Source organism: Cibotium barometz, chromosome 4, assembly GCF_041138505.1.
Source record: "Cibotium barometz isolate CiBa-2024 chromosome 4, ASM4113850v1, whole genome shotgun sequence".
NCBI classification, from domain to species: domain Eukaryota; kingdom Viridiplantae; phylum Streptophyta; class Polypodiopsida; order Cyatheales; family Cibotiaceae; genus Cibotium; species Cibotium barometz.
Window position 1 is genome coordinate 41,232,556 of NC_141049.1, and position 144,179 is coordinate 41,376,734.

Below are 144,179 nucleotides of genomic sequence, written 5' to 3' on the forward strand. Positions count from 1 at the left end.
TTACATTTACATCCATCACATCACATTCATTCATATCCATCACATTCATTCTCATCACCATCCCATCCCATACATTCTATCCACATTACATCACATCACATCATGTCTCATTCACACACATCTCATCTCATTCATCCACATCCATCCAATCGTTCACATGTACGACTACCCACATCTATCTATACACATCCACATCCACATCCATTCTTTCACATACACATCCACATCCCTTTATATCACATCACATTCTTTCCCATCCACATCCACATCCATTCTTTCACCTACACATCCATATCCATTCTTTCACATCACATCACATCACATCTATTCACATCCCTCACATTCATTTGGATCACATCCATTTACATCCATCACATCACATTCATTCATATCCATCACATTCATTCTCATAACCATCTTATCCCATACATTCTATCCACATTGTATCACATCACATCATGTCTCATTCATACACATCTCATCTCATTTATCCACATCCATCCAATCGTTCACATGTACGACTACCCACATCTATCCATACACATCCACATCCATTCTTTCATATACATATCCACATCCCTTTATATCACATCACATTCTTTCACATATACATCCACATCCATTCTTTCACATACACATCCACATCCCTTCTTTCGCATACATATCCACATTCATTGTACTTCCCATCTCACCCTTTCACATATCCTCTCATCTCATCATTCTCATCCACAACCATTTACTTCACATCTCATCCCCATTCATTTTCACATCTACATCCACATCCACATCCATGTACTTCTCATCTCATCATTCTCATACACATCTACATCCACATTGTACTTCCCATCTCACCCTTTCACATATCCTCTCATCTCATTCTCATCCACATCCATTTACTTCACATCTCATCCCCATTCATTCTCATCACGCCACATCCTATCACATCCCATTCACATCTTATCGCATCTTATTTTCATCTTATCACATCCATTCACATCCTATCGCATCCCATTTACATCTTATCACATCAATTCACATCCTATCGCATCCCATTTACATTTTATCACATCAATTCACATCTTATCGCATCCCATTTACATCTTATCATATCCATTCACATTCTATTTCCATTTAGTAGTTTTTATTACTTTGATACGGATAATGGGACTTTTTCTAAATTTCTGCCAATTACTTGACCTAGATAAAGGTTCTTTTTCTCGATGACTATTTTCACTCAATTTCTCAATTTCTCAATTGAATTATATTCAATATTCCTCTTTTGGAATAGAAGAATTCATGGGATTTACAAAAATCAATTTATCCATATTTTCACTTTTGATAAATAATCATAAATTGAATTATACAACAAATTTCTCTTCTTTCCATTTAATTTCTTGGACTTTAATTATCATGGAAATTTCTCATCCAAAATAAAATATCCATTATTTCAACATGTTAAGAATTTCGCTTTTCCCATCTAATTGATGGAATTCTAAATGTCATAGGAATTCCTCTTTTATCATTTGAATATTTCTCATAGATAAAATAAATTTATCTAAAATTCATCTTTGAATTTAAATAAAATATCCATTAATTTCAATATGCTAGGAATTTCTCTTTTTTCATCTAATTGATTGAATTTCAAATGTCATAAGAATTCCTCTTTTACCATTTAAATATTTCTCATAGATAAAATAAAATTATCTAAAATTCATCTTTGAATTTAAATAAAATATCCATTAATTCCAATATGCTGGGAATTTCTCTTTTTTCATCTAATTGATTGAATTCCAAATGTCATAGGAATTTCTCTTTTATCATTTAAATATGATTACCATAATTTTCTCTTTTCTTAATTATTTAATTACACATAAACTTAAAAATTAGTTTTCCATGACAAAAACCATTCTTTAGTTTTCCATTGAATGTGACAAAAACCATTCTTTTTGCCTAGGATATTCAATCCTAGAATATGGTAGGAAGTCCTCTTTTCACGTTATGCATAAGAATGAATTATGCATCAATTTCTTAAAACTTTTGCCATAGCTCCGTTGCTATTACTGGCAATTTTTAATTTTTATGAAAAGAATAAGACATAGTAAAATAATTATGATAGTATAACTATCTATTAGCATTAAATCCAGTTTATGGATTTATCCCATAATATTACCATTATTTTCAAGCATATAAGTATAAAAACCATTTTCTTAAATCTCTAGCTTCACAAGCCTAGAGTTTGATTTATGATTAGAGAATTTCTCCATGAGAGAAAAGCAATTTCTCCATGAGAGAGAAGCATTAATTGAATAGAGAATTAGTCATAGGAATGATCATTTTTTTAGGGAGAGAGAGATAAACATAAAAGCATTCTAATTTAAGCATAAATGTAAAATTTATGTGAGTAATCACTAAAATTCCTTAAAGAGCTTCATTTGCATTAAAGATGTTGGAATTAGGGTTGCAGGAAAGCACACAAAGCTTGGAGAAGAAGAAGCAAGAATGCACACAACACAAAGTATTAGATTGTGTCAATGTACAAAAGATAAGTTAGCCCTAGAAGGATGGGCGTATATACAAGCCGGGGGAAAAAACCTCCTAAAGAGGGAAAAAGTGCCCCGGCGGTGTGTTCACACACATCACTGCCTATATATATATGGCAACAAATCCCCCTTGGGAGTGATGGTGTGAACGAGAGCTGGCACTCATGTATAGGGGAGTGCCATGCCCGAAGTAGATCAGTCGACAAAGGGGAGCAAGCCCAAAGCTTTGCGGAAAGCTTCGAACTTCTCACGAGGAAGCGCCTTTGTGAAAAGATCGGCGAGGTTGTCCTATGTTGGCACATAGGCCAAGCTGATCTCTCCTGCTGAGAGTCTCTCCCTGACATAGTGATAATGCACCTGAATGTGCTTTGTGCGAGCATGAAAAACTGGGTTTCTCGCAACTACCAATGCGCTCTGACTGTCAGTGAAGATAGAGATGGCAGACTCTTGTCCAACACCCAAGTCAGCCATAAGCCGTCTGAGCCACACACACTCAACCGTAGCTGTGAAAGCTACCCTGTACTCAGTTTCACAACTAGAAGTGGCCACAGTAGGTTGCTTCTTGCTCAACCAAGATATGCATGAGCTACCGAGCATGAAACAAAAACCACTTGTGGATACTCTTGTGTCATAGCAACCACCCCAATCTGAGTCCGAAAAAGCATGTAAATTTGGCGGCAACGATCCCCCCTTGGGATAAAACAACCCAAGATGTATGGTGCCACTCAAGTAGCGAAAGATGCATTTAACTGCCTTCCAATGCTGAGACCCTGGGCTATGCGCATAAACCTGCTCACCTGTGAGACTGCAAACTGAATGTCCGGCCTCGTAATGCATACATAAATGAGGCAACCAACAGCTGTCTGATAGAGTGTGACATCAAAGTGATCTCCAGCATCATGAAGACTCAACTTCAAACCTGTCTCCATTGGAGTAGCAATAGGCTTGCAGTCTTCAAGGCCAAATCTCTGCAACAATGTCTCAATATACTTTGTCTGACACAAAGCAATACCTCCATCACACTGCTTAAATTGTATCCCCAAATAATGATGCAAATGCCCCAAATCTGACATCTCAAAAGAGGCATTCAAATCAGCCTTAAAATCAGTAATATGACTTCCATTTGATCCTGTGAGCAGCATGTCATCGACATAGAGAGCAATGATTAGATGTACATTATCCACACATTTAACATATAAAGTGCTTTCTGTTGGACTATTCTGAAAACCATGTGCAGTCAAATATGCATGTATCTTTTCATACCAAGCTCGTGGAGCTTGCTTTAAACCATATAAAGCCTTTTTCAACCTGCACACTTTGTTTTCCTACCCTCTTTGAACAAAACCACGAGGCTGTGATACATACACCTCCTCATGCAAATCTCCATTCAGAACGCAGTCTTTATGTCCAACTGATGTACATTCCAACCATTATGAGCTGCCAATGCACAAATGCTATGAATGGTAGTCATACGACAAGTAGGAGCAAAGGTCTCATCAAAATCAATGCCCTGTTCTTGAGCATAACCCTTTGCAACAAGTCTAGCCTTATAGGCGATCAACACTGCCATCTGGCTTTTGTTTCAACTTAAAAACCCACTTACATCCAATGGCCTTTTTACCAATAGGCAAATCACACAAAGACCATGTACCATTCTTCATTATAGCATCATATTCACTTTGCATTGCAGCCAACCAATTTTTTGATTTTTGTGCCTCATCAAATGAAAGAGGTTCTTCCTCTTCACACATACTAGACACAGCCAAAGCATAACAATCTAATGCATAAGAGGCATGCTGAAAACCTGAACGAGTACGACTAGATATAGGTGCATCAATTTTACTATCACGCAAGGTTTGCACCAGCCATTTAGGCATACCTCTAGCTTGCTCATTTTCAGCCCTATCCTCAAAAATTACATCATGTAAATCTGCATCAGAAATAGGCTGATCTATGATGTCGTTTGAAATCTGCATAGGTTGAATATTTGCCTCATTAGGACTTACATTTGAATTCCCACCAGTAAACAGAGGCAACAATGTATCAAATACATCCCGTGAGCTCACACCTGTCTCTTTGGTACATGATAACAAAGGCTACATAGCATCTTTCACAAAAACAACATCTCGACTAATCAAGATACGCTTTGACTGCGGATGATACAATCTGTAACCCTTGCTCTCAGCAGCACTATAACCAACAAAAATGCATTTGACAGTCTTATCATCCAATTTCCTGCGTTGTTGCACAGGCACTAAAGCATAGGCCAAGCAACCAAAGACACGCAAGTGACCAAAAAAAGGCTTCCTACCATGCCAAGCTTCGTATGGAGTAATAGACTGCAAGGCCTTAGTGGGACACCTATTGAGTACATATGCAGCACACACATGACAGCCTCAAGCCAAAACGCATGTGGCAAAGCTTGGCTCTTGACCATACATCGTGCCATCTCCATAAGTGACCTGTTTTTTCTCTCAGCAACACCATTTTGCTGAGGGGTATATGGCACTGTACATTGGTGTTTTATCCCACGACTAGCCAGAAATGCATCAAACTCTTTAGACAAGTACTCCCCCCCTCGATCAGAACGGAGGGTGCCCACAGTACAATTGGATACATTTTCAACCATAAGAAAAAACTGTTTGAAGCACAAAAACACTTCGGACTTTGCCTTCAGTGGATATACCCATGCATGCCTTGAGTAATCATCAATGAAAGTCACGAAGTACAAGTGTTTACCAAATGACGGAGTTTGCATAGGCCCACATACATCACTATGTACAAGTTGCAATTTGCAAGTGGCCCGCACAGAACCATCCTTTGGAAACGCAGAACGCTGCATTTTGCCCAAAATATAGCCTTCACAAACATGTTTCAATGGTGCCTCAAGAGGGGGCAATGAAGCAACCATATCAAATTTCTGCAAACGTAGCAAACTAGCAAAGTTCAGATGACCAAAACGAGCATGCCATAGTTTTGCATCTGAAACTGCCTTTTCATCAGAAACTGCATTTGCTGAATCTTCCACACACTTGTCATAAGAATTGAGCTTATACAGCCCACGAAATAAGGTGCCAGATGCAATAATCGTATCACCAGAAGTCAAATCATGAACAGTACATCTGTCATCCACAAATTTGACTACAAGTCCAAGTCTAGCAAGCGCAGAGACAGACAATAGATTCTTCTTTATCCCTGGCACATACAAAGCATCTGAAAGTGTGAAAGCGCTGCCATTTACAGTAGTAAGCATAATTTTACCAATGCCCTTCACTGGGTAAGAAGCATTATTGGCACATGTGACAGTATTCCCATTAGAGATAGCCTCAAGACAAGTGAACATATCACGATGCGAGGTAATGTGCTTTGTAGCACCACTGTCAAAATACCATACATTAGAGTCAACAGAAACTGCCAAACATGCATCATGTACAGATGGGTCATACTGGCAATACACGCTAAACACCCATTCTGTATCCTGCACAACATTTGCAGAATCTGCATTTGTAGAAGCATCCGCTATTGTGGTTGCATTTGACTCTTTCTTCTTTGCCTCTTTAGCCTTTAGCTTAGGGCAATTCTTAATGACATGATCATTTGCCTTACAATAGTTACACCTGGTCTTTTTCTTGCCTTTATCAAGAGCCTTCTCAGACTTATTGTTGCTACCTGTGGAAGGAGAAGAAGCTGCAGACCTACTAATAGGAGAAGAAACAGTGGAAGGGACTGCCTTACCACTTCTTCTCTGCTGTTGGGCAGCAATAAATGCTTAATCAATTACATGCTGCCTGGCCCTGTTTTGCCTGGACTGCACTTCTTGCAAGAGCTTGTTGACTAAAGTATCATACTTGACAGCATCAGGTCTGTCCTCAGTAAGAAGTCTCCATGTGGAACCAAAAGTCTGATATGTCTCAGGTAAAGCATCAAGAACAGTCTGCACAAGAGAATGATCAGGAATAATCTCACCTGCAGAAATCAACTATTCTTTGAGATCTTTAATCTCAACAAGAAAAACATTCATGTCATCATCTTCCTGCATAATCTTCAATTCTAGCTCTTTACGCAGGTAAGAGATTTTTACCTCGTTACGACCTGCATACAAACCAACTAGAATATCCCAAGCCTGTTTTACTGTTTTAGCTGAACGAATATGTGGGGTGATGTTACGTTTGACAGAAAGTGCAATCAAGGCATGAGCCTGCGCATCTTTACCATCCCAACGAGCTTGTTCAGCAGTGGGTAAAACAGCAGCAATAGTAGAGCTGCTAGAACCTGCAACATCCTTAACAGATCCTACATCCACAGAACCTGGACGTACATCCATACCCTGCACAATGTTCCACACTCCTTTTGCAACCAAAACATGCTGCATCATGTATGCCCAAAGTGGGTAGTTGCTATCTCCATCCAATTTGTCATCAGCAGATAACATGCGAAATACATCATTGCTGTTATCAGCCATGGCCACTGACTGAAACTGATGCAAAAGCTACCTGATGAAGCAAAGACTAAACAGAAAACAACTCGTGCTATGTAGCACGGTCCACAATAGAGTACGTATGCCTGTTTTGTAGAAAACTGCACTGTCGAAATTTTTGCACAAAATGACGAAAACACCTGTGTGTAGAACTTGAAATGTTAAAACGGAGCCCGAAACGACCTCAGATACAGAGTATAGGGACTTGCAAGCGCTCGTGAAAGCTCACCTCAATCGGAGAACGTGAGTCGGAGGGTGCTGGCGGCGTAGCCCTGGGAGCCGATGCCTGCTCTGATACCAATTGTTGGAATTAGGGCTGCAGGAAAGCACACAAAGCTTGGAGAAGAAGAAGCAAGAATGCACACAACACAAAGTATTAGATTGTGTCAATGTACAAAAGATAAGTTAGCCCTAGAAGGATGGGCGTATATACAAGCCGGGGGAAAAAACCTCCTAAAGAGGAAAAAAGTGCCCCGACGGTCCTAAGTGTGTTCACACACATCACTGCCTATATATATATGGCAACAAAAGAACCATTCAATTGAATACTTCTCAAGCTTGAGAGGGGTTGAAAAGTGAAAAACATTTAGAAGAGTAAGAACAAGACTATAAAATCACACTTTACCTCTTGTTTTGCTTGATTCTTTAGTCATTGGAGAGGCCCCCAACCAATCAATTGGTTAGTATGTTGAGGAAGGCTCCAAAGAAGGTTGAAGAGAGAGAGAAACTCCATTCTCTGTAAATTGTAGAGAATTTTTAGAGGATAATAGAAAATATCATTATTTTAGTATAATACTGGCATGGTATAGTTCACATATTTTTTTACAAAGGACTAAGGATCTATTTATAGGTGAGGGAGACCTCTAACCAGGTCCAACTAGGTTCTAGAATTTTCCAGGTTCAGTTTGGCTGAATTTGGACAAGATTTGTCTCCCTTTTGATTTGGTTTGATCCAAAAGAGAGGAGAGATAAAAATATCTTATTATTTTGAGTTTAAAACTCCTCCACACATGTGAAATAGGCACCTCCTTGAAGAGCCCCCTTCTTCTTACCAAGGTGTCAAAAATGTATCATTATATCCAAAATATCTCATTTTTTTTAAGTAATATTAAAATATCTCATTTTTTTAAGTAATATTCATAGTTTTTTACTAATAAACTTTGTACTCAGTCAACTCTTCATCTTATGTGGGCATTTACTCATTTTTGGGTATTTTCTTTTATAAATTGGATTTATCTCCTCCCCACACTTGGATTGATCCTATTGGCCATAGGAACCTTAATTGGACCATAATCCAAATTTTTTTGAAAATCTAGACCCTTAGGCTAAGGTCCTTTATACCTATTTTCAATTAATTCCAATTGCACGTTGAAAAGTTCTTTTTGAATTTCTGTTTCAGGGAAAGCATTTTAGACACTAGGAGGATTTTTATATCAAAAAATATCTCAATTTTGGATTACCTCCCTCTAAACATTTTCTCTCTCCAGGCCAAAAAATGGTAAAATAGGATCTTTCTTTTATTTCAAAGAGGGGAATAATTATAAGATCAGAAGGGGAGGTTCTTATACCTGTACACCTCAAAAGCTGGAGGGAGGAATCTTACAGACATCCTCAAGGAAAGATTTTATGCATTATCAAAATTGCTAGGCATGCCATTTTTTAAACAAAATTATGTTTGATGAAGACCTCAAGGCAAACTTGAAAGAGTCCAATTAGTTCACTCTGCAGCTCATATCCTTGACCAACAAAATTTTCCTTCTCTTGATCTTCCCTTTGGTATTAAGACCAACATCCACATTCTCAAAAACCTTCATTGATATACTCTCAATGGTGGTTTCAGAAACCTCACAGGGATAAAATTTCTTTCTTTTGGCACCACATTTACCACGTTCCCCGTGCAAGCATTTCAAATCATGATACCTGGACCCCTCTGGTTTGGGACATTGGTCTGGGACACAATACATCTTCTGATAATGTAGTGATGCTAACCTTTGTGCTTTGGGTGGCATGACAACCAAGGCTACCAACCTCTTTGCTACATGTTTGACAATAGCATACACACACCAGTCCATGAATACGACGATAGATTTGGCATATCGTGTCTCGTAAGAATATCATTTGAACATATTGAATGCAACAACTTGTATGCTTGTCTTTGAGTTTTTGGACAAAAAACAGGTTCAAGTGCTCAAAGGAGCGTTGTTGTATCTTGACATCTGGGTGCTCTAACTGAAAAACTCGAGGGAGGAAGAGCTTAGCCTACATTTTGCAACATGTCTCGTGCGAGTAGTTCATTAAACATCATCTAGCTCAAAAGATAGCTACTATAGCCTACTAGCTCTACTATTATCTACTACTTTCAAAGATAGCTACTATGGCCTACTAGCTCTACTATTATCTACTACTTTCAAAGATAGCTACTATGGCCTACTAGCTCTACTATTATCTACTACTTTAACACTACTTTAATAGATAGTTCACAACTAGTTCAGTAGACTAGATTCTAGTTCACACAAGCTGAGATGTATAAGCTACTAGCTCACAACTATCATAGGAGATAGTACTAGTTCACAACTAGTTCATGAACTAGCCACTATGAGGTCTAGCTCACAACTATTTCGGGAGATAGGTACTGGCTCACAACTATTTTGGAAGATAGCTATTAGTTCACAACTAGTTCCTGAGATAGGTACTACTAGGTACTAGCTTACAACTATTTTGGGAGATCGGTACTAGCTCCTGAGATAGCTAAGGAAAATTCGTGAGAGTGCATGGTATCCAGCTTGAAGGAAAATTAGCTTATGCTTTAAAAAAACATTTTTGAGGGTTGGTGAGGAGTGAATTTTTATACACAATGTTGGAATAAAAACATGCTCCCCCTCCCCAAAGCCTCCTACCTCTTCAAGACTCACTCCCTCTCTTTATTATGAATTGCATTTATGTACTTTGTTAAATCTTGGGAAAACATAATTTCAATCATATTGCAACCTCTAAACAGAGTCTTCTTTGCAAGCTTTGATGGTAGTGTAGCTCTATAGATTGTGTTATAAATTAGAAGTATCTGGATAATTAATCATTTCTACCCCTCCCCAAAATTGGATATCTAAGATTAACATTCTTTCAACTATTTGATCCTCATGCTGAGAAGCTTATGCTTGTTAATATGGCAATAAGATAATTGCAATAAACTTCCCTTCTCAATAACTGCAATCAAAATGAATGTAAACTCTCCCCATAATATGATAAGATCTATGCTTGAGTGCTATTGTAGAGAGTAAGATGGTGAGAGCCAAAGGGCATTTGCAGTTACTCCCCTTTGCATCATATAGGCCTATTATTGAAAAGGCATATAGCAGATCTAGAAATTTTGTGGATTTTTTACAAGGCTTCTGATATGGTTTCATGCAGAAGGATCTTTGATTAGCATTTTGAACTCAACCTTCCATGTGAACTGATTTGGAAAGCTTATATGAGCATATTAGAGGGGGGGTCAAAATGTATAGAGTTGATATGGTGCTAACTTTCTCCTTAGCGAGGGCTTCATGAGCAATGGGTGTACTAGAGACCTTTGTGAGCAGAGGATTTAGCAGGTAAACCTTAAGAAGGCAAAGGTAATGATCTTTCATACCATTGGGTTGGGATTGAGCAAAAGTATGAAGGCAACGAACTCATAAAGAGAGAGTGCGAGTGCTTACTTCCATGATTATGCTTTGCTTAATTTGAGGCTCAAACTCTCTTTCAACCCACTTGGTGGTACACATGGCTAGTGGACATGTGGCATTATGGGTGGTATGGCAACAAGAGGGAGTAGACACATTGACAAATGGTGCCAAAGTGGATTTGAGGTTGTACACATTGAGCAAACTTATCGAGTAAATGTGGTGGAGACAAGGCATTTACAGCCAAGGATAAGGGTAAAGCAAAAAGCTTTAAGCATGGGGGACAACAGTCTAGCCCAAGTGGACCCAAGTTTGGACACATACCAGCAGTGCGGTAGAGCAATTGGTGAAGCGTGTGTGTGTTTGGGGTAAGGTCTCATGAGATAGAGTCTTACTTCCAACTCTCATCCATAAGGACATTGTTTTGGTACAAATAAAAATCTCGCATTACAAAATAAGAAAGTTTGCACGCGTGAGAATGGGTGAGAATTTACGGCATTTGAATTAAGAGTGGAGATTAACTCAATAAAAGGGTTAAGTTTTGATGAGAGTAATTAGCTTATCATTAGTAAGAATTAAAAGATGATTAAGAGAACAATTGAGCACATTCAAATTAGCACATGGGTACTAATTTATATATATCCACCTATAATTTACACTTATTAGAGATTAATAAATGAGTATATTGAAAAAATTTAATGTAATACTTATTTTGAATTACTTAAGTAAATTAACCAATCTATTGATCTTATGTATAGCTAATAGTCATTAAGCACTAATTTGGCTATAATACTCTCCTAATAACCACCCAAAATTATGAGATTAAAAATGTAGTGTTCTACACTTAAATTTACTTGCATAATCTCTTCTTAATCATAATTGTTCATCAAAATGGGAACTCTAGTGCCTTGCATGAGTGAATAGAAGGGAGAAATTCCAAGGTTATAGTTGGTCTGCCATTCAAGCTTGAACAATCCCATGTGGAGAAGCAAGCATCTCAACCTTGTCTCTATTGGTGTCACCCCAATGGACCTATCCAATTCAGTATGAAGAAAAGAGGGAGAGAGCTATGGAGAACTCTTATCTCTATCTCAATGCCAACATGAGTGCAAAGAATGGGGCGAGCGATGGAGAAGCACATTGACTTAGCAAGGTAGATGAGCAAGGGGATGAGAGCCAAAGGACCATTTTTTCATTGGAAAAAAACGACTTATATACAAGCCTCTTTTGTACATAAAAGTCTTTTATATACAATGCCTGGTTGCCCATGGAATGTTCGGGAATCCAAAAGCTCTATAGAATAGGACTAATGTTCCAGGCTATTTATATTCATCGGCGTCATGCAAGTCGTAAGCTTGGTATAAAACGATCAACTAGTATTACACAAGCCATAAGCCTTGTGATATCCCAAATTTATTACATAATGCACATTGTGCAACTACTAGAGATGTACATTGTGCAACTACTAGAGATGTAGCAAAAAGGTGCTCTTACATGTCAACAGTATTGTTGATTTTGATGTGGTTAACAATGATTAGAAAAATTTAAAGGTAAATTGGTCCAATATGCATAAAATATCTTAGCAATAAAATTTGGTCCAACTAGAACATCAACCATGAGTTTTCATTTGGTTTTGTAAGAATTCCAATTTATTGATAAGCTTACAATTTGACACTTGAATAAACAATTTCATGGGAAAACATTTGTAGAAGGAGGCTAATTATTAAAGAATTATATCTAATTAATCACTCAATATTTTCCTAATTGTTCATAAAAAACTATTTGAAAAAATTAAGACTTGGATAATACAAAAGAATAAGCATTAGCACCATTGTAATTCCCATTTGGCTAATTTTGCGCAAGAAGTGAAGCTACTCATTAAGTACAAGGATTATTGAAAGCACTAAAAGCCTTAGTTAGTGATTAACTATCTTAACTTTAATCCAAGTAAATGACTTACTTGATTGTAATTCAACTATGTAGCCTACACTAAGCTACTTTCATGCAATTTGGATCTATTTATCTTTAAATTTTACTAGTTATGATCAAGAAATATTCCATGGACAATTATTTTTCTAACTATTCATAGAAGGCTAAAATATAGGCTTGGATAATACAGCATATGATTGATTCCAATTTGACTAATTTTATGAGAATTAGGACTACTCACATTGAGAATAAGGATTATTGATGACTAATTAAAGTGATTTAAATAATCTTACTTTGGACCAAATTGAGGGATTATTAGTTTGATTGATTGTAATAGAACCACCTAACTTACTGCTAAGATATTTTATGCATATTGGACTGATTTACCTTTAAATTTTTCTAATCATTGTTAACCACATCAATCAACAATACTGTTGACCTACACCTTTTTGCTACATCTCTCTAGTAGTTGCACAATGTGCATTATGTAATAAATTTGGGATATCACAAGGCTTATGGCTTGTGTAATACTAGTTGATCGTTTTATACCAAGCTTACGACTTGCATGATGTCGATGAATATAAATAGCCTAGAACATTGGTCTTATTGTAGCTTTTGGATTCCCGAACATTCCATGGGGAACCAAGCATTGTATATAAAAGACTTGTAGGTACAAAAGAGGCTCTGGTATATAAGTCATTTTTTTCCAAATGAAAAAATGGTCCTTTGGCTCTCATCCCCTTGCTCCTCTACCTTGCTAAGTCAATGTGCTTCTCCATCTCCCCCCCATTCTTTGCACTCATGTTGGCATTGAGATAGAGATAAGAGTTCTCCGTAGCTCTCTCCCTCTTTTCTCCATAATGAATTGGATAGGTCCATTGGGGTGACACCAATAGAGACAAGGTTGAGATGCTTGCTTCTCCACATGGGATTGTTCAAGCTTGAATGGCATACCAACTATGACCTTGGAATTTCTCCCTTCTAATCACTCATGCAAGGCCCTAGAGTTCCCATTTTGATGAACAATTATGATTAAGAAGAGATTATGCAAGTAAATTTAAGAAGAGATTATGCAAGTAAATTTAAGTGTAGAACACTACATTTTTAATCTCATAATTTTGGGTGGTTATTAGGAGAGTATTATAGCCAAATTAGTGCTTAATGACTATTAGCTATACATAAGATCAATAGATTGGTTAATTTACTTAAGTAATTGAAAATAAGTATTACATTAAATTTTTATCAATATACTCATTTATTAATCTCTAATAAGTGTAAATTATAGGTGGATATATATAAACTACTACCCATGTGCTAATTTGAATGCGCTCAATTGTTCTCTTAATCATCTTTTAATTCTTACTAATTATAAGCTAATTACTCTCATCAAAACTCAACCCTTTTATTGAGTTAATCTCCACTCTTAATTCAAATGCCGTAAATTCTCACCCATTCTCACGTGTGCAAACTTTCTTATTTTGTAATGCGAGATTTTTATTTGTACCAAAACAATGTCCTTACGGGGATGAGAGCTGGAAGCAAGACTCTATCGCAAGACCTTACCCCAAACACACACACGCTTCACCAATTGCTCTACCGCACTGCTGGTATGCGTCCAAACTTGGGTCCACTTGGGCTCTCAATGTGTACAACCTCAAATCCACTTTGGCAACATTTGTCGATGTGTCTACTCCCTCTTTTTTCCATACCACCCATAATGCCACATGTCCACTAGCCATGTGTAACACACCAAGTGGGTTGAAAGAGAGTTTGAGCCTCAAATTAAGCAAAGCATAATCATGGAAGTAAGCACTTGCGCTCTCTCTTTATGAGTTCGTTGCCTTCATACTTTTGCTCAATCCCAACCCAGTGGTATGAAAGATCATTGCCTTTGCCTTCTTAAGGTTTACCTACTAAATCCTCTGCTCACAAAGGTCTCCAGTACACCCTATTGTTCATGAAGCCCTCGCTAAGGAGAAAGTTAGCACCATATCAACTCCATACATTTTGACGCCCCCCCTCTAATATGCTCATAGAAGCTTTCCAAATCAGTTCACATGGAAAGTTGAGTTCAAAATGCAATCAAAGATCCTTTTGCATGAAACCATATCAAAAGCCTTGTAAAAAGTCCACAAAATTTCTAGATCTGCTATATGCCTTTTCAATAATCGCCCTATATGATCCAAAGGGGAGTAACTACAAATGCCCTTTGGCTCTCACCATCTTTCTCTCTACAATAGCACTCAAGCATAGATCTTATCATATTATGGGGAGAGTTTACATTCATTTTGATTGCAGTTATTGAGAAGGGAAGTTTATTGCAATTATCTTATTGCCATATTAACAAGCATAAGCTTCTCAGCACTAGGATCAAATAGTTGAAAGAATGTTAATCTTAGATATTCGATTCCGGGGAGGGGTGGAAATGATTAATTATCCAGATACTTCTAATTTATAACACAATCTATAGAGCTACACTACCATCAAAGCCTGCAAAGAAGACTCTGTTTAAAGGTTGCAATATGATTGAAATTATGTTTTCCTCCCAAGATTTAACAAAGTACATAAATGCAATTCATAATAAAGAGAGGGAGTGAGTCTTGAAGAGGTAGGAGGCTTTGGGGAGGGGGAGCATGTTTTTATTCCAACATTGTGTATAAAAAATCACTCCTCACCAACCCTCAAAAATGTTTTTTTAAAGCATAAGCTCATTTTCCTTCAAGCTAGATACCATGCACTCTCACGAATTTTCCTTAGCTATCTCAGGAACTAGTACCTATTTCCCAAAATAGTTGTAAGCTAGTACCTAGTAGTAGCTATCTCAGGAACTAGTTGTTGTGTGAACTAATAGCTATCTTCCAAAATAGTTGTGAGCCAGTACCTATCTCCTGAAATAGTTGTGATTCATGAAAACTAGCTGTGAACTAGTACTATCTCCTATAATAGTTGTGAGCTAGTAGCTTATACATCTAAGCTTGTGTGAACTAGAATCTAGTCTACTGAACTAGTTGTGAACTATCTATTAAAGTAGTGGTAAAGTAGTATATAATAGTAGAGCTAGTAGGCCATAGTAGCTATCTTTGAAAGTAGTAGATAATAGTAGAGCTAGTAGGCTATAGTAGCTATCTTTTGAACTAGATGTGAGATAATAGCTATGTATGTTTAATGAACTAGATGTGATATAGTAGCTATGTATGTTTAATGAACTACTCATAGGAGACATGTTGCAAAATGTAGGCTGAGCTCTTCCTCCCTCGAGTTTCAGTTAGAGCACCCAAATGTCAAGATACAACAACGCTCCTTTGAGCACCTGAACGTGTTTTTTGTCCAAAAACTCAAAGACAAGCATACAAGTTGTTGCATTCAATATGTTCAAATAATATTCTTATGAGACACGATATGCCAAATCTATCGTTGTATTCATGGACTGGTGTGTGTATGCTCTTGTCAAACATGTAGCAAAGAGGTTGGTAGCCTTGGTTGTCATGCCACCCAAAGCACAAAGGTTAGCGCATCACTACATTATCAGAAGATGTATTGTGTCCCAAACCAATGTCCCAAACCAAAGGGGTCCATGTATCATGATTTGAAATGCTTGCACGGGGAATGTGGTAAATGTGGTGCCAAAAGAAAGAAATTTTGTCCCCCGTGAAGTTTCTGAAACCACCACACTGAGAGTGTATCAATGAAGGTTTTTGAGAATGTGGATGTTGGTCTTAATACCAAAGGGAAGACCAAGAGAAGGAAAATTTTGTTGGTCAAGGATATGAGCTGCAGAGCAAACTAATTGGACTCTTTCAAGTTTGCCTTGAGGCCTTCATCAAACATAATTTTGTTTAAAAAATGGCAGGCCTAGCAATTTTGATAATGCATAAAATCTTTCCTTGAGGATGTCTGTGGATGTCTGTAAGATTCCTCACTCCAGCTTTTGAGGTGTATAGGTGTAAGAACCTCCCCTTCTGATCTTATAATTATTCCCCTCTCTGAAATAAAAGAAAGATCCTATTTTACCCTGTTTTAGCCTGGAGAGAGAAAATATCTAGAGGGAGGTAATACAAAATTGAGATATTTTTGGATATAAAAATCCTCCTAGTGTCTAAAATGGTTTCCCCTGAAACAAAAATTCAAAAAGAACTTTCCAATGTGCAATTGGAATTAATTGAAAATAGGTATAAAGGACCTTAGCCTAAGGGTCTAGATTTTCAAAAAAATTTGGATTATGGTCAAATTAAGGTTCCTATGGGCCAATAGAATCAATCCAAGTGTGGGGAGGAGATGAATCCAATTTATAAAAGAAAAATACCCAAAAATGAGTAAATGTCCACATAAGATGAAGAGTTGACTGAGTGCAAGGTTTATTAGTAAAAAACTATGAATATTACTAAAAAAATGAGATATTTTGGGTATAATGATACATTTTTGACACCGTGGGTAAGGAGAAGGGGGCTCTTCAAGGAGGCGCCTATTTCACATGTGTGGAGGAGTTTTAAACTCAAAATAATAAGATATTTTTATCTCTCCTCTCTCCTGGATCAAACCACATCAAAAGGGAGCCAAATCTTGTCCAAATTCAGCCAAACTGAACCTGGAAAATTCTAGAACCTAGTTGGACTTGGTTGGAGGCCTCCCTCACCTATAAATAGATCTTTTGTAAAAAAATCTGTGAGCTATACCATGCCAGTATTATAGTAAAATAATGATATTTTCTATTATCCTCTACAATTTGGAGAGAATGGAGTTTCTCTCTCTCTCTCTCTTCAACCTTCTTTGGAGCCTTCCTCAACATACTAACCAATTGATTGGTTGGGGGCCTCTCCAATGACTAAAGAATCAAGCAAAACAAGAGGTAAAGTGTGATTTTATGGTCTTGTTCTTACTCTTCTAAATGTTTTTCACTTCTCAACCCCTCTCAAGCTTGATAAGTATTCAATTGAATGGTTCTTTAATGCAAATGAAGCTCTTTAATGAATTTTAGTGATTATTGACATAAATTTTACATTTATGCTTAAATTAGAATGCTTTTATGTTTATCTCTCTCTCCCCCAAAGAATGGTCATTCCTATGACCAATTCTCTATTCAATTAATGCTTCTCATGGAGAAATTCTCTAATCACAAATCAAACTCTAGGCTTGTGAAGCTAGAGGTTTAAGAAAATGGTTTTTATACTTATATGCTTGAAAAAAATGGTAATATTATGGGATAAACCCATAAATTGGATTTAATGCTAATAGATAGTTATACTATCATAATTATTTTACTATGTCTTATTCTTTTCATAAAAATTAAAAATTGCCAGTAATAACAGCGGAGCTATGGTAAAATTTTTGAGAAATTGATGCATAATTCATTCTTATGCATAACATGAAAAGAGGACTTCCTACCATATTCTAGGATTGAATATCCTAGGCAAAAAGAATGGTTTTTGTCACATTCAATGGAAAACTAATTTTTAAGTTTATGTGTAATTAAATAATTAAGAAAAGAGAAAATTATGGTAATCATATTTAAATGATAAAAGAGGAATTCCTATGACATTTGGAATTCAATCAATTAGATGGGAAAAGAGAAATTACTAGCATATTGAAATTAATGGACATTTTATTTAAATTCAAAGATGAATTTTAGATAAATTTATTTTATCTATGAGAAATATTCAAATGATAAAAGAGGAATTCCTTATGACATTTGGAATTCCATCAATTAGATGGGAAAAGAGAAATTCTTAACATGTTGAAATAATGAATATTTTATTTTAGATGAATTTATTTTATGAGAAATATTTGATGACAAAAGAGGAATTCCCATGACATTGGAAGGCAAATAATCAAATTTTTTTCCATGAGAAATGTGGGCTCCTTCATCAAAAGTATGGGTATTTTCTACACGCGGGATGGGCTTTTTGAGATCGGTTCTTTCTCATAGCGCATGCATTCAGTATCACAGTAAGTAGGATGTGGGTTCTTACTTGAAATAGGACTCCTGCTGAGCATTGTGAGTTAAATAACGCTTTCTGCATCCTAGATGGGAAAAAATGTGGGTGTTCTCCTTTGAAGAGCTTTCATCCCGTATGTGATATAGGTTTTTAAGAGGAATCGCCTATGTCTGCTGGGCGAGGGAAGTTTCTCCGAGTTTGTTTTTGGAAGAACCAAGGGATTAGTCTCTTGTCCGAATATTCGTGGGCGAGGCCTCGAGTGAGAGGCTCTGCCTTGCACAAGAAGTGCTACTTCCGTTACTAGCACCCCCGAATTCGTTGCGCAGAGGGGGTAGGGATCTTTCAGCTGGCTGGTATCAGAGCGAATTGGCTAAAGAGGAATTTTAAATGAGGTCTCCCAAAAAGTGCTACTATTTAAAGCTTAAAATATGTGAAATAATACAAAATCACTAATTTCAAGTAAGTTATGAATACAAGATTACCAAATATAAACAACAAATCTTCAATTCATTGCACCGCACATCTAGCTATAGGATATTCAATGCATTTGTAAAGCTGGCTACATCGTGCCCGTCTTGAAGCTATGTTATGCACCACATCTCATTTACTATGGAGTTCGCTTGCCAATCTTCTCTTTTCACAGATACGGACTCCACTTGGATCTTCTCCTTCACTCTGCACTACTGCGACTCTATTGCCCTCAACTCTGGAGATCACTGCTCCTTCACACTGCGCTACTCACATGACATCGTTGTTGACCGTCTCTCTTCTCTAGGCATGCGGAAGGCATGGTAGAATTGCTTCTCATGGAGTTGTGGAGCTTGGAGACCTCAAGGGTTATAACCTCGGCCAATGGAAGGATCCCCATGAGGGACAGTTGCAGTTCCACAAGGTAATCTTCTTGTTTAGATGTGTTTCGAGACGGGGGTTTGGGTGAGCCATAACAATGTTTTACAAGTACACAGACACAGTGTTTCCTACACAAGTTCAGCCTCACAGGAGCCATAAACAGTTAGCTATACCTAGTATCATTTGGGAAGAAAGTGAGGATAGGACATCAGGAAGTGGGAGGACACCCTTCTTGCTTGAAAGAATGTTTAGTGAGGGAATGCCTGACCCCATCGAAGAGGAAGTGATTCCATCTTCACACTAGTCCCTAGTCAAGGGCCGATATCTCAAAAAGTACCATTGAATGTGTCCAAACTAATGGATTTCATGTCCTCTCAAATCAAAACCACGCTCATATCCAAGTTATACGGAGATCCTGAGCTATTCTTAGCTCTTCGGGCATTTCTCAATGGAGAGCTAAAGGTGAAAATTTTCTTAAATTTGGTGAAATAAGTTTTATCTTTTTATTATTCAAAAAGGGTAATCCCCACTGCTTGTGTATTCTAAAAGTGTTACTTTTATTCTATGCATAGAAAAATGCATATTAGTAAAAGTGTTATTTTCATTAGAATTAATTTCCATGCATAGAAAGATGCATATTGGGAATATTTTGATTATAAAAGTGTTACTTTCATCAAAATTGATTTTTATGCATAAATACATTGAGGTGCATTACCACTTCATGAGAGAGAGAGTCTTGGCGGGCGCAACATCGACTTGGCCTATGTCAGCACATAGGATTAGGTTGCTGACATCTTCATGAAGGCCTTGGGAGCTGAGAAGCTTCGCAGATTCTGAGATATGCTTGGAGTTCATGAGCTGGAGTTGAGCTTGAGGGGGAGTGTTGAGATGTCAAGCTCAACATGAACTGACACTCACAAGGCGCCTACATGACCATTCGACATTTATATCACCGGCGGGTTTGATAGGTGGCACCGACATATCTTCGCCACAGATTCTACAGTTGGACTACACCAACTGGTCCACATCTACTCACTCCTCTTGGCGTGTTCACATTATGGACCGCTTGTATATACTCTATTATGTGTGTTAGTCACTTTATCTGCTTGTAGACCTCTTTTGTTTTGTGAAGAACAAGAAGAATTTTTAGCCTCTCACCTTGTGTGTTCTCTTCTATGGTTTGTGTGAGTGTGTGTGTTCTTAAGGTATAGAACAGCATACCTATGCTAGTGGGTTACCGTGGAACACGTTGAAACAAGGACGAGCGATGCAATGGCAAAACTATGTCGAGAGAGTAAGGGGGGGGTGTCAAGCAACTATGCAAAAAACCAAAAATGGGAGGTCATAGTGGTCTATATAGTTGCTGAGTCAAGCCCTCTGCCACATGTTAGAAAGTAGTTCATCGATACATGCATCATTGTATGCATGCGTTGCGCATGGATTGATCATACAAGTAGCACCAACACTACATGTAGCCACCGGCGCCATGTTTGCACCATCAATACATCCTGGAGCTAGCCACATGTGCACTGTCTCAAAAAGGAAATACTCTTCCTCTTGTTCTCTTTCATTATCTCTCTCTTTCTGTATCGTTCCTTGTTTTCACCCCTTGTTTTCACTATCGCTCCCTATTTTCACTCTTGTTCTCCACCAACAAGTAGCAGTTCATTGTCCTTAAGTAGTGGCTCATTATCCTCAAGTAGCAGTTCATTATCCTCAAGAAACCTTTCAAGCCGCTGAGTACATACATGTACAACTATCCGGTGCTCCATTGCCTATGTTGTTAAGTTTTGTTATGTTCAGTTTTGTTGACTGTCTCGCCGAAATGCTCCACAAGCCTCACACACGGGCCAATCTTGTGTTGTGGTGGTGAAACTTATCAAGCCGGTTTGTTTGTTTTACCACAATGTGAGAGGGACTCTGCACCCCTTGAGGGGCACCCCTTGCATTGTGGTGGAACTTATCAATCAAACCACTCCGTCTGTTTCACCACAATGTGAAACGGACTCCGCATACCCTTGAGGGGCACCCCTCATGTTGTGGTGAAATTTTTCAAGCCAGTTCTTTTCACCACAACGTGAGAGGGACTCTTTGGGGGGCCCTTTTTGCGTTGTGCTGAAACATCTCAAGTTGTTCCATTTGTTTCACCATAATGCGAGAGGGACTCCACACGCTGCTTTGGAGGGGGCTCTCTTGTGTTTTGGTGAAACCCCACATAGGCCAATCTTACATTTTCTTTCCATGTTTACTGTTGGGCTATTTGTGTCCAGATGGCATGCACAAAGAAGATGAAAAGAAGAGCTTACAGGAATTCGAATCCATAGTTGGTGGTAAAGGTGTGTTCAAAGCCTTCAAAACTACAAGGGTCCTTTAAAAGAAGGGTTGAGCAGTATATCTATGTGCTCAAGGAGTTGTGCAAAGTACAAAAGTGCATGCAGATGGCGATTTCAAAGCTTCCTTTCTTAGAGGTAGAGCAGACAGATATGTGAGTTGTAGCCTTGGAGTATGCTGGTAAGCATCCACCCTTGCTTGTTGCAAGAGGCAGCAGAAAAGCTTCAAATATGACTAGCTCTTATCACCTGTGGTGGCCATGTTTGATAGAAAGATGCGGCAACTTCTAGAGATTCTTTCTCTCATAAAAGGACCAGGGATGAGGTAAAACTAGAAGAGGTCAATCACGATTGGCACACAAGGTTGAGTGACTGGATAAAGGGTGAGAGATAAGCTCAGGAAAGAGAGGAGGAAGATCTAAGGAGACATCAGTAGCAGTCTGAGGCAAAGGCACCAGAGGAGGCACTCCAATGGGAGCTAAAGATGGAGGCCTATAGGGAGACAACGTGAGAAAACAAAGGGGCGATGGAGTATCTAGGGCCTAGCTTTATGGTCAGGTTGATTATCAAAGGAAACAGGGCATGGTTCCCATTTCATGAGGACAAAATCAATATTCTCGACCTTAGGGAGGTCAGGTTAATGACGTTGTCCTTTTATCTATTTTGAAGTAAGCATTATATTATGTTTACACAATTTACCAATTTGATGCTAGTTAGCCCACGTTGCTCGGCTTAATGTTGTAGATCTATTTGCACAGTTCAATTGTCAGGTGACCTTCCAGTTTTGATGCAAGAGTGCATGTGGGTGCTAGACCCTCGAATTTTGGGCCACCTTCATTCCGACAACTCGTCATACCTACACATATACTTTTATGGTTTTGCTATCTAGATTTTGAGTGCATGCGAGTTTTTGTTTTTGGATACCATGAAGAGTAAGTGCTGAATTCATACTTTTTTCACCATTTCATCACAAATTCAACATGGCTGCCTAACATGTCACCACTTCATGCAGTTTCCATTGGAGCCTACTACTTGGTAAATTCAGCTATGGGTATTCATGGTTGTGTTAAATAGTAAGTGATTTTGTTGCATGGTTAATATTCTCATCCATTTGGCTACCCATTAGGTATTCTAAAGGACCTGTATTTTGCTACAAGAGTGAACTTAAAATTACAACTACCTGGGAAGCGATTACCCAAGATGATTTTAGCAGCATTAGTTGTTTAAGACCAAAGTCGCACTATAATTTGATGGCCACACTTGTGGATGGAGGGTTGCCCTAAATGCCAAGATCACCCTAAATATGATCTTTGACCTTCCAAATTATGGGATGTGTAGAAATCAACAGGAAATTGTGACTAAATTTGTAATCATTTTTTCTTATTTGGATAAATAGCTTACGTAGATAGTGCCTATTAAGCAAATTTTCTTCATGGTTGGCACATGTAAGTTTAATTTATTTATTTTTTGGTAGTTCCCATTGCTGATAATGTACACTGCATTGGATGTTTCTATCTTGCAGGCCGAGAATATTATAAAATTAATAGAGAACACCGCAGGACCTCCACTTGCACCTCCACCTCCAATTCCACTTGTTGCACCTCCAACTACTTCACCTGCACCTCTTGAGGCTTCTCCATTAAAGCCGATGTCATCTGCTCTCTTGGAATCTTGATTAGCCACCACTGAGAGTCATCTTTGTATGGCTAGTTTTGGGTCCGCTCAATTGCATATATTATTGGAATATAGGAGATTGATTTTGTTAATATTTTAAAGCAGTCTTGAAGTGCACTTGTTTTTCTAAACATAAAGTATAGTATGATTTTTTGTAAGAAAAAGGTGGTAATTTTATATTAATCCAAGGACACTATGTAAAAGTAAATTAAGCGCTCAGTACAGTTGGTAAAACACATGTTTTGTGAAATAATGAATGGCATGTGCAGTTGTACAATATGAGCTAGATATCAAGTTGTTCATCACTAAGGCGCACAAGGTTCCCATGGTTAATGGGATGAGGTGTTAAGAGGGGAGCTACAATATGTGTCATTTTCACAAAGATTTTGGATACCAGCAACCAACGCTGAAAATGGCCCACGCCCCCAAATGCCAATTGGGCATGGGCCATTTTCAGCATGAGTCCAAGCCCAAGCTAAAATGGCACATGCCCAACTGGATTGTTGGCATATGCTACCAATCTTGTGCCGTTAACGAGCTTCATTACTAAGTTGCACATTATTCCAAGGATTTGGAATACCATGAACACCTTGACTAGAAGCTCGTAAAAACAGATAAAATTGGTAGCATACCCCAACAATTTAGTTGGGCATGTGCCATTTCAGTTTAGGCTGGTTGCATTTGTAAAGCTTCTGATTTCATGGCAAATGTTGAATGGGGTTTTTGGGGTATGGTGTCAATATTGCAATGGGGTTTAGGGTATGGTAGGCTGCAAGATTGACACCATATCATCCTAACCGCGTTTAGCATCTACCATGAAATCAAAAGCTTTGGCACATATCATAGCTACCCCCTTAACACCACATCTCATTTAACACATGTACATGCATCACATTTCCAAAGGCATGCTATTATACACTGCCTTATACACATCAGCACATGCTGACATAGAATCCAACTTCTTCCTGGAGTCCACAAGATCTATTTTGAACTTAATAGACCGGACTAGATGCGAGTACAACACAACCTTTGGATTACTCTCTCTAAAGGCGATATAGGCGGTCATCATCGATCTCTTTGTGGAACAATCCCCTCCCACCACCACAAATGAATTCTCACATATCACATTACCCCACCCATCATTTGTGGATTTTTTGACATGCTACTTTACTTGAGTGCACTGCACAACATAGAAGTCCACCCCCTCATCATTATCCTCTTTTGCATTCACTGTAAATTTATCCCCAATGCATAGTGCATCACTAAGTGTGTCATTGTGTCCTTTGAATGCTGGATCTAAGCATCACCATTAACATATGTCGTGCCTTGTGATGACAAAATAGTAAATTATTCCCAATTTCCATTGTATTTCTTGTTTTTACACCTTCTCCATTGTCCTTGCATACAAGCACTGTATTAACATGACAAGCTTCTTACTCTGAGGTTTGCGTTTCCTGAGAACTCGCAGACGCAATGTAGAGCACATGACCTTTCAATCTTCCTACAATCCCACATGTATGTTCTGTCTACATCCCCTACCTTAATCTCCCAGAGCACTCTTTCGATGATCCTTTTTTTCTTGTACTCGTCGTACCATTCAAGTTGAGCTATAGAAAATGCACCACATTTGATGCACATTTCAATTTCTCTCCATCTGGCTTCAACTGTTCCTGTGTCAAAGCTCTTTTTAGCATAGCCCTATCCCCATCATGCTCACCCTTGCAATGCCCAAGAACCAAAGAAGTTCCAAGTCATTTAGAGGCTTGTGAGACCTTTATACCTAGCCACAAAGTAGAATGGTCTTTTGGCTTTGAACTGCGATACTACTCCATCGGACCAAACCCAGTGTTATTGTAGTGATAGTCCTTACTCTCGTAACCACCCATGGTGTAACATAAAACAATGATGTACAAAAAGTGTGTCGTGTTGCTGATCATTTGAGATATGAGAGTGGACGGTCTTTTGAAACTCACCCGCACCATGAGCGCATGTCATATGCATAAAAATGGTAACCTGACTGGATTGTCAATGCATTGATTGTATTTTGTTTTGCTCTTGGAATGTATAGTTCTCAACAAAATCCACTCAGACACGTCATCCTCAAGGAAAAATTTTATGCATTATCAAAACTACTAGGTCTACCATTTTTTAAACAAAATTATGTTTGATGAAGTCCTCAAGGCAAACGTGAAAGAGTCCAACTAGTTCGCTCTGCAGCTCATATCCTTGACCAACAAAATTTTCCTTCTCTTGATCTTCCCTTTGGTATTGAGACCAACATCCTCATTCTCAAAAACCTTCATTGATACACTCTCAGTGGTGGTTTCAGAAACCTCGGGGACTAAATTTCTTTCTTTTGGCACCACATTTACCACAGTCCCCGTGCAAGCATTTCAAATCATGATACATGGACCCCTCTGGTTTGGGACATTGATCTGGGACACAATACATCTTCTGATAATGTAGTGATTCTAACCTTTGTGCTTTGGGTGGCATGATAACCAAGGCTACCAACCTCTTTGCTACATGTTTGACAAGAGCATACACACACCAGTCCATGAATACGATGATAGATTTGGCATATCGTGTCTCGTAAGAATATCATTTGAACATATTGAATGCAACAACTTGTATGCTTGTCTTTGAGCTTTTGGACAAAAACTAGTTTCAAGTGCTCAAAGGAGCGTTGTTGTATCTTGACATCTGGGTTCTCTAACTGAAACTCAAGGGAGGAAGAGCTCAACCTACATTTTGCAACATGTCTTATGTGAGTAGCCCATTAAACATACATAGCTACTATCTTACATCTAGTTCAAAAGATAGCTACTATAGCCTACTAGCTCTCCTATTATCTACTACTTTCAAAGATAGCTACTATGGCCTACTAGCTCTACTATTATCTACTACTTTCAAAAGATAGATACTATAGCCTACTAGCTCTACTATTATCTACTTTCAAAAGATAGATACTATAGCCTACTAGCTCTACTATTATCTACTGCTTTACCACTACTTTAATAGATAGTTCACAACTAGTTCAGTAGACTAGATTCTAGTTCACACAAGCTCAGATGTATAAGCTACTAGCTCACAACTATTATAGGAGATAGTACTAGTTCATAGCTAGTACTAGTTCATAGCTAGTTCATGAACTAGCCACTATGAGGTCTAGCTCACAACTATTTCAGGAGATAGGTACTGGCTCACAACTATTTTGGAAGATAGCTATTAGTTCACAACTAGTTCCTGAGATAGCTACTACTAGGTACTAGCTTACAACTATTTTGGGAGATAGGTACTAGTTCTTTCCTGAGATAGCTAAGGAAAATTCATGAGAGTGCATGGTATCTAGCTTGAAGGAAAATGAGCTTATGCTTTAAAAAAACATTTTTGAAGGTTGGTGAGGAGTGAATTTTTATACACAATGTTGGAATAAAAACATGCTCCCCCTCCCAAAGCCTCCTACCTCTTCAAGACTCACTCCCTCTCTTTATTTATGAATTGCATTTATGTACTTTGTTAAATCTTGGGAAAACATAATTTCAATCATATTGCAACCTCTAAACAGAGTCTTCTTTGCAGGCTTTGATGGTAGTGTAGCTCTATATATTGTGTTATAAATTAAAAGTATCTGGACAATTAATCATTTCCACCCCTCCCCAGAATTGAATCTTGGGAAAACATAATTTCAATCATATTGCAACCTCTAAACAGAGTCTTCTTTGCAGGCTTTGATGGTAGTGTAGCTCTATAGATTGTGTTATAAATTAGAAGTATCTGGATAATTAATCATTTCCACCCCTCCCCAGAATTGAATATCTAAGTTTAACATTCTTTCAACTATTTGATCCTGGTGCTGAGAAGCTTATGCTTGTTAATATGGCAATAAGATAATTGCAATAAACTTCCCTTCTCAATAACTGCAATCAAAATGAATGTAAACTCTCCCCATAATACGATAAGATCTATGCTTGAGTGCTATTGTAGAGAGTAAGATGGTGAGAGCCAAAGGGCATTTGTAGTTACTCCCCTTTGGATCATATAGGGCGATTATTGAAAAGGCATATAGCAGATCTAGAAATTTTGTGGATTTTTTACAAGGCTTCTAATATGGTTTCATGCATAAGGATCTTTGATTAGCATTTTAAACTCAACTTTCCATGTGAACTAATTTGGAAAGCTTCTATGAGCATATTAGAGGGGGGGCGTCAAAATGTATGGAGTTGATATGGTGCTAACTTTCTCCTTAGCGAGGGCTTCATGAGCAATAGGGTGTACTGGAGACATTTGTGAGCAAAGGATTTAGCAGGTAAACCTTAAGAAGGCAAAGGTAATGATCTTTCATACCACTGGGTTGGGATTGAGCAAAAGTATGAAGGCAACGAACTCATAAAAAGAGAGCGCGAGCGCTTACTTCCATGATTCTGCTTTGCTTAATTTGAGGCTCAAACTCTCTTTCAACCCACTTGGTGGTACACATGGCTAGTGGACATCTGGCATTATGGGTGGTATGGCAACAAGAGGGAGTAGACACATTAACAAATGTTGCCAAAGTGGATTTGAGGTTGTACACATTAAGAGCCCAAGTGGACCCAAGTTTGGATGCGTACCAATAGTGTGGTAGAGAAATTGGTGAAGCGTGTGTGTGTTTGGGGTAAGGTATCGTGATAGAGTCTTGCTTCCAACTCTCATCCGAAGGACATTGTTTTGGTACAAATAAAAATCTCGCATTACAAAATAAGAAAGTTTGCATGCATGAGATGGGTGAGAATTTACGGCATTTGAATTAAGAGTGGAGATTAACTCAATAAAAGGGTTGAGTTTTGATGAGAATAATTAGCTTATAATTAGTAAGAATTAAAAGATGATTAAGAGAACAATTGGGCACATTCAAATTAGCACATGGCTAGTAATTTATATATATCCACCTATAATTACACTTATTAGAGATTAATAAATGAGTATATTGATAAAAATTTAATGTAATACTTATTTTCAATTACTTAAGTAAATTAACCAGTCTATTGATCTTATGTATAGCTAATAGTCATTAAGCACTAATTTGGCTATAATACTCTCCTAATAACCACCCAAAATTATGGGATTAAAAATGTAGTGTTCTACACTTAAATTTACTTGCATAATCTCATCTTAATCATAATTGTTCATCAAAATGGGAACTCTAGTGCCTTGCATGAGTGAATAGAAGGGAGAAATTCCAAGGTCATAGTTGGTTTGCCATTCAAGCTTGAACAATCCCATGTGGAGAAGCAAGCATCTCAACCTTGTCTCTATTGGTGTCACCCCAATGGACCTATCCAATTCAGTATGGAGAAAAGAGGGAGAGAGCTATGGAGAACTCTTATCTCTATCTCAATGCCAACATGAGTGCAAAGAATGGGGGGGGAGATGGAGAAGCACATTGACTTAGCAAGGTAGAGGAGCAAGGGGATGAGAGCCAAAGGACCATTTTTTCATTGGAAAAAAACGACTTATCTACAAGCCTCTTATGTACATACAAGTCTTTTATATACAATCCTTGGTTGCCCATGGAATGTTCGGGAATCCAAAATCTAGAATAAGACTAATGTTCCAGGCTATTTATATTCATCGACGTCATGCAAGACGTATAAGCTTGGTATAAAACAATCAACTAGTATTACACAAGCCATAAGCCTTGTGATATCCCAAATTTATTACATAATGCACATTGTGTAGCTACTAGAGATGTAGCAAAAAGGTGCTCTTGCATGTCAACAGTATTGTTGATTGATGTGGTTAACAATCATTAGAAAAATTTAAAGGTAAATCGGTCCAATATGCATAAAATATCTTAGTAGTAAGTTAGGTGGTTATATTATTACAATCAATCAAACTAATTATCCCTCAATTTGGTCCAAAATAAGATTATTTAAATCACTTTAATTAGTCATCAATAATCCTTATTCTCAATGTGAGAAGTCCTAATTCTCATAAAATTAGTCAAATTGGAATCAATCGTATGCTGTATTATCCAAGCCTATATTTTAGCCTTCTATGAATAGTTAGAAAAATAATTATCCATGGAATATTTATTGATCATAACTAGTAAAAATTAAAGATAAATAGATCCAAATTGCATGAAAGTAGCTTAGTGTAGGCTACATAGTTGAATTACAATCAAGTCATTTACTTGGATTAAAGTTAAGATAGTTAATCACTAACTAAGGCTTTTAGTGCTTTCAATAATCCTTGTACTTAATGATTAGCTTCACTTCTCGTAAAATTAGCTAAATGGGAATTACAATGGTGTTAATGCTTATTCTTTTGTATTATCCAAGTCTTAATTTTTTCAAATAGTTTTTCATGAACAATTAGGAAAATATTGAGTGATTAATCATATATAATTCTTTAATAATTAGCGTCCTTCTATCCCATGAAATTTTTTATTCAAGTGTCAACTTGTAAGCTTATCAATAAATTGGAATTCTTACAAAACCAATAGAAAACTCATGGTTGATGTTCTAGTTTCCTCAACTCAATCAATCAATCTTTATTTGTTTGACAAAGCCATCAACTTAAGGGGTTTCTTCTACAATTGATGTAGGGAGGGAAGAAGGGGCTTCAGCCCACTAAGCAAAAAGACTTAAATTGTTATACTTTCCACAAAATGATTCAGCAGTTCTAAGTGATCCATATACAACACAGAGCAGACTTATTCATATGTACCTTTTAATTTTCATTGGCAATAAGCAACTTCTTTGTCCAAAAATTAGTTGAGGAGGCACCCTCCCTTGACAATGAGGATTCACCCCGCTCAACATTCTTCCCCATGTCATAAATCTTGAGTCTTCTTTGTATATTTTGAAACTCCTTCTTACTCAACATCCCAACTGATTCATGTTTATTAACATCTCAGGAAATCATTACCAGAGTGCCTGTAGCATTGAGGAACTTGGTGTCTTTAACATTTGAGTCGATGAGGAGGTACTCATCAATATCTTCTGACGCGACAAAATTTTTAAGATTTTGTGCAATAATTGTGAGGCAATAGTCTTCCCTAATGTCCAAAACAGACTAAATATTTGATAAAAGCACATATTGGGAATTACCAATAGTGAAGGTGGGAAGCATTGGCATTGGAAGGTCGGAATCCTCTGCCACGTTGCTCTCCTCCTCTGGCCCTGACCAATGTTTCTTCTTTGAGTCTCTTAAGATTCTTCTCCATAACCAGGTCTATTGCTTCTTGTTTTTCTGGTTCTTTTGATTCCTCGTCTTCTGCTTTGGATCGAATGTCATTAGAATCTGTATACGCATCTTCTACTATGTCTTGCATCTCACCCTTCTCAGGTGAAGCTATTAGTAGCACACCAATCCATTGTCTTTTCAGACAAGATCACATTTTTTATTGTGGATGGGGCACTTGTTTTTAGAAAATTTCATTGCGAAGTATCCTCTTCAATTTCTGCGTGATATTCCTCTTTTGCTTATGGGAGACACTACTAGAAGGGTAGTAGTGCCTTTTAGAATCATGAAAACAATTTGGAATCTTTTGCAAAACATCATTTATTATCAAAAGTTTTTGATATATAATAGAGCGTCTCGGCTCCAAAAGTCACTGCCTCTCAATCGCCTCTCAATCGCGTACGCATAAAAAGGCGATACTGTGATGGAGACATGCTATGATATACACGATTCATCATCACTGATAATGGAGCTGTAATTCTTCTCCTAGGAATAAAGCGGCTAAGAAGTCTAAAAATACGGCAAGAGATTCTAAAATTTCGGGGAGAATGATTATAGAGTTGGACATAATGAATAACTCCTAGCCTTATCAAGATCATGGCTAGCGAGATATTTTGTCTGAGTCTCTGACGTCGATTGGTATTGACGTTAATACTTCGCCCTCCAGAGAACCACATATGCTGATGTCGCTCTACTGGATCAAGAAAGTATAGATCCTCAAAGTGATGAGCGAGTCTCACTCTACTTTCTCGAGTTGTAGCGGAGTTGATGAGATTTTCGAAGGCAAAGGCGATCATATCCTGACTCTGGGAGAGTCCAGGAATACTAGACAGATTTGAGGTATCCACCTAAAAATCCAGTTCAATTTATCAGTTTTCAATTTATGAAGTTCATTTCAATATAATCTTAACAACAAGTGAAAATATTATTTCCTAGATTTACTTTATAGGCGATTTCTACTGCAGTTTTGTAAGTTTACAACAGCGCTCTAATACCAGCTGTGAGACCCCTCTGCCCCCTCCGCGCACCGAATTCCTGGTTGCTAGCAGCGGAAGTAGCTTCCTCTTATGCGGGGCAGGGTTTCCCACTTGAGGCCTAGCCCTCAAATGTCCGAACACGAGACTAATCTGGTGGTCATTCCGAAACCAAAACCGAGAAAATTTTCATTGCCTGAAAAACGGGGACGATTCCACCTTTTTGATTTTTTGATGCCCGAAAAACGGGGACGATTCCACCTTTTTGATTTTCTTAATGAATTTTAGATAACGAGGTTAAGAGATTAAACTATCCTTCACCTAATTAAACCAAATAGAAGAAAAACTATCACTGACTTAATTTGAAGAAATCAATGGTTTTTTCTAACCAAAATTAGGCACAGCCGTTGATCTAATCATTTGAGGAAATCAACGCTTTTTTCCTAACTGAAATCAGACACAACCGTTGATCTACTCATTTGAGATATTCTTTAGGTTTTTATTTAACTACTCGATTTCTAAGCGTATTCCTATTATTTCAATTTAATTATTAAAACTCCACTGATTCCAGCCTATCCGACCCATGGGTTAGCCACCACCCAACCACTGGAATCAATAGAACTAGACAATTACTCACCCACCCATAATTGAATGCCTTTCTTAACTTTTGCTTTCGAATACAGATATGCACACACTCCTCTCTTTAAAACTTTAACTCATAAAACAATCCATTGCCAAACAATTATTGGTTATAGATGTCATAACTCATTTCATCCAGTCCCTTGTTTCTCAAAAAACCAGTCGCTCTGGACTCTCTGTTGATACCAACTGGTCAGCAACAATAAGATCCAGTAAGAGATTACAATAATCATTTCGTCCATCATACATATCTTCCAGGACATACGCATGGGTGTCCTAGGCATCGCGAGCCCGTGCATCGCCTAGTCAGAATCCTCCAGGATCCTCCTTAGGTGTCCTGGCACTTCACTCTCAGGGATCGCTTCATCGGCCCTCATCCATCGTACCGGAAGCACACCATTTTAACCGTATCGAGGTTGGTCAAGACCTGCGCAGGCTTTGCCACACATGAGCTATCCTTTGAACACTCCCTTCTAGCTGTTGTAACCGAACTTCCCTTAGAAAGACATATACCAAATTCTCCCTCTAACATTCTGGCGTAAGACAGTCCTTTAAGAAAACAGGGTTTCTATGCAAGTTTTCAGTTTGATTTTCTTTTGAATACAAGAGTATTTCTTGAATCAGTATCCCCAAAACTTCTTGATTGAAATTTGAATTTCATACCAGAATTCTTCGAATTCTATAACCTTGATCCACAGATCAATTCGAAGGGTCTCAAACTTAGTCTCAGATTTGGCGGGAGTTTTGAGTGTATTTTTCTAAATTGGTCACACCTTCTTTCCTTGAAACTAACGAAATAGTTTGGTCTTGGTCATAGCTATTGATTGCTTCAGTCTGTCCATTACTCTCAGGATGAAAAGTAGATGTGAAATTAACTTTAGATCTAAGACTATAAAATAAAGCAATCCAAAAATGATTACAAAATCTATAATTTCGCAATCAATTACAATAACTTTAGGCCAACCATAAACATGCTTAATGAAAAGATGTGCAGCTTGTGAAGCAGACAATGTCTTTTTGCATATTCAACAAAATATGCTTGTTTACTAAATCTATCAATAATAGTCCAAAGAATATCATTTTGTGCAAAACTAATAGGAAAACCAATATAAAATCCAAATAAATTTCTTCCCAAGGGTCATTAGGAATAGGCAATGGCATGACTAAGCCATGTTGTTTCCCATGATGTCGCTTAACTATTTGACAAACAATACATTGAGAAACAAAGTTAAAAACATCATTATTTATGTTAGACCAACAAAAACCATCTATTATTTCTTTGAAAGTAGAAAGTATACCTCAATAACCAATGTAAAGAGGATTATGCAGTACTTCTAAAAGCAATAGTAGTCTAAATGTAAGAGTAATGCATAAATGCTTTTTAAAGAAACAAAATCCATCATTCTATGTATAATTATCAATAGGTAAGTAATGATTAGATTTGACTGTCAACCATGCACGAGAAAAATCAGGATCATGTTCATGTGTAGCATGCATAGCATCAAAACTATAGACATTAACAACGAAAATATATAGAAAGATGTCTACTTAATGCATTAGTGACAACATTTTCTTTACCTTTCTAATATTGAATGAGAGAATGAAAACTTTGAATGAATGATATCCATTTAATGTGATGATCAGAAATCAAATATTGGGTAAGTTGATGACGTATACTTTGTTGAGAAATTTTAATCAAGATTTGAGCATGTGGGTCTCATGATGGCCATCCTATACATAAGGACTGCACCAATGTCTGATCAACTACTATCAGTAGTTGTACGAGAAATAAAGGTTGAGGAAAATTTGACAATTTAAGTATTGGGTATGAGTAAAAATATGCTTAAGTACGTCAAAAGATTTATGTCAGTACCAACCCCAATGAAGAACAATCTGCTTTTGAAGAAGCATAGTCAAAGGTAATGCAATCAAAGAAAAATTATGAATAAATTTTCTATAGTAACTACAAAGACCTAGAAACGAACAAATCTCATTAACATTCTTAGGAGTAATCTTAATAGTCTAAACTTTTTTGGAATCTATGCTAATACCTTCATGTGATACAATGTGACCTAAATATTTTATTTTCTTTTGAAAGAAAGAGCTTTTCTCGAGATTAGCAAACAATTGGTTTTCTTTCATAAGTTTGAAGATAAAGGTTGAATGTTGTTTGTGTCCTGCTTCATTTTGACAAGAGAACAATAAGAAAATGTGGCAAGTGCATTTGTAAGATTGAAAGTTATAAAACAAGAAATTCATAGTGACATGTTTGTGTACGGAGTACAGGCTTATAAAGATCATAGTATGCATACGAGCTTGATGATATTTATTTAGAAAAGAGGCATTGAAGTGTCAACTAGGCTCGTTTAAACCTCTTTTGCGTTCTGCATTATGTGTTAAAGCAATAGCATCATCAAGTGCAGTAGGTTTAAACATGTTTACCTCTACTTGAATAGTTTCTTCAAGACTATACTCCTAGAATAGATTTATTTGTAGACTAGTTGACTTACATATGATGATGATAGAATTCATGATTATATTTTTAGAGTCAACATTATACTAAATATTTATTAAAGTTCAAGAACCATACTCAGTAGATGCTAGAGTAGTTTATGTAAGCTTTTCTTGCCCTCACCAATTATTCCAATAAAGGTGTAAGTGAGGTAGAAATAGGGATTTGACAAGCTATCCATCCATTTGGGTTCATTCTAGGATGCTTGGTGGAATTTACCATGCGAGTCACTTAGTATTTTGGGTGATTCTATTTCAATATTGATGACATAGTGTTATTAGTATTGTGGGTGATTCCATTTCAATATTATTGAGATATTGTTATAAGTATTGTGGGTAATTCTATTTTCATATTAACAAGATAGTGTCACTAGTGTATATGCCATGTTATTGTTGGAAGAGCAAATTGCCCCACCAATAATTTAAGTAACAAGGAAAAGAACTTGCAAACACATAACAAAGAAAAATCAATACACAATATTGGGTCTAATTTTCCCCCACATAAGAGGGACCCCATGCTTCCTCTTGATGTATTTTAATCATATTCACTTGAAATAGCTTCTGGGGCTCAAAATAGCTTCCACTTTTACAAATATATTGACTTCAAACAAAATAGCTTGTTTTATTAAACGTGCAAGTCTATGTACTCAAAATAGATGTAAACCCTTAACCATATAAATATGTATAACCTTTGTAATAAAATCAAATGTCCATAAAGATATTTTCATATGTCCAAATAAATATATACGCTGCCAATAAATATGAACGCTGTCCAAAATGGAATAAATGACACGTGTTACATAAAATCAAGTAGTAAGTTGTTGGTACACCCAAAAGTGAAGTATCTTAAAATCTTCTTGGCCACCACCATCTCACCTCCATTATCCAACCCACATATCACTTACATCAACTATGCTAATTAATTATTTATTTGATTCAAAATATAAATAACCATACAAAACTCAATAAATCAAGACGATACAACCCATACTCTCATGCATGTATGGAATCACCCATATACATGCAAAGTAAGCTATAATCACTCGGATTTAGAAAGACATTCCAATCTAACCCATCTAGGAGAATATATAAATAATGAGAAACATGGGAATATTAAAGTCCATGAATTTACTCCTCATAACATGCCCCAAGGGGTAAGAAGAAACTATTTTCAATTGTCACAAAATCTAAAAGAATCATGGACAAGTATGAATATAAGATGTAATCAAGGCTTAATGGCTTCCTAATCATGGACGAGTATGAATATAAAATGCACTCAAGGATGTATAGGCAACAAAGGGCATGATCAGGAAGCCACTAAGCCTCTTCAACAAGGTGTCCTTTATACGTCACCAAATATTTGTGTGATAAATATTTTCTCTTCTTTTTGTTGTCTGCTCATAGTGTCTGCTCATAGTCTAAAATAATTTCAAGTTCTATGATCTCAAAATCTTCTTCTAACAATAAAGGTTCATCTCATAGACTAGATATGCGGGAAGAGTGCCTCTAAATGGTCTCAATAGACCAATGTGAAAAGAGTGATGAATACATTAATATGAGGGAATATCCAAAATGAAAAGCATTGTCATTAAGCTTCGTTGAATGGACTATAAAATTGAGGAGCTAATTTAGTTGTTGGGTGTTTCTTTATACTTTTTAACCTTCTCTTTTCTAAGTGAAGGCAAATATAATCACCATCATGAAAAGTCACTACCTTATTGGCTTGGGTTGTATTTTGGGTTTGGGATGATTTAGTGATGGCTTCATGTACCTAAATATGGTATGGTCTTTAGTAAAATCATTTGCTTATTGCAGGTGTACAGTATGTGAAAGTCGAGAAGCAAATATACCTAAATATAGTATGGTCTCTAGTAAAATCATTTGTTGTAGGTATAGTATGTGAAGGTAGACAAGTAGGTGTATCATACAAGACTTCAAAAGGAGCTTTACTAGTAGCAAAGTGTGGTGTATTATTGTAAGCAAATTGTAGCAGATGAAGATGTTAGTCCCAAGTGCCTAGTCTAGAAATAGTGTAGGATCTTAACAAGTTTTAAACGGTGCTATTGGTGGTTGATTTACTCTGTCTATCATGAAAAGTCATTGCCTTATTATCTTCGGTTGCATATTGGGTTTAGGATCTAGTGATGGCTTCATGTACCTAAATAAAGATATGGTCTCTAGTAAAATCATCAGCCTATAAGTACATTATATGAAATCCAAGAAGTAGGTATCATATATGACTTCAAAAAGAGCTTTAAACTAGTAGTAGCAGAGTGTAGTATATTATTGTAAGCAAACTGTACCAGATGAAGATATTGGTCTCCCAAGTACCTAATCTAGAAATAATGTAGGACCTTAATAAGTTTTGAATGGTGCTATTGGTTGCTTCAGTCTGTCCTTTACTCTCAGTATGAAAAAAGTAGATGTGAAATTAATCTTAGATCCAAGATTAGAAAATAAAGCAATCTTAAAATTATTACAAAATCTATAATTTCACAATCAGGTACAATAACTTTAAGCAAACCATAAACATGCTTAATGAAAAGATGTGCAACTTGAAAAGTAGACAATGTCTTTTTGCATATACAAAAAAAAATGCTTGTTTACTAAATCTATCAAGAATAGTCCAAAGCATATCATTTCATGTAGAACTAATAAGAAAACCGATAATAAAATCCATATGAATTTCTTCCCAAGGGCCATTAGGAATAGGCAATGGCATGAGTAAGCCATGTTGTTTCCCATGATCGCGCTTAACTCTTTGACAAATAATGCGTTGAGAAACAAAGTTGGAAACATCATTCTTTACATTAGGCCAATAAAAATCATCTATTATTTCTTTGAAAGTAGGAAGTATACCTCGATGACCTATGTAAAGAGGATTATGCAGTTCTTCTAAAAGTAATAGTAGTCTAAATGGAAGAGTAATGCATAAATGCTTTTCAAAGAAAATAAATCTATCATTGTTATTAACCCAATTCTAGGGTTAACAAGATCTACCGCCATTATCTTACATCAAGGAGTCACGATAGATATACCAAAGGTTCATACACTCAAGATATGAAGCAATAATGTCCAAAGCTAGAACTTGGACGGGCGCTCATAATGGTGTGATGGAGTATTTATGGTGATTCCCACTTCAAGAGCATGTGGTAGCAAGTTAGAATGAAGTCCTAAGTGATGTATTTCGTGGATATATTATGAGAGTAGTCATTGTAATAGCATTAGGCCTCTTATGAGCCTAAAGTGCCCGGCCAGCCGCCGCCGCAGAAGTGAGTGTGAACACTTATGGCCATGTATATAAGTGAATATCTCTTATATTACAACATACTCTCCCATTATGCAATTGAGCTTGCTCTTGCTAATCTCTCTCCCTAATGCATGCTAGTGAGTGTGTGTGAGTGAAGTGAGGTGAGAGGAGGGACGAGTACCCGTAGTGCAACGCGGTGGTGTGAGAACGCTCGTGGGAGGCGTGGTGGAATTGCTTCTCAAGGAGTTGTAGAGCTTGGAGACCTCAAGGGTTACAAGCTCGGCCATTGGAAAGATCCTCACACGACAGTTGTGGTTCACCAGGTAATCTCTTTTGGATGTGTTTCACGGAGGTTTAGGGTGAGCCTTAACATTTTTGGCGCCGTTGCCGGCAAGCCATCCCTTGGCTTTTTCCATCGTCTCTCCTCTAATCTACACATTACCCATTGCCCATTATCTTGATTAATGGTTTTCGATGAAAAAGATGTGGATTTGATGGTGATTTGTGTGTAATTTGGTGTAGAATAGCTCTCTTTTTTGTTTTTGAAAAGAATGCTTTTTGCTTAATTTTTAGCTTAATAACTTGTTGTTTTTGTTATTGTTTATTGTGGTTTTTCATGTTATTGTATTAGGCTTAGTTTGCATCCATTGCGTCAAACAATGTAATAGAATACTTTTTTTAGTGAATGTTAGCTTTCTTTAGTGTTAAACATAGAACTAAAATCAGTAATTTTAGCTTAATTGTGTGTTTGTTGTTGAAATTATTTGCATTAAAGTGTTAGCAAGCATTAAGAGTAGCTTAATCTTTCAAAAAATTTCTTAAAACTGTCAAAAAATCCTTGAATTTGGTTAATTTCTCTTAATGGACTGGTTTTTGTCATTAAGGGTGGTGATTAATCTTATTCAAGAGGTAAAAAAAATAGAAAATGTGTTAATTGGGGTCTAAATTGATCATATGAGTAGTCGAAATTAGTGTTTTTGAGTGTTTTGAGAACATTTAGATACATCAAAACACCTAATTACATCAAAATTTTTCATTAAATGGAGAAATTTGACTCTCTTTGCTTAATTTTATCTTAAAAGAGAAGATCACAATTAAGAGTCTAATTAATCTCTTATTTTAGATTAATTTATACATTTGTTGATGCACAAAGATTAGCATTCCCTTGCTCTATCCAATGATATGCCTAATTGTGTGAATGAATTAGGGACTAGTGGTTAATTAGAGTCCTTAATTAGTGTAAAAGAGGGAAAGATTAGTGAAAAGATTAATTATGGATTAATTTTTAATCACTTTTTTACATAACTCATTAAGACTAATGAGCATTCAATGAGTAGATGCTCATGAGTTATCAAAGTGTCCATTTTGGGGATCATTTATGAGGGTGTCATAAAAAGGTTGACTTTTTTTATTCCCACTTGTCTTTTTGGGAAAATGCCCATATCTCCTTCATTTTAAATTCAAAAAATACTCTCCCAAAAAAAGAAAATTCATATTTCCCACTAGACTTTTTAAAAAAATCGAAAAATGGTTCACGTCGTGAACCATTGCTGTAACTTCATGGCTTAAGAGTTCACGCGCCTAGGAGTCTTCGTCGAAAAAAAAATGAATGTAATTTTTTCGTGAAGTCTAGTTCATAGCATGAACCATTTCTGCAACTTCACGGCCTAAGGATTCACGCCCTCGAAACCTACACATAAATAATAATAATAATTTTTTTGTGAAATCCAGTTCATGGCGAAAACCATTTCTACAACTTCACGACCTAAGGATTCACGCCCTCAGAACCCGCGCCCAAAAAAAAACAAATTTAACATTTTCGTGAAGCGGTTCACGGCGTGAACCAATAAGGATTCACAACGTGAGACCCTTCGTTCACGCGAACCCAAAAAAAATGAATTTAACCTTTTCATTAAGTCCAGTTCACGGGTGAGAATCGATAAGGTTTCACTGCGTGAGACCCTTCGTTCACGCAACAAAAAATAAATAAATTTAATCTTTTTGTGAAGTCCGGTTCACGACGGGAACCGATAAGGGTTCACAGCATGAGACACTTCGTTCACGACGTGACCAAAAAAACTAAAAAAATAAATTTAACCTTTTCGTGAAGTCCAGTTCACAGCATGAACCGATAAGGGTTCACGGCGTTGGACCCTTCGTTCATGCAAGTTTTAAAAAAAACGAATTTAACCTTTTCATGAAGTCCAGTATAGGGGTTCACAACGTGAACTGATAAGGGTTCACAGAGTGAGACCCTTCGTTCACACGACGACCAAAAAAATAAATCAAAAAATCAACATTTATAAAATCTGCTTCACAGCGTGAAAAGGGATCCGTCGGCCAAAAAAAAGGAACTCTGGAAAACACCCCTGTTTGGAGGCTCGTATCTCCTAAATTGTATATCTGAGATGAAGGCACTCTAGGGCTCATCGAAAAGGTGACGTTAAGCTCTTCGACTTTGAAGTAGGCCGTCTGAAGTCAAAATCGATCATTTTGGCCTCCGACGACCAGGAGCCTCAAAATTCGACCTAAAAATCGAGATAAAAAACAACCCAAAAACCGTAAAAAAAACAGCGCGAAAACGACAACCAGCTATAGTTGGGCTACTTTTTTGAGGATCTAAACGATAAAATCACAGACGACTCAGGGAAACAAAGTTGTAGTACTCCAAAAATACTACAACTCTCTCATATAGAATTTTTCAAAATTCCTTTTGGAACCACCTAAAAAACGTGCTACGAAATAGGGAAAAAAATTTAAATTTTTTTCATCTTGAGACAGTGATGGAAAATAGGTTTTAGGACCTCTTCTTCCATCTGGGAAGTTATTAGCATGCACTTTTTTCAGAAAAATATCCCTAAGGTTTACGTGCTCACATACGGCCTTAGTGACGTATAAAAATACGGCCGTATAGATTTCCAAAATGATGAGCAAATACGATGGAACAACAGATCCTATTCAATTCATACAAATGTTTTAATAGTGATGTAAAGCCTTTGGAAATACCAACTGTCCCACCAAGGTACATGCATTGAACCTATGCTTAGAGGGAAAAGCTAGTCGATGGTTCATCACATTGATGCCTGTGAGATCAAGAACAACTTCAGAACCGTAAAGTCAACCCTTATCCATGGCTTTTCAAGATAAGGTGATCAGTGGAGTGCAGCAAAAGAACTCTATTCAATCGAGTGTCAACCAAATGAGTCCATCTCGAAGCATTCGATCAATGTTATAACAAAGCAATACGTTTAGATGACAACATGCTGGAAGATGATCATGCTACGAGGTGTTCCTCATCTAAACCAAGTGAAGCAATGGTAAAAGAAAGATTGATCTCGGAATTATCATTCCCTTTATTTTATGCAGTCTTGCTTAAAAGCTTATAGCCAACATCTCTAAGAGAGGATGAGATCCTTCAAAACCCCCATTGTGCATACAAGGCACCTATTTTTCTATACTGCATATATTGTAAAACCTTTGATCATGATACCAAAAAGTGTCCCACTTCATCCACAATTGACTCAAAACCTCCATCTCACGTGCACCAAACAAAAACTACCCACCACAGGAAGCAGTTAATCGAACACTCGAGTGTTTTTATTGTCGTAGACCACACAAGGTGGCAGATTGCACAGTTTGGAATACTTCCATGCCCATAGTCACTAACAACTTACGACCTATATGTGAACGATGTGGCATTGATCACATGTTCCAAGATTACCCAAGACGAGTTGCTTCAAATGCAACTTATCTCACAAAATACAACTCTTAACTTCTTAAGTGTACAAAATGGACAATTATCCATGGTACCCTTGAATGTGCTTACACGCTTACAAGCCAAGGCACGAGAGACGGTAAAAAAGAACGCAAAAGGCAATATCTCAACATGGGTAGAAGAACATGCTTTAAAACGGAACCCAAAACAGAAAACAAAACCTTCTAAACCCAAGAAAGACAAGGGATAACAAACTATTGAAACCAAGGTTGAATTAAAAGACAGGGAAAAGGAGCCTGTGAAGAACATAAACCTAATAGAGCCAAAAGCTACACATGATTCAGAAGCATCCACATCAAAGGCCACCACACGAACCACAAACCCATATGTGCGACAAAGGGTACAAAAGCCCAAAAGAAAATTCAATCTCGTCACATGGGCAAACATAATGAAAAACTGACGATCCAAAGAAAGTCAGAAAATGAAACAAGATCTAATACGTCACAAGTGAGGATGAAACAAGTTCTGACTCTTCACTCAATGCACCTCATAGACCAATTAAGAAACTAGAACCCACCCAACCACCCCAAATTGAGAATCATGATCATATGGCATATGTGGATTACAAAAAGAAAGCTCATGAGAGCATGCTTAGCTTGGTTGAATGTCTTATAGGATCACTAGTTGTGATTGAGCCTCATAATGCCGATCCTAAAAAAGCAACCAAAAAACAAAGCCCAAAGGAGTACCACTTTCCCTTTCAAGAGGAAGACATACTCCCTACAGAAGAGTCATTTTAGACAGAGTGCATGAATTATGCGCTTAAGAAAGCACATGAGGACTTTGATAAATCCCTTATAAAATTAAAGCAGTCTCTCAAAATCTCATTTGGAGAAATGCTCTTCTCTCATGATGAAGCTAGCATCACATCAACACTTGCACCTTTAAGGGCTCAATATATGAGTTATACCAAGACATAAAGAACTTCATAAAACAGGACTATAAGGATTCACAAGTTTTCAAACATACCTCATTAAGAATTGTCAGAGGCCCAAGTGTGCCAATGTATGCATTGGATAGTCTTAAAAAAGCTAAGAGCCAAACAGAGAATCAAAGTGAATGGAAATATGAAACAGAAATGGGATTTGAAGTTGAAACAGAAACTAAAACATCCATGGTTCCTTTGGAAGATTCTATCATGTATGGTTGGATTTCCCTTCAGGCAATGATGTTAAGTACAAACGAGCATTGATTAGCCCTTGAGCTAATCATAATATCATGACAATAGACACTTGGGTGTCAATAGGACAACCTAAACTCATCCCTACAAGCAATAGTCTTACAAGAGGAGCCAATGGATAAAATATTGAAGTTCCAAGTTACTTTAACTACACTCAAACAATCGGTGGCAATATGGAATTTACATTCCATGTTACCCTAGATTCTCTTGAGTATGATCTCGTCCTTGGTGGAACTTGGATAGGTAAATCATTGTATTTAATAGATAAATCCATGCAGACAGTCACCTTGCACACTCCTGCAGGGAATGTACAATTGCTATTACGAGAGGAAGAGACCTTGGAGGAGCTGGAACTTCCAACATATCTTATACTGAAAAGATTCCTAGGATTTGGTTGGATTGGAAATTTTAAATAAAATCACCACAGCTCAAGCACATCTTTATCCACCAACACGAGAACACAATCTCATGACCCTCGAGCTATGGGATTTATTAGGGCAATGAACACTCATGGCACATGCTGAAAGAGTTCCCTTTACACAAGACTTGAACATACCATGTTTGGGGTACTTTGAACATACAATGTATATTGAAACTCACCCCCTTACTGCAAGTTTTTTGTGGTTATGTGTTGGAAGCATATTTGATCTTGGGGCATAAATGGACTATTGCTACCCAATCACCACTGTGCTTTACTAGCGATAGAGTCATCATGGTGGTCAACGACAAAAAGTGACAATACCATTCTGCAAGGAAGAGGATCCAACTTTAATGGATTTCTATGATATGGAATGTAAAAGGTTACAAGCCTCTTCCACAGAAGCCTCTCTACACAATGACCTACCATCTGCGTCAACAATCGACTCCATTAGAGCATCTACTCATTCAAACCCATCCTCACCTAACTATGAAGTTCAATGCCAAAACCTCGTAATCAACAGCTATTCCTGAAGAAGTTCCCACATCCCAACTATCTATCTCTAAAACAAGGAACTCAAAGGAAAAGCCCCGGGGAGCCTATGCATCTTCATCGACAAACCTCACCAAAGGAGAGAACCACATGCTCGAAGGCCTCGTAATCGACAGCCACTACACAGAGACTCTAGCCTCATCATCGTCAAAAATGCCCATGAGTCTCAAACCCATAGCCTCCATGCCAACCAAAGTCAAGAAGGGTCCCAAATCTTCCGCATCAACCTAATAGAAAACTCCACCAAGACAACCACAATCAAGGTATCTTAAGAGTATCAAGATGTGGGTGGCAAAGTAGCTACTTGTAGCTCAAGGCTACTATGAAGGTGCCAGTCAAATTTGGGTGCCTCGACAGTCAAAACCTCTTCCTCATCAATGCAGCACTCAAAGGCCAAGGAAAAATAAAAGTACTCCACAACATCATCCACAAAAAACTATGCGAGTTCCTCAAAGAACTCCACCAAGTCAACAAGTGTGGGTACCAAAAAGATTACTGCAAGCACAAGGGTACTACCAAAATACCAAAGCTTAGATTCTCAAGCGCATCATCACAAAGTTTCCTAAGCTTGCACAAAGAAGGAATCCTCAACAGCACCAAGCACATCAGCCTACCAGTTTATAATGTTCATCAAAGATGGGTGCATGTGCATGTGCTTTAACAACAAGGATACTATGATAGTAATCCCATCATATGGTTGCCAAAATCGAACAACGTGAAGAAAACCTCACCATAGACTTCAACCCCAACAGCTTCACCTAAAGTTCGACAAGCGTGGAGGCACAAGCAACACCAAGCAAGTCACTCAACCACTCTCGTGCATTTAGGACCTACACAAGATCTTGTGTGTTCAAGCAACCCCAATGGTAACCAATGAGCAGTCTTATATACTACCTTGACACCATGTGAGCCAAAAATTCAAGAATCAATTTCCACGTCTGCAAACAGAGACTTATGAGCGCATCAAAGATAAACTCACAATGCTCTTGTCACCCTAAGTGCACAAGAACATGTTGCTCACATGTCATGCTCTAGCAGACCCATAGAATCATTTCAATAAAAAAAGCATCGGGTCAGAACTTGCACTTTCAGGGGTTTAGGCCATTTCACGGAATAATCTTTCATAGCCTTTAAAATTAAAAAAAAACCCTGCAATCTCACGGAATTCCATCTCATGGAATTACACTTCATGGAATTCCATCTCATGGAATTACATCTCACGGAATTACATCTCATGGAATTACATCTCACCGAATTACATCTCACGGAATTACATCTCACATAATTACATCTCATGGAATTACATCTCACATAATTACATCTCACGAAATTACACTTCACGAAATTCCATGTCACAGAATTACACTTCACGGAATTTCATCTCACGGCCAAAAAACTTGCAATCTCACGGGATTAGGCCATTTCACGAAATATCCCTTCACGGCCAAAAATGTTACCATATATATAGGCAGTGATGTGTGTGAACACACTTAGGACCGCCGGAGCACTTTTTCCCTCTTTAGGAGGTTTTTTCCCTCGGCTTGTATATACGCCCATCATTCTAGGGCTAACTGATCTTTTGTACATTGACACAATCTAATACATTGTGTATTGTGTGCATTCTTGCTTCTTCTTCTCCACGCTTTGTGTGCTTTCCTGCAACCCTAATTCTAACAATTGGTATCAGAGCAGGCATCAGCTCCTAGGGCTACGCCGCTAGCACCCTCCGACTCATGTTCTCCAATTGAGGTGAGCTTTCACGAGCGCTTGCAGGTCCCTATACTCTGCAAATTGCATCTAAGGTCGTTTCGGGCTCCATTTTTGCATTACAAGTTCTGCACAAGTGTTTTCGTCACTTTGTGCAAAAATTTCGACAGTGCAGTTTTCTACATAACATGCATATGTATTCTATTATGGACCGTGCTACATAGCACGAGTTGTTTTTTGTTCAGTCTTTACTTCATTACAGGTAGCTTTGGCATCAGTTTCAGTCAGTGGCCATGGCTGATAACAGCAATGATGTATTTCGCATGTTGTCTGCTGATGACAAATTGGATGGAGACAGCAACTACCCACTTTGGGCATACATGATGCAGCATGTTCTGGTTGCAAAAGGAGTGTGGAACATTGTGCAGGGTATGGATGTACATCTAGGTTCTGTGGATGTAGGATTTGTTGAGGATGTTGCAGGTTCTAGCAGCTCTACTGTTGCTGCTGTTTTACCCACTACTGAACAAGCTCGTTGGGATGGTAAACATGTGCAGGCTCATGCCTTGATTGCACTTTCTATCAAACGTAACATCACTCCACATATTCGTTCAGCTAAAAACAGCAAAACAGGCTTGGGATATTCTAGCTGGTTTGTATGCAGGTCGTAACGAGGCAAAAATCTCTTACCTGTGTAAAGAGCTAGAATCGAAGATTATGCAGGAAGATGATGACATGAATGTTTTTCTTGCTGAGATTAAAGATCTCAAGGAACAATTGATTTCTGCAGCAGGTGAGATTATTCATGATCATTCTCTTGTGCTGCAGACTGTTCTTGATGCTTTACCTGAGTCATATTAGACTTTTGCTTCCACGTGGAGACTTGTTACTGAGGACAGATATTGTCAAGTATGATACTTTAGTCAACAAGCTCTTGCAAGAAGCATAGTCCAGGCAAAATAGGGGTAGGCAGCGTGTAGTTGATCAGGCATTTGTTGCTGCCCAGCAGAGAAGAAGTGGTAAGGCAGCCCCTTCCACTATTTCTTCTCCTATTAGTAGGTCTGCAACTTCTTCTCCTTCCAACAGGTAGCAACAATAGGTCTGAGAAGGCTCTTGATAAAGGCAAGAAAAAAATCAGGTGTGCAACTATTGTAAGGCAACTGATCATGTCATTAAGAATTGCCCTAAGCTAAAGGCTAAAGAGGCAAAGAAGAAAGAGTCAAATGCAGCCACAATAGTGGATGCTTCTACAAATGCAGATTCTGCAAATGTTGTGCAGGATACAGAATGGGCGTTTAGCGTGTATTGCCAGTATGACCCATCTGTACATGATGCATGTTTGGCAGTTTCTATTGACTCTGATGTATGGTATTTTGACAGCGGTGCTACAAAGCACATTACCTCGTATCATGATATGCTCACTTGTCTTGAGGCTGTCCCTAATGGGAATACTGTCACATGTGCCAATAATGCTTCTTACCCAGTGAAGGGCGTTGGTAAAATTATGCTTACTGCATCGTGATATGTTCACTTCTCTTGAGGCTGTCCCTAATGGGAATACTGTCACATGTGCCAATAATGCTTCTTACCCAGTGAAGGGCGGTAAAATTATGCTTACTACTGCAAATGGCAACGCTTTCACACTTTCAGATGCTTTGTATGTGCCAGGGATAGAGAAGAATCTATTGTCTCTAATGGGAATACTGTCACATGTGCCAATAATGCTTCTTACCCAACAGTGAAGGGCGTTGGGGTAAAATTATGCTTACTACTGCAAATGGCAGTGCTTTCACACTTTCAGATGCTTTGTATGTGCCAAGGATACAGAAGAATCTATTGTCTATCTCTGCGCTTGCTAGACTTGGACTTGTAGTCAAATTTGTGGATGACAGATGTACTGTTCATGATTTGACTTCTGGTGATACGATTATTGTATCTCGCATCTTGTTTCGTGGGCTGTATATAGGATCAATTCTTATGACAAGTGTGTGGAAGATTCAGGAAATACAGTTTCTGATGAAAAGGCAGTTTCAGATGCAAAACTATGCATGCTTGTTTTGGTCATCTGAACTTTGCTAGTTTGTTGCGTTTGCAGAAATTTGATATGGTTGCTTCATTGCCCCCTCTTGAGGCACCATTGAAACATGTTTGTGAAGGCTATATTTTGGGCAAAATGCAGCGTTCTGCGTTTCCAAAGGATGGTTCTGTGTGGGCCACTCGCAAATTGCAACTTGTACATAGTGATGTATGTGGGCCTATGCAAACTCCGTCATTTGGTAAACACTTGTACTTCGTGACTTTCATTCAAGGCATGCATGGGTATATCCACTGAAGGCAAAGTCCGAAGTGTTTTTGTGCTTCAAACAATTTTTACTTATGGTTGAAAATGTATCCAATTGTACTGTGGGCACCCTCCATTCTGATCGAGGGGGGGAGTACATGTCTAAAGAGTTTGATGCATTTCTAGCTAGTCGTGGGATAAAACACCAATGTACAGTACCGTATACCCCTCAGCAAAATGGTGTTGCTGAGAGGAAAAATAGGTCACTTATGGAGATGGCACGATGTATGGACAAGAGCCAAGCTTTGCCACATGCGTTTTGGCTTGAGGCTCTCATGTGTGTTGCATATGTACTCAACAGGTGTCCCACTAAGGCCTGGCAGTCTGTTACTCCCCATACGAAGCTTGGCACGGTGGCAGGAAGCCTTCTATTGGTCACTTGTGTGTCTTTGGTTGCTTGGCCTATGCTTTAGTGCCTGTGAAACAACGTAGAAAATTGGATGATAAGGCTGTCAAATGCATTTTTATTGGTTACAGTGCTGAGAGCAAGGTTTACAGATTGTATTATCCGCAGTCAAAGCGTATCTTGATTAGTCGAGATGTTGTTTTTGTGGAAGATGCTGTGCAGCCTTTGTTATCATGTACCAAAGAGACAGGTGTGAGCTCACGGGATGTATTTGATACGTTGTTGCCTCTGTTTACAGGTGGAAATTCAAATGTAAGTCCTAATGAGGCAAATATTCAGCCTATGCAGATTTCAAACGACATCATAGATCAGCCTATTTCTGATGCAGATTTACAGGATGTAATTTATGAGGATAGGGCTGAAAATGAGCAGGCTAGAGGTATGCCTAAATGGCTAGTGTGCAAACCTTGCGTGATAGTAAAATTGATGCACCTATGTCTAGTCGTACTCGTTCAGGTTTTCAGCATGCCTCTTATGCATCAGATTGTTATGCTTTGGCTGTGTCTAGTATGTGTGAAGAGGAAGAACCTCTTTCATTTGATGAGGCACAAAAATCAGAAAATTGGTTGGCTGCAATGCAAAGTGAATATGATGCTATAATGAAGAATGGTACATGGTCTGTGTGATTTGCCTATTGGTAAAAAGATCATTGGATGTAAGTGGATTTTTAAGTTGAAATGAAAGCCAGACGGCAGTGTTGATCGCTATAAGGCTAGACTTGTTGCAAAGGGTTATGCTCAAGAAAAGGGCATTGATTTTGATGAGACCTTTGCTCCCACTTGTCGTATGACTACCATTTGTAGCATTTATGCATTGGTAGCTCATAATGGTTGGAATGTACATCAATTGGACATAAAGACTGCGTTCTTGAATGGAGATTTGCATGAGGAGGTGTATGTATCGCAGTCTCGTGGTTTTGTTCAAAGAGGGCAGGAAAACAAAGTGTGCAGATTGAAAAAGGCTTTATATGGTTCAAAGCAAGCTCCACGAGCTTGGTATGAAAAGATACATGCATATTTGATTGCACATGGTTTTCAGAATAGTCCAACAGAAAGCACTTTGTATGTTAAACATGTGGATGATGTACATCTAATCATTGCTATCTATATCGATGACATGCTGCTCACATGACCAAATGAGAGTCATATTGCTGATTTTAAGGTTGATTTGAATGCCTCTTTTGAGATGTCAGATTTGGGGCATTTGCATCATTATTTGGGGATACAATTTAAGTAGTGTGATGGAGGTATTGCTTTGTGTCAGACACAGTATATTGAGACATTGTTGCGGAGATTTGACCTTGAAGACTGCAAGCCTATTACTACTCCAATGGAGACAGGTTTGAAGTTGAGTCTTCATGATGCTGGAGATCACTTTGATGTCACACTCTATCAGATAGCTGTTGGTTGCCTTTTTTATGTATGCATTACGAGGTTGGACATTCAGTTTGCAGTCTCACAGGTGAGCAGGTTTATGCATAGCCTAGGGTCTCAGCATTGGACGGCAGCAGTTAAATGCATCTTTCGCTACTTGAGTGGCACCATACATCTTGGGCTGTTTTATCCCAAGGGGAGATCGTTGCCGCCAGATTTACATGCTTTTTCGAACTCAGATTGGGCTGGTTGCTATGACACAAGAGTGTCCACAAGTGGTTTTTGTTTCATGCTCGTCGGTAGCTCATGCATATCTTGGTTGAGCAAGAAGCAATCTACTGTGGCCACTTCTAGTTGTGAAGCTCAGTACAGGGTAGCTTTCACAGATACGGTTGAGTGTGTGTGGCTCAGACGGTGGCTTATGGGGGGCTGACTTGGGTGTTGGACAGGAGTCTGCCACCTCTATCTACACTGACAGTCAGAGCGCATTGGCAGTTGCGAGAGACCCAGTTTTTCATGCTCGTACAAAGCACATTGAGGTGCATTATCACTATGTCAGGGAGAGACTCTCAGCAGGAGAGATCAGCTTGGCCTATGTGCCAACAGAGGACAACCTCGCCGATCTTTTCACAAAGGCGCTTCCTCGTGAGAAGTTCAAAGCTTTCCGCAAAGCTTTGGGCTTGCTCCCCTTTGTGGACTGATCTACTTCGGGCATGGCACTTCCCTATACATGAGTGCCAGCTCTCGTTCACACCATCACTCCCAGGGGAGATTTGTTGCCATATATATAGGCAGTGATGTGTGTGAATACACTTAGGACCGCCGGGGTACTTTTTCCCTCTTTAGGAGGTTTTTTTCCTCGGCTTGTATATACGCCCATCATTCTAGGGCTAACTAATCTTTTGTACATTGACACAATCTAATACATTGTGTGTTGTGTGCATTCTTGCTTCTTCTTCTCCAAGCTTTGTGTGCTTTCGTGCAACCCTAATTCCAACAAAAAAAACCTACATATCACGCGTTCAGGTTTTGCACGAATTAACAAATTTACGGCTTAAAAACCTACACTTTCACAATTTAAGCCACATCACGGATTAAACCATCTCACACATAACACTTTTCCAACGATCTTCAATAGACATTATATATTTGTTAAGCTTATTGCTTACTATTCTTTTGGCCAAAAAATAAAAAATAGCAGCTGCTCCATGAGTACATATCCATACTCATGCACTGGAGAACATTTGCACCAAAGCCTCACCATCGACAACTTCCAGGCACATCTCTGGGATGGGGGGGCCATGATGGGCGAAAGCCTGGTCATTGGTACAACCCATCACCTAGAATTTTCCTTCAAATTACAAACCTGTCCAAACGACAAAACCATCTTCACAAATCAATGATCTTCAATCCTTAGTGAAGATATCTATATTAGCCTCACAAGTCAACGTAATTCTTTCAATCCTCACCAACAAGTGGCTACTTCAACACAGAGCAGTTCAATTAGAGCCTATACGACTCAATTCTTGTACTTCATATATATCTTATTCATAAAAGCACTTAAATATACATAAAACATAAAAAGCACATAGGCAAAAGACAGCAAGAACATGTCCTACTCAACAACATTTGACAGAAATCCTGCCACACAAAGGGACATCATCACAAGCTAATTTTTTTAAATGATGAATGTCGTTTCAATAAATCAAATGAGGAACTGAGAATCACCATCTCATTCTAATGATTAAGTCTACGTTCCTTCGGATCCTTCCTTCTCTCCCAATATTAACATCTCTTAGTATCCCCACTAACACAAATCACATTTAACCTTACTTATGATTGCCAAAAACAAAATGAGCTTTTTTTTAATAGCTCACACAAATATGCAATCATTCGCAAAAAACCCCACCCCCCGTTAGGAATTCCCACTAAACCACTAACCTTTTCATTCACTAACTAACCTTTCTCATTCCTTTGGAGGGACAAAGACCATTGAGTGGTCAATCAACATCAAAGCCATCGACAAAGCTTATCCATTCTCCCCACACACAAATCTTCAACGCGATCACAAGGACGTGATCCCTATCAGGAAGGGGGGGATGTTAACCTAGATCTAGGGTTAACAAGATCTACCGCCATTATCTTACATCAAGGAGTCACGATAGATATACCAAAGGGTCATACAATCAAGATATCAAGCAATAGTGTCCAAAGCTACAACTTGGACGGGTGCCCGTAATGGTGTGATGACGGAGTATTTGGTGATTCCTACTTCAAGAGTGTGTGGTAGCAAGTTAGGATGAAGTCCTAAGTGATGTACTTCATGGATATATTATGAGAGTAGTCATTGTACTAGCATTAGGCCTCTTACGAGCCTAAAGTTCCCAGTCGGCCATAGTTTAAGTGAGTGTGAACACTTATGGCCATGTATATACGTGAATATCTCTCATAATATAATATACTCTCCCATTGTGCAATTGAGTCTTGCACTTGCTAATCTCTTTCCCTAATGTATGCTAGTGAGTGTGTGTTAGTGAAGTGAGGAGAGAGGAGGGATGACGTAATGCAACGCGACAGTGTGACAACGCTCGTGGGAGACGCGGTGGAATTGCTTCTCAAGCCGTTGTAGAGCTTGGAGACCTCAAGGGTTACGAGCTCAACCATTGGAAAGATCCTCACAACAGTTATGGTTCACCAGGTAATCTTTTTTGGATGTGTTTCAAGGAGGGTTAGGGTGAGCCTTAACAATTGTATGAATAATTACCAATAGGTAAGTAATGACTAGATTTGATTGTCAACCATGCATGAGAAAAATCAGGATCATGTTCATATGTAGCATGCATAGCATCAAAGGTATAGAAATCAACAACAAAAATATTAGCAATAGAAGGACATCTACTTAATGCATGAGTGAGACAACATTTTCTTCACATTGCTAATATAGAATAAGAGAATGAAAACTTTGAATGAATGATATCCATTTAATAAGATGATCAAAAGTCAAAGATTGGGTAAGCAGATGTTGTATACTTTGTTGATGAGTTTTAATCAAAAACTCAAAACCCATCAAATAATGTTTCCACATTGAAGTAAAAACAAGAAGAAGAAGTTCTTTATCATAAGTGCTATACTTAGTTTTAGAAGGTTTGAGCATGTGGGTCTCATATGCAAGAGGATGACTAATTTGTGCATAAGGACTACACCAATGTTTGATCAACTACTATTAGTAACTATATAAGAAAGAAATGTCAAGAAAAATCTAGCAATCGAAGTACTGGGGTATAAGTCAAAATATGCTTGAGCATGTCAAAGATTTCTACTTTCGAAGAAGCATAGTCAACGATAATGCAATCAAATGAAATTACGAATAAATTTTATATAGTAACTGCAAAGACCTAGAAAAGAACGAACCTTATTATTAACATTCTTAGGAGTAGTCTTATTAGTCTGAACTTTTTTGGGGTCTACACTAATATCTTCAGATGATACAATGTGACCTAAATATTCTATTTTCTTTTGAAAGAAAGAGCTTTTCTATTTTCTTTTGAAAGAAAAAGCTTTTATTAGGATTAGCAAACAATTGGTTTTCTTTCAAAAGTTTAAAGACAAAGGTTAAGTGTTGTTTGTGTTCTACCCCATTTTTACTCAAAACAAGAATATCATCAAAGAAAACAATAATAAAATGTTGATATTTCAAGAAAATGTGGCTCATCATTCTAATAAAATGTTGACAATTCAAGAAAACGTGGTGCATCATTCTACTAAATGTGGTAGGTGCATTTGTAAGACTGAAATGCATAACAACAAATTCATAGTGACATGTTTGTGTGTAAAATGTAGTCTTATAAACATCACAGTATGGATACGAACTTGATGATATCCATTTTACTAAACACATATTCACCACAAAGCTTATCTAACAAATCATCGACACGTGGAATAGAATACATGTTTTGAATAATTATCTTATTCAATGCTCTATAGTCGATGAACATGCGATATGTTTTGTTATTTTTCTAAACTAGAAGTATTAGGGCTCTAAAAGGTGAGCTATTTGGTCAACTGAACCTAAAAGTTATTCTATTTGCCATTGGATTTTCTTTTGGCTAACTACCAAGAAGAATCTCCATGGTATAATCTTCTAGGTGAGACATAGGTAGTCTTGGGGGTAGGAAATCTCTGCAAAAGAATCTTTGATTTGACCTAGAGAAGCTTACTGACTATGTGGCAATTTATGCTCGGTTGTTTCAATTTTGTTCACGTAAACCATGTAAGTTTTCTCATATTTCCTTAGTTAACGTTTCGCTTGCATATAAGTGCTAATGTCAGTAGTGTTCTTAGTGTTCACCTATAGTCATGTTGGAATTATTTGACATGTTGATTATCAATTAATTATGGTAACTAATGGGGCTTGACACCATGTAAGTTTTCTCATATTTCCTTAGTTAACGTTTTGCTTGCATATAAATGCTAATGTCAGTAGTGTTCTTAGTGTTTACCTGTAGTCATGTTGGAATTATTTGACATGTTGATTATCAATTAATTATGGTAACTAATGGGGCTTGACATCAAGTAGTACTAGTGATGATTGAACAATGTGAAGGTGTCGCTCGGATGAGGAGTGGTGATAGCATGAAGACTCATTTCATAGTATCACATAGGGATCTCACATAGTCACGTGCTAATTTTTATGTTTATTTTATTGTATGCCTTATTTTGGCTTTAGTTGGAAATTGGATTTATAATAAAAATTAATATCACAAGCTTATCCCATTTTAAATATGTAGATATTAATGTAGTTTAGTGTAAAAGCAAAGTACTAAGGCACTAATGTTACTTTTGTAAAAGCAAAGTGCTAAGGCACCTAGGTTACTTTTGCAAAGAAGACCCAATCAAGCTATATTTGGTGGCTCCAAGGGTCTATTTTGGAAATATTTGATTGAATATCCATGTGAGTCATGTTGGAAGGCTCGAGGGTGCACCTAAATATATGTCAGTCTAGTATGTGAGTTCATCAGAAAAAGGGTTTTTTAATTCAAAATTTTAAGGTAAATTTATTGAAATACATTTACAGAAGGGGTTTTTTAAATCAATTATGAAAAAACCCATAAGTTTATAAAAGAAAAAGGGGTCATTTTATTCATGAAAAATTCACAGATAAGGGGTTTTTTAAATACCCCTTGAACGCACGTGATAATAGGGTTTCTTAGTAATGCACCCCACGAGTTGGGAGGATGGGGTGGGGGTGGAGATTATACGTAATCCTTTTATCTTTACCCTCTGCTTTTTAATGTGTTCTCAAGCTTTAGTCTATGGTGTTTTAATCTTTGAAGTAATTTATGAAGCATGGTTAAATTTCCATCCTTCCCAAAATGTTTCACAGCTGTGTGATACATGTCTACACATAAATCGATGCTTTTCATTCTTTTTTACATGGATTATATATATTTTTTATGTCAGTGAATGGTTTTTTCTCCACTCTGCTTTTTATGATACTTGATAAGGATAAATCGTATGTCCATGTCAATTGATCCAATGAAAGCGTACATGCATACCAATTGATTCAAAGAATGAGAACATGAGTATCGATCCAATAAGGGAAGAATATTATATCAATCCATGAGAAGAGCATAATGAATGGTTTTTTCTCCACTATGCTTTTTATGACGCCTGATAAGGATAAATCGTATGTCCATGTCAATTGATCCAATGAAAGCGTACATGCATACCAATTGATTTAGAGAATGAAAACATGAGTATCAATCCAATAAGGGGAGAATATCATATCGATCCATGAGAAGAGCATATGTATTAACCTATCAAAGGAATGTCGTACTGATCCAATAAGGGAAGAATATCGTATCAATCCATGAGAAAAGCATACATATTGACATATCAAAGGAATGGTACCTATATTTATCCAAAAAGGCGTATGCATATTGACTTGTCAAAGGAATGGTACATGTATTTATCCCAAAAGGAGTATGTGTATTCACTTTTCAAAAGAAAGAATACTTGTCAACAGGAAGGGCCCAAAAGAAAGATTACTTGTATCAACCTCTTAAAGGAAGGGAGTACAGGTGCCAGTCTATCAAAGGAAGGATACATCTCCTAAAAAAAAGAAACGTGGCAAGAGCTGAGTATGCCTATTTTGAATTAGAGAGTGAGAGTGTGGATGCCAAACCAAAAATTACATACGCTACACACATCCATGATGCTTTTCCATTTTGCCTTTTATGGTGCCTTATAAATAGATCTTGGCAGCTTGATTCAAATAATAAGTAATCAAAGTTCACTTACTCAAATTAGAGATCATCATTGGCATACCATGCACACCAATTGTTGGATAAATATACATACCGAAGCTAAAGTGGCATTAGAACTAGCCATTCTTTACTTACTTCTTCTGCTCCACAAAAAGCATGTGTGTGTAACTTAGCCAGATAGAGTGTACATGTCAATCTAGATAAAGTGTACATCTAGGTCAATTGATCCAACAAAAGCATGCATACATACCAATAATTTGGAAGAAGTGTACATCTATTCAAGATGGTTATGTCGTGCTCCAATATGATAGTTACGTCTATTCAATATGGTTATATCTCTTCCAATATGATGGGTATGTCGTGAGGACAAAAGCAATATATGCTAATGAGACACACAGATCGGATGCTTTTTAAGATGTGTTATTTTTTATGTAGTACTTAACGTGCTTTTCTTTGGTAGAACAGCCAATTTCTTAAAAAGTGCCAAGAAAAAATTTTCCATTGTACTTCTTTATGAAGCATTATAAGGATATCTTTAGAGCCAGATTCATCCCATAATCAATCAATCAGTTGAATCAGACATCACCATCGGCACGAATTGTGTTCGAGTTCGATGCCTCAAGTGACATTGAAATGGTACACATTTAGCTTGTTTAGTGACACATGATAGAAGATTGATGTAAACCAAAGCATGCACAACAATAACAGCCTACATGTCAACTGATTTTGATCATCCTTTAACACATCAATAACAAGTAAAGCTGTTAGAATTTTGAGAATAATTGTGAGGAACAAGGCAAGTGCTCAATATGCAACATTTTAACCAACACCAATCATTAGTGAAGTTAATCACTATGATTATGGCTACGCTTATTTAATGTATTTGTATATGAGTGGAAGAAAAGAAAAGAAAAGGACCATACACAATGTGCCATTATTGATTCAGATGTTGTTTTAGTTGCCCTATGATATTTTGGGGCTGCCATGGCATGTTGCAAAGCAGCTCTTGATCACATCTATTTTTAGTTTACAATTGATGTTGTTCAAACTACTTAATGGGCTGTTTTCCCTTTGATAGTTAGCACTACCATGACCATACTGCAAGGATATATACACCCGATTTCTTGAGTTTTTTAGGTTGATTCACCCACACATACAATTTTCAATCTATATACTAGGTGCTTTCAATTTTCTTGTGATAGTTATTTGCCCTTTGGATGTTTGGGTGGCTCAAGATTAATGTTATGAATGGTGGTGTTTGGTATGCTTACCCTATCATTGTTAAATAAGCATAGCCATAATCACATTCCCCTATTTAGATGAGCACTTTAATCAATGAAAGTATAGAAGAGTAAATTATAACAGAGTCGTCTAACCTTTGACACGATATGGCGCAGTCACTTTGAAATTAGTCGATATGTTGATAGCAAGTCCTCAATGAAGAAGTACATGTAGCCGATGTCGTCATTGTCAAATTGATTAACTTCATCAACGCGAGTGATGTTGGTCAACTTGTTGGTTTGCAAGGATTCTATGATGAGAGGCTTCTTTTATATTCAATCATTGGAGCATCCACCACCTTATTCTTGACAATAGCTTTCAAAATTCTAACACATGTACTTAATAGCATCCTTGTTTTCATGTTGATGATCACTTCTTTCAAATATAGTCTGAAGTCGTTCTATAAAGCGGTCCAAGGTGCTTTGTGGCAACACTGAGGATGAACTGACAACCTAATTACAAAGGTTTGTATGATTTCCAAATGAAATACCAAAAACTTATTTTTTTCAATATGTGATGTCATTGACTTAGGTTTTTGTTTTTCGAACCGGGGTGAAAGACGAGCAAGCTCGTTTTGAGACTCGAATAGAGAAATGCTTTTGTCCTTAGCTTTGTGGTTGACTTAGGCAAACCATAAAAACATGGTAACACACTTGTTGACGGGCACTGTTGAAAACTAACTGTGCCCGAACGTGCTTGTGCCCATCGGTATAGAGTTCGCCGTGGCCTTCTGCTCGTCCCGCAGTCAGCTTTATGGCTCTGTTCGATACAGAGAGTAAAGCCAGCTCCGACTATGGCGTACATCATTTCCGGATCGCCTTTTCTAAAAAGCTTCCCCCTCTCCCCCCTCTCCTTATCTCCGGAAGGAAGCAGAAACCCTCAGTTCTCTGCTTTCTAGCCCCCAATTTTCTCTGCAAACAGCACTGCACGCGCCTTCGATGGGGTGCAAGTACAATGCAGGCTTGCTGCTCATCGGCTGCGTCGTGCTCATATGGGTCACCTCTGCAGAAGTCACACAGGTATTCCTTTCCTGCATCACCGTGCTCGATTTTCTGCTTCTATTAAGATTTTGTTAGAATCCTGTTATTTCATTTAATTTCTTAATCGTAAATTTTTAATGGCTTCTTCCACCTTTCCTTCCTTCTCGCCACCCTCTCCTCTCTCCTCCAAATTGTCTTTAGCATGATTTTTATCAAATAAACATAATGATTCCTACCAAATGAGTACGGTGATTTTTTATGAAATAAACATGGTGATCTCTATCAAATGAAAATGGTGATTTTTATTAAATAAACATGATAGATAATTATGGTGTCTTTCATCAAACAAACATGGAGAACATGTTAAGAAATGCTAATAATTCCATGAAATTGTAAAATGCAGAGCATATTTACAGCATATAGACATCCCTTTGTCCTCACATACCTCGGCGTATCCCTCATGGTTGTCTACCTCCCAGTTGCTGCTGCTAAGGATTGGATATACTCTCGTGTGATTGGGCACTACTCTTTGAGACATGAAGTACCCAACACCCCTCTCGAAATCATATGTCTAAAGAATCCCAGTATTCCACAATCGCCCTTGAAGGCAAATGGCGTTGTGCTGCAAGGGTCGGATTTTGATCTGCAGCATCTGATTTTCTTGAAAGAAGGCATGGATCATGCTGTTGAAGTAGGAGTGGCCAATTCTCAAGAGAACACTAACTTGTCTGAGAAACCCATTGAGCTAACTCCGAGGGATTTGGCGAAGAACAGTTTCTGTATAGCTCCTTTTTGGTTTCTTACTGAGGTGAGCAAAAAACTCTTTGTATAGGGCATAGCTGCATCAACACCTTCATTATGTTAACAACGAAAATTCCATGCATCCATTTGCATATAGTTGCATCGACACGGTGTTTTGACAGTGAAAATTTCGTGTACACATACATAAACGATGGGAGAGGTGTGCCGTGCTCTCAACATGCACTCTTTGTTATGATTTAGCCAGCTCAAATAAGCTTATGGCTAATCCGTATGCATGGTGATGTGGCATGATGATGTGGAGTGTTGATGAGGTGGTATGTTGAAGATATGCATGATGGCATGGCGTGTTCATGATCTTGGCATATTTATGCGCATCAAATTAGAAGCCATATTGAATAGACATTGTTTTATGTAGTGCGCATGTCTCTTCTTTTCTCATGACAGTATCTATCAAATGCTGCTCTCGCCCGTACCAGCGTTGCTAGTACAACAATTCTCTCGTCAACATCGGGCCTTTTTACGCTCTTCTTCGGGGCCTTCCTAGGCCAAGATTCTTTGAATATAAGCAAGATTGTAGCTGTGTTTGTTAGTATCACAGGTGTGTTTATGACGACTCTCGGCAAGACGTGGGCAGCAGATGATGCAGAGGTTCCTTCAACTGAGTAAGTGTTTCTTAAACTATGCTATATATATATATATCACTTGATTTGAATCTTTATTCTGTAGAGTGAGTGTTTTTATGCTTCCAAATTGTAATTGCACCCATCTCTGCACTATATTTATAGATCAAGCGAACACTCAATTACAGGTGATATCTTGGGACTACTGTCAGCGGTCTCGTATGGTCTGTTTACTGGTAATTCACTAATGACACACGTATTACAGGTGTGCTTTTTTCGTTTTAATAAGCATGTTTCATGACAACCATCATATAAATCAGCTCATTTTGGTGGTTTTCTGTCACAGTGTTGCTGAAAAAGTTTGTGGGGAAGGAGGGGGAGGGTGTGGACGTGCAGAAAGTGTTTGGTTATATTGGCCTCTTCACACTAGTTGGACTTTGGTGGTTAGGTGAGGTCTGTTTTGTTTCTTTAGCTTTTAATGATAATTGAGGGAGTTCAATACACATGATATTAGGTTTCAATGCAGTTTTTTAACAAGCTCAAATACCTAGTACATAATCACAGCTTAAAACTTTCCATTTCATGTCTCAATGCAAGAAAAAATGTGTCCCATGAAGCACTAAGAGAGCACATTGATGTAACAGTAGATCAGTGCCTTTTTATCTTTTTGCAAAGATACCCCAGCCCTTGTTAAGGGGATCTTCTTCCAGTGTAACCAAGCACCTAGAGAATCAATCGGTTGTGCTTCAAATTTGGCTCAATCCATTGAGACGTTCATCTCAACTTGGATGCCAGGGAGAGCTGGGCTGAAGTCAGTAATGGATGCTGGCTTACAGAGGGGTCTTCAATGCGTTGATGAGGAGATATCACCCCCAATGTTTGTTGATTAAGAACTAGATATCCATGTTGAATGTACTGCCTGAGTAATGTGCAATTACCCAAATGAGTTTGCTGTCGTGCTGGTGTCAAAACAACAAATGTAATGTGTGAAGTCATCTTCTTGTGAGTGGGCTGAGCATGTTGGTGTTGCAGCAGCACTAAACATCAAAGCGTAGTATAGCTCGTGGAAGAATCAGCAAGATGGTGGCGTTTAGAGGAACCTGGACAGTCTGGGTGCAGTGTGCACAGGTAGGAAGATGGCAAGGGGTGACCCACCAAGGTGGCGGTCTGTTGATGGCAGCACATGGGTCTCAGGAGAGCTGAGAGGTGCTGGTTGTGTGGACAATGGGCAGAGCTTCCAACTGTGTGGGGTGGCAATAGGTGGCAGCGGCATTTGCGGTGGTAGAGCAGACTGGAAACCTGCTGCAGTATGGGCACGGTGAAGGGAGAAGCTAGGCAGCAACTTGGTGGCTGAGAGGCGACCATCCATAGTGACCTAGTCCCTTAGAAACCTGTGTCTTCTCCTTGACGCCCTACACTACGGAGGAAGACCCAGACTCAAGCCAATAGTTCTCTTAGTTGCACTCTGTAATGATGCGATCCCAAAAGAGCCTTCTATCTTTGATGGATACTATACAACACTCAATAGCGTTGGGGTCAAACCAAAACAATGCTAGACACCTAAAGAGATTTTTAAGACAGACTTTCACATGTTATTACATGTCATCACACATACTCATCCACCTTTAGTGGATCTTGGCAACACACGTCACGTGCATCCCGCACTTGGATGCCACGTGGGCATATCTGTGCAATGGTGGTTACCTGGTCCCTTATGATCCCTTGTTCAGGGATATGCTATAGAGGATTATGGTCAGGTGACAAGTCCCATACATGGTCATCAAGTGTGCATGGCCCACACTCGATTTCAATGCATATCTTGCACGTATTTGTAACCCTTTGGAATGATGTAGAGGTGTGCTGGGCAATTATTAGGCTTGTAGTAGTCGGGTGTACAGGCACCAGTCTAGGTCTAGGAGCGTGCATGTGTGTGAACCCGACCGAGGATGGCAGCTAGCAATATGTGGAAGGGGAAGAGGTCGTGCAAAGGACCATAGGTTGTGGACAGTATAACATGGGTGCTTGCTGTTTATGATTGATTGATTGCGATTAGCACCTAAACCCATGCACAACAAACTAGTACTTCTTCATGCTCAATACACAATAGAGAGAGATGACCTAATCTACCATGTATTACTAACATGAAGTATATAAAATGCTGAGTAGAGATACTCAATGGTAACACTGCTCGTGACTTCTCAATGACTCAATGATGATTGATTGATCAATGAATCAGTATGACTTAAGTCCTAGAGTGTCTAATGTTGGTGAGTTGGCTACCAACTCTACCAACCCTAATGACAATGTCCAATAAACCCAATAACTATGTCCACACTTGGCTGCTCATTAGGCACCTAGACAATATTACAATGATTTGGCACAATAGCCCTTAGGTTTAAACACATGAATCTGGCCACATACTCATGGCCAAGTGTTGGCCAGCAGATAAGGACTCACATGCCACACGTGTGAAGCACTTGCATAAAAGACTATTTGCAGCATATCATGAGCATATAAAAACAGGCCGACAGCATATGGACCAGCCGACCTGATGTGGAAAGGCATATATAAGCAACCCTTCAGCCATGCATAAATCATCTCATTCTTTCATCGTTCAGCAATGAAACAAAGCAGTTTTCATGTGTGCCTGAGTCATCGGACTTGCACATACACCTTCAGCATTCATTGTGCTACAATTCAAGGCAAGAGAAGAAGTCCTCTTCAGCATTCGGCCATCAGTCCTGCATCCCCATAGCAGATCTGGGTGTACACATTGGCTCCCGAAGTGGCTTCTAAGTTGTCTCCAGACTGCTTGATGGTTCAGTCAACGTTTGGTCTACCTCATCCTTGCATTTGGCATTCCACAGTCAACTGTCGTCAAGTTTGTTTCTTGGTCAAGTTTGCATTGTAAAGAAGTTCTCCAAAGTAACAAAGCAAATACTCCTTGCTTTAACTCAATAAAAGAAAAGGTATAAAGAAGGACTTGCTGCTTGTTACAAGATCATACCGGTTGCATGATACAGGGTTTTATTGGGTATTTCGGAGTTAGTTGGTGTGAACACCCTTTTGGGTGTGAACAACCCTTATTTGGTTTTGGTCAAAAGATAAGGCTTGATGCCTATAAAAGCATGTACATGGGTGGTTCTAATACATTGTGCATCATTTGAGTTTTGCAGTCTCTCTCTCTTGCCTACTATCACATCTCTATCTCTCTCTCCATCTTACTTTCTATCTCTATGCACCAACTTATCATGGCTTGAACCTCCGTCACATGCTCCACATATTGGCACCATGAATGCTAACAAAATGTACCATATTTTGAAATTGAGAGGCCACTGGACAGTTTTCATATTGTCTTCTGAAGCATGAAGAATATTTCTGAAACAGGGGGAGGTAGTCAATTACGTGCTAGTTTTGCGGCTGAGAGAAGTTTTCCTATTGTCTCTTTAAACCAAACCAGTAGTCTAGCCATGTAAACTAAGGGCTTTGTGGTTATCCTCCCAATCGTGCATTGATGACTTCCTCCCACTTAAGCGCTGCAATTGGACAATGTGGAATTGAAAAGCATGTGAATCTCCTTAAGTGGAGAAAGTAGTCCATTCCTTGGCCAGGGCTCAAGCATGTACTGGCGGATTCTCATAGGGGATAATAGTCTGCAGGAGAGACCATGGCCTTTTCTTTCTTTTCTCTCCCTCTAGCTGTTGTGCTACAAAGGCTTGAGTGGTTCCAAAGCAAATCCACATTCAGTTACCAATTGCAATTTTAACTTAGGTTTCTCAAAATACTTATTTTCTAGTTATCCTTTAGTGTTGGTTGCATGACTTGGGGTCAGGTCAACCCATAGTGTAAAGAATCAACTTTTTTCAATAGTTTGCAGCCCTAGCTCAGGACTTGCAGAACATCTTGTCCTGAATGGAGGACCAATCTACTCAATAAGTTCACCTGCCCAGGTGGCTTCCTTTCCACAGAGGTGGAATCATCGCTTTGGAAGGGAATCGAGCCTCAAAAGGTTAAAGATTTGGAATCTACAGCCAGCCATGATCAGGAGGACCAGCAGAAATATGATGAGCAACAGGCTTAGCTTCAGTTGAGCCTTGCATCTAAAAGGTGGGATCCAATGGTATAGACACCAACAACTGCGGGATAAGTAAGATAAGAGCTCAGAGAACCGTTCCCACAATAATGGTCATTCCTCAGCCCATCCTCTCTGGACCTCACATTTCGACACTCATGTCAAAACCAGAGGCTGAAGATGCTGAAGCCATATAAGTCCAATGGAAATGTGGGCAGTGAGACAGTCATTGGGCCCAAGAGATGTCAGGTGCATGCAGAAGTCTTCTTGTACTGTTAACAGCCTGTTTCTTAAATCTAACGCTCATCTCTCGAGTGTGGTAGTGCTTGCCATAGTTGCACCAACTTTGAAGCTGATTAGGTTTTAAGTTTACAAGGAGGTTTCTACTGTTACCTGTATTTGTGACATGGAATTGTGGGGTGCAAACAGTGTGGCCGCTGAACGCCTTGCATCTAGAGCCCAAGTTCAGTGTACCCACTTCACTCAAAGTGGATGAGGTAGTTCTTGCCAATGGTTTTGTGGGCAGCGTTCTGTCTGACTACTTTTGGTATGTATATCCAACAAAGACCAGAGTCTATTTGGAGGTCACTTTACCTTGATTTTGTGAGGCCAGCTTGTTTGGCAGCATTCTACAGGGTTTACAACCAAAATCATTGTGTGTGTTTCTCTGGCAGGGCGCTATCTGTTGTGTGGACAACTCCCCTCGTTGCCACACTTGGCATGTCCTTGACAATACCGCTAGCCATGGGAGCTGATATTCTCATTCATGGGCGCTACTTTTCATCCATTTATGTTCTTGGTTCAGTGCAGGTAAGGGAATTGAATGCATTGTGTCAAGGGGAGGGTGTCTTGTTTTTCTGTGTCACTGAGCTACGAGTGGTTCTCAGCAGGTTTTTGCTGGGTTTGTGATTGCCAACTTTTCCGAGCATTGTACACAAAGACTTGGTTTTTAGAACATGTCCTTTGTTATCATGGAAGTGTAAAATGAATTTGGGTGGTATAGGAATGTATTCACCATTGATATCACCACCATTTGAGGCTTCAGGGCATCCCTTGTTCATTTTAGTTATTGGCAGCCTGGGCCTTAGATGGGTAAAAGTGGCAGATTTTTTTCTGGGAAATTATTCAATGTATGATACACGCGCGCACACACACACACACATATATATACATATATATGTATGTATGTATGTACATTCATACATACATATATGTGTGCGTCTTGGCTTTTTTTATTAATTTGGCTTCTTTATTTTTTCAACACCACGTTATTTTCTACATCAAGATCATGAGGCTGTGCAGTTGAATTGAGGATTATAAAGAGCAACAAAACCAATTTTGTGCACTGTAAATTCAGAAGAAAATAATGTGTGAAATTTAAATATTTGGAGTCCTTTTTTTGCAGCAATGTTAACACAAAATACTTTTCCCAATAATCGCTAAAATTACAAGCGCTTTCACAAGCTTAGGCATCTTGGGGCATAAAGTATTTACTAAGAGCCATGAATTATTATTAGGATTGAGAATGCAAACCTTAGAAGGTAGCAAAATCTTGTTGTATATGTGTGAAAGATTGCATTGCAAGCATGGGATGTTGAAATGTTATGACATGGGCACACTGTATCAAGCGATAAAGCACTCAATCTTGAACATGACTTATCAGCAAAATCGCTCATTATGATGCTAAAATGTTACGGTATTATGGGTGCAGCCATGTTCAACTTTAGAGTTCAAAATTTAGGTTTACAATTGCTGCAACTGGACACATTCACTATGGTGATGAAGGAGGGCAAAGGGTTCTCCTAGAAGATTCCCCAAAAAAAAAAGCCTACTGTTGGCTTAGCTAGCTTGTGTGTGTGTGTGTGTGTGCGCGCGCGCGCACGTGCGCATGAGAGAGAGTGAGAGAGCCTACTGTTGGCTTAGCTAGCTTTTGAATGTGTGTGTGTGTGAGAGAGAAAACAGTGCTTTTGCAACAACAACAAAAAAAAGCGTGTAAAAGGCCAAATAAAATACCTGGCAATATGGTTAGAAAGTAAAAAAGATTCATTTTTCAATTTAACAATGGTAAAGAGTCAGTGGGAAGAGGTTTGCATCTCCCAAATGAAGGATGTACTCCTCACGTGTGCCCATTCAATATACAAATCTATTAGAATCAAGAATAATCTATTGGGTACGCAAGCCTTTTAGGAATATTTGAGTTGGCACCTATACCATAGCTTGAAAAAGTAACAACCTTTTGTGTACTTAAAGAGGCCATCACTTGCAAGACAACAAAGGCAAAAAATAGCTTGTGTGGATTTGTAGGATTTTTTAAATGTAAAGTGCCATCATTTAATGAATGTCATAATAATTCCCATCCTAATTCTCGAAGAAATACAAAGTTTATGTAACGTATGCCCTATTGGACTTTTGTAAGAATTAAATATAACGTACCAACTATGGTATAATCACTTTGCAGGGAAATTATTTAAAACCTCATATAGGATCTCTATGTCCACCTCATGTGATAAGGAATCTTAGAGAAAAAGAGAATACTAATGTTGTTGAGCATCAAGTAAAATCACCTTTACTAAAAACCTATTGGTCTTTTTTCAAGTTATTGTTATTAGGTTTATGGAAATTCTTAATGAGGGCTTTGCCTTCATGGTAGGCTACCCATTTGCCTTCTTTTCAAGTTGCTCTAACCTTGGCTAATTTTGTACTCCTCTTTAAGTTGTATAAGGTAAGTTCCTTAGTAATCCATATCTTTGTACATTTAAGTTTGTTCCCCCTCTCAATTAATCATTGGCACTACTACACAAAGTTACTCACCGAAGCACCCCCTTTCATGTCTATCCATCGGTACTATGCATCATGTAAACCACCTACCACACACGAAACTGAAGGGCCTTTAACTACCTTAGCTCTTTTTCTTCTTCAATGGTGAATTTAGATTTGAGGTGCTCTCTCAAACCTTCCTTGACCATCATCTTGATGTTGGAACCTTTTGCTTCATCACACTGCTTTAACCTCCATAACAATTTCATCTTTGCATGGGGTCTTTGCTCACAAGCTTGGTTTGTTTTCTAGGGTCCAGAGATGAACTTCCAAATCATGAAGTTCCTTGAGTGCAGTATTCTCTTCTCAAGGTTTGTTATCATGTTTTTAAAACTTTAATCTTTCTTAAAAAAGAGACTTCTATTATGTATGAACAAATCAATACAAATCCACGACTGAACAAATGAATGCAAATACATGAGCATGAACTCCTAGAACTGTTAATGAGGCGGTCCACACATCAATTGGGAGACTCTACATCCCCAAATGCAATGTTGAACAAACTGATTACTAGTGAAGCATCTAGGGCAAGCAAGGTCTACACCATCCTCTCCACTAATTAACCAAAAGCCCACCATTCAAAAATAACATCATGAAAACAAAGATCTTTTGCTTTTGAGTACCAAAATCCTATGCAAAATTTCTCTTGGGGTGACAATGTGATATCATAGTTTTCCCAAAGAGGTTTGAGGGGAGGAATCCTCGAAGGCAAGGAAAGCCTAAAGTTCCTGAGCATGTACGCAAAGAAGGGAGAATTAACATCGGTCCACTCCCACTCTCTTGGATCTCAATAAAGAAGCTTCATCAAAAAACCACCATAAAGAAAAACTCAAGAGTCATGCATCATAAGACTTGGGAGTTAGATTAATGGCACAATGCCTCCTCAAATAACTTACAATCTTGACGTAGCTTCAACTCCATAGACAATTTCACATGAATTCAATAGTTAATTTTATGAATTCAATAGATAAATTTAGCTCATTATCCTAGTGCAAAGCTTAAAGCTTTGGCAATTCTCAAGTACATCATTGAGGGGTGATAAATTTTAGCTAAAGAAAATTATTATACATGATCTTTCAAAGACAATGTTGTCTTAAAATGTGCATAGGCTAAAAGTTTTACGTTATAATAGTAAATGAATGTTGATATTTTGAGAGAATGTAAAAGATGGGATATCAAATGATCTTTGGACTTCTTTTTAGAAACCATGAACATACAAAACTATTGAATTCCACTTTCAAGATGTCTTACACAAATGATGGAAAGATCATGACAAGAAGAGGCAAAAGCCCAAGCATAGGGCTACATGCTAAACTGGTTTGCCTTCGCTGCCTACAGATCATGGGTTCAAATACTCAAAAACGCCCTACTCTCGCAATACAAAAAAGTTGTAAAATGGATAAGAATCCCCTGACAGAACTAATTTGAACCCCAAAGATATTTGGAGAAACACTAAGAGCTTAAGCACAGCATACAGCATGAGATAGATGTGCAACCATCCTCATAAGCTTTTGGTCCCATCACCTTGGGGTCGAGGTTGGAGCTTGGGGACATCGGTTTATTAATTAGCGACGTGCTTGGTAGAGCCAACTACACGTGGTACCTTATGGTATTCCTTGCTGAACGAGCCAGTGACTTTTAGAGGTAGCATTTCCTAGCCCATGTTCAATGAGGTTTAGCACAGCAAGGGTGACATATCCACATAAAAGGATAGGTCACCTAACCAAGTCACATAACCTGTCTTTCCAAACCACATATGGATCTACTTCAGCTTTGAAGCCAGCAGATGAGATGCTGAAACAGACTATCATGGCTATCTCATATTGGCATAAGAGATTTGGCAGCAACCTGGCATGCTTCTTCATGGCATACCTAAATGGCAAAGGGCACTTCAATGCTTTACCCACATTATTTGAAACCAGTGTTTTCCCACATTATTTGAAAGTATTCACATCTCAATTTCTATAACTGATTGGAAATTTTGCAACAAATTCCAAAGCATATAAAAGCTGGGTAAGCTAAACAAACAAATAAATCATCTCAACCAAAACATAATGAGATGGTTTTTCAAATGACTAAATGTCTTGGATGCCGAATTTGTATGGATCGATTTGTTTGTTGGGTTTCAATTCACAGGCCAAACATAAGATCCACAATTTTGGAGACAATTGACTTCGCAGGTGATGCAATGGGCCCTGCTGCATGTGACCCTCCGCTTGGCTGCAAATAATAAGGTCGAGCAGAGACCTTCGCAGATGCAGGGAGCGCGCTTTTTGCTGGGGTCTTGGGAGGCAGCACATTGAAGACAGTCCTGTGGCTTTTCTCGGTAAGGGCTTGTCTCTGCATAGGATCAAGGGGCTTGATTCCCACAATAAGGGCTCCATTTATTTGCATACCATTTTTGTAGAGAGCTTTCTGGGCATCTTGTTTATTCTACAGAGCAGCACAAGCAAGAACATGACTTTCTTGGAAATTGTTCTTCTAAAAACATGTGTTGCCTTGCACCTACCATTAATTATTAGATAACAGTGAATGTATGATATTACACTCAGTCTTGCCAATTGTCCTATTTAAAAAAATGATGAACATGAATCATAACTGTGTGCATGCACTTGGCATCCATCAAAAATACTGCTAACATACTTTCAAAGTTGAATAATGGACAGAAATAAAAGCTCTGTACATGCACTTGGAGACATCATAGCTGTGTACATGCACTTGACATCCATCCAAGATAATGCTAACATACTTTCAACATTGTTGCGTAGACAACCCAAAGTTCGCTATCCCTGATCAGCCTCCCTCCAAATCCATGAATTATCGTAATAAAATGAATTGAGCCCATTCACAATATAATAACACTACTTGCCTGAAGAGGAGCATGTATGAAAATCTGGGTGATTGCATGCATGTAATGAGTGTGCATGTGCACATGATTGTAGGGCCTGGGCTCCTTCGATGTACACATGCATGTTTGTGTGTGTGTGTGTGAGAGAGAGAAAAAGAGAGATGTTATTAACATCTTTGAAAGACCCAAAGGGTCTATGAGACCAAAAAGATGGTACATGTGATCCATGAGTATGGAACATGAAAAATGAAAAAAATAGCTGCTGAAAGAATACAGGGTGAATGTTCTGCACCGGCCCTGTGTGTGCGATATGGTATGCAGCAGCAGAACTTGATGTGTCCAAAGTCTCTAACCTTGTGAAACTAATAGACAACAAAGCTAATAAAACTCTATTTCACATTGGGGTGGGGGTGGGGAAAAATAGGAAAAAATTAGGGATTATCCCCCTATTGGCTTGCTGACCCTGGATCTGCCCTTTTGGGCACATGCCCACTGCCCATATACTGTCCAGCCTGGCCTGAAGCCTAAAACACACATGCCTTGGTGTCCACCGCTACCCGGAACTTGAGTATTCAGCCTTGTAATGCCTTGGTGATTCTAGACACAACTTGGCTGTGCGCTAAAATACTTCTTGAAATTGCCTGCCAAGAATGGATCGCACACCTCCAAATGTAGAAAAGAGCCACCAAAACTTACTCAATTTCTGTACAATGGCTAAACAAGGTGTTGAAGGTATTAGGGTTAGAGAGCTACACAAGATCACAGACAGGTTATGGGGGATCAGACAGATCCATGCTGTGCGCGTGGGAGAGAGAGACAGAGAGGTGACACATCACATACTCTCGGGCAATGACACATGGCTAGGCCTGTGACATCACTGCTTAACACATTCACACATAATATCTAGCTATAAGTGGCTATTCACATGCATAAACACACTAACACATACTAAGAGCCGGTTCACACACACGAAGCTCCAATTACCCAACAAACCCCCCTTCGGAGTTGAAGGTGGTGAGACCCAATACGTAAAGGAAGTAGCTACCTTCTAACGCCATCACATGCTGCAAAGGAGCGATCTAGTGACCGAAGCCATGCTAATCCTTCAATCAACGAGTGACCGAAGTAACAAGGCCAGCTCTTTGACACCCTCCTAGCTCCTCACAGGAATTAAGGATAACACGGAGTCTTTTATAAGTGAAGGCACACAAAACACAAACACTTACAAAGCTTTTTCGGGTGACAACCTGGGCACGGGCAGAGAACCCTTATTGACTTAACACACAAGAAAACTAGAATGCCCAATCATAGTCCTCATTGAGGGAGACCTGGACTGTTGCTGCACTTATCTCTACTTCTTCAGTCAGCCCCTCCTCATCTTCAGCAACAAGATTTGCTTTTCTTGCTCTTTCCCAAGATTTTTAAAGCAGTTTGCTTCTTTCTGGCCCATTTGTTTGTTGTACCTACATTGGATCTTTTTATTGCTTTTCCATTTCTGTGCTCCGACAAAAGCCTTTTTGTAGTCATGGCTGCTGCTAGCTTGTTGTTCCTCTTTATTTCTTGTATCCTTCTTGAGAAGCAAAGCCACTAGGATTTCACAGTTTGTAGCTACCACATGAAGGATTTCCAAAGTCTTCTCATATACCAAGAGACCCCTCGCATACTCTTAATGAGTATAGCAACCTTGTCTTCATCTTCAGGCTCACATTTAAAACTAGCAAGTTGCTAGACTATTGACCCAAACTTGGCCAGGTGATCACTTAACTCTTCATTTTCATTCATTTTGAGATCATAAAACTTGAGCTTCAAGAGAACCTTCAATAAAGGTGGGGGATTAGAGAGACCATGGGATCAATAATCTCTTTATAGGGGGTTACATTGACCCCGATTCCACATATGCGATATTGGCAGCCACGTGGCAGCATAGGAGAGGAAGGTGACGAAATCAATGCCAACACCCCCCCCCCCAAAAAAAAAGAATTCTTTCCCTCCGCTTCTCACGATGCCATGTGGCAGTCTATTATCCCACATAGTGGGTTGGGGTCAACTTTACCCCTCTATATAGGGAAAGAATCCATTCCAACACCTTCCATTTTCACCCAAATTTTCTTGTTTGCGGATTTGAAGTCTATGTGATATGCACCAAAGAAACTACAAGGCTTAGGCCAATCAGGGTGATGGCTCTCTCATTGGGTTGCCGCCACGTCTTTTGTTTGTCTGGTTCAATACCTCATGGATCTTGGTCGTCTCTTGAGACTGCCTCCCATACACCCCCTTGCATCAACAAGGGCTTCATCTTGGTTTGCCAAGTAGGGAACCCGGTGCCACAGAATCTGTCAATTGCTGCTATTGATAGTGCCATGATGTCGGGGCAGAGGTAGGCTGAGATGAGATGCTAATGGTGATGTCATAGGAGAAGGTCAATGCAATTGGAAAGCCATTGCTAGCAACAGATCAAGGCACTTCTATGCTCGTTCTCCATAGTTGTTGCAACCACACCTGTTGAGCGGACAGCCGGCGTCGACACATTTAGACCAGCCAATGATGCTGCAAAAGAGTCTAGTGTGCACACAAGAGCAAAAGTCACCAACAGCACTGTGTGACCATGGCCACAGAGACAAGTGCAGTTGTGGTGACGTAGGTACAAAAGACTATGGAGGTGAAGCTCTCTTAGAGCTTACGACGGGATGAAGGCGAAAAGACACATCGGCCTTGGCTGCGCTGCGTAAGTAACACAAGTTGAAGCGATAGAGATGGCTATGACAGTGGCGCATAGGTGGCAGATAGACGAAGCCCATGTGTTGGCTGGCTATGACGGTGGGCTGCAAAGAAAGCAGTCCAGCACGAGCTGGTCGAGACGCTGAGTAGAGAGAGCAGCGTAGGGCGGAGGTGGCAGAGGGCAGCAACGATGGGTGTATTCAGAGGCAGGTGTGAGATCTGGGCAAACACGAGCGGCACGTCAGGCTGAGAAAATAAGGTGGCGAGTAGAACTAGTGGCGCAAACGAGGTCCAGGCGTGCGGTGGCCAAAGGTGATGGCAGCAGGTAGAGACAAGAACTTTGTTGCAGAAACCCTACAATGAACTAGCCCTAGCTCTGATACCATGTAGAAGAGATTGGGGTTAGAGAGCTGCACAAAACTGCAAGTAAAATATATATACCTAGATGAATCCGGGAACATGCCCAAATTCACCTTTTAGGAACGTGCATGTTATATACTCATGGTAGTCAGCCCACAAGACTATATAACTATCAACTCCATTATACAAAGTATGGACTAGATACTATGACATCCCCACTAACGTCATCAGTGCCCAATAGTAGGTGTAGAACTCTATATCAAGATATGCTCTCACACGCACTCCACACACACACACACATAAGAGCATATATTCACACAAAGCCCTTCGCAAGTAATATATGCACGACTCAATAATGATTCTATTGATTGATGTGATACTTCAATGAGTACAATGCTTTTCTAGCCTTATCTTTTGACACATCACACACTGGGGCAATGACACGTGGCTAGGCCTGTGACATCACTGCTTATCACATTCACACATCTGTAAGTGGCTGTTCACACACACAAACACATTAACACATACTAAGAGTTGGTTCACACACACAGGCTCTGAGTACCCAACTTCATTGTCCTATTCGACATGGGCAGCTTTGAGGACACCATCTCTCTACAATTGGCTGCGAAGATGAGCTGTACATTAGTGTGTCATAATTTAGTCATGGACAGGTTCACGCCTGGTCTCCGCACACACACCGCTCATAAAGCTCAACAGTTTAATGTTAAAAAGGCCACATTTAAGCAAGATTTCATTGTTTTATCACTTCTAGGATGCGACGCATCCATTGGTTTCGAAAGCATGCGCCCATCCCTAACTGGCAACACGACACCTTCACAATTGTTGACGTTTACCTAATCCCGTCATAATTCACAAGGATATGGACATTCAAGGAATCCCACTCATTTCACATGTCTAGGCCCAGAGAGCTCTCAGGAAAAGAGCTGAGTGTGCATTGATTTATATTTGCGCTTAACAGTTTGTTGTTCAACGAGTAACAACCTTAGAAAAGAAGTTGACAGGTCTCCTTCCAAACTTCCAAGAAATCATGTTGATGGATGACCTCCCACCCAACCACCCACCCATTCGTTCTAAGGATCATTGCATTGAGTTGGTCTCCGAGACAAAGCCACCCAATAAGTTTTCCTATCGGCTTTCTATATATATACCTAGATGAATCCAAGAACATGCCCAAATTCACCTTTTAGGAACGTGCATGTTATATTCTCATGGTAGTCAACCCACAAGACTATATAACTATCAACTCCATTATGCATAGTATGGACTAGATACTACGACATCCCCACTAACGTCATCAGTGCCCAATAGTGGGTGTAGAACTTTGTATCAAGACATGCTCTCACACACACACATAAGGGGCACTAGAGGGAGGACTAAAACAACAATTATCTCAGTTACTCCGGGCTGGATCATCATCTTGATTGTTCATTGCACCCATCCTATTCGTGCAAAAGAAAGATAAGACTACAGGGCACTCAATAGGCTCACCATTAAAAATAAGTTTCCAATGCCCAAAACTGAGTACATTCTAGAGTGTCTAAATGGTGCTAAGTTCAAGAGTGGCTATCACCCGGTTCATATTTTTATAGCCAACATTCCAAAGACAGCTTTTCGAACCGAGCATGGCCACTACGTGTTCATTGTGATACCATTTGACCTCACCAATGCACCAGCGACGTTCAATAAGATGATGTCTCGAGTATTTATTGAGCTAATGGAAAGTGTGTATTCATCTTCTTGGATGATATACTTACTAATCTTTTCAGCCACTACAGAGCAACATGAGCAAGATGGGAAGAAGGTCTTGCAACTTTTGCGAGACAATGAGCTCTACATTAACCGAGTAAAAGAGCACATTTGGCCTCTTAGAAGTCCATCATCTGGGATATGTGATCAATGAGGCTGGTATTCACTTAGACCTCGACAAGGTACAGGCTGCTCAAGAAATCAAATCGTTAGTGGGTCTTTGCCAGGCCTACAACACCCACATGGATCAATTTTCCCGCCTTGCAGCACCTCTTACAGAGGTACTTAAGGACGTGAAGACACGTCCCTCGAAAGTGTCCATTGCGAGCAAAGCTCTTGAGGCCTTCCATGCATTACAGAAAGTGGTCTCAAAAGCACCACTTCTCAAGCTAGCATAATGGGATGACCCATTTGAGGTTATCACTCATGCTAGCAACCTTCCATCGCCGTCGTTTTACAGCAAGAGGACAGACCAGTGACTTATTATAACCGCAAGCTGAATGACACCGTGAAGAATTATTTGGTGTATGACAAAGAGCTCTTAGAGATGATCACAGCTCTCAAACATTGGAAACCTTTCCTTTCCAGAAGGGAATTCAGAGTAAAGATGGATCATCAGGCACTTAAATAGTTGCAAACCATGCCTAATGGAGTGATAGACAAGCCAGGTGGAGTCAAATCGTCCAATAGTTTGGAGATATGATTGAATACGTCCTTGGCAAGAACAACCATGTTGCTGACCCTCTTACTTGTAAGTCAACCATTCAAACATTACAAGAGTCGACTATACTAGAAATTCAAGGAAAAGATAGTATGAAGGCACAATATGTGAATTCGGCAAAATTCGGGACTCCATTAAGTTCAAAACTGGGTCATTACACAATACAAGATGACAAGTTGTTCTGCAAGAACCGGCTATGTGTACTAAGAAGAAAAGACAAGAACTTCTTCTCTTGTTGGAGGTCATCGAGGTATCAATTGTACCTTGGAGAAGTTAGAAAAATTCTTTTATTGAACAAAGATGCGAAGAGATGTCTACCAATATGTCCAGGCATGTCAGATTTACCAAAAAGTAAAGGTTCCACACTCGAAGCACAAGGTGCTATCACGTATAGCAATACAGTTTAGTAAGAACAGAAGGTGCAGCTGTATGGCAACAATGGGAGATCTTCAATACATGTCGAGAGATGCGCCTTCACCAAAACGTCCAAGAGAGAGAGGGAGTTGAGTGAGGTTGGTGGGTTGGAGGTGGAACGTGTCCAACCCTATGTGCCATGTGGCACTGTTGAAATAATACACCAAAACATCATACATGTGATATTGGGAATATGGGCATATGGTTCAAAGGTCTTATAGGCTATAGCCATCATTCATATGGTATATCATGGTCAAAGGAGGATCCAAATCAATATATTCTAGGCACCTATTGCAAGTGGGAAGAGGTTCAAACTTGCACCCAAATCTAGGCAATTTTGGAGATCTTGGAGGTACTCACTTCAAGGGTAGATCCGCCTTCCCAAACCACCTAGCCTGTTGCTTTGTCCCGGAGAGCAACAAAATGCTCATCAAACTCCACCCGTACGCCAGTCTTGCAAACCTGATGCACTGACAACAGATGAAAACCAAGTGATGGAACATACAACACCTGGGAGGAATGCTTCCCCCCTCTACCATCGGGAACTATCTCCATCCTGCCCTCACTGTGAACTGGGATAGTGGATGGATCCCCAGTTAGAATGTTACTAGAATACCTACAGAGATCCTGTAAATCTGAACGAGAAGGAGTCATGTGCCTGGAAGCACCACTGTGTCTAGAATCTACTCCCGAGTATCCGTTGCGGAGAATCCTCCAACCTCCTCCCTGCCTGAAGAAAATGAAACATCGGTGTCCATCACCTCCAAGAGCACAAAAGCCGGAGTCTTCATGATTGCTGCTGAGGAATCTTCACCCTTCTCGGTCTTCCGCTTGGGACATTGCCTCCAATAGTGGCCTTTCTCACCACAATCATTACAGGTCATCTATGCCTTTAGTTTCTCACGGTCAGCAACAAACTTCTTCTCAAAAGACTTCTCCAATGAAGCCTTCCCTTTTCCCGTGTTACGGCCTTTCAACCGTTGGCCAGTTAAGGCCTCCGAACCTCCACCTTGAGGAGGGTTCGTGAATCGTTCCTCCTGGTCCAAGACCATGGGCACAAGCTCCTCCCATGTGATGGTGTTGAGCCTGCCACTGGTACCCAAAGACGAGTAAAATGCTGAGTACTGAGAGGGCAAATGCAACAGCAACGTTATGGCCATGTCCTCTAACGATATCTCCTTCCCAGCCTGAAGAACTTCAGGCTGAAGAGCCTGCAGCTTGTTAATATGCTCCCTCATCATCAACGACTTTGCAGGGCTCATAACCCACATCTGTACTTCCAAGGAAATCTTCTTCATGGGTGATACCTTGTTGTAACAAGAAGCCAAATGCTGCCATATACCTCTGGCCAGCGTCATATGCTTCACATGATTGATTACTCGCGATGTGCAATTGAGGAAGATAAACGAACGGACCCCGGCGTTGACACGATCCCACATCTGTGCCTGTGCCTCCCGGTCCTTTCAGATTGACGGTAACTCCCCTTCCTCTACTTCCGGCCGTGGAACCCCAACAACGACGAAATCAGCGAGGTCGTAAGACTCCAAAACAGATTCCATCATAACCTTCCATATGCCGTAGTTGTTCCCGTCCAACTGACAGTCCATCGGGAACGTGGGGAGTGTAGGGATCTTCACATGCCTCTTGGCCATCTCTAACAGATCTGCCATTGCGGGGCTGTACTCTCAAAAGAGGGTGGGTGGGTGGGAACAAAGAAGAACTTACACCTACAAGTGGCTGTCCAACAAATCAGCCCACCGTCCTCTTGCTTCTCCTCTTCCCAAACAGTCCCGTACAGTCCACCAATCAGCAACACAACAATCCCCCTCTTGCTCACACAAATCCCAAGAACTATCAAGAGCCTATGGCTCTGATACCATGTCAGAATACACAGCGGAGATGATGACCAGATCTGGGAACACGAGCAAAACGCAATGCAGAAAATAACAGCACAAAAGAGAGAGAGAGATAAAGGCGTGTACCTCTGCTCTATATACACAAAGAAGATCCCAGAATGATACAATATGTGCAAGGGACTGGGGGCCATTTTATATGGCCCCCCTACAGCAGTCGGCCTGCTGTAGGACAGCCGACAAGCTCAGCATCTCCACGACCAGCCACATGTACCAGTCGGCCAGCTGTCCTGAGTCGGCCAGCACACATCTGTGGTCCGGTACATGCAGGTACCAGTCGGCCAGCACACAACTGAGGTCGGGTACATGCTGATACAGTCGGCCAGAAGATAGAGCCTCCTGCCAACTTAGAACTGCCATCCAAGCCACATAAAAATGGAAAAAAATATGGGGAGTGAGGAAAAATGAGTAAACACCTACAAGGGTGGGCACACCCACAACAAAGGCCCTGGTGTCAACATAAAGACAGGAGATGACTTCTAACAACTTCATCCTTGCGTTTGGCAGTCCTCAGTCATCATTCATAAAAGTTCTCCAAAGAAATATAAGCAAATACTCCTACTTGCAGAGGAGAGGGGGTGGGGGGGAGGGGGCGTTTTCCACGGGTAAATTGAGACCCGATATTGTGTCAACTACTATCTTCTTTCTCTCTCTCTTCTCTTCTCTTCTCTTCTCTCTCAAAGTGTAATTGCATAGACTCACGGATATAAAGAAGGCTTTGTTGCACGTTACGACGATCAACCTATTGCATGCTACATTGGTATCAAAGTTGCAGGTTGTAATCCAACTTGGCTACCCTAAAGTGAGAGCATTCTGTAGATGGTAAAATTGCGGTCAAGAAAAACCACCTAGGCCTCGGAAAGACATCGCCAGCAAGCTACAAAGAAGATATTGAAGAAGAGATCTACAGGAAAGACAAACACTACATAAACGCTTCCGCAAAGCAATGAAGGCTTCATCAAATTGCTCTTGGAGCAAAACAAGTTGCTAAGGCAACAAATAGAGGCTAAAGAAGAAGCAGCGGCCAAAGAAAAAAACGCTAAAGAAGAGGCTGAAAAAGCCCAAGGAGCTCTCCGAATTGGAAAAATTATTCCTTCTCATGGAGCAAACCGCACAACGAAGATGCCAAAAAGGCAAAGGAATGACCGGCCAAAGAAGCTCAACGCGAGGATGAACGAAGGGCCAAGGATGCTAAACGTAGGGCTAAAGAAGACCAAAGACGGGCAGACCAAGCTACCCCAGAAAGGCTTGAACGTGAGGGTATGCAACACCAAAACCAGTAGTTGATAGCCGCTATGCAGGCGAATGTGTTGTCTCTTCTCCCTACATTGACAAACCAAGGAGCGAGTTCCTCCACCACCCCAACCATAGTTCATAACATACGCATTTGCATGATGAAGCAAACGTTTGTACCATACACGTATGAAACACAAGTTTCATACGTGCCTTTTTTTTAATGTTTTCTAAGGTTTGAAATAAGTACTTTTTTTGAAGGCACCGACTTTAATGTTTTTCAAAAATATTGTACGCTTTGTCATCGCCTCACCGTTTTCAAATTTCGAAGTGCGCCGACCTGCAGCTTTTTCGAAGTTTGAAGTGCGCCTGTCGCCGATTGTCAGCGTGCTGCACCGGCCAGCCTACAGCCTACAGGTATTCATTGGTTTTTGAAACCCTAACCCCTTCCCACTGTTCCTGTACTTGCAGCCTGCAGGTTGCAACCTTCCACTTGGGACTTGGGAAGCTTGGTCCTGTGCTGTATAGTACTACGGAGTAGTGACTAGTCTCTACAATATACATGTTATACAAAGTCTGGACTCTGTACAGTGCTGTACTGTAGTATGTAGTGACTAGTTTGTAGTATGTACAGTACAGTACACTGCTGTACTGTACACTGTAGTACTAGTTTGTAGTATGTACCTGTACTTCAATGCTGTACAGTGTGTTGTAGCCTGTAGGGAGTAGTTACTAGTATGTACTATCATCTATGTAGTATGTACACAAGGTGTAATATTTACAAAGGCCTTGAATCTCATGGACTTTTCTTTTTCTTGCGAGTTTGCAAATTGCAGGCCCCAGGAATTTCGAGAAATGGGCAGACCTAAAGGCTTAGAATGGGAGCATGTGACTGTCGTTAAGTCTCTTGGCAGGGGTATGTTCACATGCAAGTGCAAATATTGCCCCCATCAATGGAATGGAGGCCCTTTGCGCATTAGGGCGCACATATCTTTCCTCTAACAGGCCAAGGGGTTGGCCCATGTGACAATGCCCCCGAAAGTGCAAAAGACATATGCAGAAGGTTGCATGTTGGTTTGATGCCTCAAGGAGAAGCAGCACTAATTGAAATTTGGGTGGAACACGTGGATCCTCAGCCTCCTTTGTGGGTGAAGATGCAATGCCTGCAGGCAAGAGACATAAAGTCTCTACAAAGGGTCAAATGCAAGGGAGTTCATCAAGAGCATGGCAGTTGCAAGCTAGAAAGGATGCCATAGTAGCAACCAGGAGGTTCTTTTATGAAGAGGATATCCCACATTTCAAGGTTAAGAGTCCTTACTTCCTTGAAATGGTACGAGCTATTGGACATGTGGGTTCTAGCTTCAAGCCTCCTTCATATGATGCCTTGCGTAAGAAGGAATTGAAGGATGAGGTGAAATGCATTGACAAAGACTTATTGGGGATACGAGAAAAGTGGAAGAAATATGGATGCACCATAGTTTGTGATGGATGGTCAGATAATAGGTGGAGACCTATTATTAATGTTCTTGCTTCTTCCATACATTGCACTATCTTTCTCAAGTCTGTTGACACAAGTCAAGAGAGTACATTTTTGGCATTTTGAAAGATGCAATTCTTGATGTGGGGCCAACAAATGTTGTGCAAGTATGCATGGATAATGCATCAAATTGTGTGCGTGCAGGAGAGCTCATAGAGCAAGAATGGCCATCTATCTTTTACACTAGGTGTACATGCCATTGTTTTTTCATCACAAGGAAACAAAAGGCACTTAGCATCTTCAGAAAATGTAGCAGCAAGGAGCTTTTGAAGCCTACTGAAACTTGATTTGCCTACATGTTTATAGTGCTGGCCAATTTGTTGGATGAGAAAGTTTATAATGGCTTAAGGAGGATGGTGGTATCTGATGAGTGGTTGAAATGGAAAACATCCCACACAGTCAAAGGTGAGGAGGTTACACGAATAATCTTAGGACCCTCTTTTTGGAAAGATGCCAAGATGATGGTCAAGATATGTGCACCCATCTTGAAGATTCTTCGATTAGCAGATCGAGAAGGAGCAACCATGGGGCTGATTTATGAGCTAACAGACCGCATGGTGGAGAAGATACAAAACATGCAGGACATTGATACAACCAAGCTTGCAGATGTTCAAAATCTCTGTGTTAATAGATGGGACATGATGCATTCTCCTTTACATGCTACAGGTTTTGTTTTGCATCCCATTTGGAGAGGGTAGGGTCAGGAGTCTGACAATGACGTGCATGATGGATGGATGATGGTCATAGAGCGATATACTGGATATGATACAGAGATGCAGGGAGATGCAGGGTATCTTGATTGATGAGTTGGATGTGTATAAATCAAAGGGGGGTTCTTTCTCTCGTGCCCTTGGAAAAGAGGAGAAGAGAATGCACCAAGCAGTGAAATGGTGGGAGACATTTGGTGCAAGTACTCCCAAATTGCGGCAGCTTGCTATTCGTGTGCTTTCTCAAGGGAGTTGTGCCTCTCCATGTGAGAGAAATTGGAGCACTTTCTCTCTCATTCATACTAAGAGAAGAAACAGGTTGAAGCCCTCCAATACAAAAATGTTGGTTTATACACATACTAATCTACGACTCATCACAAAAATTAAGGCTCGAGGGTTTGAGAAGATGGAGATCACCTTGGACATGATCAACAAGGAAAAAGATGATGAAAGGCTGAATTCTTTGCAGGAGATGCAAGAGCCCGATGACATTGGGACAACCACAACCACAAATGTTGGAGGCATTGAGGAAAATGTGGATGATGAGTCAGATGATGATGATGATGAGGATTCTTCTTCTTCCTCTCATGAGGATGAAGAGGAAGAAGTAGAAGGAGATGAGAATACAACAGATTAGGCTCTTCCAAAGTTCCAAGTTTCATGAAGTATTTTATCTCTAGAGTAGTATTTAAATTTCTGCTATGGATGTTTGTTTGCTACAAGTTACAACTTGTGCTTTGATTTATCTAGTTTTCACTATTTAGCCTTGAGGCTTGCCCCTTGGGTAAGCAATGAGCCTTTATGTAACTTGTAAGTGTTGTAACTTTGGAAGTTTTTATAATGGAACTTGGAGAGCTTGAGTTTATAATGTATATTTATATCTATTTGTCTAAATCTCGTCCTTTCTATGAGGTATTATATGGGTCACATATGTTACTCGGCCTAGGCCTGAAACATACTCGAAACATTCTTACATACCTGCATGTGTATGCATTTGCTAAACGTATGTTATGAACTATGACCCCAACTAGGATAAATTGAAACAATTCATTAGAGGTCTCGATACTAACATTAGGTTTACTGTACGGAATTTTGAGCCACAATCTTGCTCAGAATCAGGAAATGATACTAAACGGAAGTAAGCCCAAGCAACCCCAAACTAGCTCCAAACCCCAACAACAATCATCATCTCAAGGGGGAAAGGGAACTTAGAATAGCAAAGACACTAAGAAAGAATCCAAGAGCACTTCAGAAGGCAAGAAGGATAAAAAAATTCGTGCCTAAGAAAACACTTCAGGAAAAGGCCAAGGAGAGCATCACTGGTGGATATCTCCAACCAGAAGAGCAAACGTGGTATAAGGGGTAGAACACATGTTTCTTCTGCCACACCGTGGCTTCCGCATCGACCACCAATGCAATCCAACTCTTACCCGCCTTAAACACCGTACCCACAGTGGTATTTTACGATAAGCAAGAGGGTGGGATTAAGGAGCAAAAGAAAGCCCTCAATTGTATGGCACAACAAAGGGACAATAATTCATTGCTCTCTTTGATATGGGCAACTCAGAGGATGCCATTTCTCCTCAGTTGGCTAAGAAGATGAGTTGTACACTAGTACCCCATCATCTCGACGTAGACGGGTTCACACCCGGTCTTCGCACACACATATCTCATAAGGCTCAACAATTCTCATTCATGGTTCAAAAGGCCACATTTCAATGAGACTTCATTGTCTCACCTCTTTTAGGTGTGTGATGATTCTCGGCATTCAATAGTTTAGGGATTATGCACCCATTCCTAATTGGAGGCAGGACACTTTCACTATTGTTGATTGTGTTCTTGAGCCTATCCTAATTTGCGAGGATAGGAGCATTCCGAGTATTCCCCTAATCTCACACCTCCAGGCCCAACGAGCTATCAAAAAAGGAGCCGAGTGTGCTTTGATATATGTCCATAGCCAGCACTATGCTATTCAGTCAACAACCCCATTAAAGCTAAATCTGGATGGTCTCCTAGCACAATTTCACGACATCAGAACCGCCCAATAAGTTCCCCTATCGCCTCTAGGCATTGGAGGGCGAACTAGAGCAATAGCTTTCCCAGTTACTCCGAGCTGGATTTATCCAGCCTTCATCCTTGCCCTTTGCTGCACGGGCACCTATCTTGTTTGTGCAGCAGAAAGACGAGTCCGCACGATTATGCGTAGACTACAAGACTCTCAACAAGCTCGCAATGAAGAAAGGTTCCCAATGCCCAGGATTGAGTATATCCTTGAGCGACTCAACGGTGCAAAGTTCTATTCAAAGATAGATCTCAAGAGCGGCTATCATCAAGTTCGGCTCTTTACGACATTCCAAAAACAGCCTTACAGGACTAAACGTGGCCATTACGAGTTTGTGGTAATGCCATTCTGTCTCACCAAAGCACCTACGACGTTTAACAAGATGATGTCTCGAGTATTTGTAGAGCTCATAGGAAAGTGCGTGTTCATCTTTTTAGATGATATACTCATTTTTTTTGCTATTGTAGAGCAACATGTGCTGGATGTCGAAAAGGTCTTGCAACTTTTGCGAGACAATGCACTCTACATCAATGCAAAGAAGAGAGAATTTGGAGTAGAAGAAATCCATTACCTAGGATATATTATCAATGCATACGGGCTTAGCCTCGACCCTGAAAAGGTAAGGGCAATTCTCGAATGGGATGTTCCCAAGAATGCGGAAGAGATCCGCTCTTTTGTAGGTCTCTGCCAAGCATACCGTATCCACATGGAAAAAATTTCCAACCTTGGAGCACCTCTTACAAATCTGCTCGAGGACATGAAGACGCGTAGACAAAAGGTGACCATTATAGGCAAAGCACTCGAGGCATTTCATGCAATGAAAAAGTTGCCTCTATGTCTCCGGTTCTCAAATTGGCTTCATGGGGTGATCCTTTCAAGGTAATCACCCATGCCAGCAATTTAGCCATATAAGCTATCCTCTAGCAAGAAAAGCGCCCAATGGCTTATTATAGCCAGATATTAAACAATGCAAAAAATATTTATTATGTGTATAACAAAGAGCTATTGGAGGTGATGACAGCACTTAAACATTGGAAACATTTCCTTTACGGCAGAGTGTTCACATTTAAGACAAATCATCAAGCACTAAAATGGTTACAAACCATGCCTACTGCCCAATGGAGTGACAAACCAGTCAGATGGAGCCAGATCTTCCAACAGTTTGGAGGTATGATAGAATACATCCCTTGTAACGGAAGGGCAGCTGTAACACGGAAATCTTATCAATAATGAAAGCTAATTAAACACATAAACATGCCAGATAAGAGAGAGAGAGATAACAACTCTGCACAGTACACACTAGGGGCAAAAGATGCCCCTTTATGGTTAGATTACCAAAAAGGAGTCTGCTTCAGATACAACTTTGTGGGTGCCTAGGGATTTTCCACTGGCTAGCACCTGCTTCTTCCAGTACAATATGAAAACAAAAGCAAAGCATATGCTGAATTTGATGTCCCTTCTCACAACAAGAGAGATTTCCCGGCATAGAGCACATGTAGGACAACCATGGACAGCCCATAGCACTCCCGCATCAGCCCGGGACAGCCCTACATCTCCATCTTCCACCTGCTTGGCTCACAGAGCAAGTCGACCAGCCATGAGGAGCTGTTTTCAGCAGTCGACCAGCTCTCAGCAGCCACAAGGAAAGTCGACCAGCAGTGGTTTGTATGCCAAAAGGTAGCCAGTTAGCAGAGCCAGTCTCCAACACAAATCGACCAGCTTATATGGTGCCAGGGTACCCAGACAGTAGCACTTTTAGAGCTGTAAACAACCGGCCAGCATCAGAAAGCACTTGCAGAAGGAGTCTACCAGCTTCCCCCATACACCTGGTTGATTTTTGTCACGGTAGATGGCGGTAGGAAGCTCCAAGACAAGCCGACAATGCACCCAGAAAGCATGCACATGAGCAAGCCCGAGTTCTCCCCTATAGAGCTCCTGTGCCAAAATAACTCAATCGTGTGCTTTTTAGGTCCAAAAAGGGGCGCCTACAAGCAGTTGGGTCAAAACAAGTCCAATGCCCACCTTTTGGGTACCACATGTATTAAAATAGTCTTGCCCAGTGTGAATAACTTATAAGTTATCCGGTCACTTATAAGTAAGTGTGGACCTGCACTCATAATTATTAGTATGTGAAAGCATAAAGCTATAAATTGGGTTTTTAGGGACACTTACCACCTGCAGAACACATGTAGACCACCTGTCAATCCCAAACAGGTGTGCACATACATGTCCACAAGGTGCCCAGGCGTCCCTGGCCCCATGGACAACACAAACAGTAATATCAGGCATCGTCCAGGCAAACAAGACAAGTCATCCAAATATAAAATCAAAGTCATGCACACATGAGTGCAGCTAAACTAGAAGAAACACCCATCTGCTCAGTTGTATCAGGTAAAGTGTTCAGAGCTTCATGATCCTTCCAGAATCTTCCCAGAACATAAATACAGAAGATCACCACGATAGCTAGTCTCGGGAAATGATATCATGTCAGGCTCTATGAGCCATACATGTACACCATGTCATGCTCCACAAGCCATACATGTACTATCATGTCAGGCTCCATGAGCCATGCATATATTGTCATGTCAGGCTCCATATGCCATACAAACACACAGGCTCCACAAGCCATACACGTATGTCATGTCAGGCTCCATATGCCACACATAAACAGTAGAAAACAGAAGCAATGAGGAATTTTGTGACATTCTCCCTAGCTTCTAAGCAATTGACCGCAACTGAAAAGCTTCCACATAGGCCTTCAAAAGTTCCGGATAATCCTAAAAATAATCCTCGTCCATCCATTTTGCATCCATAGCCAAATAGTTTTTAAATTTCGCAAGATACCTGCGTACTAGCTTGCCACCTGCATGCTTATGCTCCTTATGAAAAACTATTTACTCATGTTGCAATACCTCCTCAAGCTGATCCACCTCTGGTGGATCTTCCAAAACTGGTTCCATAGAAGGTGGTCCCACATAAGGCCTCAACAAACTGACATGAAATGCACTATGTATTTTCTAATGATCGGGCAGTACCAATCTATAAGCCACTTCATTTATCTTCATCAAGATATGGAATGGCCCATAACACCTATTCGAAAGCTTAGGATATCGGCCTTCTTTACCTGGCCGCTTCCGAAGACTTGTTTTCTCAAACTCAGTAAGACCCAAAGACTTCATCATTTGTTCATAAGATAGGTGGTAGCACCATGAAACCGGCCTCTGGTAGAAACCAAAGTGCAGTAGACTAGCAGTCACCTATCCAATTGTAATCCAGACAAATAACAAATGAACAGGAGCTAGAATGCTCCACAACAAAAAGGAAAACGACACCTATTGGCCCCAAAGCTTGGCGCCCCTTTCGGTATTTCTTTATTCACATTCAATGGAAAGTTTAACTGAGTACAACAAAGCCAGTCAAGGAAAGTAAACCTGCATGTCCAATCTGGCAGCCCTCAAGACCTCTTAGCTTAGAGGATTCACATACAGATCTGTGTCCCACAAAAGCAACACACTGTGGTCTCCTCTAATCAACCAAGACAATACAACAGGGCAGCCTTGAGCACACATCTGGCTCTTCCATGTTCATGGCTTCAGACTCAGCCCCAGTACAAATCAAACTGCCATACCCCTCCTCTCACAAAGGGCCAGAAGAAACAACTCTGTAGCAGACATAAGCCAGTGGAAAGAAAGAGAGAAAGATATGTTCAATGTATTCAAACTGCTCTGCACAGTTTTGCACTAGTCGACTTGATCGTACTAGACTGTACTTGTAGCCGCTAGCATCAGCAAATCTGCAGCAGCCACCTGTACCTGTCCGTACCAATATGTACCAGCAGCACCCTTGTGATGCGACGCCTGTACCTGCTGGACAGGACTGTCCGTACAATACCCGCCTGTACCTGCAGCACCTTTGTGATGTGCCACCTGTACCTGCTGGACAGGACTGTCCGTACAATACCCGCATGTACCTGTCTGCATCAGTGGACCTGCAGCCGCTTGCGTCAAAAAGCATGCAGCAGCCGTACCAGCCTGTACCTGCCTGCGTCAGATGCCCTGCAGCCACCTGGATTGATCTGTCCGTACAGTACCCGCTTGCAGTACCTGTACCGTAGAGTTCTCCTTCCGGCGTCCTGCTCCAGCTTCCTTCCCACACAGCCAGCCGACTAGTCTCTTTTCTCCAAAAAGCAAGAGAGAGAAGATGGAGAGGGAGGCGTGTACTCTAAAATAGAGTAGCCCCCTCCAATACTATCCTAGTGGCCCCTTTAGAGTCTATTAAACTTTCTAAGGGCCACCGAAGATTTGTTAACCTTAGAAAGTTAAAAAACCTTGGTCCCCATTCATACTTGGGGCTGTCCACACATATTTCTTTTGTCCGGACTCCCAAGTATGCATCTTTAAAAATTTACCTTACATTTATCTTGCTCACCAACCACCATGCTTACACTTATGCTGTTCCACTTTCACAGGGTAATGACATACCCACCTCTTGAAAAATGGCAAGCGTCCTCGATTGCAATCTGGTGATACAGCAAAATATCCAAAGTGAAAAGTACAATATGGCAAGATCAGCGTCCAAATCTCTCTAAGCCATGCATATGTAACAACAGTCACTGTAAACCAATGGTGTAGTAGTAGTCCAAGTTGTATACCACTGTGAACCATACACAACCACAACATCCAATGTGACTAGTACACATATATCATAGAAGTCCCATAAACAGATGTACTTTCAGCCATCAGTACCTTCGGGTGAGACAAAAGCTGCACCAAGCGACCTCTAGATGTGATCTGAGCCTTTCTGGATCAAGGGAGTGGAGGTGCTACCCCCCCTCTTGAGCACAATTCTGGGTGAGCCTCTTTCAGAGATTGAGCTTGCTGAGGCCTTGAGGGTCCTTCCGCGCCATAGTTGTCCTGGGGAGGACGGATTGACGCCTGCCTTTTTTATGCGCTATTGGGACCTTTTGGGGCCAGGCCTCCGCAAGGGCTTTCAGTATGTTTTGGACACTGGGGTGATGCCACAGAGCTTTTTAGAGGGCTTGATCTTTCTTATCCCCAAGGGGGAGGGAGTATCAGATGGATGATATTCGGCATTGGAGACCTATTACGATCCTCAATACTGTCTACTGTCTACAAGGTCTTAGCAAAGGCCTTGAGTTTGAGGATCCAGCCCTTCCTGGGGGAGTTGATTCATGATACCCAGACAGGATTCGTCAAGGAGCGCAGTATCCTTGACAACATTTTCACCTTCTGGGAGGCGACGGCCCGAGCTAGATTTCTCGGTGAGGACCTGGTCGTGATGCTTCTCGATTTTGAGAAGGCATACGATAGAGTCGATTGGGGTTTCTTAGAGGGCACTATGCTTCGCCTGGGCTTTGAGCCAGTTTGGATTCGAGGAGTGGCGACTCTATATTCCACAGCTCGTAGCCAGGTGCTGATGGCAGGAGGACGGGGGCCGAGTTTTGAGTTGACCAGATCAGTCCGTCAATGGTGTCCTCGCCCCTTTTCTTTTTCTCTTCTTTGCTGAGGCTATGAGCATGTATCTGACGGCAGAGGAGGTTGGTTTGAGAGGACTCCAGCTCCCAGTCCGGGGGGAGGACCTGCTCGATGCTAAGTTTGCTGATGACACGGGTTTATTTTTGCATGGCCAGGAGGCCAATCTTCAGCGGGTAGAGCAATCGCTTCAGGTTTTTAATGCAGCTTCGAGAGCATTGATCAATTGGCGCAAGACAGTGGCCTTTTGGATCAGTAGCGCTCCCACTCCGGCATGGAGCCCAGCCTCGGGTTTTAGATGGATTCCTCCTGGCACAGCAGTGCGGTATTTGGGATGCCAAATTGGACTAGATTTGTCACCTGAGAAGCAGATTGCCCCGCTTCTTCTGAGCATTCGGAAGAAGCTTTTGTATTGGAGTACAGCTCGGCTATCCTTGGCTGGGAGGGTGGTGGTGGCAAATCAGGTGCTTTTAGCGACCATGTGGTACATCACGTCTTGCTGGATCTTCTCGAGCTCTTGCATCAACCAGGTACAGAGGCTGATCAGGAACTTTCTTTGGTCTGGGCGGGATGGTCAGCCAGCCCGGGCCAAGGTTGCTTGGGCAGTTATTACACTTCCGCTGGCCCAGGGGGGGCTTGGGCATTATAGATCCAGTTGATCAGAGTAGAGCCTTATTGGGGAAGCTTATTGTTCAGGGACTGCTTCCAGGCGCTGAGCCTTGGAAAGAGCTTCTTTTTCAACGGCTGCAGGCTAGGGCTCCCCCAGCAGGGGGCACTTGGGCACCAGAGATACGATGGATCTTCATAGAGATGAGGAGGACAGGCCTCAGTAGAGGATGGGAGGACAGATTTGCCTTGAGCATCCTGCGAACTTGGGAGTTGCTGAGACCGGGACTCTCTCAGAGACCTCCTTCTTGTGATGAGGAGCGGGCCAGATAGCCGCTCATCTAGAGCCCAGCGGTATGCACAGAGCAAGGTCATATGCTGGGTTCTCGGCCTCGTCTAGCCTGGGGACCATTGGCGGCGGTCTCCCAGAAGAGATCCAGGTGGAGAGGCTAAGTCACTTCAGAGGGGGGCTGATTATGAGGGATGACATTCAAGAGGCACTCACAAAGGAGTGGTTCACGCCTCTTGAGCTAGTGGCCCCAGGGTGGATGGGAGCCTTTACACAGTTGGAGATCTTGATTGCTGTCAGAGCTTGCACTGAGGATGGTAGATGCCTCTACTATGAGATCCAGGATGAGAGCAGACTTCAGAGAGTGGAGGCGGAGTCGCCTTTGGTTGCAGAGTGCATCTTTCAGAGGATATGGGTAGTGGCCGCCGCTTCCCGGAAGTGGCATATTGATCCAGACCCTGCAGATGTGGACTCTGATTGGCGCATATGGGCATATGCAGCGCGCCCCTTGGCCCGGCTCCAGTGGGACCCTGGCGAGTACGAGTGGCATGATCCTTATTCATCCCCCGAGGCCACAGAGATCACCTTTTTCCAGTACACTGTTCGGTTGGGGAGACATATTTTGAGGCCGAGGAGGATGGTCTCTCCAGCTGCATCGGAGCATTGGCGGCTACAAGGACTCTCACAGGAGTTCCTGGAGGATTTTTGTACCAGGCTCTAGGCTAGTCGACAGGCACGCAGGATCTCAACTTTCCAGTGGCTGGTCGCCCACAGGGGCTCTGTAGTTGGCACCTGGCTTGTCTACAGTGGTCTTCCCACGGCCTGCGTCCGATGCGGCCACCTGTTGGAGACACAGAGACATTGCCTGTGGGACTGTCCTCAGGCACAGCAGATTTGGCTGCGGATGCTACGCATTCTGGCCCCCCTCTCTCCAGAGGGCATGTATACGTGGGGTGCCGCTGCTTGGTCGACTTCGTCAGGGCCTGCTATGGACAATGAGACGGAGCAGCACAGCCAGGCCATCAGATTCATTAGGGGCCAGCCTCGCCTTGTTCCTTCACCGGATTTCTCGTCCGCCGGCTGGACACAAGAGAGGGATCTACGATGGGAGCTCCTCAGCAGCCTCACCATCTGGTTCACCTGGAGAGCCCGGTGTTTCAGGGCCTTTGAGGGGAGACTGGAGCCACCAGCAGAGACTGTTCCGGGGATTTGGCAGGAGTTGATACACACCCTGCGAGGACAGTATGACTGCATCCGGGGCGACTCAGATGAGGCGATCTTGCGGCGCCAAGCCTTTCACACCACTTGGCGCAGCGGCCCCTTCTATACCCTACACGCGGGTTCCCCCCGCTGGCACTACAAGCCACCTGTTTGGCTTTTCTCCCCTCCTATTGTATGATATAGCCCCTCAGTTCTTTGTACTAATATTTGTACTTTTCTGCACCTAGGGAGAGTCTCCCTAGCTGCCTTGCTTGGATCTCTGCTCTGTTTTCTTATGAGCAGGAGAGGGTCTTTTGTAGCCCCTCGGGCAGTTTTTTATATAACTAATGAAAGGATCTTTTCTCAGAAAAAAAAAATACAGTACCGGATACCACAATGATGTCTCCATCACTCTGGTCATGGAACGTACACCTGTCATCAACAAATCTGACACAAACAAGACTAACAGCAAGTTCTTTTTGAAGGCTGGCACAAACAAGATTGCTAAGAGAGTGATTGTCTCACCATTTGTAGCAATGAGCACAACCTTACCAACTCCTTTCACTGGATATGAGGAGTTGTTTGCACATATGATTGTGCCTCCTTGCAGAGTAGACTCAAGGGAAGAAAACAAATCACGATGAGAGGTAATGTACTTGCTAGCACCACTATTAAAATACCCGACATGCTTATGTCACTAACATGCATACATTATGGACATAAGGATAATGCACAATGAATGCCCAATCATCATGTGCATAGTTCGCTAACTCCTTCTCAGCACTCGGTGTTGATGCACGAACCACAGCCATGGCTCGCTCTTTCTTCTTCTCCTTCTCCAGTCTTTTTCTGCATTCATTGATGCATTTGTCTTTCTACTTAGGTTTATTACCCCCTTCTAGGCATTTTTGCCAAAAAACTAGGCTGATTCTGCCTTTGGCTTGTAACTGCCCTAAGAGAATGCTTTGCCTCTTTATCTTTTTGACTCGCAACGAATGCCTAATCTCCCACACGCATGACAATCTGGTTTTGTCGACATTGCTCGTCACGTGCATCCCGCACTTAGATGCCACATGGACATATCTAAACAAAAAGGTGCAGGACCTGGAGTGGAAACCGGTCCCATGTGAGCCCAGTCCGGGACGAATCGGCCAAGTTTCCACTCTATGCATCCGAGGTCAGGTGTGCATTGTCCTACACATGAAGCACTGCTAGTCCGTGCTGTGATTCTCCCTCTGGAATGATGTCAGATGGTCTAAGTATCTGGTCTACAACCAGGTGCCAGACATCTGTGTAGGCATGTAGGTTGCATGTAAAGAAGGGGCCAGCCCATAGGGACTACCCCAGATCAGAGATTAGAGCCTTGGCAGTGGGCAGGGGCAGCTTAGAGCCACCCCAAGGCGCCACCAAGGCCCCATGCTAAGCCCACCAGCCCTAGTGTGGGCTGGGTAGGCTGTCGGCCAGCTCTATGGGGACTGACCAGGCAGCCAATAGGGCTATAAGCCCAACCCAGCAGGTCGGCCAGGTGTGGGGGGGCAGTCCCACACCCATGCACAGGGCTGCCCAGCAGCCTGGGCACTGTCCCAGTCGTGCAGATTTGGCCAAGTCAGTTACATAATGTGAAACAAGTTAAATGCACATTTTAGATGTTTTTGCTAGTCGTGAACATTATAGATGCTGGCCGACTTCAGTAAACTGGCCGACTGGATGCATGAAGAGGTATAAATGCCTCAGCCCTATATTCAGTCCATCATCTCATATTTTCACAATGGGTGGACGTGTTCCAAGGGCCAGGACAGCCAAGGGAGTGCTCCTACCATGGTGAACATTGCAGGTCAAGATTTCAGTCTTTATTTTCAGATTTTCATCATTCTAATAAAGCAAATACACCATTCATGGTGGGGGCCCTACAAAGGATATTTGGGACCCAATATTGTGTCCTCTTCTCCCTCTCTCTCTCTCTCTCTCTCTCTCTCTCTCTCTCTATATATATATATATATATATATATATATATATATATTTTGCACATCTACTTCAGTTTTGTGCGTTATATTTGTCGTGAAAGATTGCTGAATTCTAAGCATTGAAGTTACTGATTCGACCACGAAGCTTCCACATGTTACAACTCTTCTTGCAAGAGCAATGCAACCAACTCATCAAACATAAGTGTAGATGCAAAACCCTAGCATGAATCTCGTAAAGCTGTGAGAACATTAGACACCAACGAATTGTTTGGATAGGCCTCATCAATACATGCAAGCTGCTCTCTAAGATCCTTGATCCTTGTGAGAAACTTATTCATGGAGTCTCCCTCAGTCATATACTCGGACTCTAATTGCTTGCACAAGTAGGAGTCGCCTACCTTGTTACGCACCTAGTAAAAGGCAACAAGCACATCCCAAGCCTGTTTGGCGGTTTTACACGAGTGAATATGAGAAATAATGCTCCTTTTCACGAACAGTGCCACCAATGCATGTGCCTACACATCCCTGCCATCCCACCTTGCTTGTTCCGTTGTGGGAGGTGCATAGGCAAATGCCACAATTACATCTGAACTAGTATCACTATCCAAAGTACATGTACTACCTTGCGTTGGCAAGACAGGGCATGCCTCAATGCCAATAACAACATTCCAAAGCGCTTTGGCCACAAATACATGACACATCATATAGGACCACATTAGGTAGCTGGTCCTATCAAGCTTATCCTCAGCGAAAAACATCCCAAATACATCATTGCTTGCCATTTCAACTTGCAAATAACGAATCTCTGACGTTTGTGTTGCTATTTGTTTGTTAATTCATGCGTTGCTAAGTGAATTCTGTTATATACACGCCTCCCATTATTACAGCTACCCTCTCAAAAAACCTCCCCAAAAAAAAAAGAATAGAAGCTAGCCTAAAACTAGCAAGTTGTAACTCTACAAAGAGATCTTACACGTTTTTAATAACCCAAAATTATCTTCTTCTCATGTGTTGTGCAACTTCTTCAAGATGTAGCTCTCTATGATTTTCGTGTGTAGGATTAGGTAGATATCTTGTTCTTTTCACAAATACACCTCATGGTGGGAGCCCTTAAAAGGGTTAATTGGGACCCACTCCAGTGCGCTTTCTTGTCTCTCTCATTCTGTTCAAATCTAGTTTATGGAATGCCAAAATACTACTCTAACCATGTTAACGAATCCCAAGCTTCTGCATGTAACACCATCCTCAACAAACCGGACTGTCTCGGTCTCATGTTTTTGCTCCTCAAGGTCACCCTCACTCTTTAACAGTAAACACTCTAAATCCATGGATGTTCTATGTGCCTTTTCCCCTTGATCTTTCAAAGATGGCTACTAAACGTTCATTTGCATGAACGTCTACAACATGCTCCACATCTCTTCCACAATGGGCCCCCCACAGGGTGTAGTCGATTGGAAAGAATTTGGAGTGTCCAGTTTAAAGGCCATCAGTCGGGAAGCCTATGAATTTTCCTTGCTCGCCCATACTGCTCATAGTGAACGACTCAAAAAAATTTCTAGAGCACGTACAAACCATCCACTAGAAGCATGTGGCTACTCTTACGCGTATTTCCGAGGGCTCTCACAAACCATCTCCAACTAAGAAAACAAAATGCACAAGCTTACCAAAGCCAAATATCTAATACCAATGTTACATGCGTAGCAGAAGATTGATGATTAAGGCAGGTGTTAAGAGTCACACGCATCCGTCCGTCCTCACACGTGCCATGATATTGTATAGAATAATTAGGGCTATCATTATAACAAAGTAAATCAGCATGGTGTAAAAATGTATTGGCAGCCTAAACATGATTAAGTCGAGCCAAGGGGCCAAAGGTTGGGCACCTTTTGAGCCCCATTTAAACACATTTGGTGGCTTTTATGACATGAAATTTGAGCCTATAAAAGGCTGGCCGACAAAAGTAGTTGGACAAGTTTAGGTTGTTAAGTCTTCCACTATCATCTCTCTTCTTCTCTTCATATTCTCTGTGTACATTTAGTTTTATGCATTTCAGTAGTCAAAAATAGCACACTTTTGTTAGTGTACATCTGACCTCAAGCTTAAGAGATAAGGAAAGGAAGAGAGTAACAACACCCAACTAGGCTCCAATCCACCCTTTTGCCTTGCACTGCATTTGCTTATATTACTAGATCATGTTGAGTACAAAGACGTTACAAATGGAATACATGACTTGTTGAGTATAAAAAAATAGGGCAAAAATAGTGAAAAGAAATAAGGAATATTCTCCTATTGGTTGATCAGCCCCAGATTTGTTTTTTGGGCATTTTTAAGCCCACCTACTATCCAGCACAGCTTGAAACCCAAACAAACATGCCTTGGTGTCCATTCCTACCCAGAATGGGTATTCAGCCTTGCACTTGTTACAACCCCACGGATCTCCTAAACGCAAAACACAAGTGATTAGTACAAACCTCCTAAGAGGGGTGCAGCCTAGCTCACCACCCAACCGTAGGTTCGCATCCGCAAACCTCCCCCAAGCCAAAAGCTAAGGCCACAAACCATGCCAGTCAGCCTGTATACCACCAATGCCTGCCTACTGAGGCCTTCGACATGACCATCTACGATCTGTCAAATCCAATCATATTTCCGACGGTAATCCTGGTCCATCACAGACCACTGAGTGAGTAACTCTCTGTTGACAATAATAACCCAAGTCTCACTTATATAGTGGCTACTGCTGCTATAAATAATTGTCCGGTCATTAATAGCTAACTACGAGCTACATGCATTTGGTTCCTGTGATTATCGACGCGATCCTATGTCTTGCGGAGCCACAACATTTATCAGCCTGGTTCCTCTAATCCCAGGGCTTCCCTAACCCTATTGGATTAGACCACTAATCCTAAAGATTAGTACTAGGTACATAACATGCTTCCCCTCCTTAGATGTTTCCACTCTTGGATACAAAACCTATCAAAGAAAGAAAACTACGAAACCTATGCTATAAAGTAGCAACTAGCTCCCAAGTCAAAGACATTCCCAATCTTGGAAATAAACAGGGAAAACTCAAACTACATCTAACACCTGACTCTATAATCTCGTTCACCATTCATGCACGTTTCACTCATAACTCTACCATAGGAACCGACTAAATCTCCAACCACTGTCCCTACAACTATCTCAATAAAACTAAAAACAAACCAACTCTAACCAGAGTCGTGAGAAAAGTGTTCCTATCAAGATCGTGTCTAGGCTAGAACACCCATGCTATAACTCTTCTATCGTACCATATCCTTTGTCAAATGCACAACTGTGAAATTGGTTGTACAACAGGTCAATTGTTTCTAGGACTAAACCTAGAACTACATCTTTTGTAAGATTCCTCTCCCAACCCCTTTTTGATGTCTAGTATCTTCCCCTGTAATCAATCCCTCTTTAGAAATATAAAGACCTTGTTTCTAACTGTTTTAGCCTAGAGAGAGAAAATTATTCTAGAGAGAGAATATTCAGATTATGAATATTTTTGGATAGAAAAATAACTCATCTTATTAAAATAAGTTCCCCTGAAACAGAAATTCAAAAAGAATTTTCCAATGTGCAATTGGAATTAATTGGAAATAGGTATAAAGAACCTTAGTCTAAGGGTCTAGATTTTCAGAAATTTTTGGATTATGGTCCAATTAAGGTTCCTATGGGCCAATAGCATCAATCCATGTGTAAGGAGGAGATAAATCCAAATTGAAAAAGAAGATACCCAAAAATGAGTAAATGCTCACATAAGATGAAGAGTTGAAAATGTACAAGGTTTATTAGTAAAAAACTATGAGCAATAAAATTTTGACACATATGTAAGGAAGGAGAGTTCTTTAAAGAAGGTGCATAATTCACATAAGATGAAGAGTTGAAAATGTACAAGGTTTATTAGAAAAAAACTATGAGCAATAAAATTTTGACACATATGTAAGGAAGGGGAGTTCTTTAAAGAAGGTGCATATTTAACATAAGATGAAGAGTTGAAAATGTACAAGGTTTATTAGTAAAAAACTATGAGCAATAAAATTTTGATACATATGTAAGGAAGGGGAGTTCTTTAAAGAAGGTGCATATTTCACATAAGATGAAGAGTTGAAAATGTACAAGATTTATTAGTAAAAAAACTATGAGCAATAGAATTTTGACACATATGTAAGAAAGGGGAGTTCTTTAAAGGAGATGCATATTTCACATGCTTGAATGAGTTTTAAACTCAAAAATAATGTGATATTTTTATCTCTCATATCTCTTGAACCAAACCAAATCAAAATGGAACCAAATCGAATCAAAAAGTAACCAAACTAGGTCCAAATCTAGTCCAAATTCAACCAAACTGACTTGAAAAATTCTAGAATCAATTTGTTTGGTTAGGAGCTCAATTTTTCCTATAAATAGAAGCCTTCCCTTGTTGAAAAATATATAGTGTCTTATGCATTGTTACTCTACTCTACCTAAACCAAGAACTGTGAATTCTTTAATAATTCACTAGTTTTAGATACTTCTCTCTTTCTTCAATCCCCATTGGTGGCTCCATCAACATACTAAACCAATTGATTGGTTGGGAGCCTCTACCGTGAACAAAGAATCAAGCAAAGTATAAGATAAGTATAGTGAATTTTGATCTTTTCTATAATTTCTCAATGATTCTCTCTTCTCAACCCCTCTCAAGCTTGAGAAGCTTAATTGGTATGGTTTTTGAAATGCTATTGAAGTTAATTAATTAATGATAGTAAATAATTACATAAATTTCCATTTATGTTTAGTTCTAATGGGTTTTCTCTCCCTCACTTAAGAAATGGTCATACTCATGACCCTTTCTCAATCCAAATGAAGCTTTTCATAAGGCTTTTCCTTAATCCAAGATTAAGCTATGCTTGAGGCCAAATTAATGGCTTTTTTCTATGCTTTTAGTTTATGTATATTGATGATTCAATCCATTATGGATTAATGATCCAATTAGAGACCATTCTAATTATTTCTTTAATAATGAACCTTATCCCTTAGAAAAAATTGAGATTTATCAGTCATAGTAACGGAGCTATGGCAAAATTTTTATAGAAATTACGCATAAAATAATTTCATTCAAAGCATAAAAAGAGGACTTCCTACCATATTCTAGGAACTATCATCCTAGATTAATTAAAAGAATATTATTATGCATGGAGATATGGATGTTTGCATGTAGATGTAGAGGTATGGATGTGAGTGTGAATGTGGAGGTGGATGTATGCATGGAGATGTGGATGTATGCAATGTGCATGTAGAAATAGATGTGTAGATCAGGATGTAAATGGAGATGTGGATGGATGCATGTAGATGTAGATGTATAGATGTAGATGTGAATGGAGATGTGGATGTATACATGTAGATGTAGATGTATAGATGTAGATGTGGATGTGGAGGTGGATGGATGCATGTAGATGTAGATGTATAGATGTAGATGGGAATGGAGATATGGATGTATGCATGTAGATGTAGATGTATAGATATAGATGTGAATGGAGATGTGGATGTATACATGTAGATGTAGATGTATAGATGTAGATGTGGATGTGGAGGTGGATGGATGCATGTAGATATAGATGTATAGATGTAGATGGGAATGGAGATATGGATGTATGCATGTAGATGTAGATGTATAGATGTAGATGTGAATGGAGATGTGAATGTATACATGTAGATGTAGATATGGATATGGAGGTGGATGGATGCATGTAGATATAGATGTATAGATGTAGATGGGAATGGAGATATGGATGTATGCATGTAGATGTAGATGTATAGATGTAGATGTGGATGTGGAGGTGGATGGATGCATATAGATGTAGATGTATAGATGTAGATGTGAATGGAGATGTGGATGTATGCATGTAGATGTAGGTGTATAGATGTAGATGTGGATGTAGAGGTGGATGTATGCATGTAGATGTAGATGTATAGATGTGGATGTGAATGTGGAGGTGGATGTATGCATGTAGATGTAGATGTATGGAGGTGAATGTGAATGTGGATGTGGATGTATGCATAGAGATGTAGATGTATGCATGTAGATGTGAATGTACGCATATAGATGTGGATGTATGGATGTGAATATACGATATGTGATGTGAGGGAATCTGAAGTGATGAGATGGAAATGATGTGATGGGATGAGTATACATATAAATGGAATATGGAATAAGTAATGTAGATTGATGAGGGATAATGTGGAAAAATGAAAGTTAAAATAGAAATTGTATTGTTAACTGTTTGTAAATGCTGTTTGTAAATGATTGTTTTATGTCAAGAATGCTGGGGGGAGCATTTTGACCGTCTTGTGATTAAGGTCGTGATGATAAAGTTCCAACTGCTGACGGGGAGTCAATGAAGGACGTCTCGCATAGCAAGGTCGGCCGAGATCTTGACCAGCCTCGGTGCGATTAAAATGGTGAGCTTCCGGTACGGTGGATGAGGGGCCAAGGAAGCGGCCTATGAGTGAAGCGCTAGGTCACCTGCGAAGGATCCTAGAGGGTGCTGACCATACGGTGCTCGGGCTCTGGGTCGCCTAGGATACCCACGCGTGCGTCGAGGAAGATATTGGAACAAGAGTAGGAGTTGTTTTCTGAAATCGGGCATGGATCTGGTTGATTGACCTTGCTGGTCTTCAATGGATGAGTCCATGGCTCTTTATATGGATCTGTTGGTTGATCTTGCTGATCTTCAACGAGAGTCCATCTTGATAAGTGATTATATTGCCGAGTATTATGGGCTAGGGATTAGGAAACGGCCCCTGTGTGGACAGGTGGTGAGCGTCCTAGTTGCCAATGATGCCATAGATACTCTGATGAAGGAATGATGGGAAAATTAAGAATCAACCGGATAAATTGGAAGATTGTGATCAGTGATACTATGGTTTTATTAAAGGATTGTTTTAAACTAGTTGAATCTGTGAAAAGGCAATTTCATATTGGGTGTGTGAGTGGTGTGACTAGTTTTATTTTTGCATGAACATCCGGCTAGGGGACCTTGGAACTCTTTTCCTTGGTACCCGGGACAAAACCTAACCAAATTCTTAATTGGATCCCATCACTACAGTGGTTGGACGGTTGGCTAACCCATGGGATCGGATGGGGTTAGGCTGGACTGATGGATCCGTAAATCGAGACTCAAACTTTTGTTTTTACGATAGATAAAATAACTCTCGGACAGTAACTGTTCTATGGATAGGAATCAACGGCTGTGCCTCTTGAATGGGGAAAAAAGCGTTGATCCCAATGATCCAAGTGCAAGTTCTTCCTTGACCTGACCAAGTATCTTATAGATGTAATTGGATCAGCTCGATCAGAAATGATCTTGACTACGTTAGAGTAAAAAGTTATCCTGGTGGAATCGCCCGTGCTTTCCGGTAAAGGAAGTTTTTTCCGGGTTCGGTTTTGGAACAACCGACGGATTAGGCTCTTATCCGGATATCCGTGGGTGAGGCCCCGAATGTGGGACCCCTGTCCCGCGCGAGAAGTGCTACTTCCGCTGCTAGTATCCCGAATCTGATGCTCGGTGGGAACAGGGATCTTACATATTTAAGTTCTAATTCTCAAGGGAACTTGATTTGATACCCATTACAAACATAACCTATTCAATATTATCGTAGGCACATCCTGACCAATCAAATGATCTCTCAATGGTGAACATGTGCAATGTTTCACCAAAACTGATGTTATCCTCTCTGTTGCCTGCCTGACAAACTGAGAACAATCATCGTGAGTAGGAACCTATCTCAGTCGAACTCTGACTAAAGTATCTAGAAACTTCAAGTCCCGACTCCCAACTGAGCCTATTGTCTCCAGGTAATCAAGATGCAAGGAAAATCTTTTAACAATAACACTCTCTACTGGGGTCGAACTAATATAATACATCCAAGAAATGTGCTCAATCAAATGTATGATCTAAGGTTATTGTTGGTAACTCAAAATACACAGGATCAATGATCATAGAAGAAAGTAATAAGTAACCACAAGTAGTCACAAATCTGGTCACTAGCACTCGACTGTAACACAACGGATTACAATTGAAGAAAATGCCTGACGAAATTCCCTCATCGAAGCTCCCAATCGGCATCTACCTACCCAGGACTTACCGATGTTATTCTTGGATGCACGAAGGAACTACCGATCATGACAACTCTACCAGCAAAATAAAATTAGATAAGCACATAGTATACATAGCATTATCAAAGTCATGCTATCAATCCTTCGCATCCTCTACAAGTTCACATCAAGTAGCTTGCAATCACTAAGGTCCCCCTAACCATGTTCGACTAGACCACTAATCCTAAAGATTAGTACTAGGTACCTAACACTTTTCCTAGTGGTTCTAGACACAACTTTGCCTCTATCCAATGCCCAGCTCTTGGCCTAATAAGCTGCCTAGAACTTTGAATAAAGATAAATCCAAGTGGGTTACAATTGTGTGGGGGACAACGTGCAAACTCAACACAACCTATGCCCTAGACCAGATGGCAACTAATGGAGTAAGGCTCCCAACATGATCGGTGCTCATCCCAAAAATTACTTGACGATCTACTCTATACAGTTAGTTCAGCAGGTGCACGTGACAACTGGACTCATGAAGCATTGCTACAATTGTACAAAAAACAAACAATTTTAAAAACACAGAATTTTATAAAAGTCAAACTGTGTGAATATTTGGTAAAAGAAAGGGAAACTCAAAATTTGGAAAAGAGCATGAACAGACCCAATTGAGACCTTTTTACAATATGCTGATATTAAGAAAAGGGAAATCAAAATTAACAAATTTATACGAAAACAAAAGAAAATTTGGACGAGATGCGACAACCTTGATTATTTTCAATGACATAATTTTCAAATCACACCCGCGTGCACACACGCGCGCGCGCGCGCGTACACAAACAAACAAATGTAATTGAAAAAGGAAAAGAGCGCACACCTGAAACTGAACATGAATCCAATTTGCACCTCCTGGGCCAGGGACGTGTCTCATGATCGCACCACACTTTTCAAGCTCACGCATAACAATATTCGTATCATCTGCTCCAAAGCTGTTTAGAAACAGAAGTGCCCATCCTCAATACCTTACAAAAAAGTGATTACACAAACACTAAAATTCATCAGACTTTAAAACACTACAGCTGAGGGGGAACTTACCCAAAAACGGTTACCCATTCATCGCCATCGTTGCCGTTCTCCATTGCATTTCCAGTGAATTGAAAGCATGTCTCAGGCCTCACGATCTCTCTCATTGCTGGCAACGTAAGCAGGCTGCCTGATTGTTGTGGCTGCTGAACAACCCCAGAAACCGGACTGCCACCTTCTCTTTCAAATTTCCTTCCAAACATCCCATCCGGGCTCTGCCCTTCTTTGAACGGGGACCACCAGTTAGGACTACCAGGGCTTCTGACCTGGTGAAAACTCTGGAACGGTGGCGAGCCAAACAAAGACCCAGGTCCTGTTTCTCCATTTGATGACACAGTAATGGGTGTCCGGTTTCCCAGATTCAAAAAAGGTGATCTTGTAGGTGAGGACCTGGCTTCTTCAAACTTAGAATCAAAAGATCTAGATGGTGATTCGCCAAAGGGAACATCGGGAGAGCGTTCGATTCGGTCCTCCAAAGAAAAGATCGGTGGAGGGGGGTGCTCTGAACCACCCAAATTGTCCCGCCACAATGCTGCTGCTGCAGACCTGCCCCCTGTGCCAAGTTCTGCTTTAAATGCAGAAGGCCTGGTTGCAGGAGAAGCTGACAGGTCCCGGTAGAACAAGGACTGTGGTCGTGCCCCTCTGGTTGCACTGCGGCTCTGCGAACTTGCACTCATTTCTGCAGTAAAGGTGGAAAAACAGAAGCCTTAATCCTGATACTAAGTAGTTTTCAACTAAATTAATTTCTATAAATGATGACAAATCTGCCATCACCGGGCATGGTTCAACTTCATCCAATTGGCAGTCGGCACATCATGGCAAGTAGGAGCACAGGGCTGCCCATCTTTGTTGAAATCAAAAGCTCTCATAAATTATGATGTTTCTAACATTACACAGCATATCCCAAAACATGTTGAAGCTACGAGCACACATTGGCAGAGCGATTTTTTCCATAGGCACTAATGAATGATGCCATTTCAAACAGCACATAACATCTTGCTGTGCCCATCCCACCACACATAACATACCAGTGTTCGAAAAAAACCATAGTTTAGTGTAGTTTAAAACTTTAAGGTACAAATGCCTCTAGATTTTGAGAAGTTATAGAACAAAAACCTACAGATTTTCAAGATTTTCTTTTATAAATAATTTCACAATTTTTAGATAAAGGTTTTCCACTTTTTGGGAAAATACTTTTTTTCTAACACTGCGCACATTGCAGCTGTACGCATGCAGTGGATGGGCGGCCCTGCCTGTCGTCATCAGAGCTTAGATTCTCATGAATGATTACTGTAGGGGTCCGTCTCTTGCAAACAACACATCATGATCCCAAAAGGTCCACACAGAAATATTCTACATAGCTAAATATCCTCTTCAACAAGCTTAAACCATTCTAATCACGCGCCTTGAGGGTTTAAACTATGTTTAAGACTCACTGAATGACCCTTCAGAAGCGCCCAACTTGCTCACGCAACGAGCCCTACGAGTAACAGAAATATTAAGCTGGAGAGTTGGGTGTACCTGCGAGCCGTGAGGATGAACCCTTGCTAGATGAAAACTTTCAGCAGCATGCCTTTTACAAAAAGATTTAAAAAACAAAAGAAACGAATTAAGCATGGTATAAGAGAAAAGAAGGAATTTCTAAAATTATTATTCCTCTCTCTCTCTCTCTCTATCTCTCTCTCTAAATGAGCCATTTACATCTAAATAATTGGCATGTTTTAAGGCTTGATTCACAAATGTCCACTGACATGAGAAGGAAAATCCCAATGTGCAGAAAAAGACTCCTCGCAACAATGTGCAGAAAAAGACTCCTCAACAATGGAGGTGTCCGTCACCATTTCACAAAGGGAGAACAAGTGCACAAAGAGAAATTTGTCTTGAGTAACCTAATTAAAAAAAGGTTGTGGGCCAAGTGTGATAGCAGTTGCTTTAAGTGGCAAAAATCCGAGCAATTCAATTCTCTCTTGCCTCACTTTTGCTCAACTTTTTTGGATAGCCATGCCGGATAAAATTTTGATGAAACTCGTAAAATTTTACTAGTGGTGGATGTTGCCCCATATGTAGAACTACCTTGGAGGATGAAAAACATGCATTTTGGGACCGTCCACTATCAGAGGAGCATGGGGCAAAATTGGCAAGTGGGTTGAACATTGCATAGGGATTCAGGGCCATTGGGGTGACTACATTTTGGGGACGTGTATGTGAAAGAATGGATGTGGATGTGGATGTGTATAGATAGATGTGGGTAGTCGTACATATGAACGACTGGATGGATGTGGATGAATAAGATGAGATGTGTATGAATGAGACATGATGTGATGTGATGTAATGTGGATAGAATGTATGGGATGGGATGGTGATGAGAATGAATGTGATGGATATGAATGAATGTGATGTGATGGATGTAAATGTAAATGAATGTGATGGATGTGAATAGATGTGATGTGATGTGAATCAGGATGTGAATGAATAAGATGCGATGTCATGTGAATCGGGATGTGAATGAATAATATGGGATGAGAATGGATGAGATGTGATGTGATGTGAATCAGGATGTGAATGAATGAGATGTGATGTGAAATGGATGTGATGAGATGTGATGTAAATTGGGATATATGTGAATGGATGATATGTGATGTGAATAAATATGATGTGATGAGATGTGGATATGGGTAGATGCGAGTGGATGAGATCTGATGAGGAATGAAGAAAGATGTGATGAGATGGAAAATGATGTGATGAGAATGGAAATACATATGAAATGAATGTGGATTGATGTGGAACAATGTGGAAAGACGAGAGTTCGTTATAGAAACTGTATTTAAGACCTATTTTTAAATGACTGTTTTATGTCAAGAATGCTGGGGAAGCATTTTGACCATCTTGTGAGTGAGAATGAGGTCGTAGAGACCTAACTGATAAAGATGCAATAGCTGACGGAGGACGTCTCGCGTAGCAAGGTTGGCCGAGGTCTTGACTAGCCTCGGTTTGATTTAAATGGTGAGCTTCCGGTATGGTGGATGAGGGACTAAGGAAGCGGCGTATGAGTGAAGTGCTAGGTGACCTGCGTGAAGGATCTTAGAGGGTGCTGACCATACGATACTCGGGCTCTGGGTCACCAAAGATACCCACACGTGCATCATGGAAGACATTGGAACAAGGAGTAAGAGTTGTTTTCTGAAACCGGGCATGGATCTGGTTGATTGACCTTGCTGGTCCTCAACGGATGAGTCCATGGCTCTTTTATATGGATCTGTTGGTTGATCTTGCTGATCTTCAATGAAGATTCCATCTGGGTTTTTATAAGTGAATATATTTCCGGATACTATGAGCTAGGAACTATTGAAAAGGCCCCTGAGTGGACATGTGGTGAGCGTTCTGGTTTGCCAATGATGCCATAGGTACACCGATGAAGGAATGATTAAAAATTAGAATTCAACCGGATATTTTGGAGGATTATGATCAATGATACTATGGTTTCATTAAAAGATCCGTTTTAAAGTCAGCTGAATCTGTGAAAAAGGCAATTTCATATTGGGTGTGTAAGTGGTGTGACTAGCTTTAAGTTTGCATGAATATTCGGCTAGGGGGCCTGGGAACTCTTTTCCCTGCTGGTACCTGGGACAAAACCTAACCAAATTCCTAATTGGATCCCATCACTACAGGGGTTGGGCGGTTGGCTAACCCATGGGACTGGATGGGGTTAGGCTGGACTGATGGATCCCTAAAATGAGACTCAATTCTGTTATGGTACGATAGATGAAGTAAATCCCGGATAGTAATTGTTCTATGGAAAAGAATCAATGGCTGCACCTCTCAATGAGGAAAAAAGCGTTGGTCTCTATGATCCAAGTGCAAGTTTCTTCCTTACTTGTGTACATACATCACTAAGATCATGTGGCTTATGACTATTAGTTTACTTGATGTTTACATACATCAAGTAATCTAGTAACATCTACTTTTCAACAACCTATTTTCATTATGTAGTTTGACAATGATATCACATGAGAACCCATGGATGACATACATCCTATATAGTAGTGGGCCATAGGGTTTATCACTATTAGTTTACTTGTGTACATACATCAGTGAGATCATGTGGCCTATGACTATTAGTTTACTTGATGTTTACAGAGGATAGTGAATTTAGTCTTCCTTGTAGTTCTTCTTTCTTGGCTTGGGAGGTATGTTGTAGCTCCTCTAGCTCTTGTATGCACAAGTCCTTGGTGGTGAGAAGATTGAAAATAGTTGTTTCTCGTACCTCCTTGCAGCATCCAGTTCTTCAAATCACATTGTTGCTGCCTCGTGTGCTTGTCTGGCTATAGCCTCAACTAGCAGGTGGATGAAGCTTGGAAAGAAATACAAAAGGAAGGGGATCATGGAGGGAGTGGGGAGGAGGTAAAAATGGTGCCTGAAACTGCATTGACATGAGTGAGGCACTAAAGACTAATGGGTGCACATGGAATGTTAAGGGAATTAAAGACAAAAAGAAGAATGTTGCTTTTTGGGGTCTAGTTAAGGAGTGGGGTCTATCCATTTTGGCTATACAAGAGCATAATTTGTGCGAGCCTAAAATTTTGAGGAAAGATAGATTTAAGGATTTATGGGGGTGTGAATGGAGGCTATGGTGGAGTTATGACTATTGTTAAAAGTAGCTTGAAGCCTAACATTATAGCTAATCATCCTAATGGTAGGATTTTGGTTGTTGAAATATTACTAGAAGGGGAGAGGGTGTAGTTAATAAATATTTATGGGGCTCATAATCATAAAGTGAGAAGTGGGATGTGGAAATGGATAGTTAACCTGAATATTTAGGGTCATTGCATCTTTATGGGGGATTTTAACATGGTTGAGAAGCAGAGGGATAGGTGTGGGTGGAGTACTGTTTTTATGGGACAAGAGAAGATGAAGTTGGAGGGTTTGAGAGGGAGAATGGGTTTAAGGGATGGGTGGGAGATGGGGGATTGAGGCTCAGCTCTTGGGCGCACTTATTATAGTCTACAATACTTTGGCTCATCCTACAGATTAGATAGGGTCTTTTTCAATCATCAGGCTATGTGGGTTCCTCACACTCTCTGAATGACTATGGACTCCAGCACTACTCTATCTGATCATATGCCTCTAAAATGGGCTTGGCATATAATGGGCTGGGAAGAGGCTGAGTTAAACAAGTTTCCTACTAGGAAACTAAGGGTAAACAATTTGTTTCTCAAAGATGAACTTTTTATTAGACAAACTGAAGAGGCAATTAAGAGACTCAAAAGGAGAGGAACTATACAGGGCTCCTGGAGGGTTTTTGCCAATGAAATGTAGGGTATAATCAGAGGGGTTAGGAAATTGAGAGCTGAGGAAAAAAGACAAGAAAGAAAAAGATGGAGTGATCAAGAGGTAGCTGGGAAATTAACTGCTGAGGAGACTACTTGGTATTTCAAGTGTTAAGCTAGCTTGAAGAGTGAAAGATGAGAAATGTACTAGGAGAGAGGATAATAGATATAAATGGAAAACCTTTGATAACAAGAGGAAGCCTTATGGATATCTTTTTAAAATGATTGAGGGGAAGAGGGGCAAGGAGGTTATGGGTAGGGTTCTGGATAAAAATGGCCAAGGGATAGAGGGGATTAGGTTAATTGCCAAGGGATAGAGGGGATAGAGGGAAGAGGGGCAAGGAGGTTATGGGTAGGGTTCTGGATAAAAATGGCCAAGGGATAGAGGGGATTAGGTTAATTGCTAAAAAATGGGTAGAGTTTTTGGGCTCAACTCTTAAAGAGGATTATTCGGCTAGAAGATTTCAAGATGAGGCCAAATTGCTAGATCAAGTTAGCAATAGAATGGATCCTGATAAGGCTCAGTTGTTGCTGGAGAGAAATGTTGAGATTGATGAATGCTGGGATGGCCTTCAAAAGCTGGGAAGAGAGAAATCACTTGGGTGGGATGGATTGTATGTAGAGTTCTTCATTGCCTTCTGGCCATTACTAAAGGAATTAGTATGGAAAATTTACAGAGAAGCTTTCATGTCATGCAATTTGGATAAGGATCTGAAGGAAGGGTTGGTGAAACTCATTCCTAAACAAGCTGCTTGTAATAGATTTAACCATTGGAGACCCATTACACTGTTGACTGTTATATACAAAATTCTAGCCAAAATCATTGCCATTAGGATCACCCCTGCTTTACAAGAAGTCATCTCTAGGAAACAACATGGTTTTATCAAAAGAAGGTCTATATATGACAACATTTATGCTCCATTTATGCTGCCATGCTTGGGAGAGACCTGCCTCTGAGAATAAAGCAAAAATGCATCCTTCTACAACTTGACTTGGAGAAGGCTTATGACATGGTACACTAGTCATTTGTGGCTAGAGTAATGGAAAAAATGGGTTTTGTAGTCAAGCCGCTTGCATATACACCCTTACTCTGGGAGGAAATTCCAAGATGTTGCTAAATAAGAGAGTGGTAGGGGGATTTGAAGTGAACAGTTCAGTTCGACAGGGTTGTTCCCTTGCTCCTCTATTATTTGCCTTTGATTGTGGCTTTAGAATATGCCTCTACTACACTGAAGGGAGGGTAATTAGTTTGAAGTTGAGTAATGGTATTTGCTATTCAATGCTTTGCAGATGACTCCTTACTCTTTTTGAGAGCTAATAATGATAATGTCATATTGACTTTGAGCATTATCTAGGAGTTTGCTGATGCATCTGGATCCAAATGTAATATACATAAATCTAAAATAATAAGCCTTTCTGAGAGGATAATAATTTTGATCTAGAAAGATGGGGATGTGAGGTCATTAAGGTCATTAAGAGGGGACAAATTGTCAGACATCTAGGGGTCCCCTTTGGGGTTGAAGTGACCAACAAGTAATTAACTGATTGGGCCTTGGACGCGGGCCTTGGACAGATTTTATTTAAAAGTTAAAAAATGGGAAGGCATCAGAGTCCCTTTCCATCAGGGTGGCTATATGTAAAATAGTGCTAAATGCCTACAATATATTTTTATGCCCGCTGTTGGATTTTGGGAAAGGTCATTGGCACAGAGGATTGTAAGGCCCAAGATGTTGCTGAATAAGACGGTGGTAGGGGGATTTGAAGTGATCAGTTCAGTTCGACAGGGTTGTCCCCTTGCTCCTCTATTATTTGCCTTTGATTGTGGCTTTTGAGCATGCCTCTACTACTGAAGGGAGGGTAACTGGTTTGAAGTTGAGTAATGGCAAACAATTCGCTATTCAATGCTTTGTAGATGACTCCTTACTCTTTTTGAGAGCTAATAATGATAATGTCATATTGGCTTTGAGCATTATCTAGGAGTTTGTTGATGCATCTGGATCCAAATGTAATATACATAAATCTAAAATAATAAGGCTTTCTGAGGATACTGATTTTGATCTAGAAAGATGGGGGTGTGAGGTCATTAAGAGGGGACAAATTGTCAGACATCTAGGGGTCCCCTTTGGGGTTGAAGTGACCAACAACAAGCAATTAACTGATTGGGCCTTGGACAGATTTTATTTGAAAGTTAAAAAATGGGAAGGCATCAGAGTCCCTTTCCATGACAGGGTGGCTATATGTAAAATAGTGCTAAATGCCTACATTCTATTTTTATGCCCAGTGTTGGATTTTGGGAAAGGTCATTGGCAGAGGATTGTAAGGCCCATAAGAGACTTTGTATGGAGAAATGGTTGCTCCAACAAAAAGGGATTAGCCTGGCTTGCCTAGGGCAGAAGTTTGCCTAGATGTGAAGGAGGCATTGGTATTCTCTTCCCTCTCACACAGTTGCAAGGATGGAACTCCTTCCCACGTGTCTCCATCAGAAGTAGATTTGGACCAAGATAGTGAAAGAGCTAGTGGATAGTTCAGATATCTATTTCTAGGGTAGTTGGCAAGGCTTAGGATGGAAGGATGGAATTTTCTCTCATATCCCTCTTAAGATTACATGATCTTCCTTTTGTAGAATGCTTTGTAGCAAATGGAAAGAGGTTTTGGAACTAATGGTCTGGGATGGGTGTGGTAGGGCTTCAAGAAATTCTCTGTTATGCCTAGGGATTTGGTGGACTCATAAGTTCAACCCTCCTTTAGCCCCACAAGATCCTAGAATAGTCAAAAACCTGAACAATAATGGAATTAGGATGTTTTCTGACTTTGGGATGGGGCTTCAGTTGGGTGGAAGGTGCCTGAGTAGTTGACTTGGATTGTCTTACAGGGAAGGGCAGCTTGTTAGACATGCATTGGAGGTGGTAAAAAAGGTATGGAAGGTGCTTGAGTAGTTGACTTGGATTGTCTTGCAGGGAAGGGCAGCTTGTTAGACATGCATTGGAGGTGGTAAAAAAGGGATGGACCTCCAGAGTTGTGGATGATTCTTGCTAGATAAAGGATTGAGTTTGGTTCAATGGGTTTGAACTGGCAACTAAGGATTTGTACAAGACATTGAGAAAGAGTGAGGATAATGTAATCTATTGCAATAAAATTTGGAGAGTAAGCTGGAGTTCTAGTAGTTGGAGAAAGAAATGGAAGGTAATATGGGAGACTGAAATTAGTAGTGGTTGTTGTCTTAGATGTAGAACTGCTTTGGAGGATGGAAAGCATGCTTTTTGGGACTGCCCTGCCATTAGGAGTACTTGGACTAAGATTGCAAAATGGATTTATAGCACACAAGGGTAGAAGGTCAATGGGGGGACTAGCTATTAGTAAGATGGACAACTAATGATGGACATGTTGACCTGATTTTTAACATAATCAGATTTTGTTGTTTGTGGGAGATTTGGAACTCCAGGAACTGTATTTTATTTCAAAAGGCTTGTGACACAAGAATTGATGTAACAGGGTTGTTGCATAAGGCTTGTATTTCAAAAGACTTGTGACACAAGAATTGATGTAACAGGGTTGTTGCATAAGGCTTGTATTTCAAAAGACTTGTGACACAAGAATTGATGTAACAGGGTTGTTGCATAAGTGTATATGTATGTGTTGGTCCATATGTTTGGCTAATAAACTGAATATGGAGGAGTTGATAAAGATGATTCAGGCCCTACAGACAACCATCACTTGACCCTTACTTTTGGGAGAGACCTTCACTCATAATGGGCTTTGCCTAGTTGACTGGTTTATCTTTTTTCACGGCCTCTCAAAGCTAAACCTGAAGTCTAAACCAGCTAAGTATGGACCATAGACCAAGAGATGGTATACATGAAGGTGAAGCATATAGACTACACATTTGTTGCCTTTATTGAAAGCCTAAAACCTACAAGAAAAATTTGGTCCAAGAAAGGGGATGTTCTGGAAAAACAGTCACCCAGAGGATGCACCACTAAAGCTATGGTTGAAGCCTGCATTTAGCTTGGATATCAGATATCTTCCTTTGTATTTGAGGACGATAGATGGGATCTGATTTGTAGTTTGCTAAATAGGGTTTGAATAATGAAAAATAAGCTGATGTAATGTTGACAAGTTGTAAAGCTTTTTGATTGATATATATATATATATTGGTCCCAAAAAAAGCTTAATTAGATTCCAAACCATCTTCAACAAAAGAGATCTATAATTAAATACTTTTACTCCTTATTGTTGACCTCTATTTGTGATGACCGTTAAATTCTTAATAAAAGAGACTTTTAGTTATAATACACACTAAAGAATAGATTCCTACCAAACTGGAAACCCTCTCGATACTATCTTGATCATTGACCATGCTCATAATTAATCATAAATGTCTTTTGACCTTAATCTAGTTACTTATAGGATTTTAAATTTTTATAGTTAAAACAATTTCAGTGAAATAATTAAATTTATTTCTTCATTTTACCAATTTAATCAAAGCTACTAGATTGATAGTAGTCATCCATTATTGTATGTATAAATCATGTTTAAATTGTGGATGTATTGAAAGTTATTTAGTCTATTTCCCTTTTACATTGTATAATCTAACATCAAGCCAAAAGAGTTTCCTATTAAGCTCACAATTGAGACAAAAGAATAGACGTGACACCAACAAAAGTGGAAATCATTATGGATTCTTTATCCGAAAAATAGGAAGTTCTAATTGCCAAAAAACATTTGTCTATAGGACTATGACTTAGACATCCCCACATGACCCTTATCCACCCTCAAAACTTCTATGACTTATGGTCGAGTGTTCTTGATTAGCTTATTAACCCGAACGAAATGCCAATTTATTTCAGCAACAACTACTGTAATTTTTTAACAATAAAAAAACGACGAATGGTCAAAATTTTGGATACGCGATCACGAAGAATGCTTCGTTATGATACCTATCGCTCGTCGGTAACACCAAAGTGTTCACTCCTAATATTTGCTTTTGTCAGATCACGGAGCATCTACATATCATTCGGGGATATAGCGTAGAAGATGATCCAATAGTGTTTGATGAAGAATTCCTTATCTGTTTCTACTACCCTAAATCTAAGTTACTACCCAAGAAAGTGTTTATATTTGATCACATGCGTATTATTGGAGGATTGTAAAATTTACTATTCAATTTGCTATTGTTAACATTTTTATCAATTTCAAATTTCATTTTTGTAGCAAACAACTCATCAATTTAAAGTAATTCTCTCCTACCTTCATATTAATAAATCAGTTTACATTTTATTTTATGATGTCAAGTAGCGATTTAAGGTTGAGATACATCCAAATTTTAGTTTATGCTATTTAACTCTTGTGTGTAGAAAAGCATGTGCCCTTAATTCAAGGATAGTCTTTCTGTTTTGAATACTATATTGATTTCTACTCGACAAATTTACTTTTTGTGTATTAAGCTAACTCGGCAAGAAGTTTTGGTTGAGAGTTAATATTCCATCGAGTTGTCATATTACGCAATATTGTATAGCTAATTAGTCTTCGATTGACCACTCCACTTGGCCCTTAGGAACACTTATAGGCCACACATTCATAACTTGGCTTCATTTTAAACACATCTATTTCATTTGAGTATTTATCTATCAGTCTTGATGAGTATTCTTTTTAAACTGCCATTTCATGATATTGTTGATCATTCTTTATTAGTAAATGTCATTGCATTATTAACTTGCGCAGCTAGAATCCTCTTCAACAAGAGAGTCATGGGTCACGGCATCGACCATCTTTGAAAATTCATACCGAGTGACCAAGAGACTTTCCATCTTTCTCTTTATAATTGTTTATATATATTTCTATGATATTTGTTTCCCTATATATATAGAGAAATTTTGGGTTTTAGACTTTATTTGAGGCATAAAGGGTAGACTCTAGTAAATTCGAATTGAGAATAGTTATGATATTTTGATGACTAATATGTATTCTCTACATGTGGAATGAAATGCATATTGAATCATTTACTATCACGAATCCAAACAATTGAGTTCGAAAATGAATAAACAAGGATCTACGCATAAATCCTTTGAACGATACATGTTAATCATTGTTATTTCATATTGAACCTATACAATATTTTATTGCTAACTTTCTTAGGAAAACCTAACACATTTTAAAGCCTAATTTAACAGTTATATTGAATACATTTTCATTACTTCATTTGTTCTCTAGAAGTTTTGTAAATAACAATAACTGCATTTAGTGAAATGTGATTACTTCAAATTTTCTTAGCTTAAAGAGAAGAGATTTTATGCATTAGAGTAGATCTTCTTGAGAGAACTGGCCCTTCCATCTTGAACTTTACTTTATGAATTAGTCTCCATGGTATGGGACACGAGGACTAATCCTAGGTGAGAAATCTTGATGCATACATATCTCTGGCCTTATTCCTAATAGAGATACTTATGTGCAGTATGTTCTAGCAGTATGGGACTTACCACATGAAGTATTTCTAAATGGAATATGATTTCTATTGTTTATGTTTCATTACATGTCACCTAACATATTTATTTGCTGATGAGAGTAGGTGATGAGTATTAGGGTACCGAATAAGGTGCCATGCTCGTGCAAGGATCACTTATTGAGGTGTCGCGCACACACCATACGAGGGTACCGATTGAGGTGTCGTATGGGTTATTTAGATTCTATGATTATGAGTGTGATTTTTGAGGAAGCTTTGGAGGGATATTTTTTTGGTTGCCCTCTCTCTCTCTCTCTCTACTTGAACAATCTCTCTCTATCTATTGCCACCGCCATCTTCGTCCTCCACCGCCCAACCCAGCCTAGCCCCCTCCACCACCAACCAACATTCTTATCTGTCTCTTTGCTCACTCTCTCTATCTACCATCCCTCTCTCTCTCTCTCTCTCTCTATCCTTCTCTTACCTCTTATTCTCCTTCTCTCTCTCGCTCTCTATTCCCTCCTCCTCCTCTCTCTCTCTCTCTCTATCAATTTCTTTGCTCACTCTTTGTCCTTCCTATCCCACTCTCTCTATCCTTCTCTTTACTCACTCACTCTATCCTCCCTCGCTAACTCTATCCTTCTCTCTCTTTGCTAACTCTCTATATCCTCCCCCTCTCACTCTCTCTATCCTTCTCTTTTCTCACTCTGTGTATCCTCCCTATCTCACTCACTCTATCCTTCTCTTTACTCACTCTCTCTATCCTCCCCCCCCTCTCTCTCTCTCTCTCTCTCTCTCTCTCTCTCCTTCTCTTTGCTCACTCTCTCTATCCTTCTCTCTCTTTGGTAACTCTCTCTGTACTCTCCCTGTCTCACTCTCTCTATCATTCTCTTTGCTAACTCTCTCTATCTTCTCCATGTCTCTCTTTCTCCACCCTTCTCTTTGCTCTCTCTCTCTCTCTCTCTCTCTCTCTCTCTCTCTCTCTCTTTGTCCTTCTCTTTGCTCACTCTCTATCCTCCCTATCTCTCTCTCTACCCTTCTCTTTGCTCTCTCTCTCTCTCTCTCTCTCTCTCTCTCTCTCTCTCTCTCTCTCTCTCTCTCTCTTTTTGCTCACTCTCTCTATATTTCCTTCTCATTTCTCAACACAGTACACGTAACTCATGTTTTGCGTACAGATCCTCAAGTCTACAAACTTTTCGCTACCTTATTCATCCACACAATACAAAAAATATCAATACTTTATTGCTTTGTATGACATGTTGTACATAAACATCGTTTGCAACTGTGAATGATATCTTATTGTAAAACCCCAACATATGTTGCTCTCGCCCTCTTTCTCTCTTTTTTAATATGAAAAATAAGATTATGACACAATCATAAATACTTGCTAAACCCAGTCACTTGAATATTCACAAATAAATATGTTTACTACACTACAATGAAATCTTTATCAAGACATCCTCCACAACGTCCTCTTAGGGATCAATACAAACAATGTTCATGCCTAATTTTTGTGCTACCATAGCACAATCTCCACATCCAGCATAAAGCTCTACTATCACTTGCCCTTTTTTACATGATGCTTCAACAGGCTATCCCAAAAGTCATATCCACGCTGATATCCACCTGTAAAGAAAACATCTCTCTTAATTTCATAAAAAAAATGTAACACCCTTATTTTGGAGCACAAAATGTTTGCTCCATACCTCACCATGTTGTCCCATCTGGGTGTTTGTCCTCCCCAATGCATCATGTTGCAAGGATCAATGATATAATCAAGTGAGAAAGGTTGTGTATGGTTTTGTCTAATTATGCTCGTGAAGGTAGCAGCAACGAGGGTATGTATCGATACAAGAGTATGATATGATTTTTTGTAGTAAAAAGTGATGCTCAATGGCAACCTCTATGGTTAATGTTACTTACCTCTTGTCCAAACACCTTTCCAATTTGTGCTGTACATCGCACATTAACCAGGGAGTCTAAGGAGAAGCCAAAGTGCTTGGCCTACGCTTTAATGATTGCCACTTGATACATAATACTGATGACATAGTACCGATGACAATAATAGAGCCATTGTCATCTAAGATGGTCTCACAAATCTGAAGCAATGTAGGCTCCTCTCCATTTACATGGCATCAAAATGAAATACACAAAAATGTAAGAATGATATACACATAACATATACATAACAACACAAGGTCTTAATGAAGGGAAAATCATCTCATTACTCACATGTACAGAGATTCCATGGTGGGACAATGTCATTGGGGTAGCCAATAAATAGAACATCCTGTGTGGGTAACCTCACTACAATACAGTCACACGTTGTGCTTGTATTAATACCTTTTAACACTAAAGGTCATGTCTCCCTCTTTGACCTTTTGAAACAAAGACATGTACTAACTCATGTGGACACTCCCGGTTCAGAATTGCATGGCATATCTTCAAAGGATCCCCAAAAAATTACCTCATCTTTGTAGAATCATGTCCCGCCACACGATGTTGACTAGAGTTACACATTAACTATCATTACAAGATATAAAAGACACACCTTAACAATCCTTTCACATGTGGTCACAATTGATTATTACACTTGTTAGCACCGAGGCTTCTATAATGGTAGAGGAACTAGTATTTTGATGTTCGCTCGGAAAGTAGAGGACTACTCTCATGGCTGTACGATGAGACACTCCTATAAAGCGTACATTTTGTAAGTGCATGCACCACACATATACATTACATCATCGTTATAATGAGTAAAATCATTCCTAGAAAATGCATTTAGATTGGGGTCAAAACACCCAGGCTAGGTGGATTATTATGACATTGTCATAATGGTGCATTTGGCACTTCACCTCTTGCCAAGCTTATCTGGATCCATAACTTAATCTATGTTAGTATCCAAACAATGTAATAATAATACCAATAAACACAAGTAAAAGAGTGCCCTGCATGACCCACTTCTTCAACTTTTGGGGTTGCCTTGAGCTTGCGAGTGTTATTATCAAAATTGCTTTCATCATATTCTAATGTAGAGATATCAAAGTCATCCTCTTCCTGTACTACCTTTCCTATTTTCTTTTCCTTTGTTTCATCCTTCTTTGGAATTTTTTTCCCTTCATCATCATCATCCTCTTCATCTTCATCATCCATCATTATCCTTTTCATATTCATCAATCATTACCTTTGCCCTTGCCTTCTTGAACATGTGATTGGTCATGTAGACTTCTCGGCTTCACAATAGAAATCATAATGCAAAAAGATATAAGAAAAAATATTTAAAAAAAAACTAAAATATCTAGTTGTATAGTTCATACCATGGTTGATTGCTTCATTTTATAGGCCCGAGTATACATCTCCTTCTCGCTCTTGGGAATGTTCCACATCTGTCCACATTACTTAATCCATATCCAATTCATATGTATTCCTATTCTCATCCAATCACATCCAATTCATATGTATTCCTATTCTCATCCAATCTCATCCAATCACATCCAATTCATATGTATTCCTATTCTCATCCAATCTCATCCAATCACATCCAATTCATATCTATTCCTATTCTCATCCAATCACATCCAATTCATATGTATTCCTATTCTCATCCAATCACATCATTTTTTATCTCATCACATCTTTCCTCATTTATCCTCATCACATCTCATCCACTCGAGCATCTACCCATATTCACATCCCATCACACCTCATTCATATGTATTCCTATTCTCACACCTGTGGAGAGATATATTATAAATGTGCCTGCAATCTTAAAAGATTGGCGCAATCCACAACATGAAAGAATTATGTATACACATCAGCAACTTCGAGACCTTTAGGATGCAGGGATATACAAGAGATGCCCATTGTTTCGGCATCATGCGAGTCGTAAGCTTGGTATAAAATGATCAACTAGTATTACACAAGCTATAAGCCTTGTGATATCCCGCAAGCTTTGCCAATACTACCAATAGTCGTTCATCACTCATCGACTTCCTTATCTGGCTTTTGGTTCCACTGCTTTTGGTTTTGGTGCTTGGAATCTGCATCCAAATCCAAATTTAAGTCCACATTCGAAGTGTCATCTGCCTCTTGGCGATCATCCAAAGAATCTGAGTTGGACTTATGCTTTCCCTTCTTAAACGTGCGACTTGACAAACTATGCTCAGCACGTTGGGTGACTTCCATCAATGAATCAAAGCCCTTGACCGTAAGATCCACCGAAGTGACAGCTGGTTTTAGCTTCTTGTGCAATCCACAAACAAACCATTCCCCCTAATAGCCCAATTCACAGGATCCACCTGACTTTGAAGAGTACAAAAATGGGCCGCATAATCCTCCACAGGAAACCGCTTCTCTTCCAACCGATGAAGCCTATCTAGCACTTGAGAAGAGTTTTTATCCTTCTGGAATTGATGATGAAGGAAATCATCTTGAAGGGCCTCAAAATTAAGAAAATGGTTGGGACCATATTGAGCATGCCAATTGGTTACTTTACCATCAAAAGTGCCGCTGAAAGCATTGCGCTTGGTAACTATGGAAACTATGGGTGGCATACCATTTGCACACCAGATATTTTCAAAATTGGTGACATGAGTATCCGGATCTGTTGCGCCTAGTCGGTCATGCGAGCTGCAGGTCGTCAGGAATCATACCCATGCTCGTTCAAGAGAGTTTCTAGATCTTCCAGTTCCTATTTAGTATCCAGATTAAAGAGCACATGCATGCCACTCAGTAAAGAAAAAAACTGACCAAAATCATCAAACCACATGGCACAGGGAATACAGTGTAAAAATTGATGGCAGTAATAACTTGACCCATTTGAAAAATGAATGGTTTTGAATTCAATGTGCGATCAATGATACCCCAATGACTAGCTAATTGGATGGCGATGAATTCAGTAGGAGAGTGACCAACGTATGAGAGTGCATAGGCATCTACAACCATAATATTGTGACAGATGATATTGACATTGCTAGTCTCTAAAAGGCTAGACACAATTATCTGCTTCGCTGGGAGAGGTAATCGCTCAACTAGTGAGAGATCCATGCATGAAAAAGAACATGCTAACAAACAATCAGAACCAAGAGACTCAAATGAAAATCGTATATAGTAGGATTGCCAAAGTGTTGGCAAAAAAGCCAACGAATACAATTACACATATTAAAGCATCACGGATACAAAACATTAAAGATAACAGTACAATCAATTAAAGAAATAAAGAACATGTAATCGGCAAACCATTAGTGATTGTGTATATTATTACTCCTCTGAATGAATGAATAAGTGAATACATAACAATGCGCTTTGCGCCTTAAGATGTTAACAAGTGTGGTACAAAATGACATATACATTCAGTATGTCGCTTGAACTCTCATGACTTATTCGGTCTATAAATGGTAAATAACTAAGGATAAATCTATGGGTTAACACGTGGCACACCCGTGGGGGCAGTCCACCTCGTGGAAAAAACTTAAACCCACTTGATGTCAAGGATAAGTAAAAGTAAAACTGAATTCTGTTATGTCTTCAAAGAAATCTTCCTGAAAACCTTTAAGGGTGAACCCAGCTTTTCTAAACATCTAAATAATTAGCATGTTTTGGTAGGACTAAGGCTTGACTCAAAAGCGTCCACCATTGACTCAAAAGCATCCACCATTGACTCAAAAGTGTCCACCATTGACATGAGAAGGAAAATCCCACTGTGTAGAAAAAGACTCCTCAACAATGGATGTGTCTGTCACCATTTCACAAAGGGAGAACAAGTGCACAAAGATAAATTTGTCCTAAGTAATCTAAATAAAAAAAGGTTGTGGGCCAAGTGCGATGATCACATTTGCTTTGAGTGGCAAAAGTCTATGTAGTTTAATTCTCTCTTGCCCCACTTTTGCTCAACTTTTTGGACAGTCATGTCGGACAAAATTTTGATGAAACTTGATTACTAGACCATCATCCATCTAGTGTTGTTTGAAGTCAAAAAAAGTCGACTAGCCCAATGTCCTTTTTCCATGTTAAAAAGGGATTATTTTGTTCATACATTTGTGAGTCCCCCCTAAATGTCCACTTTGATTTGTCTTCCTAAACACTTCATGCCTTTTTATGTTCAACTTGCAAGTACCCATTTCTCCCAGTTTAATGCTCGAGCCTTCAATGACTTAGGCCGATGTTTCTTTTTTACTTAAACACTAATTTTCTATAGTATTTTCTCATCATTGGGCTTGAACTCTTGTTTTAAAAAAATGAAACTCAAATGAGTACTTAAACTCATGTGTAGAAAAGATCAAAATCAAATGAATGATTAAAGTCATACTTAAATTTTTTTACCTATTGCTAGACTAGTTTACAAATGTGATGTATTTACGCACTAAATTTGTTTATACATGTTGCACTAAGAGCATAACTATTTGTGCACTTAATAATATTATTTTAATGCATTCTCTATTAAGGTCATTGCCTTATAGGTTTCACTACAAGTGTAGAACTATTTGTGTGTTCAATAATATTATTTTCACACTTTTATTATTGAGGTCATTGTCTCCTACAAGGAAGAGACATGGAAGTGTTCCCTTTACCTATTAAGACTTGGGTTGATTTACATTTGATGACGCTTCACATGTTAGAACAATCAAATTTCCCTTTAAGGAGGGTGATTTACATTTGATGACGCTTCACACGTTAGAACAATCAAATTTCCCTTTAAGGGTGATTTACATTTGATGATGCTTCATATAAGATAGAACAGTCAAGCTTCCCTTTAAGGGTGATTAACATGTCTCAAGAGCTTGGATGGATTTATTGGAAATGTAAGCCAAAACCCACCGGTTTGACCATCAATAGCTCAATCTAGTAATGTCTACTTTTCAATTGTGTATAATTATGCATGTAGACAACTTATTTTCATTATGTAGTTTGATGATAATATCACATGAGAACCCATGAATGGCATACATGCAATAGAGTAGTGGGTCATGGGGTTTATGACTATTAGTTTGCTTGATGTGTACATACATCAGCGAGATCATGGGGTTTATGACTGTTAGTTTACTTGATGTGAACATACATTAGTGAGATCACTTTGCATGTTTTGTTAGACCCCATGGCTTTGATGGTCATTCTATATAAACAAATGGCATGATATGACATTGCAAGCACATCATGGAAAACATTCCCATTATGGTAGGCAAATTTCGATAGCAAATTTAAAGCAAGTCCACACAACAAGGTCAAAATACCAGCAAAGCCAAAAAAGTAGACGTAGGTAGAGGATTTAGGTGAGGTAGAGGTAAGTCCAAAGCTAACAAGAAAGGCTAGGGAAATGCAACTATTGTGGTGTCCATAGACCCTAGGCAAAGAAGGTTAGCAAAAAGATGGGGAGTCGCAACTATTGGGGTGTTCCTACACAAAGAAGTGTAGAAAAAAGCATAATGAAATAGATACTATGTGTGGTGTCCCTAGACACAAGTTAAAGAAGTACGGTAGAAAAAGTCAACAAGAAAGGTTGGGAGTTACAACTATTTTGGTGTTCCTAGACCCTAGGCAAACAAGGTGAGCAACAAAGGTTGGGGAGTTGCAACTATTGTGGTGTTCCTAGACACTAGGGAAAGAAGTGCAGAAAGAAGCATAATGAAATATATAGTATTGTGGTGTTCCTAGAAACTAGGCAAAGAACTGTAGAAAAAAGCATAATGAAATATATAGTATTCACTATTCACTCTATTAATTAATTAACCAACCCCTAAGAACGGGCTGGTTAATTAGTTTTAAGACCTTGGGCTTACCTAAGGTCTTAAGCCCAAACAAGCAGGCACCGAGTGACGACCATGAATGTCCGCCTCTCCCTTCCGCTTTACACAGTTTCTCCTATGGAGAGAGAGAGAGAGAGAGAGAGAGAGAGAGAGAGAGAGAGAGAGAGAGAACTATGCATCACATGCACAAGAAAGAGAAAGAGAACTATGCATCACATGCACGAGAAAGAGATCATCTGCACGAGAGAGAGAGAGAGAGAGAGAGAGAGAGAGAGAGAGAGAGAGAGAGAGAGAGAGAGAGAGAGAGAGAGAGAGAGAGAGAGAATCACGTAGCTCTAAGGTTTTTTTACCTAAGGTTTTGGACCCAAAGGTTGCCCTGGCACAATCTTATTAATTAATGCCCAAACAAAATTTGGTACCCATATTGTGAAATAAGGATAGGCAAGGCTTCCTAATCAAAACTATGTATCCACAAGGGAATACAATAAAGGATGGACACCTATTTAACATGAGACATGTCATAGAGAGCGTAATTAAATGCATATTCCAAGATTCCTTGTACAATGATTTGGTGCATCTAATCACAACAATGGACAAGATGAGTGATTTTCTACATGGAATGGAGATGAAAACCCATATGTGATCATCATTAGAGATGACACACATCATGGAGACTGAATGAAACTAAAAAACTATATGTGATCATCATTAGAGATGACACACATCATCAAATCTCCCATCATGGAAAGGATTCCATCAAACTGAATGATTGATAAATCACCCACCAATGTTATATTTATCAATCATTCAGTTTGATGGAAGCCTTTCCATGATGGGAGATTTGATGATGTGTGTCATCTCTAGTGATGATCACTAGAGATGTTATATTAATCATTCAGTTTGATGGAAGCCTTTCCATGATGGGAGATTTGATGATGTGTGTCATCTCTAGTGATGATCACTAGAGATGACACACATCATCAAATCTCCCATCATGGAAAGGCTTCCATCAAACTGAATGATTGATAAATATAACATTGGTGGGTGATGTATTACATGTAACTAGCATAACAAGTGATATGTTATTTGTAGGGCAAATGGTATATGTAACTAGCATAACAAGGGATATATTGATTTTAGGTCACATGGTGGAACAAGGTTTACAAGTGAAATTTACACATAAGGGTTTTATTATACATGATTCAAAGCATGTGAATAGGATCATTGCCAAAGGTACAAGAGTCAGCATAATGTTCTAGCTAGATGCTAGTATACAAAAGGTGAATGAGGTGATGTGTGCCTAAGGAGAAGGTAAATTTAAGATTTAGATTTTTCACAAGTGAACTGGTTATACAAGTGATGAGTTCGTAGAGGTGAGACATCGTAGGAGTATGCATATCGATCGTATTTTTAGCATATCCTATGACATTGACTTTGAGAGTTTTACAGTTGATCTAGGTATTTCCTTAGATCTAGTGCTATTGGAGATTGATCTATCATGAGATCTAGGTCATATAGGGACACCAGTGATGGAGTTGGTCTATACCTTTGGGGATGACCTTAGTGGCCTTGGAGATTCCATTGATAGTGAGTTGACTAATACCACTTATATCTCTTGTGTAGACACTTGGTCAGTGCTTATAGTGATGACGATCTTTATGATGATCCAACTTCTATTCTAGAGGGACACACACATATAGAGTGTCTTACACATGGAGATATTGTGCATGGGTCGGATCATACTCATGCATACATAGATATGGTGGATCATGCTTTCAACTTCTTGAGTGGTGCTACATATGATGGAGGCATGAGTTCACATTTGACTCTACATGAGACTGCCGACCTTGAGCTATGTTCATTTGGCTCCTACAGATGTTGACACGATCCTGTATTCTTTGGAGTCAGGACATTTTTCTTTGGATGTATTCTTTGCCATTTGAGGAGCATAGTTTTTGGATATGTGGCTCAACATTCAGGTGCATCTATGACATATTCTAGTCTTGGCCTACATGATGATTCTTTTGTGCTAGGACCACTTGACATTCTGGCCAAGGGTTTCAAACTTCTTTGGATACCTTTCATGCCAGATTCATAGTGTGGTCGTGAGGATGGGCTTATGAGTTTTCCTTTTGACCCTGGGGCTACTATCTCTTTGGAGTCGAGCTTTACTTTTGATCCAGGAGCTACTACCATTCCAGCTTTGCAGTTCAGGGTGTATACCATACATATTCCTTTGATATCCTGGAGGATACTCGACTAGATTTGTCATTGACAATGGTTCCTTATCTATTCCGCTTGCACTAGATTATCATGGGGCCATTTTCTTGGATTTTGCATGCCTCGGATTTCCTTTTGATCTAGGAGGTTGCATAGATAGCCTCATCATCGACGAGAGCCATCTATCCTTTCCATTTGACCCAAGGGGTCATATGATTCATGCACGGGTCTTCCTCTACGTTCAATCATGGACGTGATTTTTGGCTTTTGTACATAGCCACTTGTATATGTCTTTTCTTTGGGCACGACCACCCTTCAATTTCGAGGATGAAATCATTGTAGGAGGGGATTGTTTGTAAATGAAGTAGGTTTGGGTGCACATGCACATGGGGAATGGGACCTAGGCACTTGGGCTTAGGGACATTTACATGCATACTTTTAGGGGACCTAGGCACTTGGGCTTAGGGACATTTACATGTGTACTTTTAGGGGACCCTATATGAGGCATAGGGCTCATGGACATTGTACCCTTTGATCATTATACTTTTATGAGTACTCTTACTCTTTGGAGCTCTAAGCTTCCATGGTGGACTTCTCCCTTTTGTGAAGCTATGTGTGTATTCCATCATTGAGTGCAATAGGTGCTACTCTCAATCTTCATTCTCAAGATGGATTTCTCCACTGAGTGTTTTCTGCCATATGTACTGATAATTTTTGCATGCATAGCATGGGTATACACACGTACATCACCACGCACATGATCATACATGACATGGACATACATACATCATCACTATGCATGATCATGCACATGACCATGTGCATGCATGATCCCGATGTGGTCTCTACAAACTCAAAATGCACTGTTTGTATTGGGAAAGGGCTGCGCTGTGTTTGCATCCTCAAAAATTCTTTGAAAGGGTTGCCCGTTCTCAAAATGGGCTTCCATGCACTAAATTGACTTCCCTTGATATTTTATATGCTCTTGAAATGGTTGTGTATGGGGGGGTTAACTTGCATGGAAAGGACTATCCATGATGTCTATATGATCAAAAAGGAATTCCCATGCTTGGAAAGGACTATCCATGATATTTATATGTTGGAAAAGGGTTCCCATGCTCCAAAAGGACTAAAGTGCTGCTCATGATAATTATATTCTTGGGAAAGGAATGCCCATTATATACTCAAAAAGGGATACTTACAGTTACATGCTTGTTATTGTCCTGACATGGTTTGTGTTATGGATAAATGGCTGGAAAGGGTTGCTCGTGATACTTACATTATTGGTCTTGACATGGTGTAGACTCTACAATCTATATGGAATGTTGTGACATTGATCTTTACATGCTCCTTTCTGTCACGCTGTGGTCTACACGGTCCATATGATGCGACCATAGTATGAAAGAACTCTTTGTGATTATGTAGGTAATCACAAGTGGATTTCGAGCAAATCTTGTAATTTTGGGTTAACCATCTTGGTGGATAAATCTTGGTGGATACTGCCACATTCTCCCATAGAGTACCCTTCCCTGTTTCTACCATTTGTATTAACTCCTCCCATTCTGGCATGACTGTTCTGATTAGATATGTTGGATAGGTATCATCTCCAGATGGTGTCACGCTAGTGGTGGCACACTCTTTAGCCTCTAGGTATTTTTGGGATTTATAGCATTCATTTTCATTTTTTCCTATTTACACATTTTTGGGTGGAGGAACTTTTCTAGAGATCCGTTCATCTTGTGCTTATATATATGAGGCATTGTAGTTCATTTCTAATCAAGTTGGCTAGTGGTTCATTGATGAGTTCTTGAGTACATTGTCATCTCTTCTTTCTCACATGGTATCAAAGCAAGGTGGTGGCGCACATAGAGCCTCCTTATCCTTCTCTCTACCTCTAGTCCTCTTCAACAACCCCGTTTTTAATGGCGTTTTTTTATTTTTTGATTTTCTGCTAAATGAATGCGTTTTTGAGGATTGTTCCCACGTGATCTACTGGAATCCTCTTCAAGTTGCCGCTTGATTCGATTGAATTATCCAAGCTTCTCCACTATGTTGTCGGATTCAGAGATAGAAAGCTTATCCAAATCTTCTTCCAACTTAGCCATCTTAACCGTTGTGAAAGTCTTCCATATTGCATTTGTATAGCGTGCCATAATTGTTGAGCCGTACTCCTTGTAGAAAGAAATTGAGACACAACCGATGTTCCAGGATATTTTTACTCTAATGTAGTCAAAAGACTTAACTAACTGAACTGATCTGACCGAACCCGTAAGTCCCATAGTCAGATCAAGGAAAAGATTGCACTTGGATCATAGAGACCAACGCTTTTTTCCTCATTGAGAGGCAGAGCCGTTGATTCTTTTCCATAGAACAATTTTTATCCGGGATTTACTTCATCTATCATACCATAACAGAATTGAGTCTCATTTTAGGGATCCATTAGTCCAGCCTAACCGCATCCAGTCCCGTGGGTGGAGTTCCCATACTCCCTAGCTGGATATTCATGCAAACTTAAAACTAGTCACACCGCTTACACACCCAATATGAAATTGTCTTTTTCATTCAACTGTCTTTAAAACAATCATTTAATGAAATCATAGTGTCACTGATCATAATGCTCAAAATCTCCGGTTGGATTCTTATTTCCAATCATTCCTTCATCGGTGTACCTATGGCATCATTGGCAACCAGAACGCTCACCACCTATCCACTCAAGGGCCTTTTCGATGGTTCCTATCTCATAGTATTCGGCAATATATTCACATATCAAAATAGAATCTCCGTTGAAGATCAGTAAGATCAACCAGCGGATCCATATAAAAGAGCCATGGCCTCATCCGTTGGAGGACCAGCAAGGTCAATCGACTAGATCCATGCCTGAATTTAGAAAACAACTCTTACTCCTTGTTCCAATATCTTCCACGATGCACGTGTGGTATCTTCGGCGACCCAGAGCGAGCACCGTATGGTCAGCACCCTCTAGGATCCTTCGCAGGTCACCTAGCGCTTCACTCATAGGCCGCTTCCTTAGTCCCTCATCCACTGTACCGGAAGCTCACCATTTAAATCGAACCAAGCCGTCAGCTGTTTGCAACTTTATCAGATTAGGTCTCCATGACCTCATTCACAAGACCATCAAAATGCTTCCCCAACATTCTTGACATAAAACAGTCATTTAAAAACATTCTTGACATAAAACAGTCATTTAAAAACAGTTCATAAATACAGTTTCTATAACAAACTCTCGTCTTTCCACATTGTTCCACTCCACATTATTTAAATCACATCCATTTCATATGTATTCCCATTCTCATTCAATCACATCATTTTCATCTCATCACATCTTTCCTCATTTATCCTCATTAGATCTCATCCACTCGCATCTACCCATCTCCACATCTCATCACATCACATTCATTCACATCTCACGTCACATGACATCACATCTCGTTTATTCACATCCCGATTCACATCACATTCATTCATATCCGTCACTTTCATCTTCATCTCCATCCCATCACATACATTCTATCCACATAACATCTAATCACATCTATCCACATCATATCTCATTCTATCCACATCATCTAATCACATCTATCCACATCATATCTCATTTTATCCACATAACATCTAATCACGTCTTTCTATGCTGCATAAAATCAATTTTAATGAGAATAACACTTTTGAAATAAAAATAAATCCTTTATGCATCTTTTTATGCATAAAATCAATTTTAATGAGAATAACACTTTTGAAATAAAAATAAATCCTTTATGCATCTTTTTATGCATAAAATTAATTTTAATGAGAATAACACTTTTGAAATAAAAATAAATCCTTTATGCGTCTTTCTATGCATAAAATCAAATATAATGAAAATAACACTTTTATAATAAACCAATTTCCATTATGCATCTTCTATGCATAGAAATCAATTTTAATACTTAATATCAGTGATATCCATGCATATTCATAGGTGAATATGTACATGGAGTAATTAGAATATTTCTTTTAGAATGCACAAACGGTGGGAGTTACTCTTTTGGAATAACATAAAAACAAACTTTCTTTTCCAGAAAATTTTGCCATAACCTCCTTTGTATGGCTGACCATTTCTCATTTTTATCATTCTAATTTCAACTTAAATTAACCTAATCTAGATGTATAGGACTCTAATCTACTCAATTTTCAGAATTCAAGAGAGTAAACAATAAGAAAAGTTTAATTAATCATTTAACTAATCTTTCTAGGATTAAGAAAGGCTGAATTGTAAAGAAGAGAAGGGGGTGGCCTTTTCCTCAAAGGCATAGCATTTGAATTTAATTCAAGCAACTATAAAACAAGAAAACCATAGATTTAAAATTAAAAAAGTAAGAAAATTTAGCTTACATGGAGTTGTGAGCTTTCCTTTGGCTTGAGGGATTGAGGGTTCTACTCTTGTTTGAAGCAAGAGTGGCCACCAATTTCTTTGCAGAGGATTAGTTAAAAAATAATTGAATTATTAAGAAATTCAATGTTAAATGGCTCAGGACGGACACAGGAGAGCAGAGTAACAGTGCATAAACACCATTAAGCTTTTACAAAGGGGGAGGCTTCTATTTATAGGAAAAAGTGAGCCTCTAACCAAGCAAACTGATTCTAGAATTTTCCAGATTAGTTTGGTCAATTTTTTTTGTCAGTTTAGCTTACTTTTTGGATCTAGTTGAAACAGGAGAGAGGAGAGATAAAAATATCTCATTATTTTTGAGTTTAAAACTCCTCCACACATGTGAAATAGGTGCCTCCTTCATGAGGGGAGATCCCCACACTGAGGTGTCAAAAATGCATCATTTCCTCTAAATATCTCTTAATTTTTAACTAATAAACCTTGTACTCAGTCAACTCTTCATCTTATGTGAGCATTTACTCATTTTTGGGGGTTTTTCTTTTGTTCTTCAATTTATCTCCTCCCTACATTTGGATTAATCTTATTGTTCCATAAGAACCTTAATTGGACCATAATCTAAAAAGTTCTGAAAATCTAGACCCTTAGGCTAAGGTCCTTTTTACCTATTTTCAATTAATTCCAATTGCATATTGAAAAGTTCTTTTTGAATTTCTGTTTCAGGGGAAACCATTTTAGACACTAGGAGGATTTTTATATCAAAAAATATCTCAATTTTGAATTACCTCCCTCTATACATTTTTTCTCTCCAGGCCAAAATAGATAGAAACAAGATCTATTATTATTTTGAAAAGGGGATTGATTACAAGGGGAGAAACTGGACATCTTAAGGGGCTGGGGAGGAATCTTACATCCTACCCCACTTGAAAAACGCGAGATGTCCTCATCTCGCAGGTGGATTATGATCTCTTTCATCATCTTCTTCTTCTTCAATCACTTCCAGTGTTACTGCCTTGGAAGTGGACGACCGATTTGGGAACATCTCTCTTTAACTTCCCCTATTCCAAGGCAGAGGTCTTGCATTACTTTGGATTGAAACTACGGGTTGATTAGAGGGTCTACCTCTGGGATTTCCTTGATTTGGCGGAAAGAAACCTGATTACTCTGGAAGGAAGGAGCTGGAGTCTGGAATCTTGATCCCTGATTACTGTGGAAGGAAGGAGTTGGAGTCTGGAATCTTGATCCCTGATTTCCCTGCCGCCCCGAAAACCTTGATCCAAAAGGAGTTGGGCAATCCATACTGTGATGTCCAAATCCTTGACAATTATAGCATTTCACTGCCTTGTTCAACGGTGGAACTTCTGAACTTGAATTCCAAGGGATTGAGTTTCGGGAAAAGGACATTTCTTCCATTCTGGAACTTCCCATATCCTGGGCTTGACCGTGATATCTTTTAGGCGGTGGAAGGTTGGAATCACCTTCTAGAATTAAAAACCTTTTGAAAGGTGATGGTGCTAGCTTCGGCGGCACTTTGACATCAAAGGCCTTTACGAAATCCTTCGCCATCCGCACTGCTTCAGCCATGGAAACTGGCTTGGCATTCTTCACCAGGATATTCAAAGGTTCATTCAGTCCCCGAATGAACCTGGCCATCAACTGTTCTTCATCCAGCAGTGGCAATTATTTGAGGAGGAGAGCGAATGCTTGGTGATATATTTCAATAGTTCTGCTCCCCTGGGTTAACTCTAAGAATTCATTCATCTTTGTTTCCAAAAATCCAGGAGGACAGAACCTCGTCCTTAGGTAAATTTTGAGATCATTCCAGGTCTAGGTATTCCGATCCAGACGGTTTGTCTCGTAGTGTTTCTCCATGCCATTCTGGCTGTTTCTACTATCTTCAGCCTTGCAAGAGCCATTGTGCTCTTCTCATTGTACCAGTGACATTGAAGTACTCTTCCATTGCTTCGATCCACTTCTCCATAGCCTCGCCCAAGTTTTCCCCTTCACCCTTGAAAGGTCCAGGCTACGATCTATGAAAAGTTTTACGAACATCCAAGTCAAGCTCTTCCTCATCGTGTTGGGGATTATCATTTCTACCACGACGACCTCGATCTATGTTCCTATCAATACGAAAATTCTTGTTAAGTTCCTTTAGTTATGATTCAAATCCGATTTTAGATTCAACTGATTCTGGGGTTCTTTAGATTGGTCAGCTCCACAGAATCATGGGATAAAAGTTATTCATATAGAACTCATTATCAAATAACATTTCATTCAGAACATATCATTCATATCTTTAACACAATAATGGTCCATTAGACCGAAATTTCCATCTAAACAGTCCTCCATGGGAATTTCAATTATACAGATTTTTAATGTCATCCCTTAACTTGATCCACTAGGTCAAGTGTTAACAGAAGCAATTTGTCAGCACAATCCACTAGGTCAAGTGTTAACAGTAGCAATTTGTCAGCATAATCTACTAATCTCATAGTGATTTGCTGAAGTCAATATCGTCATTCCAGTTACGAACATCATCACAGGGACTCATCCCATTCATCCTCATTGTGGTTTTGCTCAGCTTATTGCTTTTCAACCAAAATTCAGGAATCATCATTTTTCAATCAGAATCCAAATCAACTCATCAATTCTCAACCAGAATTTTAAAATCATATCAACCACATTCGAATTCATCATCTGGATAGCATTTTTGCTTATAATTTCAAGATCTTAGATTTACTCGTATATACTGCCAGTAAAGAGCTGCAGTTATACCCTCGGTATATACGGATAGTCACGGTCCTTGGAACTATAAGGTAAATACCATCATGTCTAGGCCTCAAGCAAGTCGGGGATTCCATATAATTGCGATACTCCCATCTGAAGACCCAATTACCAATTTATGAATTTCAGTCTCAATAACAATTTATCACACAATTACAACCTTTTACTGCTACTTCATAAATTTTTGACCTTTTTGGCTTCTCGGTTGATCCACATTAGCCAATTTTCTCTGATACCAGCTGAAAGATCCATGTCCCCTTCGCGCAACGAATTCAGGAGTACTAGCAGCGAAAGTAGCACTTCTTGCACGTGGAGCAGGGTCCCTCGTGGGGCCTTGCCCACGGATATCCGGAGAAGAGACTAATCCCTCGGTTCCTCCAAAACCGAACCCGAAAAAACTTCCATCGCCCAGAAAGCACGGGCGATTCCTCCAGAATATTTTTACTCTAACGTAGTCAAAAGCCTTATCTTACTGAACTGATCTGACCAAACGCGTAAGTCCCATAGTCAGATCAAGGAAAAGATTGCACTTGGATCATAGAGACCATCGCTTTTTTCCTCATTAAGAGGCATAGTCGTTGATTCTTTTCCATAGAACAATTTTTATCCGAGATTTACTTCATCTATCGTACCATAACAGAATTGAGTCATACTGTCACTGATCATAATCCTCAAAATCTCCGGTTGAATCCTTATTTCCAATCATTCCTTCATCGGTGTACCTATGGCATCATTCCTTATTTCCAATCATTCCTTATTTCCAATCATTCCTTCATCGGTGTACCTATGGCATCATTGGCAACCAGAACGCTCACCACCTGTCCACTAAGGGGCCTTTTTAATGGTTCCTAGCTCATAGTACTCGGCAATATATTCACATATCAAAATGGAATCTCCGTTGAAGATCAGCAAGATCAACCAACGGATCCATATAAAAGAGCCATGGACTCATCCGTTGAGGACCAGCAAGGTCAATCAACCAGATCCATACTCGAATTCAGAAAACAACTCTTACTCCTTGTTCCGATATCTTTCCACGACACACGTGTGGGTATCTTCAGCGACCCAGAGCCCGAGCACCGTATGGTCAGCACCCTCTAGGATCCTTCGCAGGTCACCTAGTGCTTCACTCATAGGCCGGTTCCTTGGTCCCTCATCCACCGTACCAAAATCTCACCATTTAAATCGTACCGAGACTGGTCAAGACCTCGACCGACCTTGCTACACGAGATGTCCTCAATTGACTCTCCGTCAGCTGTTGCAACTTTATCAAATTAGGTCTCCACCACGACCTCATTCACAAGACAATCAAAATGCTTCCCCAACATTCTTGACATAAAACAATCATTTAAAAACAAGTCATAAATACAGTTTCTATAACGAACTCTCATCTTTCCACATTGTTCCACATCAATCCACATTATTTAAATCACATCCATTTCATATGTATTCCCATTCTCATCCAATCACATCATTTTCATCTCATCACATCTTTCCTCATTTATCCTCATCAGATCTCATCCACTCGCATCTACCCATCTCCACATCTCATCACATCACATCCCGATTCACATCACATTCATTCACATCTCAATTCACATGACATCACATCTCGTTTATTCACATCCCGATTCACATCACATTCATTCATATCCGTCACTTTCATCCTCATCACCATCCCATCACATACATTCTATCCACATAACATCTAATCACATCTATCCACATCATATCTCATTCATACACATCTCATGTCATTCATCCACATCCATCACATCACATCTCATGTAAGATTCCTCCCTCCGGCTTTTGAGGTGTGCAGGTGTAAGAACCTCTCCTTTTGATCTTTTAATTATTCCCCTCTCTGAAATAATAGAAAGATCCTGTTTTACCCTATTTTGGCTTAGAGAGAGAAAATATCTAGAGGGAGGTAATTCAAAATGGAGATATTTTTTGATATAAAAATCCTCCTAGTGTCTAAAATGGTTTCCCCTGAAACAAAAATTCAAAAAGAACTTTCCAATGTGCAATTGGAATTAATTGAAAATAGGTAAAAAGGACCTTAGCCTAAGGGTCCAGATTTTCAGAAATTTTTGGATTATGGTCTAATTAAGGTTCCTATGGAGCAATAAGATTAATCCAAATGTAGGGAGGAGATAAATTGAAGAATAAAAGAAAATCTCCCAAAAATGAGTAAATGCTCACATAAGATGAAGAGTTGACTAAGGACAAGGTTTATTAGTTAAAAAAGAAGAGATATTTAGAGGAAATGATGCATTTTTGACACACCTCAGTGTGGGGATCTCCCCTCATGAAGGAGGCACCTATTTCACATGTGTGGAGGAGTTTTAAACTCATAAATAATGAGATATTTTTATCTCTCTTCTCTCCTGTTTCAACTAGATCCAAAAAGTAAGCTAAATTGACCCAAAAATGGTCAAAAATTGACCAACCTGATATCCGAAAAATTCTAAAATCAGTTTGCCTGGTTAGAGGCTCATTTTTTTCTATAAATAGAAGCCTCCCCCTTTGTAAAAGGTTAATAGTGTTTATGCACTGTTACTCTACTCCTACCCAGAGCTAATTACATTGAATTCACTTGATAATTCAATTGTTTTTGACTAAATCCTCTCCAAAGAAATTGGTGGCCACTCTTGATCCAAACAAGAGTAGAACCCTCAATCCCTCAAGCCAAAGGAAAGCTTACAAAACTCCATGTAAGCTAAAATTTCTACTTTTTAATTTTAAATCTATGGTTTTTTAATTTCCTTGTTTTTCTTATAGTTGATTAAAGTGAATCCTGATGTTATGCCTTCATGAAAAGGCTACCCCCTTCTCTTCCTTAAGAATTCAGCCTTTCTTTATCCTAAAATGAGTAACAAATAAATTGATTAAACTTTTCTGATTGTTTACACTCTAGAAAGTGAAAATTGAGTAGATTAGAGTACTTTACTTCAAATTGGGGTTAATTTTAAATTGAAAATAGAATGTTAAATATTAAGAAATGGTCAGCCATACAAAGGAGGTTATGGCAAATTTTTCTTAAATTTTATAGAAAATAAAGTTTATTTTTATGTTATTCTAATTCCCACCGTTTGTGCATTCTGAAGGAAATATTTTTATTTACTCCATGTACATATTCACCTATGAATATGCATGGATATCATTGATATTAATTATTGAAATTAATTTCTATGCATAGAAAGATGCATATTGGAAATCTTTTTATTATAAAAGTGTTGTTTTCATTGAATTTAAATTCTATGCATAGAAAGATGCATATTGAATTTTTTTTATTATAAAAGTCTAATTTTCATTGAATTTAATTTCTATGCATAAAAAGATGCATAATGGAAATTTTTATTATAAAAGTGTTGTTTTCATTAAAATTGATTTTATGCATAGAAAGATGCATAAAGGATTTATTTTTCTTTCAAAAGTGTTATTCTCACTAAAATTGATTTTACGCATAGAAAGATGCATAAAAGATTTATTTTTATTTAAAAAGTGTTATTCTCATTAAAATTGATTTTATGCCTAGAAAGATGCATAAAGGATTTAATTTTATTTCAAAAGTGTTATTTTCCTTAAAATTGAATTTATGCATAAATAGATGCATAAAAGCATTTTTATAAAAGTGTTATTCCCACTGAAGTTGATTTTTATGCATAAATAGATGCGTAAAGAATCTTTATATCAAAAATTAGAATTCTCTTAAATTGTATGAATAGATAAGTGTGAATCAGGATGTAAATGATGAATCAAATAGATGTGAATGGATGGATGGATGGATGTGATGTGAATAGAGGTGATGAGATGCGAGGTGAATAGATGTGATGTGAATCAGATAGATGTGAATGGATGGATGGATGTGATGTTAATAGAGGTGATGAGATGTGAGGACCTGAATAGATGTGATGTGAATCAGATAGATGTGAATGGATGGATGGATGTGATGTTAATAAAGGTGATGAGATGTGAGGACCTGAATAGATGTGAATCAGATAGATGTGAATGGATGGATGGATGTGATGTGAATAGATGTGAATGAATGGATGGATGGATGTGATGTGAATAGATGTGATGAGATGTGAATAGAGGTGATGAGATGTGATGTGAATAGAGGTGATGAGATGTGAGGTGAATAGATGTGATGAGATGTGATGTGAATCAGATAGATGTGAAAGGATGGATGGATGTGATGTGATGAGATGTGATGTGAATCAGATAGATGTGAAAGGATGGATGGATGTGATGTGAATAGAGGTGATGAGATGTGAGGTGAATAGGTGTAACGAGATATGATGAGAATCAGATAAGTGTGAATGAATGGATAGGTGGTTGTGATGTGAATAGAGGTGATGAGATGTGAGGTGAATAGAGGTAACGAGATGTGATGAGAATCAGATAAGTGTGAATGAATGGATGGGTGGTTGTGATGTGAATAGGTGATGAGATGTGAGGTGAGTAGATGTGATAAGATGTGATGTGAATTAGATAGATGTGATGAATGGATGAGATGTGATGTCATGTGAATCAGGATGTAAATGAATGATATGGGATATGAGTGGATAATATGTGATGAAAATGGATGTAAATGTATAAGTGAAGAATGGATGTGAATATATATGTGAAAGAATTGATGAGAATGAGTATGTGAAAGAATGGATATAGATGTGTATGTGAAAGAATGTGATGTGATGGAAAGAGATGTGATGTGTCATAAATATATGTGGATGTGAATGTGATGGATATGAATGAATGTGAATGTGATGGATATGAATGAATGTGATGTGATGGGATGTGAATCGGGATAGATGTGAATGAATGAGATGTGAGGTAAAATGAATGAGATGTGATGTGGTCTAAATGAATGAGATGTGAATAAATGTGATGTGATGAGATGTGGATATGGGTAGATGCGAGTGGATGAGATCTGATGCGGATAAATGAGAAAAGATGTGATGAAATGGAAAATGATGTGATGAGAATGAGAATACACATGAATAAATGAGAATTGACGTGGAAAGACGAGAGTTCGTTATAGAAACTGTATTTATGACCTATTTTTAAATGGCTATTTTATGTCAAGAATGCTAGGGAAGCATTTTGACCGTCTTGTGATGAATGAGGCTATGGAGACCTAGTCTGATAAAGTTGCAACAGCTGATGGAGAGTCAATGGAGGACGTCTTGCGTAGCAAGGTCTCGATCGAGGTCTTGACCAGCCTCGGTTCGATTTTAAAATGGTGAGCTTCCGCCGGTACGGTGGATGAGGGACCAAGGAAGCGGCCTATGAGTGAAGCGCTAGGTCACCTGCGAAGGATCCTAGAGGGTGGTGATCATACGATGCTCGGGCTCTAGGTCGCTGACGATACCCACGCGTGCGTCGAGGAAGATATTGGAACAAGGAGTAAGAGTTGTTTTTTGAATTCGGGCATGGATCTGGTTGATTGACCTTGCTGGTCCTCAACAGATGAGTCCATGGCTCTTTTATATGAATCCGTTGGTTGATCTTGCTGGTCTTCAACGGAGATTCCATTTTGATATGTGAATATATTGCCGGTTACTATGAGCTAGGAACTATCGAAAAGGCCCCCTGAGTGGACAGGTGGTGAGTGTTCTAGTTGCCAATGATGCCATAGGTAAACCGATGAAGGAATGATTGGAATTAAGGATTCAACCGGAGATTTTGAGGATTATGATCAATGACTCTATGATTTCATTAAATGATTATTTTAAAGATAGCTGATTCTGTGAAAAAGGCAATTTCATATTAGGTGTGTAAGTGGTGTGACTAATTTTAAGTTTGCATGAATACCCGGCTAGGGGACGTGGGAACTCTTTTCCCTAGTACCCGAGACAAAACCTAACCAAATTCTTAATTGGATCCCATCATTACATTGGTTGGTCGGCTGGCTAACCCACGGGATTGCTGGACTGATGGATCCCTAAATTGAGACTCAATTTTGTTATGGTACGATAGATGAAGTAAATCCCGGACAAAAATTGTTCTATGGAAAAGAATCAACGGCTGTGCCTCTCAATGAGGAAAAAAGCATTGGTCTCTATGATCCAAGTGTAATCTTTTCCCTGATTTGGATATGGGACTTACGGGTTCAATCAGATCAGTTCAGTTAGTTAAGGCTTTTGACTACGTTAGAGAAAAATTATCCTGGAGGAATCACCTGTGCTTTCCGGGCAAGGGAAGTTTTTTTGGGTTTGGTTTTGGAAGAACCGATGGATTATTCTCTTGTTAGGATATCCGTGGGCGAGGCCCCGAGTGAGGGACCCTGCCCCGCGCAAGAAGTGCTACTTCCGCTGCTAGCACCCCTGAATTTGTTGCGCGGTGGGGACAAGGATCTCACATCTCATCACATCTATTCACCTCACATCTCATCACCTCTATTCACATCACATCCATCCATCCATTCATTCACATCCATCTGATTCACATCACATCTATTCACCTCACATCTTATCTCCTCTATTCGCATCACATCTTATCTCCTCTATTTGCATCACATCCATTCATTCACATCTATCTGATTCACATCACATATATTCACCTCACCTCACATCACCTCTATTCACATCACATCACATCCATCCATCCATCCATCCATTCATTCACATCCATCTTATTCACATCACATCTATTCACCTCACATCTCATCACCTCTATTCACATCTATTTCATAGAATTTAAACATAGAATTCAAGAGAATTCTAATTTTGATATAAAGATTCTTTACGCATCTATTTATGCATAAAAATCAACTTCAATGGGAATAACACTTTTATAAAAATCCTTTTATGCATCTATTTATGCATAAAAATCAACTTTAATGAGAATAACACTTTTGAAATAAAAATAAATCCTTTATGCATCTTTCTATGCATAAAATCAAATTTAATGAGAATAACACTTTTGAAATTAAAATAAATCCTTTATGCATCTTTCTATGCATAAAATCAATTTTAATGAGAATAACACTTTTGAAATTAAAATAAATCCTTTATGCATCTTTCAATGCATAAAATCAATTTTAATGAGAATAACACTTTTGAAATAAAAATAAATCTTTTATGCATCTTTCTATGCATAAAATCAATTTTAATGAGAATAACACTTTTGAAATAAAAATAAATCCTTTATGCGTCTTTCTATGCATAAAATCAAATTTAATGAAAATAACACTTTTATAATAAAACAATTTTCATTATGCATCTTTCTATGCATAGAAATCAATTTTAATAATTAATATCAGTGATATCCATGCATATTCATAGATGAATATGTACATGGAGTAATTAGAATATTTCTTATAGAATGCACAAATGGTGGGAATTACCTTATGGAATAACATAAAAACAAACTTTCTTTTCCTTAAAATTCTAGAAAATTTTGCCATAACCTATGAGAATTGAGTCTCATTTTAGGGATCCATCAGTCCAACTAACCCCATCTAGTCCCGTGGGTTAGCTAACCGCCTAACCACTATAGTGATGGGATCCAATTAGGAATTTGGTTCGGTTTTGTCCCGGGTACCAGGAAAAAGAGTTCCCAGGCCCCCTAGTAGTCGGATATTCATGCAAACTTAAAACTAGTCACACCGCTTACACACCCGCCTTTTTCACAGATTCAGTTGTCTTTAAAACAATCATTTAATGAAATCATAGTGTCACTGATCATAATCCTCAAAATCTCCGGTTGAATCCTTATTTCCAATCATTCCTTCATCGGTGTACCTATGGTATCATTGGCAACCAAAACGCTCACCACCTGTCCACTCAGGGGCCTTTTCGATGATTCCTAGCTCATATTACTCGGCAATATATTCACATATCAACATGGAATCTCCGTTGAAGATCAGCAAGATCAACCAACGGATTCATATAAAAGAGCCATGGACTCATCCGTTGAGGACCAGCAAGGTCAATCAACCAGATCCATGCCCAAATTCAAAAAAACACCTCTTACTCCTTGTTCCAATATCTTCCCCATGACGCACGTGTGGGTATCTTCGGCAACGACCAAGAGCCCAAGCACCGTATGGTCAGCACCCTCTAGGATCCTTCGCAGGTCACCTAGCGCTTCACTCATAGGCCGCTTCCTTGGTCCCTCATCCACTGTACCGGAAGCTCACCATTTAAATCGAACCGAGGCTAGTCAAGACCTCGGCCGACCTTGCTACGCGAGACGTTCTCCATTGACTCTCCGTCAGCTATTGCAACTTTATCAGATTAGGTCTCCATGACCTCATTCACAAGATGGTCAAAATGCGTCCCCAACATTCTTGACATAAAACAGTCATTTAAAAACAGGTCATAAATACAGTTTCTATAACGAACTTTCGTCTTTCCACATTGTTCCATATCAATCCACATTATTTAAATCACATCCATTTCATATGTATTCCCATTCTCATCCAATCACATCATTTTCATCTCATCACATCTTTCCTCATTTATCCCCATCAGATCTCATCCACTCGCATCTACCCATCTCCACATCTCATCACATCACATTCATTCACATCTCAATTCACATGACATCACATCTCGTTTATTCACATCTCGATTCACATCACAGTCATTCATATCCGTCACTTTCATTCTCATCACCATCCCATCACATACATTCTATCCACATAACATCTAATCACATCTATCCACATCATATCTCATTCATACACATCTCATCTCATTCATCCACATCCACATCCATCCAATCGTTCACCTGTACGACTACCCACATATATTCATACATTCATATCTATCACTTCACATTCACATATATTCATGTCACATCTACATCTCTTTTCATCACATCACATTCTTTCATATACACATCCACATCCATTCTTTCACATACATCCACATCCATCCCAAATCATTCATTTACATCCTAATTCACATGACATCACATCTCATCCATTCATTCACATCTATATGATTCACATCACATCTCATCACATCTATTCACCTCACATCTCATCACCTCTATTCACATCACATCCATCCATCCATTCATTCACATCCATCTGATTCACATCACATCTCATATCCATCCTTCCATTCATTCATATCCAGCCATCTGATTCACATCACATCTCATATCCTCTATTCGCATCACATCCATCCATGCATTCATTCACATCTATCTGATTCACATCACATCTCATCACATCTATTCACCGCACATCACATCACATCACCTCTATTCACATCACATCCATCCATTCATTCACATCTCATCACATCTATTCACATCTATTTCATAGAATTTAAACATAGAATTTAAGAGAGTTCTAATTTTGATATAAAGATTCTTTACGCATCTATTTATGCATAAAAATCAACTTCAGTGGGAATAACACTTTTATAAAAATCCTTTTATGCATCTATTTATGCATAAAAATCAACTTTAATGAGAATAACACTTTTGAAATAAAAATAAATCCTTTATGCATCTTTCTATGCATAAAATCAATTTTAATGAGAATAACACTTTTGAAATCAATTTTAATGAGAATAACACTTTTGAAATCAATTTTAATGAGAATAACACTTTTGAAATAAAAATAAATCCTTTATGCATCTTTCTGTGCATAAAATCAATTTTAAAGAGAATAACACTTTTGAAATAAAAATAAATCCTTTATGCATCTTTCTATGCATAAAATCAAATTTAATGAAAATAACACTTTTATAATAAATCAATTTCCATTATGCATCTTTCTATGCATAGAAATCAATTTTAATAATTAATATCAATGATATCCATGCATATTCATAGGTGAATATGTACATGGAGTAATTAGAATATTTCTTTTAGAATGCACAAACGGTGGGAATTACTCTTTTGGAATAACATAAAAACAAACTTTCTTTTCCAGAAAATTCTGGAAAATTTTGCCATAACCTCCTTTGTATGGCTGACCATTTCTCATTTTTATCATTCTAATTTCAACTTAAATTAACCCAATCTAGATGTATAGGACTCTAATCTACTCAATTTTCAGAATTCAAGAGAGTAAACAATAAGAAAAGTTTAATTAATCATTTAACTAATCTTTCTAGGATTAAGAAAGGATGAATTGTAAAGAAGAGAAGTGGGTGGCCTTTTCCTCAAAGGCATAGCATTTGAATTTAATTCAAGCAACTATAAAACAAGAAAACCATAGATTTAAAATTAAAAAAGTAAGAAAATTTAGCTTACATGGAGTTGTGAGCTTTCCTTTGGCTTGAGGGATTGAGGGTTCTACTCTTGTTTGAAGCAAGAGTGGCCACCAATTTCTTTGGAGAGGATTAGTTAAAAAACAATTGAATTATTAAGAAATTCAATGTTAAATGGCTCAAGACAGGAGCAGAGTAACAGTGCATAAACACCATTAAGCTTTTACAAAGGGGGAGGCTTCTATTTATAGGAAAAAGTGAGCCTCTAACCAAGCAAACTGATTCTAGAATTTTTCAGATCAGTTTGGTCAAATTTTTTTTACCATTTTTAAGCGAGTTTAGCTTACTTTTTGGATCTAGTTTGAAACAGGAGAGATGAAAATATCTCATTATTTTTTAGTTTAAAACTCCTCCACACATGTGAAATAGACGCCTCCTTCATGAGGGGAGATCCCCACACTGAGGTGTCAAAAATGCATCATTTCCTCTAAATATCTCTTAATTTTTAACTAATAAACCTTGTACTCAGTCAACTCTTCATCTTATGTGAGCATTTACTCATTTTTGGGGGGTTTTTCTTTTATTCTTCAATTTATCTCCTCCCTACATTTGGATTAATCTTATTGGTCCATAGGAACCTTAATTGGACCATAATCTAAAAATTTCTGAAAATCTAGACCCTTAGGCTAAGGTCCTTTTTACCTATTTTCAATTAATTCCAATTGCACATTGGAAAGTTCTTTTTGAATTTCTGTTTCAGGGGAAACCATTTTAGACACTAGGAGGATTTTTATATCCAAAAATATCTCAATTTTGAATTACCTCCCTCTAGACATTTTCTCTTTCCATGCCAAAATAGATAGAAACAAGATCTGTTATTATTCTAAAAAGGGAATTGATTACAGGGGGAGAAACTGGACATCTTGAGGGGCTGGGGAGGAATCTTACAGTTGTTAGGAATGCACAAGGAAAGAGCAAATATGGTTGTTAAAAATGCACAAGGAAGGAGAAAAGAACTCAAAAGAGTTGGAAGTAGCAAGTAGGGTACTTACCTTGCTTCTCGCTTGGGATTCATAGCCTCTCCAAGCTCTAGCAGTGGTTGCTAGCTCTAAGATCCTATGCTTTCCTCACCACTAAAAAGATACTCCACCTCCTTGGCAAGCACTCACCTCTCTCACCCACCCTCACACAATGAGAAAGAGGCACATGTACTAAGAATCACACACTCTACTCTTACATCTCTCTCTCTCTCTCTCTCTCTCTCTCTCTCTCTCTCTCTCTCTCTCTCTCTCTCTACCTACAAGATAAGAGCAAGTATAATATAACTCAATTGGCACAAAGAGGGATTATGCTTTTTTATTATGAGAAATTCACTTATATATAACTGGCCCTTATTCACAATTGGGCACCCAAACTTAACCCTGATCTACTAAGCTTGGTCATTTTCCAGTTGTTCTAATAAAATATAACTTTGTTTACATAACGCTTATTTGACTACTCTGGTATGTTGTAGGAAGTGCCTTTGGTAAGCCCAAAATGTGGTTAAGACATGCTTTACTATAAGGTTTATGTAAAGGCCCCTACCCACAGGAGATAATCAACCCCCAATACCTTCCCATCAACCATATCTACACCTAGAGGAAATATTATGCAATATATGCACAACTCTTTCCTCATTAATTTTCCAAGACTTCCATCACCCCACTAGGAAAAATGCCAATATAAGAATGGATGCTTGAAGTGATGAAGAACTTCATTCAGCTCTTTAACAAAACTGAAGATTTACATGTTCAAGTGACTTACAAAATATTTCATACATTGTGCATCTATTATGGAAGCTTTTGAAGAAGTCAACACATTCAAATATTAGAAAATCCACCACGAGAATGGGATTTAGGAATTAGCATTTTGTCATTGGGCCAACACTCTATCGAATTTATAGCTTTTATGAAAGGGTGAGATACCTCCCCTCTCACCCCATTTGTAGACACTCGAGGAATGCTTTCTTGTGGAATTCTTCCAAGTGGGCATGTTGAACATCTTCAAACCATTCTTGATAAATGCTCTACTTCGACATGATGCCATTTGTAACTTTTTGCGTAAACTCATGTAACTTTCTTTTTCTTTTGAGGACTAAAACAAATCTAGGCAGGGGGGATGTTACCTCAATCCATATTCATTTGCACTTGTAATTTCCCACCCTAGCTTAGTGGGTCACATTATGCACAGCCATATGCCCACTTTTATAATGGAAAGCTAGCCATATAAGGCTTGTATATACATGAGAGTCTATTTTGGGAACCCCATAAGTGTTGGGGGCCGGGCAAAGCCCTTTGTATATAAGTGACTTATCATAATGTGAAGGCAACAACATCTTCTAGTAAATAATCTTCTTCCTTGTTCTCTAGAGCTTCTACCTTCTTGCTTATGCTTGCTTGTATGCATGTGATGATGGATTGCTTATGCTTGCTTGTATGCATGTGATGATGGATTGCTTGTGTGTGATGAGTGATTATGCTTGTTTCTGAGTATCTTGTAGATGCGTGGATTAGGAGTAGGGATTGGCTTCAAGCTTGCTAGCCTTAGCCATGGTCTATGGAAGGGTTATCATGGTGGGGATTGAAGGCTATAACTAGAGGGATTGACACACCTCTAGGCTTCTCTCACCACTCTTCCTAATAATAAGGTGCCTTAGTCCTTTTCTCCAAAATATGCTTGGACTCCATATTTTTTGCTTTAACCAGGGCTTTGTTTTTATCCCTTCTCACAGAGTACGAGAGCTTCTTGGTTTGTGTTGAGCTCAAGGGTTCTTCCCTTTTAGTACCTAGAATCTAGGTAATGTTAAGCTCTTTCTTCAATTAATGGCAAACATCTACATGGCAATCAATTGCTTCGACATATTAAAGCCAATGATCTTCATTCCCTCCCTTGAAGAGATATAACTCCCCATAACACCACCTCTTAATCATAAATGTTACCTTCAAATTTGGGTGTGATATGCATTCTTGTCGTGTGCTCAACATATCTTGTTGCATTTGAAGTGGCATAACATCCTTATAGGAATAATGTCCATGGTTGCAAGAATATACATTAATTCTTAAAGTTCTTTTTAGTCATGAGAGTGGAGTAATTTCAAGCTTTCACATTCTTTATCCAATGTCTTGTGGCATGTGAGGCACATGTTTACTTTGGTAGTTCTGGCGGTAGTTTAACCAAGTCCTTAGCAAAAGTGCCTCCATGCATGGGATGGTTTTTCCATGTTCACAAATTCACTTTCAATGTTTGGTCCCTTTCCTAGATATAAATATGTTCAGTGTCTCCCAATCATGGAGGACCTATCTTGCTCGTATGTAGGGTCTATAAGATGCAACCATAAGAGTCTAATTACTACACAAAGTTTATCACCACAAAAGAGTGGCAGAAAACTTAGTCCAAGTTTTTTATTTTGAGATCTCACAAAAGTCTCATGGGTTTCGCAGTGGCCCTAAGGCATTTATATTTTACAACAAGTAGTGTTACATTCATGTCATCACTCTGAACGTAGAAC

General features: G+C 39.4%; 2 protein-coding genes across 2 annotated transcripts; one reads left to right on the forward strand and one right to left on the reverse strand.

Moving 5' to 3' along the window:
* The first annotated feature begins 57,949 nt into the window (after window positions 1-57,949).
* Window positions 57,950-65,006, forward strand: LOC147639266 (thiamine-repressible mitochondrial transport protein THI74-like). The gene is made up of 8 exons (XM_086789023.1): window positions 57,950-58,307; window positions 58,672-59,076; window positions 59,475-59,692; window positions 59,816-59,886; window positions 59,997-60,098; window positions 64,152-64,269; window positions 64,397-64,532; window positions 64,613-65,006. The coding sequence occupies exons 1-8, from the start codon at window positions 58,227-58,229 to the stop codon at window positions 64,673-64,675; spliced, it is 1,194 nt and encodes a 397-aa protein (XP_086645149.1). The 5' UTR covers window positions 57,950-58,226; the 3' UTR covers window positions 64,676-65,006.
* Window positions 65,007-68,417: 3,411 nt separating this feature from the next.
* LOC147639267 (nuclear pore complex protein NUP35-like) lies at window positions 68,418-103,207 on the reverse strand. The gene is made up of 4 exons (XM_086789099.1): window positions 103,074-103,207; window positions 101,565-102,231; window positions 101,347-101,458; window positions 68,418-68,972 (listed from the first exon to the last, which is right to left on the reverse strand). Exons 2-4 carry the CDS (start codon window positions 102,227-102,229, stop codon window positions 68,670-68,672), a joined length of 1,080 nt encoding a protein of 359 aa, XP_086645225.1. The 5' UTR covers window positions 102,230-102,231; window positions 103,074-103,207; the 3' UTR covers window positions 68,418-68,669.
* Window positions 103,208-144,179: the final 40,972 nt, after the last annotated feature.

What these genes read in the sequence shown, in the direction of transcription:
- LOC147639266 (XM_086789023.1), top strand. Translation starts at nt 58,227, where the DNA reads ATGGGGTGCAAGTACAATGCAGGCTTGCTGCTCATCGGCTGCGTCGTG. An exon ending in CTTTTTGGTTTCTTACTGAG is followed by an intron (nt 59,077 to 59,474) that starts GTGAGCAAAAAA and finishes TTCTCATGACAG; the next exon opens with TATCTATCAAATGCTGCTCT. An exon ending in ATGTTCTTGGTTCAGTGCAG is followed by an intron (nt 64,533 to 64,612) that starts GTAAGGGAATTG and finishes GGTTCTCAGCAG; the next exon opens with GTTTTTGCTGGGTTTGTGAT.
- LOC147639267 (XM_086789099.1), bottom strand. Translation starts at nt 102,229, where the DNA reads ATGAGTGCAAGTTCGCAGAGCCGCAGTGCAACCAGAGGGGCACGACCA. An exon ending in GAATGGGTAACCGTTTTTGG is followed by an intron (nt 101,459 to 101,564) that starts GTAAGTTCCCCC and finishes GTTTCTAAACAG; the next exon opens with CTTTGGAGCAGATGATACGA. An exon ending in GGATTCATGTTCAGTTTCAG is followed by an intron (nt 68,973 to 101,346) that starts GTGTGCGCTCTT and finishes GCTGCTCTGTAG; the next exon opens with AATAAACAAGATGCCCAGAA.